Raw genomic sequence first — 144179 nt, forward strand, 5'->3', positions numbered from 1 at the left:
AAGTGTGGGGGAGGAGAAATTTATTGCTGCAATCTTTTTATTTATTTAAAAAAAAATTATTCTTATAAGTTTGATTCGTGATTCTATATTAACTCTCGGAAAGAAGTGCTTTGTCTTTGAAATGACTTTTCTATTTTAGGTTGAATTTTTTAGATTTTAGGCAAGGAAGTAGTAACTTTAATGATGGATTTTCCCTCTTCTCCATACCATAGAGCAATTTTTTTTTTTCTGCATAAATCATTTAGACTTGATTTAATGGTGAAATGATTAGTTATGTGTGCTTTAAACTAATGTCATACATATTTCAGAACTTTGTTTAATCTATTAGGGCACTTTATAATATGTAGATGCATAAATTGAGGGAAATAAAATGTTGAACTTGAAAATTGCTCTGCTATTTTAGTCAAGCAAACTAACCAGGGGTCTTCATGAACCCCATGTCGATTCTCAGGCCAAAAGCTAGATAGGATATGAGCAAGGTACTTTTCTGAAGGTGACGATTGGAAAAAAAAAGAGTAACTGTGACAAGAGAGAAGTACTAATTTCAAATATATATATATATATATATATATATATATATATATATATATAAAAGGGCATTTCTATCTCCCCTAAGATTTGCAAAGAGCTATACTTGTTGTGCCTTGATAAATTAGCCTTGTGTTTTGGTGTGTATTGATTTAAAATTTTATGGAACTTTAATTGTGTGAACTTAATTGATTTCAAGCCTTTTGTTTTATGTTAGAAAATTGTTGATATATTGGTATGGTGTTGATGGAATTTATTATGATGGTTATTGCCTTACTTGCCTCTTCTTTCAAACTTTTAATCTTTTGTTAGAGAATATTGTGATAGGGTGAAGTTAAGGAACTTCTAAGTGGAGTTGATTGAGAGTTTAAGTCATGCTTGAGGACAAGCATGGAATAAGTGTGGGGGAATTTGATAAGTGCATAATTTATTAATTTTACTTCCATCACATTTAGTGTTTCAAGTGTGTTTTTATTCATAATTCAGGTGATTAAAGTATATTTATCATTTAGGCATATTTTTAGATAGCTGTTGGAATAATTGTGTTAAATGGAGAAATTTTTAGCATTTGACCTTTGCTATATTTTTCAGATGTTTCTGATTGTGGGTCTTCAAATTGAGTGCTGTTTAATCCATTGAAAAGCTAAGATGGAGCACTACGAATGATAAAGAGGGACCAAAGCCCAAATCAGTCTCAAAGATTGACAAAATGAGCTATGGATCTATTGCAAAAGCCCAGACTTGATGAGTCAGGACTAGTTTCAGTATTTATTTTGTATCTAGAGTTCTAGATGTCCAAATGAAGCAAGCCTAAGGCCAATTGAACCTTAAGAGCTACCTTTACAACTTCTATGAAGGGCTGGACACGAGATGAGGCCATTTTAATTGTGAAAAACGACAATGAAGTCGTCACTATGGGCTGAACTGTCTGTCTGAACCAATCCCTGTTTTTGGGCTATAACTTGGGCTGTAGACCTCGGATTTGGGCAAATGAGTACCTGTTGGAAAGCTAAGAAATAGGGATACAACTTTCCTAAAAAGGACAAAGACAGATTCAGAAAAGAAGTCACTGAAAATCGGCCTTGATTTCAGAGATGTGAATGCAGGTTGAAAATCTGTCTTTTGAATTTCAAAACTATTCCTAGTTTGGTTCCTATCTTTGGGATTAGGTTTTTGATTATAAATGCTTCTTTGGGCAGTAGCTAAAACAAACCATTCAGCAGCCTCTCGATCTCAAAAACACCTTCATTCTCTATTCTTTTTTTTTCTAGATTTCTTCTTTAATTTTTTGTAAGCCATGAACATGAGTGGCTAAGTTTTTAATTCAGTTCAAGGGATTCAAGTTCTTTTACTTGATTTGTGAGACCAGGTTTTTAATTTAATTTGTCTTTTTTAATATCTATTATTTTCTGATTTCATTGTCTTTGATCTATTAAATGATTTGCTAAAAAGGCCTATTAGTTAATTGTTTGATATGATCAATTGCTAGTTCATCTTCATAATCCGTAATTATTGTGTAAGATTGAACATGAGTTGCAATTAGGTTTTATTGATTATGATCCCAGTTTTCGATAATAACTTAAAGAAACAATAGGGTGAATTAAATGATTTATGCTTCATAAATTGTTGTTCAGCTTAACTACTTTCTATTCTTAAAGCAGTTATTAATTTGATAAGGATTGCTTAATACCAATTCAGTTAATAGTTAGAGTCAACAAGAGTGCTGGGCTCGAATTGATGAGTATAGGGAAGTCAGGGGTTTACCTTGCTGTTTGGTAAATCTACGTTAAGTATTCAACAAGAGATAATTTTATTTCTTTTGTCTATGATCGAATCAATGCATTGGAACGAGAATTACCTTGGACTGAAGTTTGTTTAATTTGAGAGTTTCATATTTAATTTTAGTTCTTAATTTCTGATTTCTGATTTCTTCTTTGGACTATGAATTACCCCCCTTCCCCCCCCCCCCCCCCCAACCTTTGTTTCTTTCTTTTTCTATTACACAAGTGCGCGAAATTTTAGTAATTCTGTAACACCCTCACTGTAGTAATTCTATACATTCTACTGTTCCGGTGATCGGTGTTGGTCCGGACAGCTAGAATGTCTAGAAAAATATTGAAACTAAAGTAAGGAACCATAATTAACTCAAATAATAAAAAGAAAAATATAGGAAAAAAATTTTAGAAATAAAATACAACCAAGTTAAATGAGCAGATGCCCTAACGATGGTAACCTAGTGGGAAGTTGCGGTCCTCGCAACTAGGAGCCCTAAACCCAAGAGAAAATTCATAAAATAATTTTTAAGACTCCAGAAAAGAGTCATTGAGAATTCTATGGCATTAGAATACCAAGAAAAGGCTTAGAAAAATTTTTCAATTGGTACACACAATTTTAGCTCGTTAAGCCAAACGGAGGGTATTTTAGTCATTTCGTCTTTCAGAGATGATTTTTGACCAACTTATCCATTTATGTAAGTGAATTATATGAAATAAAATATGAACAAATATTGATGAAAAATTATTTAAAAATGAATAGCAAGAGAAAGGAAAGAAAATGAAATAAATTGGAATTATGACATCATTATAATGTCATTAAAATCCTCCCACCCAATCAAATGTTGACACATGGCATTAATTTAGTTAAAAAGACTTAATGGACATAAAAAGAAAAGAAAAAACTTAGATGCTTCTTCTTCCTTCCCTTGGCCGAAATCTCTCCCTCACTCCAAACCTCCATGGAAGCTCAGGAAAGCTTGAAATAACCCACTAAATTACCTTGAAACTCAACTTTGTCTTCACCAAAAAATTGTTCATATATCTTGGGCAAGCTAAAGACAGCAAAAGGAAATAGAGAGGAGGAGCTTTGATACAATTGGAATTTACTTCATTAAAGGTTAGTGACTAAACTCACTCTTCCTCTTTTGATTCATGATAAAGGAGTGGAGTGGAAAGTAAATTTATATGAAAATTAAAAATATACCATGTGTAAGCTTTTCTTCAAATTATAGTAGCTTTGGGATAGGTAGGGTTTGAAGATTTTCTTGAATTAAAATGGTACTCTAGTTGCTCTTGATACTAATCTATTAATTCGGAAGGTGAAGTGCATGTAAATGCAAAAATCTAAAATGGTGGAGCTAGGGTTTAGACCCAAAAATTTAGATTTGATCATGAAATGGTGAAAGTAAGTTTTAATGGTCAATTAGTTACAATTTGCTTATGTGTGAATGAGAAATGAAGTGGTTTGTGTAATGGGAATTGAAGTTAGTTTTGCTGCCCTTGGTGACCTGCAAGACTAGGCATGAGTCCAGCAGGTTTGGGCAGTAATAACTGGAGTTATAGAGGTTCAATTGGTGCAAGGACAATTGGACATGAAACTAAACATAAAATGGCGCAACATTGGTGAAGAAACCATGCCCAGAAAACCAAACAAAGTTGACCTAAAGATTGCCCTAATCCGGGTGACCTGCATTCTGCCTGGGCAAAATGACTAAATGAACAACATTTATTCATTTGGTCACAACTCAGTGTAGAAAGGTCCAATTGACTTGATATTTTACCAGAAAATAGATGAGACATAGACCTAAAATTTTCATGAAGAAACGTAACCCGAATTTTGATAATAACATGTTCAAAAGGTGACCTGCACTCACTGTAAAAAACACTGTAGATTTGGTCAGTCCAAAAAATCTGGGAAGTTGGTAATTTGGCTAGTCATGGTATTTAGGCCATAACTTGAGCTACAAAACTCCAAATGGAGTGATTCAAAAAATGAAATGTAACTAGACACAATAAGAAACAACTTTCATGATGACAACTTTGCCAAAATCCCATTGCAAAAATGACTAATGGAATAGTAAATACAAGGCTTGAAATTTGAAAATTTTGAACAACAAACATTAAGCTTAGAAATGGTATTAGCAACCAATACCAACAATTTTAGAATGCAAAATGTGGTACGTTGGGAGTATTAAAACCAATGTACCTATTGTCTATGCAAAAGTCAACATTTTTCTTGACTAATAAAATGAATAGTAACACATAAACTTAAATTTCAAGAATTGTATAAATTATGAGTGTAACATGCCCTAGTACACCTAGCAAGATTTGTTTGAATAGGTTGGCATGCCAATAGGGTTCTGTTAGCAGTACTACATATGGCTTCATGCCATTCTATGTTTTATGGCCTCACGTGCCATTCTATAACAAAATAGCCTTTGGTTATGTTGATTGAGTTATTATACTTGGGTTTTATCCCTGATAATTATTACAGCTTATTAGCTGTTCTGTTGCACACCGGGAGACACACTGTGACCGATGGTATGATGGTCCTAGATACTTAGTACCCAGTGCCAGTTTACCCATTTATCCAGTCCAGTCGACTAGTATGACAATGATAATAAATCTTTCCAAATTTTAATCGAATAATACTGCAATAAATGCTAGAAATTAAGTCTACCAAAGATGTAAACATACAGTCTGCATATTCACTTTATTTTAGTTATTTTATTTTATATTGTCATCACTAAGCAGAATTGCTTAGCACGTCACTTTTGCCACACGCAGGTACTGGAGACATAGTTGTGGAGTCTAGCAGACCTCATACCGAGTGAGCTTTCAGATCTGCACACAGAGTCCAGAGTCACCTCACATTTGCAGTGCATTGGTAGGACATTAGGTTACTTTTGATATTTTGTATTTTGTAAACTTTTGTAATGTATATTATAAACTCATGTAATTATGCTTTTGATGTAATTATCTATGAACCATGTTCAGTAATAAATTTGAGCATTTCTTATTGAATTGAGTATGATAAGAAACGAATTGAATTTTGAGATATTGAAGTCATTTGCAAAATTTTTGAAAATATGTTGGTGGTTGACTGAGATTGAAATTATGATTATATGGGAAGTGTTTTTAACAGATTCAGAAGAACTATTTTTCTAATTTACAGCCGGCACTCTGCTGGATTTTTTATAAAATTTACAGAAAATTCAGATTAATCAATATTGTAAATAAATGAGTTAAAAAGGTTAAATTGTAATGGAAATATGATTTGGTGCTCCGGCACACTATGTGGCATATCTTGCTGGGCTACACTGTAGACGGGTAAGGGGTGTCACATTTAGTGGTATTAGAGCATCGGTGTAGGCGTTTCTAGGCCTAGATAGAGTGCATACCATTGCATTGCATTTGTAAGTGCTGAGGTGACACTGATGCAGATCTGTTTGTTTTCTTATTTTCATTAGGATATAGATCCTACTTCTCAAAGAGCAGTTGATGAAAAGGTGGAGAGTCGTGCTCCCCTAAGAGCTGAATTTGGAGATAGGGGAGAATCTGCCCCACCAGTAGCTGAGGCACCTGCCCAACCTTAGTTTGCATTATTCTAGCAAATGACCGAATTTTATCGGTAAATGATGGGGGCAATTCCACCACCACAACCACAGCCACAACCTCCACCAGCACCACAGAAGTCCCATTTAGAGAAACTGCAAAATCATGGGGCTATGGATTTCTTTGAAAAGAAGGAGGATGACCCTATGACAGCGGAAAACTAGTTGCATAGAACAATCAGAGTGCTAAAACAGCTTCATTACACCCTTGAGCAGAACCTGGAGGGTGTTGTGTCCCTACTTCAATATGATGCATACCAATGGTGGGACACAGTAACCAGTGAGGTGCAACAGGATCAGATCATCTGGGATTACTTCCTTATAGAGTACAGGAAGAAGTATATTAATGAAGTGTATTTAGAAAAGAGAAGAAGAGAATTTATTAGTCTGAGACAGAGGCAACTATCAGTGGTAGAGTATGAACGAGAATTCATCAGACTAAGCCGGTATGGGTGGGAGATAGTCCCTACAGAGGTAGAGAGGTGCAAAAGATTCAAAGAAGGGCTCAATGACAATATCAAAGTCATGATAACAGCATTAGAGATCACGGATTTTGCCAAATTAGTAAATGCTGCATCGAAAGTAGAAAGAGTCCGAATAAATGAGCAAAATAGAAGGGAAAGACAGCATAAGAGGGGTCCAGGTCAGTCCAGTTCATTTTCTGCTCCCAGTAAGAAGAGTAAGGGTCCTCCTGCTCAGGGTTTGGGACAACCACAAGTCAGGGTTAGTCCTAGGGGCCCAGAACATAGTTCACACCTAGGAGAGGCCAATCCACACCATCAGTGGGCAGCTCTCTAGGGACAGTGTTCAGGGGACCAGCCCCAGCTTCTTCTGCCTATCCATACTGCCAGAAGTGGCATAAGGGGTGTCACACCCTACCCCTCTGTAAGGCATAACATGATCCCGTAGTATACCTAATGAATTACCACCTTCGTCTACTGATAACCCATTAAATACACTACAAGGGATTTTAAAACTTTTCTTACTTCTTTTTATAGTGGTGAGCACTATTAACAGGTGTTAAAATTTTTTTTTTAACTGAAGTGAAACCAAATAACACATTTGAAGTATTAACAATTTCTGTAAAAATTTTGGCAGAGTGCCATCTGTATTTTGAATAAAACAATTCTTCAAAAACCTGTAAAAAGCACTTCAAATATATAATTCCTCAATCCCAAACTCTAATAATTTGTTCAACACAATAAATTTATCAACATTATCAACTCAGTTCAACAATTAATTTTCCAGTGTTTCCAAAAAACTGAGATAAGATAAATTTATCACAATACTTTTACAGGCCAAATAGTTTATAATTTCAGTTTACAACTGCTCAAGATTAAGTACAATATATACATACAGTGCACATACATTACAACAAAAACTACACAATATGGTATGCTCGATATACCCGGCGAAATCTCAAAATGTGGTACAAGCAGCGTACTCTGCTGCTCTGTCTACTGTCACATGATAAAGAATGAAAGCTATCACTGAGTAAAATTTACTCAGTGGTACACAATAACAATTCAAAATGTGGTATGTAAAACTTTTGTTGACAATTTACAATCCAAACAATTCACAATTTTTCAAAGCTCATATGACACAAATTTGATCAAACAATTGAATAACACAGTGTTGCCAATCGATAACACAATTTAGGTCATGACACAAACTTTTCCGAACATGCTGTGTGTACATCACGACAAGGCACACTCACCCCACTAATCAAAATCAATGAGGGAGGAAGCTAGCTAGATAATGAGTACTCATCCACACTCACCTCAGACTGGCAAGTCAAAAAGGGAGGAATATAATCACACTCACCCCATAAATGGAGGAGGAACATAGTAATATTGTCATGCTAAGTGTGAATCAAAACAATTCCAAATCACAATATTTAAATACTTCGTACAAACCACAAATCATATTTTATCTCAAAATTTCCATTTGCAAAGTAGGCAACACAATAATTTCCAATTAAGATTTCCAAAGCCAAAACAATAAAAAATTATTCATAACTCATTTCTCTAAATAAATTTTCTGGTAAAAGCAGTGAATATAAAAAGTATTGTGCACAAACACAATTTTAAACTTTAATGTTCAATTAAATTTTTAAGTAGAAAATGAGAAATCAAAATTATTGTGCACAAACCTGGTTTGAGTCGCCTCTAGGCCTTGACTCAGTGTTCCTTGTGCTTCTCATTATCCTTTTCAACTGAAACACACAATTTAAAGTGTTTCAGTACTCAATGAATTTGTTTCTAAAAATAAAATCCAATATTTAAATTTTCTTGGTATTATTCCCTTCAATTCATTTCATTAGTCAACCTATAATGTTGACCCTTGATGCACTCTGAGTGAGTTAATTCTAATGTTACCAATATGTCACATTTTATAGCCCTTTAGTGTTGGTATATGTTACCAATTTCATTTCCAAGTGTATTGCATTTTATTGCAATTTACCAGATTTCCGTGTACTATTTTGACCTAGCCGAATGACCTAGTTCCCTCGGTTTTCGAGTTTTGGTCCAAACTATAAACTTGTAGGTCTATGTCTTAGTGCGCGCGAGGAAAAATTTCAGGTCATTCTGAGTTGTATAGACCAAGATATGGTCAATTTACCAATGCTAGACAGAATGCACTAAAATGGTAGGCTTAGGTCATTTTTTGGTCACTTTTGGTTTGGCCAGTTTTGGTACCTGAACTTGTACAAGCTATTTGGCTTAGTTATGGCTATATTTGGGCTTTGGTGTTTTCATAAGAATTGTAGCACTATGTCTAAACTATTTGTGGTAAAACTTTCAGGTCATTTGGACCTGTTTTGAGTAAGTTATGGTCAAAACACTAACTGCTGCCCAAATGGTCAATTTTCAAACTTTCAAGTCACTAATCTGGATTTGGTCATTTTTGAAGTCACCTTCTAGGTAGAATTTAGGTAAGCTTCCTTCATGAAAGTTGGCACATTTTGTGCCTAGTTTTACCTCCAATTGGTCTCATACCAATTGGAGTCACACAATTAAGGTTCTAACCTAAAACATACACTGCCCTACTACACATTCTTCATCACTTACCAATTACACATTCTATACATACCAAGCTAACTCTTTCATGCCAATTCTGGTTTGTACCATACCATTAACACACTTAACAACACATTTTAGTCATTTTGGACAGCTTGTAACCATTCTCAACATACACATTATAACTCAGAATTTTCAAAGTCCAATTACAATAATTTAACCACATGAACATACCTCATTTACATGTCCAAATCCAAACAATTATTCACATACACATGCTACCTCCATAAGCAACATAATTCAACAATATTTCATGAACTTAAACACTTCAATCTTCTTTATGAGACTGCCACAAGTTTACACATATCCATCAACTTCCATTTTCACTTTTCAAGCTTATAAATCAAACTTTACACATGGAATTCAACTTCAATACAATTGAACATTTAATTCAACATCCAAACATCCATTTACATGCAAGTACAAGCTTTTCATGGCGAGGTTTCATGGCTACCGAATGGCTCAACTCTAATAATTCATCAAACATAAAAAATTCTTCCATAAATCAACTACCCACAACCTTGGTTACACTTTTAATGAAACAAGAATTGAAAACACCCACTTACCTCTTTGGACTTTTTCAAAACCACACCAAAACTTATCTTTCTTGCTCCAAGTATGTTGCCCAAGGTATGGTGGTCAAGTTTAATGAAGGGAGCTAGTGAAAAAGATGGCTTGAACATAGGTGGACTTGAGCTTAATCGTGGACGGCCACGGAGGTTTCCATGGAAAAAAGGATTCAGCCAAGATGAGCTTGTGAGGAAGAAGAAAAAAAGTGATCCTACACCTGTCCCACTTCACTCTTTAGGTGTCCCAATTGTGATTTTAGTGGAGCACTAATGTAGGTTAATGATTATTTATTCCAAAGTTTCCAATTTCCCACATTTTCCTCATATCTTTTACTATTTAGATTATGTACAACCATTTTAATTTTTCATGACATTTCCTAAGTGCAATATCATTTATTTTTAATAGACATTGAGGTCAAAAGGCAACTTGGGGTGTCAATTGACCACAATGCCTCTATTCGGGTTGCATTCCCGATTTTTCGGTAATTCCGAGTTTTGTCGTTTTCTCGATTTCTCACTTTTCTTTGTACTAATTAATTAATTTTTCTTTGATATTTCTAATGACATGTATGCTTCAATAAGTCTTTAATTTTGTCTCGAAACTAAATTTCGAGGGTTCTCTGTAGTCCTAGGGTCGGCTATTGCCTGCGTTGTAACTTCCCTGTGCGGTCACCTATCGCTGCGGTGCTGGCTCGTTTAACTTAGTTACATTTCATTGCTATTATTTTTCCTTTATTTTTTTTGTTTTTTTCTTTCTTGTATTTCATTATTTTATGTATCCTCACTAACATTTAGATGTAGTTCTAGGCATCCTAACTATCCGGACAGACATTGGTCACCAGAACAGTAGAATGCACTACCGAACATAGGGGTGTTATAAGGGGGACTATTGGTGAGTGACTGGTGTATGCTTACGGTGTGGATCTACAGAACATCAAATAAAAAATTATCCGAAGAGGACTACTACAGTTTCCCCAACACAAGTTGATGGGCCTGCCCCTGCACCTCAAAGCGGTAGGAAGCCCGGTAAATCTGAGGCAGCTGGTCCATCATTGAGGCCTGCATCTGAGTCAGCTGAGAGGCCAGGGGTCAGAGTACCTACCAGAGCCTATGCCATAAGAGCTCAGGAGGAGCAAGATGCCCTGGACGTCATCAGGGGTACGTTCTCCCTCTGCAACACATCTTTGCATGCATTGGTGGATCCAGGATCCACTCATTCATACATCTACATTAAACTATCCATAGAGAGGGGAGTTTCAGTAGAGGAGAGTGATCAAGATATTCTGGTCACAAATCCACTAGGTTACAGAGTGGTAGCGAATAAGGTATATAAAGGTTGCCCGTTGAGGATTCAAGGGTATGAATTCTCAGCAGACCTAATTAAATTGCCCTTTCACGAGTTTGACGTGATTTTGGGAATGGACTGGTTGTCATGTAATCAGGCAATAGTTAATTGCAAACTGAAGAGAATTTCTCTGAAAACTCCTGAGGGTAATGAGATTTCAGTTGTGGGTGAAAGGACAAATTCCTGTCCAATGTTATCTCAGCCACAGTTGCAAGAAGATTGATGAGAAAAGGCTGTGAAGCTTACCTAGCACACGTGGTTGATACTAGGCAAAGGTTTAACTGCGTGTGATATATCCATAGTAAGAGACTTCCCAGATGTATTCCCTGAAGAATTGCCTGGTTTACCACCAGAAAGGGAAGTCAAATTTGCTATTGAAGTAATGCCAGGTACAGCACCAATTTCTATTGCTCCTTATAGGATGGCACCCACTGAATTGAGGGAGTTGAAAATTCAGTTGCAGGAGTTACTCAATAAGGCATTCATACACCCCAGTGTGTCACTATGGGGAGCTCCAGTGCTGTTTATGAAGAAGAAGGATGGAACCTTGAGATTGTGTATTGATTACCGACAGTTGAACAAAGTAACTGTGAAGAATAAATATCTATTTCCCAGAATTAACGATCTGTTTGATTAGTTAAAGGGAGCCGGTGTATTTTCAAAAATTGATCTCAGATCAGGGTATCATCAGATAAGGGTAAAGGATGCAGATGTGTCAAAAACTGCATTCAGAACCCAGTATGGACATCATGAATTCCTAGTGATGCCGTTTAGGTTAACAAATGCACCAGCAGTATTTATGGACCTTATGAATCGTATCTTCCATCCATACTTAGATCGGTTTGTAGTGGTCTTTATTGATGATATTCTGGCGTATTCCAAGACCAGAGAAGAACATGATGAACATTTGAGGATTGTTTTGCAAACCCTGCAAGAAAAGAAGCTGTACACTAAGCTGTCCAAGTGTGACTTCTGGATGAGTGAAATCTCTTTCCTTGGACACATAGTATCAGCTGAGGGGATTAGGGTGGATCCCAAAAAGATAGAAGCAGTGATGGAATGGAAGCCTCCCAGAAATACAACTGAGGTCAGAAGTTTCTTGGGGCTAGCTGGGTATTACAGAAGATTTGTGAAGGGGTTTTCTCTTATAGCTGGTCCAATGATAAAGTTGTTACACAAAAATGTGAAATTTGGTTGGAACGACAAGGGCCAAGCCAGTTTTGAGAGGCTAAAGGCTATGTTGATAGAAGCACCAGTGTTAACACAGCTAGTGTAGGGAAAAGACTTTGTGGTCTACAGTGATGCCTCACATAATGGGTTAGGGTGAGTATTGATGCAAGAGGGGAAAGTGGTCGCCTATGCTTCCAGGCAATTAAGGCCATATGAACAGAACTACCCTACTCATGACCTGGAGTTAGCAGCAATTATCTTCGCACTGAAGATATGGAGGCATTATTTATATGGTGAAAAATGCTACATTTATACAGACCACAAAAGTCTAAAATATTTGCCAACTCAGAAGGAGCTCAATCTTAGACAGAGGCTATGGATTGAGTTCTTAAAGGACTATGATTGTGTGATAGATTATCATCCTACGAAGGCAAATGTAGTTGTTGATGCCTTGAGTAGAAAGTCCATCATAGCTTTAAGATCACTAAATGCCTGTCTGTCCTTAGCTCAAGATGGAGCTATTTTGGCTGAGTTGCAAGTGAGGCCATACCTGCTACAGTAAATACAAGATGGTCAGAAGGTAGATGAAAAATTAATGGCTATTGTGGATAAAATTTCAGAGGGAAAGGAAATTGATTATAAGGTGAAAGCAGATGGGTGTCTGTACTACACAGGAAGAGTGTGTGTACCAATTGATGGGGAATTGAATACTAGTATTCTGAAAGAAGCACACACTAGTGTTTATGCTATGCACCCGGGAAGCACAAAATGTATAATGATTTGAAGCCTCATTATTGGTGGCCTTGTATGAAGAGGGGTATAGCTGACTATGTGACTAAGTGTTTGACATGTCAGCAAGTTAAAGCAGAACATCAAGTTCTATCAGGATTGCTACAGCTTATAAGCATACCTAAATGGAAATGGGACAGGGTCACTATGGATTTTGTTAGTGGTCTACCTCTCACCTAGAAGAAGCATGATGCAGTATGGGTGATAGTGGATAGATTAATGAAGTCAGCACATTTTCTGCTAGTTAGGACTGACTATTCACTAGAGAAGCTAGCAGAATTGTATATCGGTGAGACAGTTAGACTGCATGGAATCCCACTTTCCATCATATCTGATCGAGACCCAAGGCTTACATTGAGATTTTGGAAAAAGTTACAAGAAGCCTTGGGCACACAACTCCATTTTAGCATGGCTTTTCATCCTCAGACGGATGGACAGTCGGAACGAGTAATCCAATTAAATCTAAAAAACTAATTGAATTTTCACAATTAATAAATTGAAATGATAGTAACAATATGAATTATGTGATAGATCCTGGAGGATATGCTGAGGAGTTGTGTCATTGAGTTTGAGGGGAGTTGGGATAGATACCTCCCACTGGTAGAATTTGCATATAATAATAGCTACCAAGCTAGTACTCAAATGGCTCCATATGAAGCACTGTATGGGATGAAGTGTAGAACCCCAGTATATTAGACTGACTTGGGCAAAGATAAGCTGGTAGGACTAGACCTGGTGAAATAAACTGGGGAGAAAGTGAAGATAATCAAAGCAAATTTGAAAGTTGCCTCAAATAAACAAAAATCTTATGCCGACTTGAAGAGAAAAGAGATAGAGTATGCAGTTGGCGATAAAGTGTTTCTCAAAGTCTCACCGTGGAAGAAAGTACTGAGGTTTGAAAGAAAGGGTAAGTTAAGCCCTAGTTTCATTGGCCCATATGAAGTCATTGAATGTGTGGGACCAGTGGCCTATTGGCTAGCTTTACCCCCAGAGCTAGACAAGATTTACAATGTGTTCCATGTATCTATGCTAAGAAGATACCGCTCAGATCCTTCACATGTCATCTCCATGGAAGAAATTGAAGTACAACCGAATTTGACATATGAAGAAGAACCTATATGGATCCTGGCTCGGGAAATAAAAGAGTTGAGAAATAAGCAGATTCCACTAGTGAAAGTACTTTGGAGGCACCGCAACATCGAGGAGGCAACTTGGGAAAGTGAAGAGACGATGAGGCAACAATTCCCTCAACTGTTTGCATCAGGTGAATTTCGAGGAAAAAAATTAAATTAGAGGGGAAGAGTTGTAACACCCTCACTGTAGCAATTCTGTACATTCTACTGTTCTAGTGACCGGTGTCGGTCCGAACAGCTAGAACGTTTGGAAAAATATTGAAACTAAAGTGAGAAACCATAATTAACTCAAATAATAAAAAGAAAAATATAAGAAAAAAATTTTAGAAATAAAATACAACCAAGTTAAATGAGCCAGTGCCCTAACGATGGTAATCTAGTGGGAAGTTACGGTCCTCACAACTAGGAGCCCTAAACCTGGGAGAAAATTCATAAAATAATTTTTGGGACTCTAGAGAAGAGTCATTAAGGATTCTATTTTTTAGAATGCCAAGAAAAGGCTTAGAAAAATTTTTCAATCAATATACACAATTTTAGCTCGTTAAGCCAAACGTATGGCATTTTGGTCATTTCGTCTTCAGAGATGATTTTTGACCAACTTGTCTATTTATGTAAGTGAATTATATGACATAAAATGTGAACAAATATTGATGAAAAATTATTTAAAAATGAATAGCAAGAGAAAGGAAAGAAAATGAAATAAATTGGAATTATGACATCATTATGATGTCATTAAAATCCTCCCACCCAATCAAATGTTGACACATGGCATTAATTTAGTTAAAAAGACTTAGTGGGTAGAAAAAGAAAAGAAAAAAACTAGATGCTTCTTCTTCCTTCCCTTGGCCTAAATCTTTCCCTCACTCCAAACCTCCATGGAAGCTTAGGAAAGCTTGAAATAACCCACTAAATTAACTTGAAACTCAACTTTGTCTTCACAAAAAAAATTATTCATACATCTTGGGCAAGCTCAAGACAGCAAAAGGAAATAGAGAGGAAGAGCTTTGATAAACATGGAATTTACTTCATTAAAGGTTAGTGACTAAACTCACTCTTCCTCTTTTGATTCATGTTAAAGGAGTGGAGTGAAAAGTAAATTTGTATGAAAATTAAAAATATACCATGTGTAAGCTTTTCTTAAAATTTTAGTAGCTTTGGGATAGGTAGGGTTTGAAGATTTTCTTGAATTAAAATGGTACTCTAGTTGCTCTTAATACTAATCTATTGATTCGGAAGGTGAAGTGCATGTAAATGCAAAAATATAGAATAGTGGAGCTAGGGTTTGGACCCAAAAATTGAGATTTGATCATGCAATGGTGAAAGTAAGTTTTAATGGTTAATTAGTGACCATTTGGTTATGTGTGAATGAGAAATTAAGTGGTTTGTGTAATGGGAATTGAAGTTAGTGTTGCTGCCCTTGGTGACCTACAGGACTGGGCATGAGTCCAGCAGGTTTGGGCAGCAATAACTGGAGTTATAGAGGTTCAATTGGCGCAAGGCCAATTGGACATGAAACTAGACACAAAATGGCACAACTTTGGTGGAGAAACCATGCCCAGAAAACCAAATCAAGTTGCCCTAAAGATTGCCCTAATCTGGGTGACCTGTATTCTGCTTGGGCAAAATAACTAAATGAATAGTGTTTGCCCTAAAAGACTATCGAATGTGACATATTGGTAACCTTAAAACCTAATTCACCTAGAATGCATCGAGGGTCGACATATTAGGTTGACTAAGCAAATAATAGAATTCAGTAAATTAATTATCAAGCATTATGGTTAGAGACAGTTTAATTAAGTACTGAAACACTTCAAATTGTGTTTCTCAGTTAGCAAAGACTCAGGGAAAGGGAAGGCAACACTGAGTCAAGGCCAGGAGATAGTTATCAGAGGTTTGTGCATAACAGTTATTTCTTTTGAATTTTTCAATTGAAATAAATTATGACTATTTGTATATTATTGTTTTCAATTATGGAAATGTATTTGAATGGATACTTATTGCTTGAAAAGCATTGTAAATGGTTTGAAACTGTGGAAAAATTGATTTAGTGTGATTTGTGAAAATTTGAAGTTAATTATGAATTGTGTTGCCATTTTGTGAATGAATTTATGACTTTAGAAATTTATTGGATTCTCACGAATCATTTGAATAAAATGTTTGGAATTGATTTTGTGTTCACACTTAGCATGACAGTATCATATCATTCCTTCTCCATTTATGGGGTTGTGATCGTTTATTTTCCTTCTCCATTTATGGAGTCGTGATCATTTATTTTTCTCCCTCTCTGGTTTACCAGTTGAGGTGATCGGATGAGTACTCATTATATAGCTAGCTCCCTTCCTCATTGATTTCGATTAGTTGGGTTGTGATTGCTTTGTCGTGGTGTACAACGCGGCATTGATCAGAAATTTTGTGTCATGGCTTAAGTTGTGTATGAATTGGCAACACTGTGTTCGTAAATTATTTGACTAAATTGTGTTATTATGAGCTTTGATAATTTGCGAAATGGAGTTTAAATTCTTATTGACATTCACTGTCTTTTGAATTTAACTACGTTTTGATTACTGAGATTTATTGTGATATTGTGTTAAATTCCTTATGACATTCATTGTCTTGAATTTAACTATGGTTTTACGTATCCATCATTTATATGATTTATGAACTGTGATTTAAAGTTGTATTTGGTTAATGTTGTGCACCACTGAGACATTGTCTCAGCGATAGCTTTCCATTGCTGTCGCAGGTAGACAGACGGACAGGGCAGCAGACTAGGCTGCTAGTGCATTCAGCGAGAGATCATCGGGTATATTGAGTATACCACATTTTGCATTTTGTACTGTAATGTATGTTCACTGTATATATATATTGTTCTTGATTTTGAGCAGTTGTAAAATAAAATTGTATATTGAAGTTGTAAAGTAAATTATGAGTATTTTGACTTGTAAAAATTGTATTATCTTTCTTTTATCTCAGTCTTTGAAAAATTATTGTGGATTTGAGTTGAAAAAGAAATTGTGTTGTTTAACTGTTGAAGTGGAGATTGAGAATTATATTGAAGTGCTTTTACAGGTTTTCTGAAGAACTGTTTTATCCAAAATATAGATGGCACTCTGCCAAAATTTTTACAGAAATTACTAATAATTCAAATGTGTTATCTCTTTCACTTAAGTTCAAAAAAATTTTTAACACCTGTAAATAGTGCTCACCACTGTAAAATGAAGTAAGAAAAGTTTTAAAATCCCTTGTAGTGTATTTAATGGGTTATCAGTAGACGAAGTTGGTTATTCATTAGGTATACTACGGGATCATGTTATGCCTTACAGAGGGGTAGGGTGTGACATAACAGATTCAGAAGAATTATTTTTCCAATTTATAGCCGGCACTCTGCCTGATTTTCTATAAAATTTGTGAAAAATTCAGATTAATCAAAATTGTAAATAAATGAGTCAAAAAGGTTAAATTGTAATGGAAATATGATTTGGTGCTTTGACACACTGTGTGGCATATCTTGCTCTGCTACACTGTAGATGGGTAAGGGGTGTCACAAATTCAGTCTCTAGGGTTCGACCTGGATTTACCACTTGCTGCAGTAAATATTTTATAGCTGGTAATTTCAATTAATTTAAATTTTGGTGTATTCGACAACCATCAGAAATTAATAAGTTTTATTAAGGGATAAAGGAGACAATAAATAAGACCAAATAAATAAAAAGAAAGTGTCATCTTCCTAAATATTCTCCATGGCCAGCACCCTTCACACACCTTCTTCCTCCATTTTTATTCAAATTGAGCTTGATTTCTCCTTGAATTCCATCATAAATTCTTAATATCTTTCACAAAAATTCATCCCCACATCACAAGGAAACTCTAGGTAGCCCCAAGAAGTAGAAATTCTAAGGTTTATACAAGTCCAAGAAGTGCCACTTAAAGGTTAGTGCACTAAACTATACCTTTTCTTTTCTAAGTAAGATAAGCATGCTAACTTAGGTTAAATTGACATGAAATCAAAATAAAATTTGAACTTACTTGAAATTAAAATTTCGGCAGCCTTAATTTGAGTATGGTTTTCCTGATTTTTGATGAATTGAATTGGATTGTAAGTGTTATTGAAGTGGTTGGTGACGATAGACATCAAATTAGCTAGAAATTTCATGAGTTAAGAAATTTTAGAGTAGGGTTTGGGGTAAAACTTAGCGTTTTACTCGTGTTGGTGAATGGAAGTCTTAATGGTCAATTAGTGACCATTTGGCTATATGTGATGAGGAATTGAAGTGATTTATGCCAATGGAATTGAGGTTAGGCATGCTGCCTTTGGTGACCAGCAGGGTTGAATGTGAGTTTAGCAAGTTTGGGCAGCTATAACTTGAGAGGTGTAGTTTCAATTAGTGCAAGGCTAATTGGACATGAAACTAGACACATAATGGCACAACTTTGATGAAGAAAACCTTGCCCAGAAAATAAACTTAGAATACCCTAAAAATTAACCAAATCCGAGTACCCAATTCTGGACCTAGTAAAAGTGACCAAATGAATAGTGTTTGTTCATTTGGCCATAACTCAGTGTAGATGTCACACCTTACTCCTCGTAAGATGTAACATGCTCCCGTAGTACACCTAATGAATTACTGTACTTCGCCTACCGGTAACCCATTAAATATACTACAAGGGATTTTAAAACAATTTTTGTTCATTTTTAAATTAGTGTGTAAAATTTTTCAAATATTAAAAACCTTTATTTAAAGTCCAAACATAAATTAAAATTTTAGATATTTAAAATCTCTGTAATTTTTACAAAAATTTTGGCAGAGTACCGTCTGTATTTTGAGAAAACAGTTCTTCAAAACCTGAAAACAAGGACACTCCTAATATATTTCTCAATCACAACTCCATTATTCAATCTCATTTCACAAATCAGGACAAGCAACTTAGTACACCGTTTAAATTAAATCAAACATTGAAACATCTCATTAAGGTAACAAAATTAATATTTACATTCATGGAATTATTAAAAATTTAGTAGTGCAAAACTTTATAAATACATAAAATCTCTAGGTAACCTTACAATAATTTGTGTTTGATTACAATCCAAAAATATATTACAAAAGAGTTGGTACAATTGCTCAAAGGAAATTTCATATATATAATTACAGAATTACATCAAAATCTAATGAACAAGGGTATACCTATGATATAACCGAAGATAGTCTCACTATGTCTTTCAGTAATCTTGCTCAGCTGCTTTATATTTTCTTTCACTTGCGACAGTATATAAAGCTATCGATGAGTGTTGAACTTAGTGGTGCACAAACTAATAATTTAAAACTTAATACAATTTATGCTTGACAATTCATAACAAATAAATATTTAAAATTTCTAAATTCTTCAAATTTCATAACATTCAGAAATCAATATTTTCATTCATGCAAATTATTCATTTGAATAACATTTTGATCAAATAGTAACTATTTGTCTACATTTCTTTTAAATCTCGAAACAATACAAAAATATTTTGAATCACTGACAAATTATTTATTTTAACCACAATTTATCAAACTATGCATAATTTAATGGGCGTTGCCAACAATTCACACAGTTGAACCCATGACCCAAAATTCAAATATATGCCGTGTTGTACACCATGATATTTCAAACTCTCCCAATAACCAAGGCTAAAAAGGGGGAACAAAGACTAGCTAGTATATATGAGTACTCATTCAAACTCTTCCTCAACTGGCAAGCCAGAGAGGAAGGAACTCACCCCATCTAGTGGAGGAGATATCTCACTAGACAAGCTAATGAGAATTCACAACATATATTGCCATGTCAACTGTGGTTTCAAATCATATTCAAAACAATTTCTATTTACTAAGTGTTTACAAATCATTAACATATTTAATCATTATAAATTCATGCTCAAGGTTGGCAACACATCAAACTTAAAATTTACAATTCTCCAAACCATGCAATAAATCCTTAAATGCATAAGAAAATTTACATTTAATTTATACAATTTCATTCAATAAGTTAAAATTCCCAACACAACAAAAATCATAAATCATACAATAAATTTATTCAAATCAATTTGGAAGTGAAAAATAACAAAAGAGTTAGTTGTGCACAAACATTATACGAGTCGCCTCTTGGCCTTGACTTGATCTCTCGAGTTCTTTCCCAGTATTCTTTTCCACTGAAACACATAATTTCACAGTGTTTCAGTATCACAACTTATCATAAGTCCAAAAATAAATTCAAATCTACTTATACCTATCTTTAATATGCTAAACTTGACATTCTTTAAAATTTGTATTTTGGGGTTACTATTCATGACACTATTTAAGTTAATTTGTTGACTTTCTAATGCTTAATAGGTATGGAAATTCTAATTTCACCCACATACCACATTTTGGTTACCTATATTGTTGGTTTTGGTTCTTTTCTCAAAATTTAAGTCTTTTAGGAAAAATTTCAAATTTTCAGTTTTGGTGTCCTGTTTTGCACTGTTCCATTGGTCATGTTGCTGTTAGAATTTAGTTAAGTTTTCTTCATAGGAGTTGTTCCTTATTGTCTTAACTTTATTTCCCTTTTTGAATCACACCATATGGAGTTTTGTAGCTCAAGTTATAGCCATTTAAACTTGGCTGGCCGGATTGGTTTAACCCAGATTTTCTGGGCACTAATCTGGTTCTGGCAGTTTTAGGTCACTAATTTTGGGTGGCTAAATGACTTAGTTAAGGGCATAATTTGGGTTTTTGTTCTTTATAAAAGTTGTAGGGCTATGTCTCAGCTTTCTACTGGTAAATTTTCAAGTCATTTAGGCCTGCCTAGCTCAAGTTATGGCCAAATGAACAAATACTATTTATTTAGTCATTTTTTTACAGGGCAGTGTGCCCAATTCTGGATTTGGCCAATTTGTTCACTATGCTATGGTCACTTTTTGGGCATGATTTCTGAATGAAAAATGTGCCATTGTGTGTGTAGTTTCATTCCCAATTGGCCTCACACCAATTGGAATGGTAAATTTTCAGTTTTGGTCCCTGAAAGGGACCTAGGTCAATCTCCCTGCAGATTAACCCTCTCCAATCCGAATTTAAACTTGTTTCCAACAATTCATACACACCACAAATGGTCACAATTGACCATTTCTCAACTCAAATAAGGTCATTTACATCCATTGACCATTTTCTACAATTTTTCTCCCAAACCCTAAGTGCCAAGAACCCTAACTTACACAATTCATTCAATTAATGAATTTAAAGTACATAATCAACATCTATACACTTAATTCATCTCAAATAATCATTCAAAACCATCAAACTCATTCATTTTAAACCCTAATCCTAGTTGGCTGAAATTTCTATTTGGTCTCCCATAATAGTTTTCTTTTGAATTTAACTTAAAATCTAACTTAAATTAACTTAAAACATATGTTTTAAACTAAAAAATTCAATTTAAATTCTTACCTCAACTTTGATGTTCATTCTTCAAATTTTCTCCTCTTTTCTTCTTTCTTTCTTGCTAAATCTCTTTCTCAAGTTGAACTAACAAATTTTTATGGACTAGTTTAGAGTCAAAGTAGGTTTTAGTGGTGGGAATCAAGCTTGGATTCAAGTTTCCATGGTTTTTCTTCAATGGTGATAAGTGAGAGAGGTGGGGCAGCAAAGAAGAAGATGAAGACTAAAATTAGTTTTTTTCTTTTCTTTTTTAGGTATTTTTAAGTCTTTTAGTCTTGGTTGACTTGGTCAATATTTGTAGGAAAATTAAAATGGATTTTGACATCATGATGATGTCATCCAATGAGGTAAGCATGATGTAAATAAACTTTTTCTTTTTTTTTTCTTTTGCATTTAATTTTTTCCGTTAGTTCTTTAATTTAATTCTTAATCCCAAAATTTTCTTGTCTCCTATTTTATTTGATAGTTAGGTCAGGAGTCAGCTCTAGTGGTGAATTGACCAAATCGCCCCTCGCTGGTTCAATCCGGTTTGCAAGTTATTTGATATTTCTTTCGAATCCCTGACCTAATTATTTGACCTACTTAACAACTCTTTTTCATGATTTTCTCTTTTCCACTATGTTCACAATAGTCCTAAGGACCGTGGCATCACATTTTCTAGTTCGAAATTTGAGTTTAGACTGACCTAGTAGTCACTTCCTAGGAAGGTCACCCACCGCTGTGACTCCTGGCTCATTTAACCTTTCATATTCTATTTTTCTTATTTTTATTTTTCTATCTAGTAATCACTATTTATTTTCGATTATGGTTTTTCTAGGTGTCTTAAACATAGTTCTAATCCTCTTAATTGTCCGGACCGATACTGGTTACCGGAATAGTAACATATAACAGGCTATGCAAATAGGGGTGTTATAATTCTCTCCCCCTTTAAATAAATTTCGTCCTCGAAATAGTGTCCACTATCTGACCTCAAATAGTCATACGTGTTGTTTTCTCTTATTTTTCTCACATTTCTACGTAGCTTCATAATCGAAATAATGGTCCGTAGCACTTTAACCAATACTATTTACTCATTGATTGCTTACCTCGTGTGCCAAGTTTCTTATGAGCTTTTGTCATAAGTTAGATTCAAATTCATTTCAATTTTTGAGGTAAGCAAATCTGTGTGCTAGTGGATCCACTTTTTCTAGGATCTCGTAAGATCCTATGAGTGAGAACTTAGTTTTGCTCTTTTCTTATTAAATCTCTTGATCATTTGATGCAACCTCCAGTTTAGTTTAGAATATTTTAGTCTTTTATTACTGTTGTTTTAGCAATTATTTTCCTTTGTAGTCTTTTTTTTTTTTTTATATGACCTTGTTGGTCATATATGAACTGTTTATCTCTTTCTTGGCCATAGGTCCATAACCATTATCTTACCATCTTCATTTATGACCAAGGCCTATGTGCCATTTTGCACTATCTTATTTGATTTTGTTTAACTTATTTCTTTCTTAATAAAATAGTTGGGGATATCGTTATGCATTTTAAGTAAGTTGTTTGCCTTGGTGGCAATTCCTCATCTAGTGTTTTTCTCATTTCTTATTGTTCTATTTGTTTCTTCTTTTTTTTTTTTTTCATTCCACAACTTAACTTTAATTATTTTATTCCTCAATCTTATCTTCTTCCTTAACTTAACTATCGAGTCGTGATTTAGCACCTCTTATCGTCTCTAATAAATCCACTATACTTCAATATTACTTTGATTTGGTCCTCTGACCATTCTAGTCAACACTTTAACTAATATTCATAATGTTTCTTTATTACATTTGCACCAACTATTCTAATTTTTACTTCTATATTTTCTTTTATCTACCGATATCCTATAGCTTATTTTCCGCTAGTTTGTGATCATTACCCCCTTTTTTTTTTTAACCATAAACAATTCTTCAATCTTAAGAAGGGAGTCTACCGGACTCTCCTTTTTCCCATGCTATTCAAAAGTTTCGCATTAATCCTAATCTAATCCTTATGATCCGCACAATAAAATTATGCTCTTCCTAACGAATACTTGGCCAACTAGTTCCCATCGAATTACTGTTATCAGTAGAACATCATTTCTTAACTGTTTTATAAGTTATAATTATCATCCGTAGCATCCTGTCTCTTCTAGGGGAACAAAATTATATTTTGTGACTTACTGCTACACAAATAGAATATTATTCCTTACTAAACTTTGAGCAAAAGATCCATTGCAATACTAGAACAACTATAAACCCCATATCGGAGACTGGATGACTTAGCCCTATAGGTGTTATTTTTAATTTTTGACCATACTAAAATCTCTAGTCCCATAACAATTCCTGATGTACTATAATTCGTGCTAGGGTAACGGAGTCGTTAGCTCTCACTACCTTGCAAGCTTGATCTTTTGATATTCTAATTGTAGAGTTTTAAATCCCGAATTAGGATTTTCAAACTCAGTTCTAGTAATAAAACTCTATTATGGTATATTTGTACTAGAGCGAAAGCCATTTGTAACTATTCTTATCCTTGTGTACTATTGAGTAGTACGTAGCTCTACACAATAAATCCAAAGTCAGTACTATAATCTGCAGCTTATAGTACAAACATCAAGAATATTGCATAGTTATTAAAATACATCCCAATAGATCAAACTTCCCTATATCTTATTTCTTTCAAATCCACTAATATCTTAAACTTTTTTTGATTATGGTACCTACTGACATTTATCAGCGGTAATACCCTTACCTGCATCTAAGGTAGCTCTATTACAATAACTTACTTTTAGGTCCTCTTGCCTTACCTAAGTAGGCTTACTAATTAACTTTATAATTTATCGTAGTCTAAGAGATGTCTCTCACTAGAAACTTTTCCAAAATTAATTCCAATCACGCTTATTATCGCAATTCTTATCCTAAAAGACTAATTACTAACACATCAAAATTTATCTCCATGCAAGAGAATAGCAGTAGAACATATAATTCTAGCATTAGCTTATAAATAAGTAGAGTCAAAATCAAATAGTACATAATTATTCCTTTCAAAAGTTAAGAACATATCAGCAACTACATCTAAAGTCTCTGCTTCTTCCCCTCGATGATGGCGTTCCCTCTTTCTAGTGTATTCCTCTGCTCGGGTTGATCCATTGTGCTAGGATTACCCCAAGTGTTGTCTCTACTTCTACCTCTACCCCTACTGACTATTAATGAGCCTCTAAAATTAGAACCTTGGACTGATTCCTCTGGTGTAATATATGGCATAAATCAACGCACGCTAGTACAATCTCGGGCATAATGTCTGATTCTACCACAATTGAAGCAGGCTCCAGTAACCTTATAGCAAATACCCCCATGTAATTTTCCACAAACGTCATAGATACGGATAGGGTAGGAGCTTCTAGTTCTTTAATGAATGGCTCTTGATTGCTTCAGCCCTAAAGATCCGCCTCTGTCATACTTAGGAGCTCAGAGTCCCTCAAAATCTTTTCTCTTTCCCAAATTACTACTCGAATTTTGACAGATAGGTTTCCCACTTTTCTCTTTTTCATGCTGCTCTTGAGGGGGTTAGGTTTGTACTTGGGCCTGGGCTGACAGATTATCAGCCCTTTGCTGAAAGAACATGGCCATCTACTGGGCCATTTGTGCAGTAATTTGTATAGGAGGAACTGGTGCAGCTGGACCTCCAACGCTTTGTGGAACTGGGGCCTCTCCTTACACGTCAGCTGTATCAGACTGCTCTACCATTTTATCCCCCTTGTCCATATCTATTCACGAGATTTTTTTTTTCTGTACAACCAATACAAGGAGATTTCTCCCTATTAGTCCATATTTATGATGTAAATGTATTATATGTATCAAATATTCGAGAAGTTGTACTTATCAAAAAATATTTCAAATTCACAGTTCAAAATTTACTTTAAAAAACTAGCTCTGATACCACTAAACATGTCACACCCTACTCCTCGTAAGATGTAACATGCTCCCTTAGTACACCTAATGAATTACCGTACTTCGCCTACCGATAACCCATTAAATATACTATAAAGGATTTTAAAACAATTTTCGTTCATTTTTAAATTGGTGGGTAAAATTTTTTTAGATATTAAAAACCTTTATTTAAATTCCAAACATAAATTAAATTTTTAGATATTTAAAATCTCCACAATTTTTACAAAAATTTCGGTAGAGTGCTGTCTGAATTTTGAGAAAACAGTTCTTCAAAACCTGAAAACAAGGACACTCCCAATATATTTCTCAATCACAACTCCATTATTCAATCTCATTTCACAAATCAGCACAAGCAACTCAGTACACTGTTTAAATTAAATCAAACATTGAAATATCTCATTAAGGTAATAAAATTAATATTTACATTCATAGAATCATTAAAAATTTAGTAGTGCAAAACTTTATAGATACATAAAATCTCAAGGTAACCTTACAATAATTTGTATTTGATTACAATCCAAAAATATATTATAAAAGAGTTGGTACAACTGTTCAAAGGAAATTTCATACATATAATTACAGAATTACATCAAAATCTAATGAACAAGGGTATACCTATGATATACCCGAAGATAGTCTCACCATGTCTTTCAGTAATCTTGCTCAGCTGCTTTATATTTTCTTTCACCTGCGACAGCATACAAAGCTACCGCTGAGTGGTGAACTCAGTGGTGCACAAACTAATAATTTAAAACTTAATACAATTTATGCTTGACAATTCATAACAAATAAAAATTTAAAATTTCTAAATTCTTCAAAATTCATAACATTCATAAATCAATATTTTCATTCATGCAAATTATTCATTTGAATAACATTTTGATCAAATAGTAACTATTTATCTACATTTCTTTTAAATCTTGAAACAATACAAAAATATTTTGAATCACTGACAAATTATTTATTTAAACCACAATTTATCAAACTATGCATAATTTAAAGGGCGTTGCCAATAATTCACACAGTTGAACCAATGACTCAAAATTCAAAAAGATGTCGTGTTGTACACCATGACATTTCAAACTCTCCCAATAACCAAGGCTAAAAGGGAGGAACAAAGAATAGCTAGTATATATGAATACTCATTCAAAATCTTCCCTAACTGGCAAGCCAGGGAGGAAGGAACTCACCCCATCTATTGGAGGGGATATCTCACTAGATAAGCTAATGAGAATTCACAACATATATTGCCATGTTAACTGTGGTTTCAAATCATATTCAAAACAATTTCTATTTGCTAAGTGTTTACAAATCATTAACATATTTAATCATTATAAATTCATGCTCAAGGTTGGCAACACATCAAACTTAAAATTTACAATTCTCCAAACCATGCAATAAATCCTTAAATGCATAAGAAAATTTACATTTAATTTATATAATTTCATTTAACAAGTTAAAATTCTCAACACAACAAAAATCATAAATCATACAATAAATTTATGCAAATCAATTTGGAAGTAAAAAATAACAAAAGAGTTAGTTGTGCACAAACTTTATACGAGTCGCCTCTTGGCCTTGACTCGATGTCTCGGGTTCTTTCCCGATATTTTTTTCCACTGAAACACACAATTTCATAGTGTTTCAGTATCACAACTTATCATAAGTCCAAAAATAAATTCAAATCTACTTACACCTATCTTTAATATGCTAAACTTGATGTTCTTTAAAATTTGTATTTCGGGGTTACTATTCATGACACTATTCAAGTAAATTTATTGACTTTCTAATACTTAATAGGTATGGGAATTCTAATTTCACCCGCATACCACATTTTGGTTACCTAATTTATTGGTTTTGGTTCTTTTCACAAAATTTAAGTCTTTTAGGCAAAATTTCAAATTTTCAATTTTGGTGTCTTGTCTTGCACTGTTCCATTGGTCATGTTGCTGTTAGAATTTGGCTAAGTTTTCTTAATTAAAGTTATTCCTTATTGTCTTAACTTTATTTTCCTTTTTGAATCACTCCATTTGGAGTTTTGTACCTCATGTTATAGCAATTTAAACTTGGCTGGCCGGATTGGTCTAACCCAAATTTTCTGGGCACTAATCTGGTTCTGGCAATTTTAGGTCACTAGTTTTGGGTGGCTAAATGACTTGGTTAAGGGCATAATTTGGGTTTGTGTTCTTCAAAAAAGTTGTAGGGCTATGTCTCAGCTTTCTACTGGTAAACTTTTAGGTCATTTGGACCTGCCTAGCTCAAGTTATGGCCAAATGAATAAACACTGTTTATTTGGTCATTTTTGTACAGGGCAGTGTGCCCAATTTTGGATTTGGCCAATTTGTTCACTATGTTATTGACACTTTTTGGGCATGATTCCTAAATGAAAAATGTGCCATTTTGTGTCTAGTTTCATTCCCAATTGGCCTCACACCAATTGGGTTGGTAAATTTTTAGTTTGGGTCCCTGAAAGGGACCTAGGTTAAGCTGCCTGCAGATTGACCCTCTCCAATCCGAATTTAAACTTGTTTCCAATAATTCATACACACCACAAATGGTCACAATTGACCATTTCTCAACTCAAATAAGGTCATTTACATCCATTGACCATTTTCTACAATTTTTCTCCCAAACCCTAAGTGCCAAGAACCCTAACTTACACAATTCATTCAATTACTGAATTTAAAGTACATAATCAACATTTATACACTTAATTCATCTCAAAAAATCATTCAAAACCATCAAACTCATTCATTTCAAACCCTAATCCTAGCTGGCTGAAATTTCTATTCGATCCCCCATAATAGTTTTCTTTTGAATTTAAGTTAAAATCTAAGTTTAATTAACTCAAAACATATGTTTTAAACTAAAAATTTCAATTTAAATTCTTACTTCAACTTTGATGTTCAATCTTCAAATTTTCTCCTCTTTTCTTCTTTCTTTCTTGCTAAATCTCTTTCTCAAGTTGAACTAACAAATTTTTGTGGACTAGTTTGGGGTCAAAGTAGGTTTTAGTGGTGGGAATCAAGCTTGGATTCAGGTTTCCATGGTTTTTCTTCAATGGTGATAAGTGAGAGAGGTGGGGCGGCAAAGAAGAAGATGGAGAATAAAATTATTTTTTTTTCTTTTCGTTTTTAGGTATTTTTAAGTCTTTTAGTGTTAGTTGACTTGGTCAATATTTGTAGGAAAATTAAAATGGATTTTGACATCATGATGATGTCATCCAATGAGGTAAGCATGATGTAAATAAACTTTTTCATTTTTTTCCTTTTGTATTTATTTTTTTCATTAGTTCTTTAATTTAATTCTTGATCCTGAAATTTTTTTTTTCTTCGATTTTGTTTGACAGTTAGGTCAGGAGTCAGCTCTAGGGGTGAATTGACTAAATCGCCCCTCGCTGGTTCAATCTGGTTTGTAAGTTATTTGATATTTCTTCCGGATCCCTGACCTAATTATTTGACCTGCTTAACAACTCTTTTTCGTGATTTTCTCTTTTCCACTGTGTTTGCAATAGTCCTAAGGACCGCGGCGTCACATTTTCTGGTTCTAAATTTGAGTTTAGACTGACCTCGCAGTCACTTCCCGATAAGGTCACCCATCGCTGTGATTCCTGGATCATTTAACCTTTTATATTCTATTTTTCTTATTTTTATTTTTCTATTTGGTAATCACTATTTATTTTCGATCAAGGTTTTTCTAGGTGTCTTAAACATAGTTCTAATCCTCTTAATTGTCTGGACCGATACCGGTCACTGGAACAGAAACATATACCAGGCTATGCAAATAGGGGTGTTACAGTAGAAATATTCAATTGATCTAACTTTTATATCAATGGAAAGCTTAGATAATTTAGAACAACTTTCATGAAGAACACAAGCGCAAATTCTAACCATAACCCATCCGAAATGCTAGCCAAAGTTAGGACCCCTAACCTGCCAGAACCAGTTTTGCCTAGAAATTCTGGGTAGAGACTAATTCGGCCAGTTATGGTAATTTGGCCATAATTTAAGCTACAAAACTCCAAATAGAGTGATTCAAAAAGAGAATTAAAGAAAACACAATAAGGAACAACTTTCATGCAGAAAGTTTTCTCAAATTTTTACTGTAGCTAGGTCTAATGAAACAGTGAATTTGGACCTCAAATTCTAAAAATTTGAAATAAAATCTAGGAGGCTAGGAATTGATTTTGGCAATCAATGTCAACAAAAAATTAAAATGCAAAATGTGGTATCTTGGTGAACTTAGGCTTAACAAATCTATTATGAATTAAAAAGTTAACCTTTGAAGGGAAGTGGTCAAGTGAATAGTAACCCCAATGATATATGAAATGATATACTAAATTAGAAAAACTATTAGGATGGTTAAAATAGATAATGTGATTAATGAATTTAAATTCTTGAAGTTGAGTGACTCTAGGATTTAAGGAAAATTTAGTTAAATTTGAAATCCATGAAATGTTCGTGGATTACTTGAAATATGAATGATAATTTATATACATAGTCTAATGAATAAATGAATATATGAATGAGACTTTAGTTCTCATTATTAGAGAAAGGATAAGGAAAAATTCTTTGAGTACAATTACACATGAAAATAATTGTTATAAATTGTGATCAATATGAATGACATAATGAATGAATAAAAGGTTGATTGCATAATTTAGGTAGAATTGTATTTTAGACATTTACACTTCTACTAGGAATAAAAATTGAAATGTTATAAATTATAATTGGAACATATAATGAAATAATGATACTTATGAACCGTTAATGGTACTAATGTGCCTATGTATTGCCTAGACATGTGTGTCAGATTGGATAGATTGGCATGCCAATAGGGTACTATTTTAGCAGTACTGCGTAAGGTTTTATGTCTGTATTTATGGCTTTATACCTACACTCATGGCTTTTATGTCCGATTACTTGTTATCATGGCTTTTAGCCATACTGATTTGTTATCATGGCTTTTTAGCCATACTGTCTGCATACATGGTTGACGTACTGAGCTTACACATCCAATGGTATGACGGCCCAAGACACTACGGTGTCTATTACCAACGACTCGCTTATCCAGTTTAGTCAGCCTGTAATAGGTTACTTGGGCAGTGAAATTTGCTAAGAATAATGTGAATTAAATGAATGAATAAGAAAGAAAATAGAATTAGTTTCAAAATTTTATTTACTATGCAATGATTAAAAATACCTAGAAATAAATTAGTGAAATGATAAGAAGATTTACAAAAGAAGTAGAATGTAAATAAATATTACAAATGTGTCTCTCATAATAAATTAAGACTAAATTTAATATTGTTAAATAATTGAATGCTGTATCTATTGTTATTGTAAAGTTTATACACTAAGCATTTTCAAAGAAGGACAAATTAGGATAATCGATAATTAATATTAGTAATCTCACACGAAATTAAATTAATTCTTAAGCATCCAAATATTGCTTTGGTTTTATCTTTATTGTATATTATTTTCTTTGTTATATTATCGCACCATTAAGCAGCAATGCTTAGCGCGATGGATTTGTTTCCTCGCACAGGTATTGAAGATAAAGCCCAATGCATATTAGACTGGGATTTTGGAGTTCTGATTTGCAGAGTGTTCAAGGTTGTCACCTCCTCAGCTATGCATATAGATAGGGCCCACATTAGTCATTTTATGTATTTTGTATAGTAGAAATATTTTTTATGTCGTAATGTAAACTAGAAAATTGTAATTAATATTTATGTGTTATAAGTTAATAAATCAGTTAGTTCATATGTGATTAAACTGTATATTATGTAAATTAATGAAGATTGAAAATTATAAGAATAATGGATGAGACTTTTATTGCAAAATATTATTGAAAAATTCAAGCAGGTGAATAGTAATATATGCCAACTGGAAATAAAATGGGGGAAACTCCGTTAATTTCTCCTTAGAAAAAGAAGATAATTAATCTTAAATTATAACGAGCTCAAAATAAATTAAGGATTAAAGTAAGATAAGATAGGGTGCTCCGGCACCGAGTGTGACATGTCTTGCTCGACTACACTATAGACGGGTGATGGGTATCATATTTAGTGGTATCAGAGTAAGGTTTTGGCATTCCTAGGCATCGATAGATAGAATAAGATAGTGTGCATAACATGCATTGCATTCATATGAGTCGAGGTGACACTAATGCAGATATTTGACTACGTACATCAGGTAAATATCGAGGACAAAATTTTTGTTAGAAGGGAAGAATTGTAACACCCTCACTTTAGTTAGTCCGTGCATTCAACTGTTTCGGTGATTAATGTTAGTCCGGATAGTTAGAATGTCTGAAACTATATGTAAACTAGAGTGAGGAGTCATAAATAACCCAAATAATGGTAAGGAAAAATTTAGAAAAATTTAAGCAATGAAATACAATAAAGTTAAATGAGCCGATGCCCCGGCGATGGGTGACCCAACGGGAAGCGACTGTAAAGACAGTTGTTGACCCTATACCCATAAAGGAACCCCTGTGAAATAATTTCTGGGATGCCAGAGAAGAGTTACAAAGCCCTGGGTAGCATTAGAATGTCAAGAAAAGGTTAGGAGAATTTTAAGATCAGTACAGACAGTTTTGGCTCCTTAAGCCAAACAGAGGACATTTTGGTCATTTCGCCTTTAGAGATGATTTTTGACCAACTTGTCTATTTATGTAAGTGAATTATATGACATAAAATATGAATTAATATTGAGGAAATTTAAATTGAAAATGAGTAGAAAAAGAAAAGAAATGAAAGAAAAGAAAATTAATTTATGACATAAGCATATATGATGTCAAAATGACATCATTGAAAATTAATCAACCTATTGGAAATTAATAAGTTTTATTAAGGGATAAGGGAGATAATAAATAAGACCAAATAAATAAAAAGAAAGTGTCATCTTCCTCATTATTCTCCATGGTCGGCACCCTTTACACACCTTCTTCCTCCATTTTTATTCAAATTGAGCTTGATTTCTCCTTGAATTCCATCATAAAATCTTAATATCTTTCACAAAAATTCATCCCCACATCACAAGAAAACTCTAGGCAGCCCCAAGAAGTAGAGATTCTAAGGTTTATATAAGTCCAAGAAGTGTCACTTAAAGGTTAGTACACTAAACTATACCTTTTATTTTCTAAGCAAGATAAGCATGCTAACTTAGGTTAAATTGACATGAAATCAAAATAAAATTTGAACTTACTTGAAATTAAAATTTCGGCAGCCCTAAATTGAGTATGGTTTTGCTGATTTTTGATGAATTGAATTGGTTTGTAAGTGTTATTTAAGTGGTTGGTGATGATAGACATCAAATTAGCTAGAAATTTCATGAGTTGAGAAATTTTAAAGTAGGGTTTGGGGGCGAAACTTAGGGTTTTGCTCATGTATTGGTGAATGAAAGTCCTAATGGTTAATTAGTGACCATTTGGCTATATTTGATGAGGAATTGAAGTGATTTATGCCAATGGAATTGACGTTAGGTGTGCTGCCTTCGGTGACCTGTAGGGCTAGATGAAAGTTCAGTAAGTTTGGGCAGTTATAACTCTACAGATGTAGGTTCAATTGGTGCAAGGCCAATTGAACATAAAACTAGACACATAATGGCATAGATTTGATGAAGAAACCTTACCTAGAAAACCAACTTAGAATACCCTAAAAATTGACCAAATCTAGGAAACCAATTCTGAACCTGGTAAAAGTGACTAAATGAATAGTGTTTGTTCATTTGGTCATAACTCAGTGTTGAAAAATCCAATTGACCTGAATTTTATATCACTAGAAAGCTTAGACAATTTAGAACAACTTTCATGAAGAACACAAGCCCAAACGCTGACCATAACCAATCCGAAATGGTAGCCAAAGTAAGGACCCCTAACCTATTAGAACAGTTTTGCCCAAAAATTCTAGGTACAGACTAATTCGGCCAGTTATGGTAATTTAGCCATAACTTAAGCTACAAAACTCCAAATTGAGTGATTCAAAAAGGGAATTAAAGAAGACGCAATAAGCAACAACTTTCATGAAGAAAGTTTTATCAAATTTGTACTGCAGCCAGGTTCAATGGAACAGTGAATTTGGACCTCAATTTCTAAAAATTTGAAATAAAACCTAGGAGGCTAGGAATTGAGTTTGGCAATCAATGCCAACAAAAAATTAAAATGCAAAATGTGGTATCTTGGTGAACATAGGCTTAACAAATCTATTATGAATTAAAAAGTCAACCTTTGAAGGGAAATGTTCAAGTGAATAGTAACCCCAATGATATAGGAAATGGTATACTAAATTAGAAAAACTATTAGGATGGTTAAAATAAATAATGAGATTAATAAATTTAAATTCTTGAAGTTGAGTGACTCTATGATTTAAGGAAAATTTAGTTAAATTTGAAAGAATTACTTGAAATATGAATTATAATTTATATACATAGTGTAATGAATAAATGAATATATGAATAAGACTTTAGCTCTCATTATTGGAGAAAAGGACAAGGAAAAATGCTTTGAGTACAATTACACATGAAAATAATTGTTATAAATTGTGATCAATATGAATGACATAATGAATGAATAAAAGGATGAATGCATAATTTAGGTAGAATTGTATTTTAGACATTTACACTTTTGCTAGGAATAAAAATTGAAATGTTATAAATTATAATTGGAACATATAATGAAATAATGATACTTATGAACCCTTAATGGTACTAATGTGCCCATGTATTGCCTAGACATGTGTGTCAGATTGGATGGATTGGCATGCCAATAGGGTACTATTTTAGCGGTACTGCGTAAGGCTTTATGCCTGTATTTATGGCTTTATGCCTGCACTCATGGCTTTTATGCTCGATTACTTATTATCATGGCTTTTAGCCATACTGATTTGTTATCATGGCTTTTAAGCCATACTGACTGCATACGTGGTTAATGTACTAAGCTTACACGTCCCATGGTATGATGGCCCGAGACACTGCGGTGTCTAGTGCCAATGATCCGCTTATCCAGTTTAGTCAGCCTGTTATAGGTTACTTAGGCAGTGAAATTTGTTAAGAATAATGTGAATTAAATGAATGAATAAGAAAGAAACTAGAATTAGTTTCAAATTTTTATTTACTATGCAATGATTCAAAATACCTAGAAATAAATTAGTGAAATGATAAGAAGATTTGCAAAAGAAGTAGAATTTAAATAAATATTACAAATGCGTTTCTCATAATAAACTACGACTAAATTTAATATTGTTAAATAATTGAATGTTGTATTTATTATTACTGTAAAGTTTGTACACTAAGCATTTTCAAAGAAGGACAAATTAGGATAATCGATAATTAATATTAGTAATCTAACACAAAATTAAATTAATTCTTGAGCATCCAAATATTGCTTCAGTTTTATCTTTATTGTATATTATTTTCTTCATTATATTATCGCACCACTAAGCAGCAATGCTTAGTGCGATAGATTTATTTCCTCGCGCAGGTACTGAAGATAAAGCCCTGCGGATATTAGACTGGGATTTTGGAGTTCTGATCTGAAGAGTGTTCAAGGTTATCACCTCCTCAGCAATGCATGTAGATAGGGCCCACATTAGTCATTTTATGTATTTTGTATAGTATAAATATTTCTTATGTTGTAATGTAAACTAGAAAATTGTAATTAATATTTATGTGTTATAAATTAATAAATCAGTTAATTTCTCCTTAGAAAAAGAAGATAATTGATTTTAAATTATAACGAGTTTAAAATAAATTAAGGATTAAAGTAAGATATGATAGGGTGCTCCGGCACCGAGTGTGACATGTCTTGCTAGGCTACACTGTAGACGGGTGAGGGATGTCATATTTGAGGTTGCAATTGGTGAGCTTGTGGTGCACAAGCTAGAGGAACAACATTTGGAGTCCTAGGAGCACCCTAAGGGAGTAAGATTGATTGATTCAGCGCTTTAGTGGTTAGTTAAATTAATTTCTTCTTTTAGCTAGGGTTTAATGAATTAATTATTAATTCTCAATCTTAAATGACAAATAAATTCCTAATATGTGCCAAAAGTATGTTTTGGTATACTAGAGGGCATTAGAAGCCATATAGGTTCATCACTTATTAGCATGTTACATGTAACCCTAGAAGATAAATTTTAAAATTCAATGCTCTAATGCCCTTAAATCCATGCTTCCATGTCTTCAATTGGTATCAGAGCCACTAGCATTGATTTTGACGCTCAATTGTGTAATTGCATGAAGTTTGGGTTGATTTGAAGTTGGTTCAGATTAAAAACCCTAAGGAGTACCATTCTGCTACACGAAACACGACATATATCGTGTTATGGGTTTTTACATGCTGACGCGCGCCCAGGGGCATGTCACTGAACGACATGGCCCGTGTGTTAACTCGTACCCCAGCCCGTGTCGGGTAGCATTTACACAGCCCAGCCAGTGTCAGAGAGCGCTTCAGGCCATGTAATTGTTACACGGGCTGTGTTTTTCAATAGGGGCGTGTTTGGCTTAATTTTTGGTTCTTTATACAATTGTTGTATAATTTTGGACCTAGAATTAAGCCTAAACCTAATTAAATGGTTTAATTAGATTTCTAATCACACAAATAATTTTGAAAAATTATTTTCATAAAATTAAATTTGGGAAAAGTTCCTAAATTTAAATATTATTTTGAATAAGATTCAAATTTAATCCTAATTGAATATGTGATATTCAATTTAATTTTAACATGTATATTTTATTTAATTATTAAATTTTAATATACATGATGGATGATCATAGACAATAAAAGACCAATGTGATTGGATTTATTTCTTTTATTTTTCTTTAGGATGTAAAATAATTAATTTTATTTTTGTGGCATGTATCATAAATGTTGTGATAAGTTAGGATGTAATTTCATTTATTTAAGGACTTAAAAGTCCAAATTCTTGTACATTCACCTTGTTATGCCACAATGTAACTAGATTGCAAGAAGAACAAGGAGGTCAAGAGCATTGGTGGGACCAGTGGGAGGAGATCAAGATCAAGCTGTTGATTATGTACTCCTTCAGCAATTCTTGTAAATAATATAGATGAAATACACCTAGGAATGCCCTAATTCAATTCTTGATGGCTCAGAATTGAATCTCTTAGAAAGTCCATGATCATACCATATTGTTTGTTTATCTATTTATGCATGAGATGTGTATGAATGTATGCAAATATGTGATATATGCATGCCAATTGGATAATGTGCAAAGTGAGACCATAATAGTAATTAAGCCGACCATAAAATCTTCTAAACAAATGATTAAGTTGGTAATGGTATAATTATGATAATTATATCACGACCCTCCATTAAGGCAATTATTCTAAGAAATTTTAAATACTTGCATTATTAGCTATGAAAAACATGGGAATGATGCATTTTTTTAAGAGATTTTCTCAAGAATAATTGTTAAGCATAAGATTTTATAAGTATGAAAATGATTGGTGGTCAATAATGGATGTGCCTGAGGTCAATAAAGTTATTTACATACTTATTAGCTCAATGGGATCAACTTAACTAATGCAAGATAAACCAATAATGAATGTGCCTGAGGTTTTGAGCATTAGGGGCCAAAATAAATGATTGAACCTTACATGAGATGTGATGGGCAAGGAGTTGCTCACTTATAGTTTATTGTGATTCCAATAATGGATGTGCCTGAGGATGATCAATAAGACTATAAGAATTCAATCAACCATTAGAAATCCATCCAACTAGGATTTTCGTTTCCTACTTTGAAAGTGTAGGATTTCCCAAGTTAATGGGAGGACCAATTTGATTAAAAGACCATAATCATTTTGGTTCTACATTTACTAATTAATCTTGTTATTTTCTACAGTTTATATTCTGATAAAAATGAGCACACAATAACCACCACTATCCAATATCCTTGTAGGCATACTTAATCATAATAGGTTGACAGGATCTAATCTTTCTGATTGGCTCAGAAATTTGAAACTTGTCTTGAATTTAGTGTTAGTAGTATGCCCTAGAGCATATCATTTAATATGTATCTTGTACATGTTTTTATTAATAAAAGACATTTCCACTTTTCCATTTACATAATATATTTAGGTGTAATAGAAAAGGTACATTGATATTTTGTTAGAAATTCTATTCTTAAGTTGTTAAGAATATGAGTGACAGTATTTCTAGTACAAAGTATCATAAATAGGTTCATAATCGAGGATACTTCATAATAAGGACATGACTTATCCAGAAAGATTGTATTCATGTTTGTTCCCAAGTTATTTATATGAGATATAAATAAGATGGAATGGTGAGTCTCATGCCATATAACTGAAGGAGCGGAAGTGTGAAAAACACAAGTTTATACCATTAAATTCAAAAATTTTCACCTAGGGTCACATGCTTCATGTAAGATTTATTTTTATCTACTTGATTTCAATGATAAACAACATATTAAAACACTTTTAATATGTTTTTGGATCTGTATTTTCCATTTAAGATTTTAGAATTAATCATATTAATTTTAGAACCCTAGATTAAATCAAGAACAAACACACTAACCTCTTGATGCACTGTAGTGTATTTGCGCCTTTGAGATTCGTCTTCAGGACACCAGATGTTATCCGTCTATCTTGTCCACACCAAGAACACCTATGGTAGCCCTTGAATAGCTTCTAAAGCTTTTTCCTACTATTTATAAAATCAAGTTTTGCCTTTTAAGAGATTAAAGATGTAAACAGGACACTAGAAACGATTTTTAGTATTTTTAATTCAAGAGATTGGTTGCTAATCTCTTGGAAAAGATAAGAGATGAAGAGGAAGAGAGAATATGAGTCTCAAGGGTGGCGGCACACAATGGGAGGCAGCAGCTTATATCTTTATTTTTTCATAATAACACTTATATAGCTAGGTCACCACTTAAACCCTTGCCACATGTCACCCTTCGATTGGTTCTAGGTTTAATTGACCCAATCACATTGTGCCAAGTGTCAAAAATATATTTAATCTTAATTTTAATCATCTTACATAATTAAAAGACATTTGGCAAGCTTATGTGTATTTCCATTAGTCACCATCTCATGGTGCCACATGTCACCCTGTGAAATGACCAAAATGCCCCTGTGTCTTAATTTTGAGTTCTTAAACCAAAATAATTATTTCTCTTCTTCTAATCAATTTATATCAAATATAAATTAATTAATTAATCTCTATTAATTAATTTCTCATTAATTAAATTCATATTTAAACACTTTAAATATAAATTTAACTTATACTATACATCTAATAATCTAGATTTGGTTTCAAGTCATGCTAGGGACTTTGCAATCTAATTGTACACCAAACCTATTTAATTAATCAATTAAATTCTTTAATTAACTAATTAAATCATATTTAATTAGGTGATAACTTGAGTATGTGTGTGCCTTACTAGGCTCATCACTAATTGGCAATGAGATATGATATCAACTCTTAATATCATCAGAACTCTTTCTTACCATAAATGATTTCTCTAAATCATTTTATGCACCTCATAGACCATGGTTAATACCTAGCATAGCATGCCATGGCCACCCAATTAGTAATAAGGTTTACCTTAAATGAACCTATAATCATATGTTACCATGCACTGGAATCTCTCTGTTACAAAATCCCAACTCAAGCTGGAGCATGGTTTATGCCAAACTCCATTTGCAATGAATATTATGCTCTCTTTTAATTCCAGTTCTTGATTAAAAAGATTTTCTCATCAGAAACTCTTTTCTGATTAAATCTATCTGTCCTGGCCAGGAACTTAAAACATCAAGAACAATTAAATGAACATAGGATTTTATCTCTATTTACTTAAAGGAACAGATTCCATCTTGATCAACACCAACCTCCATATATAACTAGTAGGAGCCAACACATGCCTATGTACCCATACACAGTACAAGTATGAAAGCAGTATCAAACTCAAACTATCTATATATAAGATAACTGTGCTATCTTAGGTCTAAAGATTATATGCACTGATATGATTTATGACAAAACATTGACAAGAGTAAACTCCATGTGCTTGTCATAAGTGTCACTAGTTCGGCCTACTTATCATTTATAAGTGCCTATCATGTTTGTCATATGGCATGAGACTCACCATTCCATCTTATTTATATCTCATATAAATAACTTGGAAACAAACATGAATACAATCTTTCTGAATAAGTCATGTCCTTATTATGAAGTATCCTCGATTGTGAACCTATTTATGATACTTTGTACTAGAAATACTGTCACTCATATTCTTAACAACTTAAGAATAGAATTTCTAACAAAATATCAATGGACCTTTTCTATTACACATAAATATCTTATGTAAACGGAAAAGTGGAAATGCCTTTTATTAATAAAAACATGTACAAGATACATACTAAATGATATGCTCTAGGGCATACTACTAACAATAACAAACATAATAGGCACTTATACATGATAAGTAGGCCGAACCAATGACACTTATGACAAGCATATGGAGTTTGCTCTTGTCAATGCATTGTCATAAATCATATAAGTACATATAATCTTTAGACCTGAGATAGCACAGTTATCTTATATATAGGTGGTTTGAGTTTGATACTGATTTCACACTTGTACTGCGTATGGGTATATGGGCATGTGTTGGCTTCTACTAGTTATATATGGAGGTAGGTATAGATCAAGATGGAATTTGTTCCTCTAAGTAAATAGAGATAAAATCCTATGTTCATTTAATTATTCTTGATGTTTCAAGTTCCTGGCTAGGACAGATAGATTTATTCAGAAAAGAGTTTCTGATGAGAAAATCTTTTAATCAAGAATTGGAATTAAAAGAGAACATAATATTCATAGCAAATGGGGTTTGACATAAACCATGACTCCAGCTTGAGTTGGGATTTTATAACAGAGAGATTCTAGTGCATGGTAACATACGATTATAGGTTCATTTAAGATAAACCTTATTACTAATTGGGTAGCCATGGCATGCTGTGCTAGGTGTTAACCATGGTCTATGAGGTGCATAAAATGATTTAGAGAAATCATTTATGGTAAGAAAGAGTTCTGATGATATTAAGAGTTGATATCATATCTCATTGCCAATTAGTGATGAGCCTAGCAAGTCACACACACACACACGCAAGTTATTACCTAATTAAATATGATTTAATCAATTAATTACAGAGTTTAATTGATTAATTAAATAGGTTTAGTTTGCAACTAGATTGCAAAGTCCCTAGCATGACTTGAAACCAAATCTAGATTATTGGATGTGTAGTATAAGTTAAATTTATATTTAAAGTATTTAAATATGAATTTAATTAATGAGAAATTAATTAATAAATATTAATTAATTAATTTATATTTGATATAAATTGAGTGGAAGAAGAGAAATAATTATTTTGAGTTTAGAACTCAAAATTAAGACACAGGGGCATTTTGGTCATTTCACAGGGTGACATGTGGCACCATGAGATGGTGACACATGGCATTATATATAAGCTTTCCAAATTTCTTTTAATCATGTAAGATGATTAAAATTAAGGTTAAATATAGGTTTGACACTTGGCACAATGTGATTGGGTCAATTAAACCTAGAACCAATCAGAGGGTGACATGTGGCAAGGGTTTAATGTGTTAACCTAGCTATATAAGTGTTGTTATGAAGAGAAAAAAATACAATCAGCAGCTACTCCTCCTTTGTGCCACCACTTTGAAGCTCTCCCTCTCTTCTTCTTCATCTCTCATCTATTCCAAGAGATTAGCAAACAATCTCTTGAATTAAAAATACTAAAAATCGTTTCTAGTGTCCAGTTTACATCTTTAATCTCTTAAAAGGAAGAACTTAATTTTCTAATTAATAGAAAAGCTTTAGAAGCTATTCAAGGGCTTCTATAGATGTTCTTGGTGTGGACAAGCTAGAGGGACAACATCTGGTGTCCTGAAGATGCATCTGAAAGGCACAAATACACTGCAGTGCATCAAGAGGTTAGTGTATTTGTTCTTGATCTAATCTAGGGTTCTAAAATTAATCTGATTAATTTTAAAATCTTAAATGGCAAATACAGATCCAAAAATATATTAAAAGTGTTTTAATATGTTGTTTATCATTGAAATCAAATAGATAAAAATAAATCTTACATGATGCATGTGACCCTAGGTGAAAATTTTTGAATTCAATTGTATAAACTTGTGTTTTTCACGCTTTCGCTCCTTCAATTGGTATCAGAGCCACTATATTTGCCATTTAGATTGTTGATTATATGATTTAATTGTGTGTTTTGATCATGAGATGATTTATCCATTGCTGGTTATAATGGATGTGTGGCGGCATGCTTGAAGAACACCATCTTTGGTGCGCCAATTTTGGCTTCCATGGGTGGCTCAAGGTTTGGCTTTTTAATTTGCAATTGTTGTATGATCTAAAAGCTCATCCTATGTCTAATTAAATTTTTTAATTAGAATTTTAATCACACAATTAAATTATGATTCAAATTAGAATTTTAAAAAATTGTTTGAATATGATTCAAATCTGAATTTTTAAAGTTGTTTGAATCATATTTAAATCTGATTTTTTTAAAATTGTTTGAATAATATTCAGATCTGAATTTTTAAAAATTGTTTGAATGTGATTCAAATATGATTTTTTAAAAATTGTTTGAATGTGATTCAAATCTGAATTTTTAAGGTTGTTTGAATGTGATTCAAATCTGAATTTTTAAATTTGTGTGAATGAGATTCAAATCTGAATTTTTAAATTTATTTAAATGATATTCAAATCTGGATTTTTAAGTTGAATATGAGATATTCAATTTAATTTAAGTATGTATGTTTTATTTAATTCTTGAATAGTGATATGCATGATGGATGATCATGGACTATAAAAGACAAATGTGATTAAATTTATTTCTTTTATGTTTTCTTTGGGATTGTAAATTAATTAATTTATTTTAATTTATTTTGGGCACGTATTATTAAGGTTGTAATAATTTTTAGGTTGTAATTTGATTTATTTAAGTTCTTGTAAATTTGCCTTGGTATGCTAAGGATTACTATGTAATATTGGATTGCAAGAAGTTTCAAGGAGGTCAAGAGCATTGGTGGGACCAATGGGAGGAATTCAAGATCAAGTGTTGATTATGTACTCCTTCAGCAACTCTTGTAAAATCAATGAATGAAATGCACCTAGGAATGCCCTGATTCAATTCTTGGTGGCTCAAAATTGAATCCCTTAGAAAGTCCATGATTATACCATATTTATTTATTGTCCATGAATGCATGAGATGTATGTGAATGTATGCAGTATATGATATATGCATGCTAAATGGATAATGTGCAAAGTGAGACCTTAATAGTAATTAGGATTACCACAAAATCTTTCAAACAAATCATTAAGTTGGAAATGTTATAATTAAAGTAATTATAACATGGGCCTTCCATTGAGGCAATTATTTTAAGAAATTTTAAATACTTGCATAAGATGCAATTAATTTAAGAGATTTTCTTAAGAATAATTGTTAAGCATGAGATGTTGTAAATATGTAAATGGTTTGGTGGCCAATATTGGATGTACCTGAGGACATTAAAATTATTTGCATAATTACTGGCTCAATGGGATCAACTTAACTAATGCAAGATAAGTCAATAATGGATGTACCTGAGATTTTGAGCATTAGGGGCTAGGTAAAGGATTGAACCTCACATGAGATATGATGGGTAAGGAGTTGCTCACTTATAGTTTATTGTAATTCCAATAATGGATGTACCTAAGGATGATCAATAGAATTATAAGAATTCAATCACCCATTAGAAATCCATCCAACTAGGATTTCCATTTTCTACTTTGGAAGTGTAGGATTCGTTAAGTTAGTGGGAGGACCAATTTGATTAAAAGACCATAATCATTGGTTAATTACATGATATATTTACTAATTAATCTGGTTATTTTCTGTAGTTAATTTTCTGATAATAATGAGCATAGAACAACCACCACCATCCAATATCCTTGCAAGCATACTTGATCACAATAGGTTGAGAGGACCTAATCTGTCTGATTGACTAAGAAATTTGAAACTTGTCCTAAACCTTGAACATATAGGATAAGTTCTAGATTCAAATGTTCCTGGTCCCTTACCTCCAGAGGCCACTCAAGAGGAACATGAAACTTTGGACAAGTGGAAGGAGCATGATATGAGAGCTAAGTGTTACATGCTAGCTTTCATGATTAATGAGTTACAGAAGCAACATGAGAACATGCAGAGTGCGAGTGAGATCCTCCTTCACCTACAAGAGTTATATGGTGAGCACAGCAGGAATGCTAGGTATGAGATATCTAGGCAGCTGTTCTGCATGAGAATGTCTGAGGGGCAAAATGTTGGGGATTATGTCCATAAGATAATTCAGCCGATTGAGCAGTTGGAACATCTTGATTTCAACATGGATTTCCAACTACAGACGGATTTGATCCTTTAGTCCCTTCCTGAGTCTTTTGGGAAATTTGTGACAAATTTCCATATGACTAAACAGGAATGCACCTTAGCTGATTTACTCAACATGCTAGTTATTGCCCAAAAGAATATGCCAGGCAATAAAGGAAAAGAGGTTGCTTTGATTACATCTTCTTCTGCTGGAAAGTCCAATAAGAAGAAGGGTAATAAGAAAAAGAAACCTCAGATTCCTGGTCCTTCTAAGAAAATAGCTAAACAGAAAGGGAAGACTAAAGCTGATGGAGGCAAAAGAAAGTGTTTCCACTGCCAGAAGGATAGGCATTGGAAAAGGAACTGCCCAGAGTTTCTTGCTTCTCTGAAGGACAAGAAGGATACACCTTCGGAAGGTATGTCCATATCTTGTTATTTAGATTTTGATGATACTCATAGTTCATCTACAGCTTGGGTTTTAGATACTGGTGCCAGTTCTCACATTTCTAATGATACATAGGAACTAGCAAATAGTAACAGCTTGCATTCTCGAGATGTTAGAGTCCAGATTGGCAATGGCTCAACTATTGAAGCTTTAGCCATAGGATCTAAATCTTTTTACATATCTGGTCATGTTTTGTGTTTGGATAATATTTTATATGTACCTGATGCTTTTAAAAACATTATTTCTATATCTAGTTTGACTAAAAATGGCTATGAATTTCAGTTCACGGATGATGTTTGCAATATTTATTTTGGAAATAAATATGTTGATTCGGGTTATATGAATGATGGTCTTTATTATTTAGATAATAATGACAAACACAAAATGAATGCAAGTGATCTAAATGAATGCAATGCCATGTTGAAATCCAACTCAAGTTCAAAATATATTTGGCACTTAAGGTTATGTCATGTTGCAGAAGATAGGATTGCAAAATTGGAGAAAATGGGAATTCTATCCTCATTGGGCTCTAAGCCTACTCTAACTTGTGAATCTTGCCTTCAGGGCAAAATGACTAGATCACCCTTTGTTGGACAAGGGCTAAGGGCTGAAAATATTTTGGAGCTAATACATAGTGATGTATGTGGTCCATTTAAGGAAATGGCTAGAGGCGGTTTTCATTACTTTATTACCTTTACTGACGATAAATCAAGGTTTGGGTATTTGTATTTGATGAAATACAAACATGAATCCTTTGAAAAGTTTAAAGAATTTAAATCTGAAGTAGAAAATCAAACAGGAAAGATTATTAAAGCTCTTCGATCAGATCGTGGAGGTAAATATTTAAGTACTGAATTTGATGAATACTTGAGAGAGCACAGCATTTTTTCCTAGCTGACTCCTCCAAGAACGCCATAGCTGAATGGTGTATCTGAAAGGAGAAATCGTATCCTATTGGATATGGTACGTAGTATGATGAGCTATACTGATATGCCAATCTCTTTTTGGGGATTTGCATTAGAATCAGCTTTGTATATTCTGAATAGGATTCCATCAAAATTAGTTTCTTCCACACCTTATGAGATATGGCATGGAAGAAAACCAAGTCTTAAGCATGTTAAGATTTGGAATTGTCCAGCTTATGTCAAAAAGCTAAACACTGATAAATTGAAAACCAGATCAGAAAAAGGTCGATTTATTGGATATCCAAAAGATAGTTTTGGATGTTATTTTTATTTGCCTACTTCTCAAAAGGTTATGGTAAGTAGAGATGCCACATTTCTTAAACAACAGTTTATTCAAGAAGGAGGCAAACAAAGGCAAATAGAGTCAGAATTGGAGAATTCTGACCAACCATTAATGGATATATATCCATCTAGTCAACCTACACCCATTGATGAAACATCTACAGCTATTTCTCGTAGAACAACCAGGGTATCTCACCCACCAGTGAGATATGGTTTCCTTTATGAAGAAGAATAAGAGTTGTCTACTCATGAAGAAGTAGATCATGGAGATGATTCACTTACCTATGAAGAAGCTATATTAGATATAGACTCTTCAAAATGGATTGATGCTATGAAATCCGAGATTGATTCCATGTATAAGAATCAAGTTTGGAATCTTGTTGATCCACCTAAAGGTATTGTACCTATAGGGAACAAATGGGTTTTCAAGAAGAAAATTGGTTATGATGGAAAGGTAGAGACTTATAAGGCAAGGCTAGTAGTGAAAGGGTTTTGCCAAAGGCAAGGAATCGACTATGATGAGACTTTTTCGCCTGTTGCCATGCTTAAATCAATTAGGATTCTATTAGCAATAGCTGCATACCATGATTATGAGATTTGGCAGATGGATGTCAAAACAGCTTTTCTCAATGGATACATTGAAGAAAAAATTTTTTGATGGAACAACCTAGGGGTTTTGAATCCCAAGATGGTTCCAAGGTATGCAAGCTAAAGCGATCTATTTATAGGTTGAAGCAAGCTTCGAGGAGTTGGAACATTCATTTTGATGAAGCCATTAAATCATTTGGTTTTATAAAAAATGAGGATGAGCCATGTGTATATAAGAAGGTTAGTGACAGTGCTATCACTTTCCTTATCTTATATGCGGATGATATACTGTTGATGGGCAATGACACAGGTATGTTGACAATTGCAATGGTATGGTTGTCAAATACATTCTCCATGAAAGACTTAGGGGAGGCAACCTATATTCTTGGGATTTGCATCTATAGAGATAGAGCGAAAAGAATAATTGGTTTATCAGAAAGTTTATACTTGGAAAAGGTGTTAAAGAGGTTTAACATGCTTGATTCCAAGAGAGGATTGTTACCAGTGAGACATGGTATCCACCTTTCTAAAGAGATGTCTCCAAAGACACCTGAAAAAAGAGATAAGATGGCCAGGATTCCAAATGCTTCAGCTATTGGAAGTTTAATGTATGCAATGTTGTGTACCAGGCCGGATATCACATATGCTGTTAGTTTGACTAGTAGGTATTAATCCAATCAAGGTTTGGAACACTGGATAGCTATCAAGAATATCCTTAAGTACATAAGAAGAACTAAGGATTTATTATTGATCTATGGAGGTGGAGACTTGCAATTGGATGGTTATACTGATTCCGATTTCCAATCAGATAACGATGATAGAAAGTCTAACTCTGGGTACGTGTTCATTTGTAATGGAGGTGCAGTCAGTTGGAAGAGTTCCAAACAGAGCACGACTGCAGATTCCACTACAGAGGCTGTGTATATTACTGCATCTGATGCTGCAAAGGAAGCTGTTTGGATAAAGAAGTTCGTGATAGAACTTGCAGTAGCTCCTTCCATTGAGTTAGCAGTTCCATTACACTATGACAATAATGGAGCAGTCATACAGGCTAAGGAACCCAAGTCTCACCAGAAATCCAAACACATAGAAAGGCACTACCACATTATCAGAGAAATAGTTGGGCGAGGCAATGTAGCCATGCAAAAAATAGTATCAGCTGAAAATTCAGCTGATCCATCACTAAGCCTATGTCAAAGACTTAGCTAGACCAACATCTTGAGAAGATGGGTCTAAGATATTGTAATGAATGGCTCTAGTGCTAGTGGGAGATTGTTAGTTGTATGCCCTAGAGCATATCATTTAGTATGTATCTTGTACGTGTTTTTATTAATAAAAGGTATTTCCACTTTTCCATTATATAATATATTTATGTGTAATAGAAAAGGTCCATTTATATTTTATTAGAAATTCTATTCTTAAGTTGTTAAGAATATGAGTGACAGTATTTCTAGTACAAAGTATCATAAATAGGTTCACAATCGAGGATACTTCATAATAAGGACATGACTTATCCAGGAAGATTGTATTCATGTTTGTTATCAGGTTATTTATATGAGATATAAATAAGATGGAATGGTGAGTCTCATGCCATATAACAAACATGATAGGCACTTATACATGATAAGTAGCCCAAACCAGTGACACTTATGACAAGCACATGGAGTTTACTCTTGTCAATGCATTGTCATAAATCATATCAGTGCATACAATCATTAGACCTGAGATAGCACAGTCATCTTGTATATAGGTGGTTTGAGTTTGATACTGCTTTCATACTTATACTGTGTATGGGTATATGGGCATGTGTTGGCTCCTACTAGTTATATATGGAGGTAGGTGTTGATCAAGATGGAATCTGTTCCTCTAAGTAAATAGAGATAAAATCCTATGTTCATTTATTTGTTCTTGATATTTCAAGTTCCTGGCCAGGACAGATAGATTTATTCAGAAAAGAGTTTCTGATGAGAAAATCTTTTAATCAAGAACTAGAATTAAAAGAGAACACAATATTCATAGCAAATGGAGTTTGACATAAACCATGACTCTAGCTTGAGTTAGGATTTTGTAACAGAGAGATTCTAGTGCATGGTAACATATGATTATAGGTTCATTTAAAGTAAACCTTATTACTAATTGGATAGCCATGGCATGCTATGCTAGGTGTTAACCATGGTCTATGAGGTGCATAAAATGATTTAGAGAAATCATTTATGGTAAGAAAGAGTTCTGATGATGTTAAGAGTTGATATCATATCTCATTGCTAATTAATGATGAGCCTAGTAAGTCACACACATACATAAGTTATCACCTAATTAAATATGATTTAATTAATTAATTAAAGAGTTTGATTGATTAATTAAATAGGTTTGGTTTGCAATTAGATTGCAAAGTCCCTAGTATGACTTGAAACCAAATCTAGATTATTGGATATACAGTATAAGTTAAATTTATATTTAAAGTATTTAAATATGAATTTAATTAATGAGAAATTAATTAATAAAGATTAATTAATTAATTTATATTTGATATAAATTGAGTAAAAGAAGAAAAATAATTATTTTGGGTTGAGAACTCAAAATTAAGACACAGAGGCATTTTGTTCATTCCACAGGGTGACATGTGGCACTATGAGATGGTGACAGATGGCATTACATATAAGCTTTCCAAATGTCTTTTAATCATGTAAGATAATTAAAATTAAGGTTAAATATAGGTTTGACACTTGGCACAATGTGATTGGGTCAATTAAACCTAGAACTAATCAGAGGGTGACATGTGACAAGGGTTTAATGTGTTAACCTAGCTATATAAGTGTTGTTATGAAGAGAAAAAATACAACCAGCTGCTACTCCTCCTTTGCGCCGCCACTTTGAAGCTCTCCCTCTTTTCTTCTTCATCTCTCATCTATTCTAAGAGATTAGCAAACAATCTCTTGAATTAAAAGTACTAGAAATCATTTCTAGTGTCCTGTTTACATCTTTAATCTCTTAAAAAGCAAAACTTGATTTTCTAATTAATAGAAAAGACTTTAGAAGCTGGTCAAGGGCTGCCATAGGTGTTCTTAGTATGGACAAGCTAGAGGGACAACATCTGGTGTCCTGAAGATGTATCTGAAAGGCACAAATACACTGCAGTGTATCAAGAGGTTAGTGTATTTGTTCTTAATCTAATCTAGAGTTCTAAAATTAATCTGATTAATTTTAAAATTTTAAATGGAAAGTATAGATCCAAAAATATATTAAAAGTGTTTTAATATGTTTTTTATCATTGAAATCAAATAGATAAAAATAAATCTTGCATGATGCATGTGACCCTAGGTGAAAATTTTTGAATTCAATTGTATAAACTTGTATTTTTTATGCTTCTGCTCCTTCATTTAGAACATATTGGATATGTTCTAGATTCAAAAATTCCTAGTCCTTTACCTCCAGGGGCCACTCCAGAGGAATTAGAAACTTTGGACAAGTGGAAGGAGCATCATATGAGAGCCAGATGTTATATACTAGCTTCTATGACTAATGAGTTATAGAAGCAGCATGACAATATGTAGAGCGCAAATGAGATCCTTCTTCACCTGCAAGAGTTGTATGGTGAACATAGTAGGAATGCTAGGTATGAGATATCTAGACAGTTAATCCGAATGAGGATGTCAGAGGAACAAAATGTAGGAGATCATGTCAACAAGATGATTCGGCTTATAGAGTAGCTGAACATCTTGATTTTCACATGGATTTCCAACTGCAGACAGATTTGATCCTTGTAACACCCCTATATGCATAGCCTGGTATATATTACTGTTCCGGTGACTGTTGTCGGTCTGGACAATTAAGAGAATTAGAACCCTATTGAAGTCACTTAGAAAAGCCCTGAACAAGACTAAATAGTGATTACTAGAAGTCAAGTATAAATAAGAAAAACAAAGAATAAAAAGTTAAATGAGCTAGGGTTCACAGTGATGGTTGACCTTACTGGAAAGTGACTGCGAGGGCAATTATAACCCTAATTTGTAATGGGGCATTGTGACACCGTAGTCCTAAGGACTATTGCGAAGCTAGTTGAAAAGAGAAAATCATAGAAAAGAGTTGATAAGTAGGTCAAATAATTAGGTCAGAGTTCCAAAAGAAACACTAAATTATTTGCAAATCGGATCAGATCGACGATGGGCAAATTGGTCAATTCACCCCTAGAGGTGACTCATGACCTAACTGTCCAATAAAATCTAAGAAATAAAAATTTTAAAATATAATATTAAATTAAAGAACTATGGAAAAATAAAAGAAAAAGAAAAAAAAAAGAAAAATTGAGAAATGACATCATCCAAATGACCTTATATATGACATCATAATTAAATTGTAATTAATTGAAAATTTGAATAAGTCAAAAATGAAGATAAAAACAAAAAAATGAAAAAGCAAAATCACTCTTCTTCTTCAATCCTTGGCTGGTCTCTCTCCTTCCAAAACCTCTCTCAATACCCACCTCCATTAAAGCTTAAAATTAAGCTTCATAAACCCCAAAATTCCCATAAATTCCCCAAAAATTTCATGAATTACCTTACTTTGACAACTTGAAAAGAAGATTGATCAAGAAAGGAAAGAAGGAAAAATAGAGATTTGAAGATTTGGAATTCAAAGAAGAGGTTAGTCATCCATCACTTAGTTTTCTTTAAAATTCATGCATATATGCTTTAATAAACTTAGGAATTGTGTAAAAATCAAACAAAAACAAGCTTGCTAGTGTTAGTATTATGCCCTAGAGCATATCATTTAGTATGTATTTTGTACATATTTTATTAATAAAAGGCATTTTCACTTTTTCGTTTATATAATGTATTTATGTGTAATAGAAAAGGTCCATTGATATTTTGTTAGAAATTCTATTAAGTTGTTAAGAATATGAATGACAATATTTCTAGCACAAAGTATCATAAAATTAGTTCACAATCGAGCATACTTCACATAAGACATGACTTATCCAGAAAGATTGTATTCATGTTTGTTCCCAATATATTTATTTGAGATGTAAATAAGATGGAATGGTGAGTCTCATACCATATAACAAACATGATATGCACTTATGCATGATAAGTAGGCCGAACCAGTGACATTTATGACAAGCACATGGAGTTTACTTTTGTCAATGCATTGTCATAAGTCATATCAGTACATATAATCTTTAGACCTGAGATAACACAATTATCTTGTATATTAGTGGCTTGAGTTTGATACTGCTTTCATACTTGTACTGTGTATAGGTATATGGGCATGTGTTGGCTCCTACTAGTTATATATGGAGATAGGTGTTGATCAAGATGGAATCTGTTACCCTAAGTAAATAGGGATAAAATCCTATGTTCATTTAATTGTTCTTGATATTTCAAGTTCCTGGCTAGGATAGATAGATTTAATCAGAAAAGAGTTTCTGATGAGAAAATCTTTTGAATCAAGAACTGGAATTAAAAGAGAACATAATATTCATAGCAAATGGGATTTGACATAAACCATGACTCCAGCTCGAATTGGGATTTGATAACAGAGAGATTCTAGTGCATGGTAACATATGATTATAGGTTCATTTAAGGTAAACCTTGTTACTGATTGGGTGGCTATAGCATGCTATGTTAGGTGTTAACCATAGTCTACGAGCTGCCTAAAATGATTTAGAGAAATCATTTATGATAAGAAAGAGTTCTGATGATATTAAGAGTTGATATCATATCTCATTGCCAATTAGTGATGAGCCTAGTAAGTCACACATATACACAAGTAATCACCAAGTTAAATGTGATTTAATTAATTAGTTAAAGAGTTTAATTGATTAATTAAATAGGTTTGGTTTGCAATTAGATTGCAAAGTCCCTAGCATGGCTTGAAACCAAATCTAGGTTATTGGATATATAGTATAAGTTAAATTTATATTTAAAGTGTTTAAATATGAATTTAATTATGAAAAATTAATTAATAGAGATTAAATAATTTATTTATATTTGATATAAATTGATTAGAAGAAGAGAAGTAATTATTTTGGGTTGAGAACTCAAAATTAAGACACAAGGGTATTTTGGTCATTTCATAGGGTGACATGTGGCACCATGAGATGGTGACACATGGCACTACACATAAGCTTGTCATATGTCTTTTAATCATGTAAGTTGATCAAAGTCACTACTAAATATAGGTTTGACACTTGGCACAATATGATTGAGTCAATTAATCCTAGAGCCAATCAGAAGGTGACATGTGGCAAGGGTTTTAAGTGATGACCTAGCTATATAAGGAAAAGGATGAAAGAACAAAATACAAGCTGCCACTTCTTTCATATGTGCCACCACCCTTGGTGTCCTCTTCCTCTCTTCTTCTTCATCTCTCATCAATTCAAAGAGAATTACCAACATTCTCTTGAGTTAAAAATATTAGAAATCATTTCTAGTATCCTATATGCATATATAACACCTCTAAAGGCAAAACCTGAATTTCTAATTGATTAGAAAGGCTTGAGAAGCTATTCAAGGGGCGGCCATTGGTGATCTTGGTGTGGACAAGCTAAAGGGACAACATCTGGTGTCCTAGGCGCATCCCAAAGGTGCCAAACACAATTGCAGTGCATCAAAAGGTTAGTGCACTTGTTCTTGATCTAATCTAGGGTTCTAATGAATTAATCTGTTAATTCTAAAATCTTAAATGGCAAATGTAAATCCAAAAACATATTAAAAGAGTTTTAATATGTTGTTTAACATGGAAATCAAATAGATAAACAATGAATCTTGCATGATCCATGACACCCTAGAAGAAAAATTTTGAATTTAATGATCTAAACTTATGTTTTTTATGCTTCCGCTCCTTCAATTGGTATCAGAGCCACTATATTTGCCATTTAGATTGTTGATTATATGATTTAATTGTGTGATTTGATCATAAGATGATTAATTTATTGCTGGTTGTAAAGCAAAGGTAGCGGCTTGATGAAGAACACAATGGTGCGCATGGTTTGATGCATTCAACCACGCGCATGGCTGTTTGGGCTTGTTTCTGAGCTTGGTTTCAAGGCCCATAATAGGCCCATGACTAATTAAAGTTTTTAATTAGGAGTTTTAATCACACAATTAAATTTTGATTCAAATCTGAATTTTTAAATTTGTTTGAATGTGATTAAAATCTGAATTTTTAAATTTGTTTGAATGTGATTAAAATCTGAATTTTTAAATTTGTTTGAATGTGATTCAAATATGAATTTTTAAATTTGTTTAAATCATATTCAAATCTGGATTTTTAAGTTGAATATGTGATATTCAATTTAATTTAAGTATGTATGTTTTATTTAATTGTTAAATAGTGATTCGCATGATGGATGATCATGGACTGTAAAAGACCAATGTGATTGGATTTATTTCTTTTATGTTTCTTTGAGTTGTAAATTAATTAATTTATTTTAATTTATTTTGGACATGTATTATAAAGGTTGTAATATTTTTTGGGTTGTGATTTCATTTATTTAGTACTTGTAAATTCGCCTTGGTATGCTAAGGATTACTATGTAATTGGATTGTAAGAAGATCAAGGAGGTCAAGAGCATTGGTGGGACCAGTGGGAGGAATTCAAGATCAAGTGTTGATTATGTACTCTTCCAGCGACTCTTGTAATATAAATAAATGAAATGCACCTAGAAATGCTCTGATTCAATCCTTGGTGGGTTAGAATTGAATCCCTTAAAAAGTCCATGATCATACCATATTTATTTATTATCCATGAATGCATGAGATGTATGGGAATGTATGCAATTATATGATATATGCATGCTAATTGGATAATGTGCAAAGTGAGACCATACTAATAATTAGGACGACCACAAAATCTTCCAAATAAATGATTAAGTTGGAAATGGTATAATTAAAGTAATTATAACATGGACCCTCCATTGAGGCAATTATTTTAAGAAACTTTAAATACTTGCATATGATGCAATTAATTTAAGAGATTTTCTTAAGAATAATTGTTAAGCATGAGATGTTGTAAATATGTAAATGGTTTGGTGGCCACTATTGGATGTACCTGAGGACATTAAAATTATTTGCATGTTTACTGGCTCAATGGGATCAACTTAACTAATGCAAGATAAGTCAATAATGGATGTACCTGAGATTTTGAGCATTAGGGGCTAGGTAAAGGATTGAACCTCACATGAGATGTGATAGGCAAGGAGTTGCTCACTTATAGTTTATTGTAATTCCAATAATGGATGTACCTAAGGATGATTAATAGAATTATAAGAATTCAATCACCCACTATAAATCCATCCAACTAGGGTTTTCGTTTTCTACTTTGGAAGTGTAGGATTCGCTAAGTTAGTGGGAGGACTAATTTGATTAAAAAATCATAATCATTTTGGTTAATTACATGATACATTTAGTAATTAATCTATTTATTTTCTATAATTAATTTTCTGATAATAATGAGCACACCATAACCACCACCATCCAATATCCTTGCAAGCATACTTGATCGCAATAGGTTGACAGGACCTAATCTATCTGATTGGCTAAGAAATTTGAAACTTGTCCTGAACCTTGAACATATAGGATATGTTTTAGACTCAAAAGTTCCTAGTCCCTTACCTCCAGAGGCCACTCAAGAGGAACATGAAACTTTGGATAAGTGGAAGGAGCATGATATGAGAGCCAAGTGTTACATGCTTGCTTCTATGAGTAATGAGTTACAGAAGCAGCATGAGAACATACAGAGTGAGAGTGAGATCCTACTTCACCTACAAGAGTTGTATGGTGATCATAGTAGGAATGCTAGGTATGAGATATCTAGACAGCTATTCCGCATGAGGATGTCTGAGGGACAGAATGTTGAGGATCATGTCCACAAGATGATTCGACTGATTGAGTAGCTAGAACATCTTGACTTTAACATGGATTTCCAACTACAAATGGATTTGATCCTTCAGTCCCTTCTTGAGTCATTTGGAAATTTTGTGACAAATTTCCATATGACTAAACAGGAATGCACTTTGGCTGGTTTACTCAACATGCTGGTTATTGCCCAAAAGAATATGCCGGGCAATAAAGGAAAAGAGGTAGCTTTGATTGCATCTTCTTCTGCTAGAAAGTCCAACAAGAAGAAGGGCAATAAGAAAAAGAAACCTCAAATTCCTGGTCCTTCCAAGAAGATAGCTAAATAGGAAAGGAAGACCAAAGCTGATGGAGGCAAGGGAAAGTGTTTCCACTACTAGAAGAGCGGGCATAGGAATAGGAACTGCCCAGAGTATAACAAGTAGCAGCAGCTTGCAGTAACGAGATATTAGACTCCGGGTTGGCAAAAGCTCAATTGTTGAAGCTTTAGCCATAGCATCTAAATCATTATACATGTGTGGAAATGTTTTGTATTTAAATAAGGTTTTGCATGTACTTGATGCTTTTTAAGAACATCATTTCTATATCTAGTTTGACTAGAGATGGTTATGAATTTCAGTTCATAAATGATGTTTGCAATATTTATTTTGGAAATAAATATGTTGGTTCGGGTTATATGCATGATGGACTTTATTATCTAGATAATAATGTTAATACAAATCTAATGCAAGAAATCTAAAAGAATGCAATGCCATGATGAAAATCAACTCAAGTTCAAAATATATTTGGCACTTAAGGTTAGGTCATGTTGCAAAAGATAGGATTGCAAAGCTGGAGAAAATGGGGATTTTATCCTCATTGGGTTCTGAGCCTACTCCAACCTGTGAATCCTATAACATCCTCCCAGTAGCAACTCCGTACATTCTACTGTTTCGGTGATCAGTGTCGGTCCGGACAGCTAGAACGTCTGGAAAAATATTTAAAATAAAAGAGCAACCATAATTAACTCAAATATTAATCAGAAAAAATTTAGGAAAAATTTTAGAAATAAAATACAACCAAGTTAAATGAGCCGGTGCCCTAGCGATGGGTAACCTAGTGAGAAGTTGCGGTTCTCGCAACTAGGAGCCCTAGACCCAGGGGAAAAATTATAAAATAATTTTTGGAACTCCAGAGAAGGGTCATTGAGGTTTTTATGGCATTAGAATGCCAAGGAAATGCTTAGAAAAATTTTTCAATCGGTACAGACAATTTTGGCCCGGTAAGCCAAATGGAGGGCATTTTGGTCATTTCGTCTTCAGAGATGATTTTTGACCAACTTGTCCATTTATGCAAGTGAATTATATGACATAAAATATGAACAAATATTAATGAAAATTTATTTAAAAAAATAAATAAGCAATGAAAGAAAAGTAAATGGAAATAATGGGATTTATTACCTCATGCTTATGTAAGCATGAGGTAATTAAAATGCTATGGCCAATCACATTAAAGCAAGACAATTAAAATTCAATAAAAAGGGATAAATGAGGCAGAATTCTAGAAAATTTCAGCAGCCCTTTCTCTCTTCAAAAACGTCACCCATGCTCTCCCATTGTCCACCATAGCCAAGCTTTACCAAGCTTGATTTTCTTGGTTTTTACCCAACTAAAGCCTAAGTTCCCAACACAAATTCTTGTTCTTTCCTCTTAGTAAAGCTTTTGGGAGCAAAAAGAAATCAAAAGGAAGAGTTCTTACAAGCTTGAGATTAGCTCCATTAAAGGTTAGTGACAATTAATTCTTTAAACTTATATATGCATCATTAGGAGTGTGAATTGATCCATTGATTTTATGTGTTTGAAAAGTTGAAATGGTAGAGCTAGGGTTTGGACCCAAAATTGAGATGTTGATCATGTAATGGTGAAATTAAGTTTTAATGGTCAATTAGTGACCATTTGGTTTGGTTTGAATAAAAAATGAAGTGAATTGGGTTGTGGGATTTGAGGTTGGAGTGGCTGCCTTGTGTGACCTGCAGGTTTGGATGTGAGTCCAGCCTGTTTGGACAGCCATAACTTAAATTGTAGAGGTTCATTTGATGTTTGGCCAATTGGACATGAAACTAGACACAAAATGGCACAACTTTGGTGAAGAAACCATGCCCATAAGACCAAACTAAGTGGACCAAAACCTTGCTCCAATTCGGGTGACCTGCAATCTGCCTGGGCAAAATGACCAAATGAACAGTATTTGGTCATTTGGCCATAACTCAATCTAGCAAGGTCCAATTGACCTGAAATTTTACCAGCAACATGGTGACATATAGAGAAATAACTTTCATGAAGAAACTTGACCCAAATTATGACCATAACTTAGTCAAATTTCCAACCAAACTTAGGTTACCAAATCTGGCAGAACCAGTTTTGTCCAGATTTTTGGAATCTGCCCAATCCGGCCAGTTATGGTTTTTAGGCCATAACTTGAGCTACAAAACTCCAAATGGAGTGATTCAAAAAAGGAAATTCAACTAGACAAAATGAGGAACAACTTTCATGTTTACCATTTTTTCAAATTCCCACTGCAACAGTAACTAATGGAATAGTAATCCCAAGGCTTGAAAATTGAAAATTCTGTCCAATTCACATTAAGCTTAGAGATGGTATTGGCAACCAATACCAACAAGTTTAAAATGCAAAATGTGGTATGTTGATGATATTTAAACTAAATTACCTATTGTCAATGTAAAATTCAACATTTTTGTTGACTAATGAAATGAATAGTGGTCATAAAAATTTCAATTTCAAAGAATTACACAAATTAAAAGTGTTAAATGCCCTAGTAGGCCTAATGTGATTGGTTTGGATAGGTTGGCATGCCAATAGGGTTCTGTTAGCAGTACTGCATATGGCTTTATGCCATTCTGTATTTCATGGCTTCCCATGCCATTCTGTAACATAATAACCTTTGGCTATGATAATGAGTTATTATACTCGGGTTTAATCCCCGATAATTATCACAGCTTATTAGCTGTTCTGTTGCACACCGGGATACACAATGTGACCGATGGTGTGATGGTCTGAGGTACTTAGTAACCAATACCAGTTTACCCATTTATCCATTCCAGTCAACTAGTGTAGATTACTCGGGCAGTATTAATAAATTTTACCAAACTTTAATCGAATAATATTGCAATAAATATTTGAAATTTAGTCCACCCCAAAAATGTAAATATACATTTTGCACACATGTCTTATTTTATTTTATTTTATTTTATTTTATATTGTCACCACTTAGCAGAATTGCTTAGCGCGTCGCTTCTGTCATGCGCAGGTACTGGAGACATAGCTGGGGAGTCCAGCAGAGCTCACACAGGGTGAGCCTTCATATCTGCACTCAGAGTTCAGAGTCACCTCACATTGCAGTGCATTTGGTACGACATTAGGCCATTTTGATATTTTGATATTTTGTATTTTGTAACCTTCTGTAATGTATATTATAAATTCATGTAATTATGCTTTTGATGTAAATATCTATGAAACATGTTCAGTAATAAATTGAGCATTTTTTTTTTATTGAGTTGACTATGGTTTGAATTTAATTGAATTTTGAGATATTGAAGTGAATTGAGAAATTGTTGAGAATATATTGGAGGTTGATTGAGAATAAGGTGATGATATTATTGGGAGTGTTTTTAACAGGTTTAGAAGAACTGTTTTTCAAATTCATAGCCGGCACTCTGCCGGATTTTCTATAAAATTTGCAAAAAAATTTAGATTTATCAAAAATTATAAATAAATGAATTAAAAGAGATTAATTGAAATTGAAATATGAATTGGTGTTCCGACACACTGAGTGGCATAACTTGCTCGGCTACACTGTAGACGAGTAAGGGGTGTCACATTTAGTGATATCAGAGCATCGGTTTAGGCATTTCTGGGTCTAGATAGAGTACATACCATTGCATTGCATTTGTAAGTGTTGAGGTGATACTGATACAGATCTGTTGTTTTCTTATTTTGAATAGGTTATGGATCCTACTTCGCAAAGAGCAGTTGATAAATAGGTGGAGAGTCATGCTCCACCAAGGGCTGAGTCTGGGGGTATGGGAGAACCCACTCCACCAGCAGCTGAGGCACCTGCTCAACCTCAGTTTGCGCTATTTCAGCAAATGACCGAGTTCTACCGACAAATGATGGGGGCAATTCCACCACCACAACCACAGCCACAACCTCCACTAGCACCACAAAAATCTCATCTGGAGAAATTATGAAAACATGGGGCTGTAGACTTCTTTGGGAAGAGGGAGGATGATCCCATGGCTACAGAAAATTGGTTGGACTGAACCATCAGAGTACTGAAATAGTTAAATTGCACCCCCGAGCAGAACCTGGTGGGTGCTGTGTCCCTACTTCAGGATGACGCATATCAGTGGTGGGACACAGTAACCAGTGAGGTGCAACCTGAACGGATCACCTGGGAATTCTTCCTTACAGAGTTCAGGAAGAAATATATTAGCAAAGTATATTTAGAAGAGCGAAGAAGGGAATTCATCAGTTTGAGACAAAGACAGTTGTCAGTGGCTGAGTATGAGCGTGAGTTTGTCAGACTGAGCCGGTATGGGAGGGAGATAGTCCCTACTGAGGCGGAGAGGTGCAGACGGTTAGAGGAAGGACTCAATGACAACATCAAAGTTATGATCACAGCACTGGAGATTACGGATTTTGCTAAACTGGTAGATGCAGTATCAAAAGTGGAAAGGGTTAGAATCAATGAACAAAATAGAAGGGAAAGACAGCAGAAGAGGGGTCCGGGTCAGTCTAGTGCATATTCTGCTCCCAGTAAGAAGAGTAAGGGTCCTCCTGCTCAGAGTTCGGGACCACCACAGGTCGTGGTCACCTCAAGGGCCTGCACCACGCTCACACCTAGGAGAGGCCAGTCCACACCATCAATGGGCAGCTCTCTAGGGACGGTGTTTAGGGGACCAGCCCCTGCATCTTCTGCTTGTCAGTACTGTCAGAAGTGGCATAAGGGGGAGTGTTGGCGAGTGACCGGTGCATGCTTACGGTGTGGATCGACAGAACATCAGATCAAGAATTGTCCAAAGAGGACTACTACTATTGCTCCAACACAAACTGACAGACCTGCTCCTGCACCACAAAGGGGTAGGAAACCTGGTAAACTTGAGACAGCTGGTCCATCACTGAGGCCTGCATCTGAGTCAGCTGAGAGGCCAGACACTAGAATACCAGCCAGGGCCTATGCCATCAGAGGTCAGGTGGAGCAAGATGCCCCGGATGTCATCAGGGGTACGTTTTCCCTCTATAACACTTCTGTAAATGCATTGGTGGATCCAGGATCCACTCATTCCTACATTTGTATCAAACTACCAGTAGAGAGGGGAGTTCCAGTAGAGGAGAGTGATCAAGACATTCTGATCACAAATCCACTAGGCCACAGTGTGGTAGTGAATAAGGTGTATAAAGGGTGCCCGTTGAGGATTCAGGGGTATGAATTCTCGGCAGACCTAATTGAATTGCCCTTCCACGAGTTTGATGTGATTTTGGGAATGGACTGGTTGTCACATCATCAGGCAATAGTTGATTGTAAATTGAAGAGAATTTTTCTGAAAACTTCTGAGGGTAATGAGATCACTATTGTGGGTGAAAGGACAGATTTCCTGTCCAATGTTATCTCAGGTATAGTTGCAAGAAGAATGATGAGAAAATGCTATGAAGCTTACCTAGCACACGTGGTTGATACTAGGCAAGCTAAGCTAAACCTGAATGATATACCCACAGTAAGAGACTTCCCAGATGTATTTCCTGAAGAGTTGCCTGGTTTACCACCAGAAAGGGAAGTCGAGTTTGCTATTGAGGTAATGCCGAGTACAGCACCCATTTTCATTGCTCCTTATAGGATGGCACCCACTGAATTGAGGGAGTTGAAAACTCAGTTGCAAGAGTTGCTTGATAAGGGGTTCATATGCCCCAGTGTGTCACCATGGGGAGCACCGGTGCTGTTTGTGAAGAAAAAGGATGGAACCTTGAGATTGTGTATCGATTACCGACAGTTGAACAAAGTAACTGTGAAGAATAAATATCCATTGCCCAAAATCGATGATCTGTTTGATTAGTTGAGAGGAGCCGATGTATTTTCAAAAATTGATCTCAGATTAGGATATCATCAGCTGAGGGTAAAGGATGCAGATGTGTCAAAAACTGCATTCAGAACTCGGTATGGGCACTATGAATTTCTAGTGATGCCGTTTGGGTTAACAAATACACCAGCAGCATTTATGGACCTTATGAACCGTATCTTCCATCCATACTTAGATCGGTTTGTAGTGGTCTTTATTGATGATATTTTGGTGTATACCAAGACCAGAGAAGAACATGATGAACATTTGAGGATTATTCTGCAAACCCTGCGAGAAAAGAAGCTGTATGCTAAGTTGTCCAAGTGTGACTTCTGGATGAGTGAAATCTCTTTCCTTGGACACATAGTATCAGTAGAGGGGATTAGAGTGGATCCCAAAAAGATAGAAGCAGTGATGGAATGGAAGCCTCCCAGAAATACAACTGAGGTCAGAAGTTTCTTGGGGCTAGCTGGATACTATAGAAGATTTGTGAAGGGGTTTTCTCTTATAGCTGCTCCAATGACCAAGTTGTTGCACAAGAATGTGAAATTTGGCTGGAACGACAAGTGCCAAGCCAGTTTTGAGAGGTTAAAAGCTATGTTGACAGAAGTACCAGTGTTAACACAGCCAGTGTTGGGAAAGGACTTTGTGGTCTACAGTGATGCCTCTCATAATGGGTTAGGGTGTGTATTGATGCAAGAGGGGAAGGTGGTCGCTTATGCTTCTAGGCAGCTAATGCCACATGAGCAGAATTACCCTACCCATGATCTAGAGCTTGCAGCAATTATCTTCGCACTGAAGATAAGGAGGCACTACTTATATGGTGAAAAGTGCTATATTTACACAGACCACAAAAGTCTAAAATATTTGCCAACTCAGAAGGAGCTCAACCTTAGATAGAGGCGATGGATTGAGTTCCTGAAGGACTATGATTGTGTAATTGACTACCTTCCTGGGAAGGCAAATGTAGTTGCTGATGCTTTGAGCAGAAAATCCATCACAGCTTTGAGATCATTAAATGCCCATCTATCTTTGGTTCGAGATGGAGCTATTTTGGCTGAGTTGCAAGTGAGGCCAAACCTGCTACAGCAGATTTTAGATGGGCAAAAGGCAGATGAAAAGTTAATGGCTATTATGAGCAAAATCTCAGAGGAAAAAGCAACTGACTATGAGGTGAAAGCAGATGGGTGTCTGTACTACAAAGGAAGAGAATGTGTACCAGATAATGGGGAATTGAAAGCCAGTATTTTGAAAGAGGCACATGCCAGTGTTTATGCTATGCACCGAGAAAGTACAAAAATGTATCATGATCTGAAGCCTCATTATTGGTGGCCTGGTATGAAGGGGGATATAGCTGATTATGTGACTAAGTGTTTGACCTGTCAGCAAGTCAAAGCAGAACATCAAGTTCCATCGGGTTTGTTACAGCCTATAAACATACCTGAATGGAAATGGGACCGAGTCACTATGGATTTTGTTAGTGGTCTACCCCTCACCCAAAGGAAGCATGATGCAGTATGGGTGATAGTGGATAGATTGACGAAGTCAGCACATTTTCTACCAGTTAGGACTGACTACTCCTTTGGAGAAGCTAGCGAGTGTATATCAGTGAGATAGTTAGGCTGCATGGAATCCCACTTTCTATCATATCTGACCGAGACCCAAGGTTTACATCAAGATTCTGGAAGAAGTTGCATGAATCCTTGGGTACACAACTCTACTTTATCACAGCTTTTCATCCTCAGACGGATGGGCAATCAGAAAGAGTAATTCAGGTAAACAACTGAAACCAATTGAACTAATGCAAATATTGAACTGAAATGATAATAATAACATGAAATATATGTCAGGTCCTTGAGGATATGCTGAGGAGTTGTGTCATTGAGTTTGAGGGAAGTTGGGATAGATACCTCCCAGCGAGTCGCATACAAAAATATCTACCAAGCTACCATACAAATGTCTCAGTATGAAGCACTCAATGGGAGGAAATGTAGAACTCGGTGTCTTTGGACTAAATTGGGTGAAGATAATTTGGTAAGGCCGGACACAGTGAAACAATCGAGGAAAATGTGAAAATAATCAAAGCTAACCTGAAGATTGCCTCCGATAGACAGAAGTCTTATGCTGACCTGAAGAGAAAAGAGATAGAGTATGCATTTGGTGATAAAGTGTTTCTCAAAGTCTCACCATGGAAGAAAATATTGAGGTTTGGAAGAAAGGGTAAGTTAAGCCCTTGGTTCATTGGCCCATATGAAGTCATTGAACGTGTGGGACCAGTAGCCTACAGGCTAGCTTTACCACCAGAGCTGGACAAGATCCACAATGTGTTCCACGTGTCTATACTAAGAAGATATGGCTCAGATCCTTCACATGTCATCTCCATGGAAGAAATTGAAGTACAACCGGATTTGACATATGAAGAGGAACCCATACGGATCCTGGCTCGGGAAGTAAAAGAGTTGAGGAATAAGCAGATTCCACTGGTGAAAGTGCTTTGGAGGCACCACAACACCGAGGAGGCAACTTGGGAAAGTGAAGAGATGATGAGGCAACAGTTCCCTCAACTGTTTGCACCAGGTAAAATTTCGAGGACGAAATTTAAATTAGAGGGGAAGAGTTGTAACACCCTCCCGGTAGTAACTCCGTACATTCTACTATTCCGATGACCAGTGTCGGTCCAGACAGCTAGAACATTCAGAAAAATATTTAAATAAAGAGAGCAACCATAATTAACTCAAATATTAATCAGAAAAAATTTAGGAAAAATTTTAAAAATAAAATACAACCAAGTTAAATGAGCCGGTGCCCTAGCGATGGGTAACCTAGTGAGAAGTTGCGGTTCTCGCAACTAGGAGCCCTAGACCCAGGGGAAAAATTATAAAATAATTTTTGGGACTCCAGAGAAGGGTCATTGAGGTTTTTATGGCATTAGAATGCTAAGGAAATGCTTAGAAAAAATTTTTCAATCGGTACAGACAATTTTGGCCCGGTAAGCCAAATGGAGGGCATTTTGGTCATTTCGTCTTCAGAGATGATTTTTGACCAACTTGTCCATTTATGCAAGTGAATTATATGACATAAAATATGAACAAATATTAATGAAAATTTATTTTAAAAAATAAATAAGCAATGAAAGAAAAGTAAATGGAAATAATGGGATTTATTACCTCATGCTTATGTAAGCATGAGGTAATTAAAAATGCTATGGCCAATCACATTAAAGCAAGACAATTAAAATTCAATAAAAAGGGATAAATGAGGCAGAATTCTACAAAATTTCAGCAGCCCTTTCTCTCTTCAAAAACATCATGCATGCTCTCCCATTGTCCACCATAGCCAAGCTTTACCAAGTTTAATTTTCTTGGTTTAAACCCAACTAAAGCCTAAGTTCCCAACACAAATTCTTGTTCTTTCCTCTTAGTAAAGCTTTTGGGAGTAAAAAGAAATCAAAAGGAAGAGTTCTTACAAGCTTGAGATTAGCTCCATTAAAGGTTAGTGACAATTAATTCTTTAAACTTATATATGCATCATTAGGAGTGTGAATTGATCCGTTGATTTTATGTGTTTGAAAAGTTGAAATGGTAGAGCTAGGGTTTGGACCCAAAATTGAGATGTTGATCATGTAATGGTGAAATTAAGTTTTAATGGTCAATTAGTGGCCATTTGGTTTGGTTTGAATCAAAAATGAAGTGAATTGGGTCGTGGGATTTGAGGTTGGAGTGGCTGCCTTGTGTGACCTGCAGGTTTGGATGTGAGTCCAGCCTTTTTGAACAGCCATAACTTAAATTGTAGAGGTTCATTTGATGTTTGGCCAATTGGAAATGAAACTAGACACAAAATGGCACAACTTTGGTGAAGAAACCATGCCCATAAGACCAAACTAAGTGGACCAAAACCTTGCTCCAATTCGGGTGACCTGCAATCTGCCTGGGCAAAATGACTAAATGAACAGTATTTGGTCATTTGGCCATAACTCAATCTAGCACGGTCCAATTGACCTGAAATTTTACCAGCGACAAGGTGACATATACACCAACAACTTTCATGAAGAAACTTGACCTAAATTATGACCATAACTTAGTCAAATTGCCAACCAAACTTAGGTTACCAAATCTGGCAGAACCAGTTTTGCCCAGATTTTTGGAATCTGCCCAATCCGGCCAGTTATGGTTTTTAGGCCATAACTTGAGCTACAAAACTCAAAATGGAGTGATTCCAAAAAGGAAATTCAAATAGACAAAATGAGGAACAACTTTCATGTTTACCATTTTTCCAAATTCCCACTGCAACAGTAACTAATGGAACAGTAAACCCAAGGCTTGAAAATTGAAAATTCTGTCCAATTCACATTAAGCTTAGAGATGGTATTGGCAACCAATACCAACAAGTTTAAAATGCAAAATGTGGTATGTTGATGATATTTAAACTAAATTATCTATTGTCAACGTAAAAGTGAACATTTTGGTTGACTAATGAAATGAATAGTGGTCATAAAAATTTCAATTTCAAAGAATTACACAAATTAAAAGTGTTAAATGCCCTAGTAGGCCTAATGTGATTGGTTTGGATAGGTTGGCATGCCAATAGGGTTCTATTAATAGTACTGCATATGGCTTTATGTCATTCTGTATTTCATGGCTTCCCATGCCATTCTGTGACATAATAGCCTTTGGCTATGATAATGAGTTATTATACTCGGGTTTAATCCCCGATAATTATCATAGCTTATTAGCTGTTCTGTTGCACACCGGGAGACAGAATGTGACCGATGGTGTGATGGTCCGAGGTACTTAGTACCCGATGCGGTTACCCGTTTATCGATCCGATCAACTAGTGTAGGTTACTCGGGCAGTATTAATAAATTTTACCAAACTTTAATCGAATAATATTGCAATAAATATTTGAAATTTAGTCCACCCCAAATGTAAATATACATTTTGCACACATGTCTTATTTTATTTTATTTTATTTTATTTTATATTGTCACTACTAAGCAGAATTGCTTAGCGCGTCGCTTTTGCCATGCGCAGGTACTGGAGACATAGCTGGGGAGTCCAACAGACCTCACACAGGGTGAGCCTTCATATCTGCACTCAGAGTTCAGAGTCACCTCACATTGCAGTGCATTTGGTAGGACATTAGGCCATTTTGATATTTTGTATTTTGTAACCTTCTGTAATGTATATTATAAATTCATGTAATTATGCTTTTGATGTAAATATCTATGAAACATGTTCAGTAATAAATTGAGCATTTTTTTTATTGAGTTGACTGTGGTTTGAATTTAATTGAATTTTGAGATATTGAAGTGAATTGAGAAATTGTTGAGAATATATTGGAGGCTGATTGAGAATAAGGTGATGATATTATTGGGAGTGTTTTTAACAGGTTTAGAAGAACTGTTTTTCCAATTTATAGCCGGCACTCTGCCAGATTTTCTATAAAATTTGCGAAAAAATTTAGATTTATCAAAAATTATAAATAAATGAATTAAAAGAGATTAATTGAAATTGAAATATGAATTGGTGTTCCGACACACTGAGTGGCATAACTTGCTCGGCTACACTGTAGACGGGTAAGGGGTGTCACAAATCCTGCCTTCAGGGCAAAATGACTAGATCACCATTTGTTGGACAAGGGCTAAGAGCTGAAAATATTTTGGAGCTAATATATAGTGATGTATGTGGTCCATTTAAAGAAATGGCTAGAGGCGGTTTTCATTATTTTATTACCTTTACTAATGATAAATCAAGGTTTGGGTATTTGTATTTGATGAAATACAAACATGAATCCTTTGAAAAGTTCAAAGAATTTAAATCTGAAGTAGAAAATCAAACAAAAAAAAGTATTAAAGCTTTTCGATCAGATCGTAGAGGTGAATACTTGAGTACTGAATTTGATGAATACTTGAAAGAGCATGGCATTGTTTCCCAGTTGACTCCTCCAGGAACACCACAGCTGAATGGTGTATTTGAAAGGAGAAATTGTACCCTACTGGATATGGTACGTAGTATGATGAGTTATACTGATATGTCAATCTCCTTTTGGGGATTTACATTAGAATTAGCTTTGTATGTTCTGAATAGGATTCCATCAAAATCAGTATCTTTCACACCTTATGAGATATGGCATGGAAGAAAACCAAATCTTAAGCATGTTAAGATTTGGGGTTGTCCAGCTTACATTAAAAGCTATACACTGATAAATTGAAAACTAGATCAGAAATGGATCGATTTGTTGGATATCCAAAAGATAGTTTTGGATATTATTTTATTTGCCCACATCACAAAAGGTTGTGATAAGTAGCGATGCCACATTTCTTGAACAACAATTTGTTCAAGAATGAGACAAAGGAAAGCAAATAGAGTTAGAATTGGAGAATTCTGACCAACCAGCAGATCAGATGGATATGGATCCTTCTAGTCAACCTACACCTATTGATAAAACATCTACAGCTGTTCCTCGTAGAACAACCAGGGTATCTCACCCACCAGTGAGATATGGTTTTTTTCATGAAGAAGAACAAGAGTCGTCTACTCATGAAGAAGTAGATCATGGAGATGATCCAGTTGCTTATGAAGAAGCTATATCAGATATAGACTCTTCAAAATGGATTAATGCTATGAAATCCGAGATTGATTCCATGTATAAGAATGAAGTTTGGGATCTTGTTGATCCGTCTGCAGGTATTGTACCTATAGGGAACAAATGGATTTTCAAGAAGAAAATTGGTTCTGATGGAAAGGTAGAGACCTATAAAGCAAGGCTAGTCGTGAAAGGGTTTCGCCAAAGGTAAAGAATTGACTATGAGGAGACTTTCTCGCCTGTTGCTATGCTTAAATCAATTAGGATTCTATTAGCAATAGCTGCATACTATGATTATGAGATTTGGCAGATGGATGCCAAAACAGTTTTTCTTAGTGGATACATTGAAGAAAACATTTTCATGGAACAACCTAGGGGTTTTGAATCTCAAGATGGTTCCAAAGTGCGCAAGCTAAAGCGATCCATTTGTGGGTTGAAACAAGCTTCGAGCAGTTGGAACATCCATTTTGATGAAGCCATTAAGTCATTTGGTTTTATCAAAAATGAGGATGAGCCATGTGTATATAAGAAGGTTAATGATAGTGTTATCACTTTCCTTGTCTTATATGTGGATGATATTCTATTGATAGGTAATGACACAGGTATGTTGACAACTATAAAGGTATGGTTGTCAAATACATTCTCTATGAAAAACTTAGGGGAGGCAACCTATATTCTTAGGATTCACATCTATAAAGATAGAGTAAAAAGAATAATTGATTTATCCCAAAGTCTATACTTGGAAATAGTGTTAAAGAGGTTTAACATACTTGATTCCAAGAGAGGATTGTTACCAGTGAGACATGGTATTTGAAGGAGTGGAAGCATGAAAAATACAAGTTTAGATCATTAAAATTCAAAATTTTTCTTCTAGGATCACATGCATTAAGCAAGATTTATTTTTATCTATTTGATTTCAATGATAAATAGCATATTAAAACTCTTTTAATATATTTTTGGATCTACATTTGCCATTTAAGATTTTAGAATTAACAGATTAATTCATTAGAACCCTAGATTAGATCAAGAACAAGTGCACTAACCTGTTTGATGCACTACAATGTGTTTGGCACCTTTGGGATGCGCCTAGGACACCAGATGTTGTCCCTCTAGCTTGTCCACACCAAGATCACCAATGGCAGCCCCTTGAACAACTTCTAAAGCTTTTCTAATTAATTCGAAAATCAGATTCTGCCTTTTGAGAGATTACAAATGTAAACAGGACACTAGAAACGATTTTTAATATTTTTAATTCAAGAGATTGTTGGGAAATCTCTTTGAATTGATGAGAGATGAAGAAGATGAAAGGAAGAGGTGCTTTGGGGTGGCACCAATGAAACAAATAGCAGCTAGGTATTTTTCCTTTCATCCTTTCCCTTATATAGCTAGATCACCACTTAAAACCCTTGCCACATGTCACCTTCTGATTGGCTCTAGGTTTAATTGACCCAATCACATTGTGCCAAGTGTTAAACCTATATTTAATCTTGACTTTAATCATCTTACATGATTAAAAGACATATAGCAAGCTTATGTGTAGTGCCATGTGTCACCATCTCATGGTGCCACATGTTACCCTGTGAAATGACCAAAATACCCCTGTGTCTTCATTTTGAGTTTTCAACCAAAAATAATTATTTCTCTTCTTCTAATCAATTTATATCAAATATAAATTAATTAATTAATCTCTATTAATTAATTTCTCATTAATTAAATGCATATTTAAACACTTTAAATATAAATTTAACTTATACTATACATCTAATAACCTAGATTTGGTTTCAAGCCATGCTATAGACTTTGTAATCTAATTGCAAACCAAACCTATTTAATTAATCAATTAAACTCTTTAATTAATTAATTAATTAAATCACATTTAATTTGGTAATTACTTGTGTATGTGTGTGACTTACTAGGCTCATCACTAATTGGCAATGAGACATGATATCAACTGTTAATATCATCAGAACTCTTTCTTACCATAAATGATTTCTCTAAATCATTTTATGCACCTCATAGACCATGGTTAACACCTAGCATAGCACGCCATGGCCACCAAATTAGTAATAAGGTTTAACTTAAATGAACTTATAATCATATGTTACCATGCACTAGAATCTCCCTATTATAAAATCCCAACTCAAGCTAGAGTCATGGTTTATGTCAAACCCCATTTGCTATGAATATTATGTTCTCTTTTAATTCTAGTTCTTGATTAAAAAGATTTTCTCATCAGAAACTCTTTTCTGAATAAATCTATCTGTCCTGGCCAGAAACTTGAAATATCAAGAACAATTAAATGAGCATAGGATTTTATCCCTATTTACTTAGAGGAACAGATTCCATCTTGATCAACACCTACCTCTATATATAACTAGTAGGAGCCAACACATGCCCATATACCCATACATAGTACAAGTATGAAAACAATATCAAACTCAAACCACCTATATACAAGATAACTGTGCTATCTCAAGTCTAAAAATTATATGCACTGATATGATTTATGATAATACATTGACAAGAGTAAACTCCATGTGCTTGTTATAAATGTCACTGGTTCGACTTACTTATCATGTATAAGTGCCTATCATGTTTGTTATATGGCATGAGACTCACCATTCCATCTTATTTACATCTCATATAAATAACTTGGGAACAAACATGATTACAATCTTTCTGGATAAGTCATGTCCTTATTGTGAAGTATCTTCGATTGTAAACCTGTTTATGATACTTTATGCTAGAAATACTGTCACTCATATTCTTAACAACTTAAGAATATAATTTCTAACAAAATATCAATGGACCTTTTCTATTACACATAAATATATTATGTAAATGGAAAAGTGAAAATGCCTTTTATTAATAAAAATATGTACAAAATACATACTAAATGATATGCTCTAAGGTATACTACTAACAATCTCCCACTAGCACTAGAGCCATTCATTACGATACCTTAGACCCATATTCTCAAGATGTCGGTCTAACTGTGCTTGTGATAAAGGCTTAGTGAATGGATTAGTTGGATTTTTCAGCTGATGCTATTTTTTGCATGGCTATATCGCCTTGCCCAACTATCTCTCTAATAATGTGATAGCGCCTTTCTATGTGTTTGGATTTCTAGTGAGACCGAGGTTCCTTATATCTAAACAGCTTCTTTTGTAGCATCTGATGCAGCAAAATACTTAGCCTCAGTAGTGGAATCTGCAGTCATACCCTGTTTGGAACTGTTCCAACTGACTGCACTTCCATTACAATTGAACACATACCCAGAGGTAGACTTTCTATCATCGATATCTGATTAGAAATCAGAATTAGTATGATAATCCAATTGTAAGTCACCGCCTCCATATATTAAGAATAAATCCTTAGTTCTTCTCAAGTACTTAAGGATATTCTTGACAGCTATCCAGCGTTCCAAACCTAGATTGGATTGGTACCTGCTAGTCAAACTAACAGCATATGCGATATCCGGCCTAGTACACAGCATTGCATACTTCAAACTTCCAATAGCTGAAGCATATGGAATCTTGACCATTTTATCTCTTTCTTCATATGTCTTTAGAGACATCTCTTTAGAAAGGTAGATACCATGTCTCACTGGTAACAATCCTTTCTTAGAAACAAGCATGTTAAACCTCTTTAACACCATTTCTAAGTATAGACTTTAGGATAAACCAATTATTCTTTTCGCTCTATCTCTATAGATGCGAATCCCAAGAATATAGGTTGCCTTCCCTAAGTCTTTCATGGAGAATGTATTTGACAACCATACCTTTATAGTTGTCAACATACTTGTGTCATTACCTATCAACAGAATATTATCCACATATAAGATAAGAAAAGTATAAGACTATCACTAACCGTCTTATATACACATGGCTCATCCTCATTTTTGATAAAATCAAATGACTTAATGGCTTCATCAACATGGATGTTCCAACTCCTCGAAGCTTCTTTTAACCCATAAATGGATCGCTTTAGCTTGCGCACTTTGGAACCATCTTGGGATTCAAAACCCCTAGGTTGTTCTATGAAAATGTTTTCTTCAATGTATTCATTGAGAAAAGCTGTTTTGACATCCATCTGCCAAATCTCATAATCATAGTATGCAGCTATTGCTAATAGAATCCTAATTGATTTAAGCATGGCAATAGGCGAGAAAGTCTCCTCATAGTCAATTCCCTGCCTTTAACGAAACCCTTTTGCTACTAGCCTTGCCTTATAGGTCTCTACCTTTCCATCAGAACCAATTTTCTATTTGAAAACCCATTTGTTCCTTATAGGTACAATACCTTCAGGTGGGTCAACAAGATCCTAAACTTGATTCTTATACATGGAATCAATCTCGAATTTCATTGCATCAATCTATTTTGAAGAGTCTATATCTGATATAGCTTCTTCATAGGTAAGTGGATCATCTCCATGATCTACTTCTTCATGAGTAAACAACTCTTGTTCTTCTTTATGAAGGAAACTATATCTCACTGGTGGGTGAGATACCCTTGTTGTTCTACGAGGAACAGCTGTAGATGTTTCATCAATAGGTATTGGTTGACTAGATGGATCTATATCCATCTGATCTATTTGTTGGTCAGAATTCTCTAATTCCAACTCTATTTGCCTTCCTTTGCCTCCTTCTTGAATAAACTGTTGTTCAAGAAATGTGGCATCTCTACTTATCACAACCTTTAATGATGTGGGTAAATAAAAATAATATCCAAAACTATCTTTTGGATATCCAACAAATCGACCCTTTTCTGATCTAGTTTCCAATTTATCAATGTTCAGCTTTTTTATATAAGCTGGACAATCCCAAATCTTAACATGCTTAAGACTTGGTTTTCTTCCATGCCATATCTCATAAGGTGTGGAAGATACTGATTTTGTTGGAATCCTATTCAAAATATACAAAGCTGATTCTAATGCAAATCCCCAAAAGGAGATTGACATATTAGTATAGCTCATCATACTATGTACCATATCCAATAGGGTACGATTTCTCCTTTCAGATACACAATTCAGCTGTGGTGTTCCTGGAGGAGTCAGCTGGGAAACAATGCCGTGCTCTCCTAAGTATTCATCAAATTCAGTAGTTAAGTATTCACCTCCACGATCTGATCGAAGAGCTTTAATACTTTTTCCTATTTGATTTTCTACTTCAAATTTAAATTCTTTGAACTTTTCAAATGATTCATGTTTGTATTTCATCAAATACAAATACCCAAACCTTGATTTATCATCAGTAAAGGTAATAAAATAATGAAAACTGCCTCTAGCCATTTCTTTAAATGGACCACATACATCACTATGTATTAGCTCCAAATATTTTCAGCTCTTAGTCCTTGTCCAATAAAGGGTGATTTAGTCATTTTGCCCTGAAGGCAGGATTCACAAGTTGGAGTAGGTCCAAAACCCAATGAGGATAAAATCCTTATTTTGGCCAGCTTTGCAATCTTATCTTCTGCAACATGGCCTAACCTTAAGTGCCAAATATATTTTGAACTTGAGTTGATTTTCATCATGGCATTGCATTCTTTTAGATTGCTTGCATTAGATTTGTATGTAACATTATTATCTAGATAATAAAGTCCATCATGCATATAACCCGAACCAACATCTTTATTTCCAAAATAAATATTGTAAACATCATTTATGAACTGAAATTCATAACCATCTCTAGTTAAACTAGACATAGAAATGATGTTCTTAAAAGGTATCAGGTATATGCAAAACCTTGTTTAAATATAAAACATGTCTATACATATATAAAGATTTAGATCCTATGGCTAAAGCTTCAACAATTGAGCTTTTGCAAACCCGGAGTCTCATATCTCGTTAGTGCAAGCTTCTATTATTAGCTATAGTCTGGGTAGTTCCTCTTTCTGTGCCCATCATTATGGCAGTGGAAACACTTTCCTTTTGCCTTTGTCAGCTTTGGTCTTCCCTATCAGTTTAGCTTATCTTCTTGGAAGGGTTAGGAATTTGAGGTTTCTTTTTCTTATTGCCCTTCTTCTTGTTGGACTTTCCAGCAGAAGAAGATGCAATCAAAACTACCTCTTTTCCTTTATTGCCCGACATATTCTTTTGGGCAATAACCAACATGTTGAGTAAACCAGCCAAGGTGCATTTCTACTTAGTCATATGGAAATTTACCACAAAATTCCCAAATGACTCAGGAAGGGAATGAAGGATCAAATCCGTCTGCAGTTGGAAATCCATGTTAAAGTCAAGATGTTCCAACTGCTCAATCAGCCGAATCATCTTGTGGACATGATCCCTAACATTCTGTCCCTCAGACATCCTCATGCGGAATAGCTGTTTAGATATCTCATACCTAGCATTCCTGCTGTGCTCACCATACAACTCTTATAGGTGAAGAAGGATCTCACTCACACTCTACATGTTCTCATGCTACTTTTATAACTCATTTCTCATGGAAGCAAGCATATAACACTTAGCTCTCATATCATGCTCCTTCCACTTGTCCAAAGTTTCATGTTCCTCTTGAGTGGCCTCTAGAGGTAAGGGACCAAGAATATTTGAGTCTAGAACATATCCTATATGTTCAAGGTTCAGGACAAGTTTCAAATTTCTTAGCCAATCAGACAGATTAGGTCCTGTCAACCTATTGTGATCAAGTATGCTTGCAAGAATATTGGATGGTGGTGGTTGTTCTGTGCTCATTATTATCAGAAAATTAACTGCAAAAAATAACCAGATTTATTAGTAAATGTATCATGTAATTAACCAAAATGATTATGGTCTTTTAATCAATTTGGTCCCTACACTTCCAAAGTAGAAAATGGAAATCCTAGTTGGATGGATTTCTAGTGGGTGATTGAATTCTTAAAATTCTATTGATCATCCTCAGGTACATCCATTATTGGAATTACAATAAACTATAAGTGAGAAACTCCTTACCCATCACATCTCATGTGAGGTTTAATCCTTTACCTAGCCCCTAATGCTCAAAATCTCAAGTACATCCATTATTGACTTATCTTGCATTAGTTAAGTTGATCCCATTGAGCCAGTAATTATGTAAATAATTTTAATGTCCTAAGGTACATCCAATAATGGCCACCAAACCATTTACATATTTACAACATCTCATACTTAACAATTATTCTTAAGAAAATCTCTTAAATTAATTGCATCTTATACAAATATTTAAAATTTCTTAAAATAATTGCCTCAATTGAGGCCCCATGTTATAATTACTTTAATTATACCATTTCCAACTTAATCATTTGTTTGGAAGATTTTATGGTCGTCCTAATTACTATTAAGGTCTCACTTTGCGCATTATCCATTTAGCATGCATATATCATATACTTGCATACATTCCCATACATCTCATATATTCATGGATAAACAGTAAATATGGTATGATCATGGACTTTCTAAGGAATTCAATTCTGAGCCACCAAGAATTGAATCAGGGCATTCCTAGGTGTATTTCATTCATTTATATTACAAGAGTTGCTGAAGGAGTACATAATCAACACTTGATATTGAATTCCTTCCACTGGTCCCACCAATGGTCTTGACCTCCTTGTTCTTCTTGCAATCCAATTACATAGTAATCCTTGGCATACCAAGGCGAATTTACAAGAACTAAATAAATAAAATTACAACCCAAAAATTATTACAACCTTAATAATACATGCCCAAAATAAATTAAAATAAATTAATTAATTTACAACCCAAAGAAATAAATCTAATCACATTGGTCTTTTATAGTCCATGATCATCCATCATGCATATTACTATTTAATAATTAAATAAAACATACGTACTTAAATTAAATTGAATATCTCATATTCAACTTAAAAATCCAGATTTGAATATGATTCAAATAAATTTAAAATTCAGATTCGAATCATATTCAAACAAATTTAAAAATTCATATTTGAATCACATTCAAACAAATTCAAAAATTCATATTTGAATCATATTCAAATAACTTTAAAAAAATCAGATTTGAATCACATTCAAACAACTTTTAAAAATTCAGAATTGAATCACATTCAAACAACTTTAAAAATTCAAATTTGAATCATATTCAAACAACTTTTAAAATTCTGATTTGAATCAAAATTTAATTGCGTGATTTAAAACTCTAATTAAAAAATTTAATTAAACATAAAATAGACATAATTATGAGCATTAGATCACACAACAATTGCACAAACATTGCCCAAACAATGTGCACCATAAGAAGTGCTCACACCATGTGCACATATGGAGTCTTCATCAAGCCGCCATCTTTATCATTGCAACCAGCAATGGATCTATCATCTCATGATCAAACCACACAATTAAATCATATAATCAAGAATCTAAATGGCAAATATAGTGGCTCTGATACCAATTGAAGGAGCAGAAGCATGAAAAATGCAAAGTTTAGATCATTGAAATTCAAAATTTTTCTTCTAGGGTCACATGCATCATACAAGATTTATTTTTATCTATTTGATTTCAATGATAAACAGCATATTAAAACTTTTTTAATATATTTTTGGATCTATATGTGCCATTTAAGATTTTAGAATTAACAGATTAATTCATTAGAACCCTAGATTAGATCAAAAACAAGTGCACTAACCTGTTTGATGCACTGCTGTGTGTTTGACACCTTTGGGATGCGCCTAGGACACCAGATGTTGTCCCTCTAGCTTGTCCACACCAAGATCACCAATGACAGCCCTTTGAACAGCTTCTAAAGCTTTTCCAATTAATTAGAAAATTAGGTTTTGCCTTTTGAGAGATTACAGATGTAAACAGGACACTAGAAACAATTTCTAGTATTTTTAATTCAAGAGATTGTTGGGAAATCTCTTTGAATTGATGAGAGATGAAGAAGATGAAAGGGAAAGGTGCTTTGACGTAGCACCAATGAAACAAATAGCAGCTAGGTATTTTTCTTTTCATCCTTTTCCTTATATAGCTAGGTCACCACTTAAAAACCTTGCCACATGTTACCTTCTGATTGGCTCTAAGTTTAATTGACCCAATCACAATGTGCCAAGTGTTAAACCTATATTTAATCTTGACTTTAATCATCTTACATGATTAAAAGATATATGGCAAGCTTATGTCCAGTGCCATGTGTCACCATCTCATGGTGCCACATGTTACCCTGTGAAATGACCAAAATACCCCTGTGTCTTAATTTTGAGTTCTCAACCAAAAATAATTATTTCTCTTCTTCTAATCAATTTATATCAAATATAAATTAATTAATTAATCTTTATTAATTAATTTCTCATTAATTAAATTCATATTTAAACACTTTAAATATAAATTTAACTTAAACTATACATCCAATAACCTAGATTTGGTTTCAAGCCATGCTAGGGACTTTGCAATCTAATTGAAAACCAAACCTATTTAATTAATCAATTAAACTCTTTAATTAATTAATTAAATCATATTTAATTTGGTGATTACTTGTGTATGTGTGTGACTTACTAGGCTCATCACTAATTGGCAATGAGACATGATATCAACTCTTAATATCATCAGATTTCTTTCTTACCATAAATGACTTCTCTAAATCATTTTATGCACCTCATAGACCATGGTTAACACCTAGCATAGCATGCCATGGCCACCCAATTAGTAATAAGGTTTACCTTAAAAGAACCTATAATAATATGTTACCATGCACTAGAATATCTTTGTTACAAAATCCCAACTCAAGCTGGAGTCATGGTTTATGTCAAACCCCATTTGCTATGAATATTATGTTCTCTTTTAATTCCAGTTCTTGATTAAAAAGATTTTCTCATCAGAAACTCTTTTCTGAATAAATCTATCTGTCCTGGCCAGGAACTTGAAACATCAAGAATAATTAATTGAACATAGGATTTTATCCCTATTTACTTAGAGGAACAGATTCCATCTTGATCAACACCTACCTCCATATATAACTAGTAGGAGCCCACACATGCCCATATACCTATACACAGTACAAGTATGAAAGCAGTATCAAACTCAAACCACCTATATACAAGATAACTGTGCTATCTCAAGTGTAAAGATTATATGCACTGATATGATTTATAACAATACATTGACAAGAGTAAACTCCATGTGCTTGTTATAAATGTCACTGGTTCAACCTACTTATCATGTATAAGTGCCTATTATGTTTGTTATATGGCATGAGACTCACCATTCCATCTTATTTACATCTCATATAAATAACTTGGGAACAAACAGTATTACAATCTTTCTAGATAAGTCATGACCTCATTGTGAAGTATCCTTGATTGTGAACCTATTTCTGATACTTTGTGCTAGAAATACTGTCACTCATATTCTTAACAACTTAAGAATAGAATTTCTAACAAAATATCAATGGACTTTTCTATTACACATAAATATATTATGTAAATAGAAAAGTGAAAATGCCTTTCATTAATAAAAACACGTACAAGATACATACTAAATGATATGCTCTAGGGCATACTACTAATAGTATTCACCTTTCTAAAGAGATATCTCCAAAGACACCTGAAGAAAGAGATAAAATGGCCGGGATTCCATATGCTTTGGCTATTAGAAGTTTGATGTATGCAATGTTGTGTAATAGGCTGGATATCGCATATGCTGTTAGTTTGACTGGCTGGTATCAATCTAATCTAGGTTTGGAACACTAGATAGCTGTCAAGAATATCCTTAAGTACTTGAGAAGAACTAAGGATTTATTCTTGATATATGGAGGTGGTGACTTGCAGTTGGATGGCTATACTGATTCTGATTTCTAATAAGATATCAATGATAGAAAGTCTACATCTGGGTATGTGTTCATTTGTAATGGAGGCACAGTCAGTTGAAAGAGTTCCAAACAGAGTATGACTGCTGTCGACACCATATTTTGGCCGATCCCCAAAATCAATAAAACTTTGAAGCCGATCTCTGGTACTAAGTCTCCTCTGGACAGTTAATTACATTTCCGATCCTTCCTTGATAGGTAGTCATTATTCCGATCTCTCCTTAAAAGGAATTGAATCAACGCTAAGTCCTTACATTCGTCAAAGCCCCGCCGATCTCTCAAAACATTTACCGAACTCTCAAACCATTGTCGAATTTTGGACTGTGAGTATATTCCTGATCTCTGTTGATAAAATGAACTGACAATAGATCTTTTCCTACCTGTTTTATTACCGACCTCCTTTCCAAATGTTTAAGAGCTAAAGTTTTGGTTCGATTTAATGAGGATTCAGATCTTAAGTGTTCGGGTTAAATTTTCAATCAAGTTCCGTTCAGCATTTCTTCCCTACCGATCTCGTGCTTAAAGTACTTTCCGATCTCGTGCTTAAAGTACTTTCCGATCTCTTATACTTGGAATAATAATCGCATTTAGTTTTCGATTTGCTGTGCTCATACAATCAAATACTCAGACAAACAATGGTTTAAAATTTTCCGATCACAACCATTCATTGAACAAAGAGGCATTTCATTTTATATCATAATTTGTACAAGTTATTCGGCTGGGGGATTACCCCCAGCCTGATCTACATTTGGCTCACTCACTCTCTCTCCCTCTGGTTCAGCTTCCTCCTCACTATCTTCGCCGTCGCCCTCGGGAGCCAGGTCGTCCATCCAGGAGAAGTCCTCTTCAGGGTAGCGCTTTTGGAGTTCGGCCAAGAGGTCCTTGTGAGCATTCACATAGGCTCCGGCTATCCCTGTCACCATCTCTTCATCTTTCGCCTTAAGCTCCTTGTCTTTCTCCTTAAGCTCTTCGATGAGTTGGGCGACCTGAGCGGCTTCGTTGGCATGAAGTGCCTGGACTTCCCCAAGAGCACGTTCCCTCTCAGCCAAAATATGATTCTGTTCGGCCAGCCTGTCTTCATGGAACTTTGCCCGTCCCTCAACTTGAGATATATAATCCCGAGCGGATGAGAGTTGGGATCGGAGTGAAGCCAATTCCTGATTTTTCTTCCCGATCTCCTTACCCAGACGCTGAATCTTTTCCCGAACCATGGTCTGGTTCACCAGACACTCCACATTCAAGCTCATGGATCGAGTCAAGATATCATCGAGACCATTCCAGGATTGCCTGTCCCGATCCTCCTGAAAGAAGATGGTAGACCCCAGGACTTTAGCAAAATCGGGGTTCTCCCTAACAGTCCGGTTATTCTTCAAGGAGTCGATCAGTATTTGAGCGCCACGAGAAGAGGTCCTCCCAGAAGATTGAGAAGGACCCCCTTCTGTACTTGGAAAAATTGGGAGAGGTGGAGGCTGCTCTTCCTATCTAGGAGGTGATCGGACAGCTTCAGCGGTCGGCAAATCCAAAGGTTGAGGCGGGTCTCTCTGTATCTCCCCAGGTTCGTGACCGGGCGTTTGAAGTCGTTCCGAACGCTTCATCTCCTTTATCTTCCGGGAGATCTCTTTGTCCTTCTTCCGCTTCTTAGAACCCTCACCTTTGCCATACCACGCAGAAAAGAGGTTAGTGAGATCGCTAAGGTCCCGAGAATCGAGATATAGAAAATACCAATGCCGAGGTCGAGCGGAAGTTCGCGATCTCGGCGGTGATTAGTGCATGGTCCAATGGTGCGATTCGGCGACCACGCATTTGGACAGAATATTTTAGAGTGGCGGCGACTCTTGATCCATCACTATTAAGCCTTCCTCTTGACTCGTGGTAATGTGTTTGAGCAGGGCCCCTGGTACCACCAGCTACGAGGAAAGTCCTCAAAGCAGCTCGGATCTTTACTCCTCAGAATGAAGAACCAGTTCTTCCAATTCTTAAGGGATGAGGCAGATCGGAAAAGAGCCCGCAATGAGGCTTCGCCTGAAAGAACCAGTGTTCGTCATCCTTTCGGCGAGTTAGTCTGTGCAGCTCGGCGAACACCTTAGCCGTAGGTCTGATTCCCTTAGCTCGGCATAGACCTCGGAAAGCTACCAAGATCCGCCACGAGTTGGGGTGAATTTGAACAATGGATGCTCGGTGAAGTTTTAGGACCTCCTTATAGAAATCGTCTAGAGGGAACCTCAGACCGGCCTTTAACTGTTCCTCGTACACCATAACCATGTCATCCTCTTCAAAAGAATGATCGACACGAAGATCGCCATGGCACTTGATCAGCTCATATGAATCAGGACAAATATTGTATTCTTGAACAAACGATTGCAGATCGGATTCTCGAAGAACCGACGGAAGCTCGTCTATAGGAAGGGTCTCTCTCCTTGAAGTAGGTGCAAGCCTTGATGGTATGACCCTCCCCCGACCTGGAGCAGAGACCCTAGGGGGTTTAGGTTGCGTGGTTGGCCCGACTACCTCTTCTTCATCGGAAGACCATGAAAACTGAATGGAAGGGGGGCTCGCCGCTCTCTAACCTTCGGCACCGCTCATTTTCAAAAGAAACAAAGAATTTAAACTAAAAAAGGATCAAAGCCCTTACCGGAGTCTGATTGGCGTCGGAAGAACTTGAGAAAGCGAGAGAACTTCGAAGTTGTGAAAGGGGATTGAAAATGGAATGAGAGAACAACTGGCTAACCCTCCCACCCCTATTTATACTAGTCCGAGCATTTAATGCTCGCGAGGTTCTAAGCGTGCATCGATTGGTGGGACTCGGCGGTACATTCGACACTTCTCTCAAATATCCGAATGTTCAGAGATCGGTTAATTGGAGATCGGCATAATAAGTTAAATATTTTGAATAAAGGATCAGTTAAGTGTCATTCAGGTAAAGAACCAGATCGGATAACCACATTAGAGATCGGAAAATAATCAATGCAAAAATAAGATGATAACCGACAAAATAAAGTCTTTATTTTCAAAAGATCGGATTACATCATTTGGGCGATCTCTAGGGATCAAATTACACTAAAATTGGATCGCATCATTTCTGTGATCTCTAGGGAACGGACTACAATAAAGGTCTAACTACATCATTTGGGCGATCTCTAGAGATCTGATTACATTTTAGGATTACATTATTTGGGCGATCTCTAGAGACCGGTGGAACATCCTATCTAAAAGGCCTATGTCAAAGCCTAGTCTCGTGGCTGAATCAAAAGACGTGTTTGACCAGGAGACCGGCTGTTGACATCGGATAGATGTGCAGCTTAGATGGGGTGATTATGACTCCCATGAAGATGAGAGACATCGTCACCGATGTTACCACCCGAAACCGACCCGCTGTCGGAACACCCAATGTGGAGGAAAACCGCTGTCGGAACACTCAATGTGATGAGAAACCGAATGAACTCAGTTGAGCAACTCGAGATCGGTACAACCAAGGTCCGCAATACAGATCGGTCAAATCCAGTCCCCTCACCATCGTCAGTTAAGGTCATTCGATCACCGGGATCGTAAATTTTCAGTTGGTGAGTAAAGAAATCCATCGGAAAAAGATCAAGGCCACAGTTATAGCCAGAACTTCCACCGGAGCAGCTAGAATAGGGAAAGTAAGAAAGGAAGAGAGGAAAGTCGGATGAAGAAAATGCCTCCGTCGACAGGGGTATATATAGGGGAAAATGAGCATTTATTGCTAAGCAGAAAACGAAGCGGACGCTTCGGGAATCGAGGGACAATTAATGCTTTGACCAGACCGGACCAGAGAAAAGGAGAGATCGGAATAATAGATCGGAAGGTGGGAGACTAGCATGAAAGGTCGGAAAGAACATGTGAAAGAGATCAGAAAGAGGAGGGATCGGTAGGCAAAAAGAATAAGACAAATTCCAATAACCGTCGTCAGAATCAGAGCCGAGGTAGTTAAGGCGTTGCAGACGAGATCTCACCACACGCCTAAGAATCGTCCGCAATGCTGACAGGTGCCAGGATATGTCATGACAGTCCTGTACATCCCAATCTCCACCGTTGATTCCACTTGTAAGGACAAACCCGGAACCCTTAGATCAAGAGAGAAGACGACAATACCAGCGTCTTTCGCTCTTAACCCTCGGATCGTTCCGGACAAGGAAATTTGGGACCGTCAGATGGAAAGAAGAAAAGGACAAATATTATGAAGAGTGATCTCAACCATTCATTTTGATTCTCTTTAATTCCTGAACCTCCGATCATGTCCTTCGAAATCTTGACCCTCCATCTCCCTCAAAATAAATCCTGACCCTTCACAAAGAGCACCCGATTCCTATAAATACCTGCATAAAAACTGTTCAAAGGAGGGACGAAAAAATAGAAAAGAGGTTGTTATTATAGCAGAGGAACTCTGAAAGTTCATTTAGTTTGTTACTCTGCTATTTAGAAGTATCGATCAAAAGGACTTTTGAAACTAGTTTTCTGAAGTGTTTTCTTGAAGAGATTATGAATACTGGAACTCTACATTTCCAGTTTGTTCATTATCTGGTCATACTCTCACTTTCTGCCTTTTATTATCTCTGTTTTCGCTGTCCAAGCTCAATATCACTCGTTTCTTTTGATCTGATTGCATTTTAGCTAAGTACTCTCCAGTTCACGAAGAACACCGCTCTCAGGCTAATCGGTCCACTGTCTTATCCCTGTTTGCCACCCCATAACTATTTTAGCAGATCCGGTTCCTCACAGGTAAGAGTCCATATTGCTGTTTACGTTATTTTCCACACTTTCTTTGTTCTTCATACATCCGTAACTTTCTTCAAGGTTATTTTGTACAAGAGAACCCAAGAAAAATGTTATTGTAAGAGTTCATGCTACTGTTTTATTAAGTATCTACATTTACTTTCCGCATTTTCCTGTGTTCTTCTTACGTCTACTATTTTCTTCAAGATCACTTCTGCACAAGCAATCCCCAAAGAAAGTCACTCTCAAATCATCTTTTAGTGATCAGTTCATTTTATTGATCTCCGTCATTTCTGAAAGCAAGTTTTCTAACTCCTAGTAATATGTAAATGGTTGGGTAAACGTAGGTAACTGTAACTTAGGGGTCTCTTTTAAAAGAGAGAACATGAATAACACGTCAGGAAGATAGCCAAACTATTGGGCCGACGTAGCGACAATTCGACAAAGATGTCATAAAGTGGAATAAGACCAAAGTAAACGAAACAGAGTAGATCGGTCATTAATAGATATTGGTAAAATGAACGCAGGGAAGGTCGGTAAATCAAGTCTAGTTTTCCCTATCCAGTCAAAAGGTGTCGAGAAGCCTTATCCCCAGCATCTTAGAACGCCAGAATCCTTAGCTTTAGGTTCTTATGTCATATAGTTGAAATTAAAAATCCGGGAGATCGGAGAAATCCCTTCCAGACTCCTGATAATCTGAAAGAGATCGGAAGAGAGTTCTTATCCGGTCTCAACTCAAAACATTAATAAATAACTCTAAAGGAGATCGGAGGAGAGTTCTTATCCGGTCTCCCTTCAAAATTTTAATAAACATTAAATAGGGATCGGAGGAGAGTTCTTATCCGGTCTCAACTCAACATTAATAAATAACTCTAAAGGAGATCGGAGGAGGGTTCTTATCCGGTCTCCCCTCAAAATTTTAATAAATAACTTAAAAGAGATCGGAGGAGGGTTCTTATCCGGTCTCCCCTCAAAATTTTAATAAACAACTTAAAAGAGATCGGAGGAGAGTTCTTATCCGATTCTCACACCCGTTCACTGAGGTTGTCTCATTTACTTATGTATCTGGGCGATCCAAATTTAGTGAAAAATCAAATATTCCTTCTACCAAAAGGATTAACATTGCCGCCTAAGTCCTCCTAACTAATTTATAAAGGACGCAGAATTAAATCTACTTACCCTTATTAAGGGACGAGGTGGGGTGCCTAACACCTTCCCCACCCGTTTACGGACCCCGAACTTAGAATCTCTGTTTTGAAGTGGTTTCATTTTTAATTTAACTTCTCAAATGGTTTTCTTTAGTTTCCCTCAAAACTAAGGTGGCGACTCCTCACTCTTTCCCACTTCGGTGAGTGATCGTCCAGGCGACCGCAAAATCCCCTTGCGACAACTGCTGGTTCCACTAGAGAGGCCGAGTATATTACTGCATCAGATGCTGCAAAAGAAGCTGTTTGGATATAAGGAACCCCGGTCTCACCAGAAATCCAAACACATAGAAAGGCGCTATCACATTATTAGAGAGGTAGTTGGGCCAGGCAATGTAGCCATGCAGAAATTAGCATCAGCTGAAAATCCAGCTAATCCATTCACTGAGCCTATGTTAAAACTCAACTAGACTGACATCTTGAGAAGATGGGTCTAAGATATTGTAATAAATGGCTCTAGTGCTAGTGGGAGATTGTTAGTAGTATGCCCTAGAGCATATCATTTAGTATGTATCTTGTACATATTTTTATTAATAAAAGGCATTTTCACTTTTCCGTTTACATAATATATTTATGTGTAATGGAAAAGGTCCATTGATATTTTGTTAGAAATTCTATTCTTAAGTTGTTGAGAATATGAGTGACAGTATTTCTAGCACAAAGTATCATAAATTGGTTCACAATTGAGGATACTTCACATAGGACATGACTTATCCAGAAAGATTGTATTCATGTTTGTTCCCAATGTATTTATATGAGATGCAAATAAGATGGAATGGTGAGTCTCATGCCATATAACAAACATGATAGGCACTTATAAATGATAAGTAGGCCGAACCAGTGACATTTATGACAAGCACATGGAGTTTACTCTTGTTAATGCATTGTCATAAATCATATTAGTGCATATAATCTTTAGACCTGAGATAGCATTGTTATCTTGTATATAGGTAGTTTGAGTTTGATACTGCTTTCATACTTGTACTGTGTATGGGTATATGGGCATGTGTTGGCTCTTACTAGTTATATATGGAGGTAGGTGTTGATTAAGATGGAATCTGTTCCTCTAAGTAAATAGAGATAAAATCCTATGTTCATTTAATTGTTCTTGATGTTTCAAGTTCCTGGCCAGGACAGATAGATTTAATAAAAAAAGAGTTTCTAATGAGAAAATGTTTTTAATTAAGAACTGGAATTAAAAGAGAACATAATATTCATAGCAAATGGGGTTTGACATAAACCATGACTCGAGCTCGAATTGGGATTTTGTAACAGAGAGATTCTAGTGCATGGTAACATATGATTATAAGTTCATTTAGGGTAAACCTTATTACTAATTGGGTGGCTATGGCATGTTATGCTAGGTGTTAACCATAGTCTATGAGCTGCCTAAAATGATTTAGAGAAATCATTTATGGTGAGACAGAGTTCTGATGATATTAAGAGTTGATATCATATCTTATTGCCAATTAGTGATGAGCCTAGTAAGTCATACACATACACAAGTAATCACCAAGTTAAATGTGACTTAATTAATTAGTTAAAGAGTTTAACTGTTTAATTAAATAGGTTTGGTTTGCAATTAGATTGCAAAGTCCCTATCATGGCTTGAAACTAAATCTAGATTATTGGATGCATAGTATAAGTTAAATTTATATTTAAAGTGTTTAAATATGAATTTAATTGTGAGAAATTAATTAATAGAGATTAATTAATTTATTTATATTTGATATAAATTGATTAGAAGAAGAGAAATAATTATTTTGGGTTGAGAACTCAAAATTAAGACACAAGGGTATTTTGGTCATTTCATAGGGTGACATGTGGCACCATGAGATGGTGACACATGGCACTACACATAAGCTTGCCATATGTCTTTTAATCATGTAAGATGATCAAAGCCAATATTAAATATAGGTTTGATACTTGGCACAATGTGATTGGGTCAATTAAACCTAGAGCCAATCAGAATGTGACATGTGGCAAGGGATTTAAGTGATGACCTAGCTATATAAGAGAAAGGATCAAAGAACAAAATACAAGCTGCCACTTCTTTCATATGTGCCACAACCCTTGGTGTCCTCTTCCTCTCTTCTTCTTCATCTCTCATCAATTCAAAGAGAATTGCCATCATTCTCTTGAATTAAAAATACTAGAAATCGTTTTTAGTGTCCTGTATGCATCCATAACACCTCTAAAGGCAAAACCTGAATTTCTAATTGATTGGAATGGCTTGAGAAGCTGTTCAAGGGGTTGTCATTGGTGATCTTGGTCTGGACAAGCTAGAGGGACAACATCTGGTGTCCTAGGCGCATCCCAAAGGTGTTAAACGCAATTGCAGTGTATCAAAAGGTTAGTGCACTTATTCTTAATCTAATCTAGGGTTCTAATGAATTAATTTGTTAATTCTAAAATCTTAAATGGCTAATGTAGATCCAAAAACATATTAAAAGAGTTTCAATATGTTGTTTAACCTTGAAATCAAATAGATTAACAATGAATCTTGCTTGATGTATGACACCCTAGAAGAAAAATTTTGAATTCAATGATCTAAACTTATGGTTTTCATGCTTCCGCTCCTTCAGCTGGAACCCTAGGAATTTCGATCATGATGTAGTAAACTAGGGTTTGGTATTCTCAAGTTAAATTAGGCATGAAATTGAGCTTAATTAAGTTGATTAAGTAATTTATGTAACGAATTTGAGGTGAATTGAACAATTTCAAAATTAGGGTTCTTGATGCCATTGAAATTTGGAGGAAAAGTTAGAGGGCAATGGTGAATTGGTGCAATTGAACCTAACTGAGATTAGAAATGGTCAATTTGGACTAATTGGGATGTGTTGGATTGATGAGAATTGCAATGCAACTCAGATTGGTAAGGGTGCCCTATTGGGCAGTTTGACCTAGGTCCATTTCAGGGACCAAAATTATAATTCTGCCACCCCAATTGATATAAAGCCAATTGGATATGAAAGTAGACACATAATGCCACAATTTTTATGCAGAAACTATGCCCAGAAAATGACATTAAGATAGTGAACAATTAGGTCAAATCCGGGTAATGCACACTGCCACTGTACAGAAATGACTAAATGAACAGTATTTGTTCATTTGGCCATAACTTGGTGTAGGAAAGTCCAAATGACCTGAATTTCATACCAATGGAAAGCTGAGATATAGCCCTACAACTTTTATGAATAACACAAACCCAAATTCTGATTGTAACCCATCCAAAAAGTAAGCTGCAATTAGCACACTAAAACTGCTAGAACTAAGAAAGTGCCCAGAATTCTGGGTTTGAATTGATCCGGCCACCTTAGAAAAATTAGCATATCTTGGGCTACAAAACTCCAAATAGAGTGATTCAAAAAGGGAATTAAAGCTAAGGCAATAAAGAACAACTTTGATGAAGAACACTTAGCCAAATTTTCACAATAACTAGGCTAATAGAATAGTGCAAAATAAGGGACCAAAACTAAAAAATGGAGATTTCTCTTAGGAGACTTAGAAATTAATATGGCAACTAAGGCCAACAAATTAGGCACTTAAAATATGGTATGTGAGTGTAATTGGAATTTACATACCTATTAAGCCTGAGAAAGTCAATATTGTGACTTGAATAGTACCATGAATAGTAACCCTAAAATGTAAAGTTTAGAAAAATGTCATTTTAAGCCTATATAGGGATATAATTAAATAAATATGCAATAAATTATTAGAGTTATTATGAGACTTGACACCAAAACACTGTAAATTATGTGTTTCAGTTAGAAAGGATACTAGGAAAGAAAAAGAAACACCGAGTCAAGGCCAAGAGGCAATTCGTAAGAGGTTTGTGCACAACACATAAACTTTCCTTGAAATTTCCTTTACAATTTGTGTTGAATGAATTATGAAAATTAAATTATGACTATATTTGTATTGAAAATTTTGATTGAGGAGAAAAATGTGTTATTGACCCAAACTGTTGAGAAAGTAAAATGGTATGTGTATGGTTGGCATTTTATTGTTTAAAAAATTGTTAAAATAGTTTGAAACCACAGTGTCATGACCAAATGTTTGAATTCCTCACTAGCTTACCTAGTGGGAGGAAATAGTTTTGTATTCCCTCTTTGGCCGAAGTGTTGAGGTGTGTGCCAGTAGAGGAAGAAATTAAATGGGTACCCATAGATTTGAACTAGCTAGCTTTGGTATTCCTCATAAGCCTTTGGCTATTGAGATGAAAGTTATTGATGGCATGATATGACTGTGTGATTTTATGAAATTATTTTCTGACTTCTGAAGTGAAAATTTCTTTGACTAAAATTTTAAATTTGTGCTTTGTATCTGTTTACTAATTTCAGTACTATATTTGGACTAACTGTGATTTGATATGATATAAAGTGGTATTTTAGTTATGTTGTGCACCACTGAGTAGTTTTACTCAGCGATGGTTTTTCATTGCTGTCGCAGGTAGGGAGACTGATAAACAACAGAGTAAGTTGCTAGGGACTAAAAGTACTATATTTTGGATTTTGTCGAGTATTTAAATTATACCCGTTTTGTACATATTTATTTTAATGTAAATGAACTGTATGTATATTATGTAATTGGTCTTGAGCAGTTGTATAGTAATATTGTAAATTAGTTGATTTTGTAAAAATATTGTAATATAAACCTTATGTTTTAATTTATGAAATGCTCCATTATTTTATTTATGTTGAGATTTGTTTTTATGAATTGAGGTTGAATTTGATTTGTGTTGATATATTGGAGGTTGGCATTGTGATTAAAATCATTGGAAGTGCATTTTACAGGTGTTTAAAAATTTAGGTTTTTTCCAATTACAGACAGCACTCTGCCGAAATTTTTACAAAAATTATGACAAAATAAAATTTATCAAAATTTTTACCCAATATTTAAACTACAAATAAAAGTTTTTAATACCCATTAAAAGTGCTCACCACCTTCAAAAGATGATAAAATTGTTTTAAAATCCCTTGTAGTGTATTTAATGGGTTATCGGTAGGCGAAGTTCGGTAATTCATTAAATATACTACAGGATCATGTTATGCCTTACAGAGGGGTAAGGTGTGACAATCCTTCAGTCCCTACCAGAGTCATTTGGGAATTTTGTGATAAATTTTCATATGACTAAGCAAGAATGCACTCTGACTAGCTTGCTTAACATGCTGGTTATTACCCAAAAGAATATGCCGGGCAATAAAAGAAAAGACGTAGCTTTTGTGGGAAAGTCCAAGAAGAACAAGGGCAGTAAGAAAAAGAAACCTCAAGTTCCTGGACCTTTCAAGAAAATTGCCAAATAGAAAGGCAAGACTGAAGTTGCCAAAGGCAAAGGAAAATGTTTCCATTGCCAAAAGGATGGGCACCAGAAAAAGAACTACCCAGAGTATCTTGCGTCTCTGAAGGACAAGAAAGATAAACCTTCAGAAGGTATTCCTATATCTTATTATTTAGATTTTGATGACGCTCATAGTTCATCTACAGCTTAGGTTTTAGATACTGGTGTAAGTTCTCACATTTCTTTTGATATGCAGGAACTAGCAAGCAGTAGCAGCTTGCAAGCATGAGATATTAGACTCCGGATTAGCAATGGCTCAACTATTGAAGCTTTATCCATAGGAGCTAAATCTTTGTACATGTATGGACATGTTTTGTATTTAAATAACATTTTGTATGTACCTAATGCTTTTAAGAACATTTCTATATCCAGTTTGACTAGAAATGATTATGAATTTCAGTTCACAAATGATGTTTGTAATATTTATTTTGGAAATGAATATGTTAGCTCGAGTTATATGCATGATGGACTTTATTATTTGGACAATAATGATAAATACAAATTGAATGCAAGCAATCTAAATGAATGTAATGCAATAATGAAAATCAACTCTAGTCCAAAATATCTTTGGCACTTAAGATTAGGTCACATTGCAGAAAATAGGATTACAAAGCTGAAGAAAATGGGGATTTTTTCTTCATTGGGGTTTGAACCTACTTAACTTGTGAATCCTGCATTCAAGGCAAAATAACTAGATCACCTTTTTGTCGGAAAAGGGTTAAGAGCTAAAAATATTTTGAAACTAATATATAGTGATGTATGTGGTCCATTTAAGGAAATGGCTAGAGACGGTTTTCATTACTTTATTACCTTTACTGATGACAAATCAAGGTATGGGTATTTATATTTGATGAAATACAAACATGAATTCTTTGAAAAGTTCAAAGAATTTAAATCTGAAATAGAAAATCAAATGGGAAAAGGTATTAAAACTCTTTGATCATATCGTGGAGGTGAATACTTAAGTACTAAATTTGATGAATACTTAAAAGAGTATGGCATTATTTGTAACACCCTCCCGGTAGCAACTCCGTACATTCCACTGTTCCGGTGACCGGTGTCGGTCCAGACAGCTAGAACGTTCGGAAAAATATTTAAACTAAAGTGAGGAACCAAAATTTACTCAAATATTAATAAGAAAAATTTAGTAAAAATTTTAGAAATAAAATACAACCAAGTCAAATGAGCCGGTGCCCAAGCGAAGGGTAACCAGAGGGAAGTTGCGGTTCTCGCAACGAGGAGCCCTAGACCCAGGAAAAATTTCATAAAATAATTTTTGGGACTCCAGAGAAGGGTCATTGAGGTTCCTATGGCATTATAATGCCAAGAAAATATTTAGAAAAATTTTTCAATCGGTACAGACAATTTTGACCCGTTAAGCCAAACGGAGGGCATTTTGGTCATTTCGCCTTCAGAGGTGATTTTTGGCCGACTTGTCCAGTTAAGTAAATAATTAATATGACATAAAATATGAAGCAATATTGCTAAAAATTAAATTGAAATGTGGTAGAAAAGAAAAGAAAAGAAAAATGAAGGAAATTAGGGATAATGACATCACATGATGTCATTTACATACCCTCCACCAATCACCATTCAATAAGTCTTTTTTTAAACAATTAAAAGAGACAAATGGACTCAAAATTCTGCTGTTTCCTTCTTCTTCTTCAGCCAAAACGTGAATCTCTCCCTCTTCTCCCTCCATTGATTTTCAAACAAAAGCTTCATTTCTCATGCTTCCTCACCATATTTCTTCAAGACCCCAACACTAAAATGAATCCTTGGACCTAGAGGAAGTGTTTGGCAGCCAAGAGAGTACAAGAAAATGAAGATTTAACTTGGAAAAATCTGCCCTACAAGAGGTTAGTGACCAAAACCTTAAATTTCAATTCAATTTCATGTTTAAGCACTATATTGGTGATTAAATGACAAAGAAACTTGATGAAAGACATTGGTATGCCATCCCTTATTTTTGGCAGCCATGGTTAGGGTTTGATGGTGTTGAATTTAATGAAGTTAAATGGGTAATAGGGATGCCCACAATATGTATTTGCTAAGTAGATTGATGAAATAAAGTGAAAATGCATGATTTTGAAATTGTTGAGCTAGGGTTTGGGAGTGAAACTTGGATTTAGCTTATGCAATTGTGAAAGAACATTTTAATGGTCAATTAGTGACCATTTTAGGTAAGTTGACCATATTATGGACTGAAAAATAGGATTGCAAAGTGAAGTTGTAGGCTGCCCTAGCACAGCAGCAGAGGGACTGAAAATTCAGTCCACTTGCACTGCCATAACTTGGGCTGTTTTGGTCCAATTGGTGTTTGGACAATTGGACATGAAACTAGGCTTATAATGGCACATTTTTACCGAAGAAACTATGCCCAAAAGACCAAAGCAAGAGGACCAAAAGTTGGCCCCAATCCGGACACCCTGCAACAGCACCTGCAGAAATGACCAAATGAACAGTAACTGTTCATTTGGCCATAACTCACTGTAGATTCGGTTAATTGACCTGAAATTTTTACAGAAACAAGTTAAGACATAGACAAACAACTTTCATGAAGAAACCTACCCCAAATTATGACCAAAACCTAATCAAATCATTGAGCAAAGTGAAGTTTACTGTACTGAGATTTCCAGAATTTTCATTTGAGCAGCAATGTTTGGAGGACTATAACTCTCTCTAGAAAACTCGGATTTAGGCGATTCTTGAACCGATGGAAACCTAAGATATGGTAGAACATGTCATATGAAGAAAGTTAGACCAAATTATGAACTTAACTTGGTCAAATTATTGACCAAAGTTGGACCAAAATCTGTCAAAACCCAAAATTTCAGCATAAACAGTACACGTGAACAGTAAACTTATTTTGGCCATAACTTGAGCTACAAAACTCCAAATGGAGTGATTCAAAAAAAGAAATTCAACTAGACAAAATAAGGAACAACTTTCATGTTTACCATTTCCTCAAATTCCCACTATAACAGTGCTTAATGGAATAGTAAAGTTAAGCTTCAAAAACTAAAAATTTTGTTTCCCTAGGTTTAAGCCTAGAAATGGTAATGGTGATCACTTCCAACAAGTTTTAAATGAAAAATGTGGTATGTTAGAAGTGCCAAAGCCAATGTACCTACTTTCTATGCAAAAGTCAACTTTTTGTTTGACTAATGAAGTGAATAGTGACACCAAAACTTGAAATTCAAAAATGTGAAACTTAAAAATGCAAAATGCCCTAGTAGGCCTAATGTGATTGGTTTGGATAGTTTGGCATGCCAATAGGGTATTGTTTTAGCAGTACTGCGAAAGGAAAGGCTTTATGCCTGTATTCATGCCTTTATGCCCGTATCCATGGCTTTTATGCCCGTATTCATGGCTTTTATGCCAATTATGTGATATCATGGCTTTTTAGCCATACTGACTGCATACGTGGTTGACGTTCTCCGTCCCATGGTATGATGGCCCGAGGCACCGCGGTGTCCAATGCCAACGACCCGTTATCCAGTCCAGTCGTCTAGTATAGGTTACTTGGGCATGGAAAAGTATAACTGTGATTGAACTGATTATTAAAGAAAATACGAAAATTAAGTATCAGGAATGATTACAAAAATACAAAGAAGTTCAAGATCATGAAGAAAATAATTAACGAAATGCATGAAGAAGTTAATATCATAAAACATGATTAGCCCTCGACTAAACAATAAGTTAGTAATTATTCATTTCTTATGAACACAATAGCAAGGAAATTATTATTTTTATTTGCATATTGTATTTTCTTGTATTATTGGCACCACTAAGCTTTATGCTTAGCGCGTCGCTTTTGCAACGCGTAGGTACTGAAGATTTGGACAAAGGGCCCAGTAGACCACAGATTGGGTAAGGCCGTTCACAGTTCTGTATAGTGTCCGTGTCACCTCACCATCCACAGTGCATTGGTAGGACACTAGGTTTCATTTTGACATTTTGTAACTAATTACTATTTTCTCATATGTATTTGAACTTATGGAATGTATTTTGAGGTTCATGTAAATAATGAAAAATCGTATTAATGAATGTAAAAGTGAATGTTTATCTATGATTTATACATGATATCACATGAGATGAATGATTGAGAAATGAATGGTGAAAAATGTTGAGATTTTGATATTGAAGTTTGAGAGTGATGAGATGATTGAACATGATCATAGGAAGTGTTTTTCACAGGTTCTGAAGAACTGTTTTCTCCATTTTTAGCCGGTACTTTGCCGGATTTTCTATAAAATTCTCGAAACCTCAAATAAATTATAATTTCGATAAATGGCTTAAATAAATTATATTTCACAAGTTATATTCAAAAGGAAGAATAAAAATGAATTAAGATAAAATAGAGTGCTCGGCACACTGAGTGGCATAACTTGCTCGACTACACTGTAGTCGGGTAAGGGGTGTCACATTATTTCCCAGCTAACTCCTCCTAGAACGCCACAATTAAATGGTATATTTGAAAGGAGAAACTGTACCCTATTAGATATGGTATGTAGCATGATGAGCTATACTGATATGCCAATCTCCTTTTGGGGATTTGCATTAGAATCAGCTTTGCATATTCTGAATAGGATTCCATCAAAGTCGGTTTCTTCCACATCTTATGAGATATGGCATGGAAGAAAACCAAGTCTTAAGCATGTTAGGATTTGGGGTTATACAGCTTACACTAAAAAACTCAAGACTGATAAATTAGAAACCCAATCAGAAAAAGGTCGATTTGTGGGATATCCAAAAGAAAGTTTTGGATATTATTTCTATTTGCCTACATCACAAAGGATTGTGATAAGCAGAGATGCCATATTTTTTGACCAAGAGTTTTTTCAAAAAGGTGGCAAAGGAAGGCAAATAGACTTAGAATTAGAGAATTCTGACCAACCAACAAATCAGTTGGATATAGATCCATCTAGTCAACCTATGCCTATTGATGAAACATCTACAATAATTCCTCATAGATTAACCAGATTATCTCACCCGCTAGAGAGATATGGTTTTCTTCTTGATGATGAATAAGAGTTATTTGCTCATGAAGAAATAGATCATACAGATGATCCTTTAACCTATGAAGAAGCTATATCAGATATAGATTCTTCTAAATGGATTGAAGCTATGAAATTTGAAATGGATTCCATGTATAAGAACCAAGTTTGGTATCTTGTTGATGTTAGTAGTATGCCCTAGAGCATATCATTTAGTATGTATCTTGTATATAATTTTATTAATAAAAGGCATTTCCACTTTTCCGTTTACATAATATATTTATGTATAATAGAAAAGGTCCATTGATATTTTGTTACAAATATTATTCTTAAGTTGTTAAGAATATGAGTGACAATATTTCTAGCACAAAGTATCATAAATAGGTTCACAATCGAGGATACTTCATAATAAGGACATGACTTATCCAGAAAGATTGTATTCATGTTTATTCCCAAGTTATTTATATGAGATATAAATAAGATGGAATGGTGAGTCTCATGCCATATAACAAACATGATAGGCACTTATAAATGATAAGTAGGCCGAACCAGTAACACTTATGATAAGCACATGGAGTTTACTCTTGTCAATGTTTTGTCATAAATCATATCAGTGCATATAATCTTTAGACCTGAGATAGCATAGTTATCTTGCATATAGGTAGTTTGAGTTTGATACTGCTTTCATACTTGTACTGTGTATGGGTATATGGGCATGTGTTGGCTCCTACTAGTTATATATGGAGGTAGGTGTTGATTAAGATGGAATCTGTTCCTCTAAGTAAATAGAGATAAAATCCTATGTTCATTTAATTGTTCTTGATGTTTCAAGTTCCTGGCCAGGACAGATAGATTTATTCAGAAAAGAGTTTCTGATGAGAAAATCTTTTAATCAAGAACTGGAATTAAAAGAGAACATAATATTCATAGCAAATGGAGTTTGACATAAACCATGACTCCAGCTTGAGTTGGGATTTTGTAACAGAGAGATTCTAGTGCATGGTAACATATGATTATAGGTTCATTTAAGGTAAACCTTATTACTAATTGGGTGGCCATGGCATGCTATGCTAGGTGTTAACCATGGTCTATGAGGTTCATAAAATGATTTAGAGAAATCATTTATGGTAAGAAAGAGTTCTAATGATATTAAGAGTTGATATCATGTCTCATTGCCAATTAGTGATGAGCCTAGTAAGTCACACACATACACAAGTTATCACCTATTTAAATATGATTTAATTAATTAATTAAAGAGTTTAATTGATTAATTAAATAGGTTTGGTTTGCAATTAAATTGCAAAGTCCCTAGCATGACTTGAAACCAAATCTAGATTATTGGATGTGTAGTATAAATTAAATTTATATTTAAAGTGTTTAAATATGAATTTAATTGATGAGAAATTAATTAATAGAGATTAATTAATTAATTTATATTTGATATAAATTAATTAGAAGAAGAAAATAATTATTTTGGGTTAAGAACTCAAAATTAAGACACAGGGGCATTTTGGTCATTTCACAGTGTGACACGTGGCACCATGAGATGGTGACACATGGCATAACACATAAGCTTGCCAAATGTTTTTTAATCATGTAGGATGATTAAAATCAAGATTAAATATAGGTTTGACACTTGGCACAATGTGATTGGGTCACTTAAACATAGAGCTAATCAAAAGGTGACATGTGGCTAGGGTTTAATGTGTTAACCTAGCTATTTAAGTGTTGTTATGAGAAAATAAAATAACCAGCAGCCTCTCCTCTCATTTGTCACGCCACTTTGAGCCTCTCCAGCTATTTCTCTTCATCTCTCATCAATTCAAAGAGATTAGCCATCAATCTCTTGAATTAAGAACACTAGGAATTGTTTCTAGTGTCCTGTTTACATCTCTAATCTCTTAAAAGGCAGAACTTGAATTTCTAATTAATAGAAAAAGCTTTAGAGGCTGTTCAAGGGCTGCCATAGGTGTTCTTGGTGTGGACAAGCTAGAGGGACAACATCTGGTGTCCTGAAAACGAATCTCAAAGGCGCAGACGCCGCAAAGGCATCAAGAGGTTAGTGTAATCGTTCTTGATTTAATCTAGGGTTCTAAAATTAATCTGATTAATTTTAAAATCTTAAATGGCAAATACATATCCAAAAACATATTAAAAGAGTTTTAATATATTGTTTATCATTGAAATCAAATAGATAAAAATAAATCTTGCATGATGCATGTGACCCTAGGTGAAAATTTTTGAATTCAATGGTATAAACTTGTGTTTTTCACGCTTCCATTCCTTCAATTGGTATCAGAGCCACTATATTTGCCATTTAGATTGATGTTTATATGATTTAATTGTGTGTTTGATCATGAGATCAAGAGTTTATTGCTGGTTGCAAAGTCAAAGTGGCGGCACAAATGATGAACACCATGGTGCGCATGGTTGATGCATCACAATGGTGTGCAAAGGTAAATGGATGGTGAATGTGCAATTGTTATATGATTTAAGATCCATTTTATGTCTAATTAAATTGTTTAATTAGAATTTTTATCACACAATTAAATTATGATTCAAATCAGAATTTTAAAAATTGTTTGAATGTGATTCAAATCTGAATTTTAAAAGTTGTTTGAATGTGATTCAAATCTGAATTTTTAAAGTTGTTTGAATCATATTTAAATCTGATTTTTTAAAATTGATTGAATAATATTCAGATCTGATTTTTTAAAAAATATTTGAATGTGATTCAAATCTGATTTTTTTAAAAATGTTTGAATGTGATTCAAATCTGAATTTTTAAAGTTGTTTGAATGTGATTCAAATCTGAATTTTTAAATTTGTTTGAATGAGATTCAAATATGAATTTTTAAATTTATTTGAATCATATTCAAATCTGGATTTTTAAGTTGAATATGAGATATTCAATTTAATTTAAGTATGTATGTTTTATTTAATTGTTAAATAGTGATATGCATGATGGATGATCATGGACTATAAAAGACCAATGTGATTGGATTTATTTCTTTTATGTTTCTTTGGGATTGTAAATTAATTAATTTATTTTAATTTATTTTGGGCATGTATTATTAAGTTTGTAATATTTTTGGGTTGTAATTTCATTTATTTAAGTTCTTGTAAATTCGCCTTGGTATGCCAAGGATTACTATGTAATATTGGATTGCAAGAAGTTCAAGGAGGTCAAGAGCATTGGTGGGACCAGTGGGAGGAATTCAATATCAAGTGTTGATTATGTACTCCTTCAGCAACTCTTGTAAAATGAATGAATGAAATGCACCTAGGAATGCCCTGATTCAATTCTTGGTGGCTCAATTGAATCCCTTAGAAAGTCCATGATCATACTATATTTATCGCTTATCCATGAATGCATGAGATGTATGGGAATGTATGCAATTATATGATATATGCATGCTAAATGGATAATGTGCAAAGTGAGACCTTAATAGTAATAAGGATGGCTATAAAATCTTCCAAACAAATGATTAAGTTGGAAATGCTATAATTAAAGTAATTATAACATAAGCCCTCCATTGGGGCAATTATTTTAAGAAATTTTAAATAGTTGCATGAGATGCAATTAATTTAAGAGATTTTCTTAAGAATAATTGTTAAGCATGAGATGTTGTAAATATGTAAATGGTTTGGTGGCCAATATTGGATGTACCTGAGGACATTAAAATTATTTGCATAATTAATTTATAAATTGTATCAACTTAACTAATGCAAGATAAGTCAATAATGGATGTACCTGAGATTTTGAGCATTAGGGGCTAGGTAAAGGATTGAACCTCACATGAGATGTGATGGGCAAGGAGTTGCTCACTTATAGTTTATTGTAATTCCAATAATGGATGTACCTAAGGATGATCAATAGAATTATAAGAATTCAATCACCCACTAGAAATCCATCCAACTAGGATTTCCGTTTTCTACTTTGGAAGTGTAGAATTCGCTAAGTTAGTGGGAGGACCAATTTGATTAAAAGACCATAATCATTTTGGTTAATTACATGATACATTTACTAATTAATCTGGTTATTTTCTGCAGTTAATTTTCTGATAAAAATGAGCACAAAACAACCACCACCATCCAATATCCTTGCAAGCATACTTGATCACAATAGGTTGACAGACCTAATCCTGATTGGCTAAGAAATTTGAAACTTGTCCTGAACCTTAAACATATAGGATATGTTCTAGATTCAAATGTTCCTGGTCCCTTACCTCCAGAGGCCACACAAGAGGAACATGAAACTTTGGACAAGTGGAAGGAGCATGATATGAGAGCTAAGTGTTACATGCTTGCTTCCATGAGTAATGAGTTACAGAAGCAACATGAGAACATGCAGAGTGCGAGTGAGATCCTCCTTCACCTACAAGAGTTGTATGGTGAGCACAGCAGGAATGCTAGGTATGAGATATCTAGACAGCTATTCCGCATAAGGATGTCTGAGGGACAGAATGTTGGGGATCATGTCCACAAGATGATTCGGATGATTGAGCAGTTGGAACATCTTGACCTCAACATGGATTTCCAACTACAAACGGATTTGATCCTTCAGTCCCTTCCTGAGTCTTTTGGGAATTTTGCGACAAATTTCCATATGACTAAACAGGAATGCACCTTAGCTGGTTTACTCAACATGCTGGTTATTGCCCAAAAGAATATGCCAGGCAATAAAGGAAAAGAGGTAGCTTTGGTTGCATCTTCTTCTGCTGGAAAGTCCAACAAGAAGAAGGGCAATAAGAAAAAGAAACCTCAGATTCCTGGTCCTTCCAAGAAAATAGCTAAACAGAAAAGGAAGACTAAAGCTGATGGAGGCATAGGAAAGTGTTTCCATTGCCAGTAAGAAAGTGTTTCCACTGGCTAGAGTATAGCAATCTAAATGAATGCAATGCCATGGTGAAAACCAACTCAAGTTCAAAATATATTTGGCACTTAAGGTTATGTCATGTTGCAGAAGATAGGATTACAAAATTGGAGAAAATGGGGATTCTATCCTTATTGGACTCTGAGCCTACTCCAACTTGTGAATCTTGCCTTCAGGGCAAAATGACTAGATCACCCTTTGTTGGACAGGGGCTAAGAGCTGAAAATATTTTGGAGCTAATACATAATAATGTATGTGGTCCGTTTAAAGAAATGGCTAGAAGGGGCTTTCATTATTTTATTACCTTTACTGATGATAAATCAAGGTTTGGGTATTTATATTTGATGAAATACAAACATGAATCCTTTGAAAAGTTTAAGGAATTTAAATCTGAAGTAGAAAATCAAACAGGAAACAGTATTAAAGCTCTTCGATCAGATCGTGGAGGTGAATATTTGAGTACTAAATTTGATGAATACTTGAGAGAGCATGGCATTGTTTCTCAGCTGACTCCTCCAGGAACGCCATAACTGAATGGTGTATCTGAAAGGAGAAATCATACCCTATTGGATATGGTACGTAGTATGATGAGCTATACTGATATGCCAATCTTCTTTTGGGGATTTGCATTAGAATCAGCTTTGTATATTCTGAATAGGATTCCATCAAAATCAGTTTCTTCCACACCTTATGAGATATGGCATGGAAGAAAACCAAGTCTAAAGCATGTTAAGATTTGGGGTTGTCCAGCTTATATCAAAAAGCTGAACACTGATAAATTGGAGACCAGATTAGAAAAAGGTCGATTTGTTGGATATCCAAAAGATAGTTTTGGATATTATTTTTATTTGCCTACTTCACAAAAGGTTGTGATAAGTAGAGATGCCACATTTCTTAAATAACAGTTTATTCAAGAAGGAGGCAAAGGAAGGCAAATAGAGTTAGAATTGGAGAATTCTGACCAACCAACAGATTAGATGGATATAAATTCATCTAGTCAACCTATACCCATTGATGAAACATCTACAAATGTTCCTCGTAGTACAACCAGGGTATCTCATCCACCAGTGAGATATGGTTTTCTTCATGAAGAAGAACAAGAGTTGTCTACTCATGAAGAAGTAGATCATGGAGATGATCCACTTACCTATGAAGAAGCTATATCAGATATAGACTCTTCAAAATGGATTGATGCTATGAAATCCGAGATTGATTCCATGTATAAGAATCAAGTTTGGGATCTTGTTGACCCACCTGAAGGTATTGTACCTATAGGGAACAAATGGGTTTTCAAGAAGAAAATTGGTTCTGATGGAAAGGTAGAGACCTATAAGGCAAGGCTAGTAGCGAAAGGGTTTCGCTAAAGGCAAGGAATAGACTATGAGGAGACTTTCTCGCCTGTTGCCATGCTTAAATCAATTAGGATTTTATTAGCAATAGCTGCATACTATGATTATGAGATTTGGCAGATGGATGTCAAAACAACTTTTCTCAATGGATACATTGAAGAAAACATTTTCATGGAACAACCTAGGGGATTTGAATCCCAAGATGGTTCCAAGGTATGCAAGCTAAAGCGATCCATTTATGGGTTGAAACATGCTTCGAGGAGTTGGAACATCCGTTTTGATGAAGCCATTAAATCCTTTGGTTTTATAAAAAATGAGGATGAGCCATGTGTATATAAGAAGGTTAGTGATAGTGCTATCACTTTCCTTGTCTTATATGTGGATGACATACTGTTGATGGGTAATGACACAGGTATGTTGACAACTATAAAGGTATGGTTGTCAAATACATTCTCCATGAAAGACTTAGGGGAGGCAACCTATATTCTTGGGATTCGCATCTATAGAGATAGAGCGAAATGAATAATTGGTTTATCCCAAAGTCTATACTTGGAAAAGGTGTTAAAGAGGTTTAACATGCTTGATTCCAAGAGAGGATTGTTACCAGTAAGACATGGTATCCATCTTTCTAAAGAGATGTCTCCAAAGACACCCGAAGAAAGAGATAAGATGGCCAGGATTCCATATGCTTCGGCTATTGGAAGTTTAATGTATGCAATGTTGTGTACTAGGCTAGATATCGCATATGCTGTTAGTTTGACTAGCAGGTATCAATCCAATCCAGGTTTAGAACACTGGATAGCAGTCAAGAATATCCTTAAGTACTTGAGAAGAACTAAGGATTTATTCTTGATTTATGGAGGTGGAGACTTGCAATTAGATGGTTATACTGATTCTGACTTCCAATCAGATATCGATGATAGAAAGTCTACCTCTGGATATGTGTTCATTTGTAATGGAGGTGCGATCGGTTGGAAGAGTTCCAAGCGAGCACGCATGCAGATTCCACTCGAGGTCGAGTATATTGCTACATCGGATCCGCAAAGAAAGTTTGGATAAAGAAGTTCGTGACAGAACTTACAGTAGTTCCTTCCATTGAGTCAGCAGTTCCACTACACTGTGACAATAATGGAGCAGTCATACAGGCTAAGGAACTAAGGTCTCACCAAAATCCAAACACATAGAAAGGCACTACCATATTATCAGAAATATAGTTGGGCAAGGCAATATAGCCATGCAGAAAAATAACATCAGCTGAAAAATCCTGCTGATCCATTCACTAAGCTTTTGTCACAAGTTCAGTTAGATCGACATCTTGAGAAGATGGGTCTAAGGTATTGTAATGAATGGCTCTAGTGCTAGTGGGAGATTGTTAGTAGTATGCCCTAGAGCATATCATTTAGTATGTATCTTGTATATAATTTTATTAATAAAAGGCATTTCCACTTTTCCGTTTACATAATATATTTATGTGTAATAGAAAAGGTCCATTGATATTTTGTTAGAAATATTATTCTTAAGTTGTTAAGAATATGAGTGACAATATTTCTAGCACAAAGTATCATAAATAGGTTCACAATCGAGGATACTTCATAATAAGGACATAACTTATCCAGAAAGATTGTATTCATGTTTGTTCCCAAGTTATTTATATGAGATATAAATAAGATGGAATGGTGAGTCTCATGCCATATAACAAACATGATAGGCACTTATAAATGATAAGTAGGCGAACGGTGACACTTATGACAAGCACATGGAGTTTACTCTTGTCAATGTTTTGTCATAAATCATATCGATGCATATAATCTTTAGACCTGAGATAGCACAGTTATCTTGTATATAGGTTGTTTGAGTTTGTTTGTGCTTTCATACTTGTACTGTGTATGGGTATATGAGCATGTGTTGGCTCCTACTAGTTATATATGGTGGTAGGTGTTGATTAAGATGGAATCTGTTCCTCTAAGTAAATAGAGATAAAATCCTATGTTCATTTAATTATTCTTGATGTTTCAAGTTCCTGGACAGTACAGATATATTTATTCAGAAAAGTGTTTCGATGAGAAAATCTTTTAATCAAGAACTGGAATTAAAAGAGAACATAATATTCATAGCAAATGGAGTTTGACATAAACCATGACTCGGCTTGAGTTGGGATTTTGTAACAGAGAGATTCTAGTGCATGGTAATATATGATTATAGGTTCATTTAAGGTAAACCTTATTACTAATTGGGTGGCCATGGCATGCTATGCTAGGTGTTAACCATGGTCTATGAGGTTCATAAAATGATTTAGAGAAATCATTTATGGTAAGAAAGAGTTCTAATGATATTAAGAGTTGATATCATGTCTCATTGCCAATTAGTGATGAGCCTAGTAAGTCACACACATACACAAGTTATCACCTATTTAAATATGATTTAATTAATTAATTAAAGAGTTTAATTGATTAGTTAAATAGGTTTGGTTTGCAATTAAATTGCAAAGTCCCTAGCATGACTTGAAACCAAATATAGATTATTGGATGTGTAGTATAAATTAAATTTATATTTAAAGTGTTTAAATATGAATTTAATTGATGAGAAATTAATTAATAGAGATTAATTAATTAATTTATATTTGATATAAATTAATTAGAAGAAGAAAATAATTATTTTGGGTTAAAAACTCAAAATTAAGACACAGGGGCATTTTGGTCATTTCACAGTGTGACACGTGGCACCATGGATGGTGACACATGGCATAACACATAAGCTTGCCAAATGTTTTTTAATCATGTAAGATGATTAAAATCAAGATTAAATATAGGTTTGACACTTGGCACAATGTGATTGGGTCACTTAAACATAGAGCTAATCAAAAGGTGACATGTGGCTAGGGTTTAATGTGTTAACCTAGCTATTTAAGTGTTGTTATGAGAAAATAAAATAACCAGTAGCCTCTCCTCTCATTTGTCACGCCACTTTGAGCCTCTCCAGCTATTTCTCTTCATCTCTCATCAATTCAAAGAGATTAGCCATCAATCTCTTGAATTAAGAACACTAGGAATTGTTTCTAGTGTCCTGTTTACATCTCTAATCTCTTAAAAGGTAGAACTTGAATTTCTAATTAATAGAAAAAGCTTTAGAGGCTGTTCAAGGGCTGCCATAGGTGTTCTTGGTGTGGACAAGCTAGAGGGACAACATCTGGTGTCCTGAAGACGAATCTCAAAGGCGCAAACACGCTGCAGTGCATCAAGAGGTTAGTGTAATCGTTCTTGATTTAATCTAGGGTTCTAAAATTCATCTGATTAATTTTAAAATCTTAAATGGCAAATGCAGATCCAAAAACATATTAAAAGAGTTTTAATATGTTGTTTATCATTGAAATCAAATAGATAAAAATAAATCTTGCATGATGCATGTGACCCTAGGTGAAAATTTTTGAATTCAATGGTATAAACTTGTGTTTTTCACGCTTCCGTTCCTTCAGTTGACCCACCTGAAGGTATTATACCTATAGATAATAAATGGGTTTTCAAGAAGAAAATCGGTTCTGATGGAAAGGTAGAGGCCTATAAAGTAAGGCTGGTTACAAAAGGGTTTTGTCAAAGGCAAGGAATCGACTGTGAGGAGACTTTTTTGCCTGTTGCCATGCTTAAATCCATTAGGATTTTGTTAGCAATAGCTATATACTATGATTATGAAATTTGGCAGATTGATGTCAAAATGGCTTTTCTCAATAGAAACATTGAAGAAAACATTTTCATGAAACAACCTAGGGGTTTTGAATCCCAAGATCATTCCAAAGTGTGCAAGCTAAAACGATCTACTTATGGGTTAAAACAAGCTTCGAGGAGTTAGAACATCCATTTTGTTGAATCCATTAAATCATTTGGTTTTATAAAAAATGTGGATGAGCCATGTGTTTATAAGAAGGTTCATGGAAGTGCTGCCACTTTCCTTATCTTATATGTAGATGACATATTATTAATAGCTAATGACATAGGTATGTTAACAACTGTCAGGGTATGGTTGTCAAATACATTCTCCATGAAAGACTTAGGGGAAGTAACCTATATTCTTGGAATTCACATCTGTAGAGATAGAGCAAAAAGAATAATTGGTTTGTCCCAAAGTTTATACTTGGAAAAGGTGTTAAAAAGGTTTAACATACTTGATTCCAAGAGAGGATTATTATCAGTAAGACATGGTATCCATCTTTCTAAGGAGATGTCTCCAAAGACACCTAGAGAAGGAGACAAAATGGCCAAAATTCCATATGTTTTGGCTATTGGAAGTTTAATGTATGCAATGTTGTGTTCTAGGCTAGATATTGCATATGCTGTTGTTTGACTAGTAGATTCCAATCCAATCCAGGTCTAGAACACTGGATAGCTATCAAGAATATCCTTAAGTGCTTGAGAAGAACTAAGGATTTATTTTTTATCTATGGAGGAGGTAACCTACAATTGGATGGTTATACTGATTCTAATTTTCAATAAGATATCAATGATAAAAAGTCTATCTCTTGTTTTGTTTTCATTTGTAATGAAAGAGCAGTTAGTTGGAAGAGTTCCAAACAAAGTACAATTGCTGACTCCACTACAGAGGCTGAGTATATTGCTGCATCAGATGCTACAAAAGGGGCTGTTTGGATAAAGAAGTTCATGACAAAACTTGCAGTAGTTCCTTCCATTGAGCCAGCATTCCTCTCTACTGTGACAATAATGGAGGGGTCATTCAGGCTAAGGAGCCCCGATCTCACCAAAAATCCAACACACATAGCAAGGCGCTACCACATTACCAGAGAGATAGTTGGGCGAGGCGATGTAGCCATGCAAAAAATAACATTAGACGAAAATCCAGCTCTATGTTACAAACTCTGTTAGACCGACATCTTGAGAAGATGGGTCTAAGATACTATAATGAATGCCTCCATTGCTAGTAGGAGATTGTTAGTAGTTTGCCCTAGAGTATATCATTTTATATGTATATTGTACATACTTTTATTAATAAAAGGCAATTACACTTTTCTACTTACAAAATCTATTTATGTGTAATTGAAAGGTCCATTGATATTTAGTTAGAAATTCTATTTTTAAGTTGTTAAGAATATGAGTGATAGTATTTATAGTACAAAGTATTACAAATTGGTTCACAATCAAGGATACTTCACAAAAGACATGACTTATCTAGAAAGATTGTAATCATGTTTGTTCCCAAAGCATTAAAATGAGATATTAATAAGTTGGAATGGTGAGTCTCATGCCACATAACAAATATGATAGGCGCTTACATATGATAAGTAGGCCGAACCAGTGACCCTTAAGACAAACACGTGGAGTTTACTCTTGTCAATACATTGTTATATATCATATTAGTTCATATAATTTTTTGACCTGAGATAACATAGTTATCTTGTATATAGGTTATTTCAGTTTGATACTATTTTCATACTCATACTGTGTGTGGGTATATGGGCATGTGTTGGCTCCTACTAATTATATGTGGAGATAGGTGTTGATCAAGATGGGATACGTTACCCTAAGTAAGTAGGGATAAAATCCTAAGTTCATTTAATTATTCTTGATGATTCAAGTTCTGGGCCAGGACAAATAAACTTAGTTAGAAAAGAGTTTCTGACAAGAAAGTTTGACAATTCAAGAATTAGAATTAAAAGAGAACATAACATTCATAGTGTTAGTAGTATGCCCTAGAGCATATCATTTAGTATGTATCTTGTACATATTTTTAATAATAAAAGGCATTTCCACTTTTCCGTTTACATAATATATTTATGTGTAATAGAAAAGGTCCATTGATATTTTGTTAGAAATATTATTCTTAAGTTGTTAAGAATATGAGTGACAATATTTCTAGCACAAAGTATCATAAATAGGTTCACAATCGAGGATACTTCATAATAAGGACATGACTTATCCAGAAAGATTGTATTCATGTTTGTTCCTAAGTTATTTATATGAGATATAAATAAGATGGAATGGTGAGTCTCATGCCATATAACAAACTTGATAGGCACTTATAAATGATAAGTAGGCCGAACCAGTGACACTTATGACAAGCACATGGAGTTTACTCTTGTCAATGTTTTGTCATAAATCATATCGATGCATATAATCTTTAGACACGAGATAGCACAGCTTATCTTGTATATAGGTAGTTTGAGTTTGATATCGCTTTCATACTTGTACTATGTATGGGTATATGGGCATGTGTTGGCTCTCGCTAGTTATATATGGAGGTAGGTGTTGATCAAGATGGAATCTGCCTCTAAGTAAATAGAGATAAAATCCTATGTTCATTTAATTGTTCTTGATGTTTCAAGTTCGTGGCCAGGACAGATAGATTTATTCAGAAAAGAGTTTCTGATGAGAAAATCTTTTTAATCAAGAACTGGAATTAAAAGAGAACATAATATTCATAGCAAATGGAGTTTGACATAAACCATGACTCCAGCTTGAGTTGGGATTTTGTAACTGAGAGATTTTAGTGCATGGTAACATATGATTATAGGTTCATTTAAGGTAAACCTTACTACTAATTGGGTGGCCATGGCATGCTATGCTAGGTGTTAACCATGGTCTATGAGGTTCATAAAATGATTTAGAGAAATCATTTATGGTAAGAAAGAGTTCTGATGATATTAAGAGTTGATATCATGTCTCATTGCCAATTAGTGATGAGCCTAGTAAGTCACACACATACACAAGTTATCACCTATTTAAATATGATTTAATTAATTAATTAAAGAGTTTAATTGATTAATTAAATAGGTTTGGTTTGCAATTAGATTGCAAAGTCCCTAGCATGACTTGAAACCAAATCTAGATTATTGGATGTGTAGTATAAATTAAATTTATATTTAAAGTGTTTAAATATGAATTTAATTGATGAGAAATTAATTAATAGAGATTAATTAATTAATTTATATTTGATATAAATTAATTAGAAGAAGAAAATAATTATTTTGGGTTAAGAACTCAAATTAAGACACAGGGGCATTTTGGTCATTTCACAGTGTGACACGTGGCACCATGAGATGGTGACACATGGGATTACACATAAGCTTGCCAAATATTTTTTAATCATGTAAGATGATTAAAATCAAGATTAAATATAGGTTTGACACTTGGCACAATGTGATTGGGTCACTTAAACCTAGAGCTAATCAAAAGGTGACATGTGGCTAGGGTTTAATGTGTTAACCTAGCTATTTAAGTGTGGTTATGAAAAGAAAACATAACCAGCAGCCTCTCCTCTCAATTGTCACGCCACTTTGAGCCTCTCCAGCTATTTCTCTTCATCTCTCATCAATTCAAAGAGATTAGCCATCAATCTCTTGAATTAAGAACACTAGAAATTGTTTCTAGTGTCCTGTTTACATCTCTAATCTCTTAAAAGGCAGAACTTGAATTTCTTATTAATAGAAAAGGCTTTAGAAGCTGTTCAAGGGCTGCCATAGGTGTTCTTGGTGTGGACAAGCTAGAGGGGCAACATCTGGTGTCCTGAAGACGAATCTCAAAGGCGCAGACACACCGCAAAGACATCAAGAGGTTAGTGTAATCGTTCTTGATTTAATCTAGGGTTCTAAAATTAATCTGATTAATTTTAAAATCTTAAATGGCAAATACAGATCCAAAAACATATTAAAAGAGTTTTAATATGTTGTTTATCATTGAAATCAAATAGATAAAAATAAATCTTGCATGGTGCATGTGACCCTAGGTGAAAATTTTTGAATTCAATGGTATAATCTTGTGTTTTTCACGCAACCGTTCCTTCAATTGGTATCAGAGCCACTATATTTGCCATTTAGATTGTTGATTATATAATTTAATTGTGTGTTTGATCATGAGATCAAGAGATTCATTGCTGGTTGGATCATGAGGTGTGGCGGCACACATGGTGAAGCCACCATTGGTGGCGGCAACAATGGTTCCATGGGTGGTTCAAGGTTTGGCTTTTAATTCTGCAATTGTTGTATGATCTAAGGCCTATTCTTTGACTAATTAAAGTGTTTAATTAGTTGTTTTAATCACACAATTAAATTATGATTCAAATCAGAATTTTAAAAATTGTTTGAATGTGATTCAAATCTGAATTTTAAAAGTTGTTTGAATGTGATTCAAATCTGAATTTTTAAAGTTCTTTGAATCATATTTAAATCTGATTTTTTAAAATTGATTCAATAAAATTCAGATCTGATTTTTTAAGAAATATTTGAATGTGATTCAAATCTGATTTTTTAAAAATGTTTGAATGTGATTCAAATCTGAATTTTTGAAGTTGTTTGAATGTGATTCAAATCTGAATTTTTAAATTTGTTTGAATGAGATTCAAATCTGAATTTTTAAATTTATTTGAATCATATTCAAATCTGGATTTTTAAGTTGAATATGAGATATTCAATTTAATTTAAGTATGTATGTTTTATTTAATTGTTAAATAGTGATATGCATGATGGATGATCATGGACTATAAAAGACCAATGTGATTGGATTTATTTCTTTTATGTTTCTTTGGGATTGTAAATTAATTAATTTATTTTAATTTATTTTGGGCATGTATTATTAAGTTTGTAATATTTTTTGGGTTGTAATTTCATTTATTTAAGTTCTTGTAAATTCGCCTTGGTATGCCAAGGATTACTATGTAATATTGGATTGCAAGAAGTTCAAGGAGGTCAAGAGCATTGGTGGGACCAGTGGGAGGAATTCAATATCAAGTGTTGATTATGTACTCCTTCAGCAACTCTTGTAAAATGAATGAATGAAATGCACCTAGGAATGCCTGATTCAATTCTTGGTGGCTCGTAATTGAATCCCTTAGAAAGTCCATGATCATACCATATTTAATGCTTATCCATGAATGCATGAGATGTATGGGAATGTATGCAATTATATGATATATGCATGCTAAATGGATAATGTGCAAAGTGAGACCTTAATAGTAATTAGGATGGCTATAAAATCTTCCAAACAAATGATTAAGTTGGAAATGTTATAATTAAAGTAATTATAACATAAGCCCTCCATTGGGGCAATTATTTTAAGAAATTTTAAATAGTTGCATGAGATGCAATTAATTTAAGAGATTTTCTTAAGAATAATTGTTAAGCATGAGATGTTGTAAATATGTAAATGGTTTGGTGGCCAATATTGGATGTACCTGAGGACATTAAAATTATTTACATAATTATCGCTTAATGGGATCAACTTAACTAATGCAAGATAAGTCAATAATGGATGTACGAGATTTTGAGCATTAGGGGCTAGGTAAAGGATTGAACCTCACATGAGATGTGATGGGCAAGGAGTTGCTCACTTATAGTTTATTGTAATTCCAATAATGGATGTACCTGAGGATGATCAATAGAATTATAAGAATTCAATCACCCACTAGAAATCCATCCAACTAGGATTTCCGTTTTCTACTTTGGAAGTGTAGGATTCGCTAAGTTAGTGGGAGGACCAATTTGATTAAAAGACCATAATCATTTTGGTTAAATACATGATACATTTACTAATTAACTGGTTATTTTCGCAGTTAATTTTCTGATAAAAATGAGCACAAAACAACCACCACCATCCAATATCCTTGCAAGCATACTTGATCACAACAGTTTGACAGGACCTAATCTGTCTGATTGGCTAAGAAATTTGAAACTTGTCCTGAACCTTGAACATATAGGATATGTTCTAGATTCAAATGTTCCTGGTCCCTTACCTCCAGAGGCCACACAAGAGGAACATGAAACTTTGGACAAGTGGAAGGAGCATGATATGAGAGCTAAGTGTTACATGCTTGCTTCTATGAGTAATGAGTTACAGAAGCAACATGAGAACATGCAGAGTGCGAGTGAGATCCTCCTTCACCTACAAGAGTTGTATGGTGAGCACAAAGAGAATGCTAGGTATGAGATATCTAGACAGCTATTCCGTATGAGGATGTCTGAGGGACAGAATGTTGGGGATCATGTCCACAAGATGATTCGGCTGATTGAGCAGTTGGAACATCTTGACTTTAACATGGATTTTCAACTACAAACGGATTTGATCCTTCAGTCCCTTCCTGAGTCTTTTGGGAATTTTGTGACAAATTTCCATATGACTAAACAGGAATGCACCTTAGCTGAATTACTCAACATACTGGTTATTGCCCAAAAGAATATGCCAGGCAATAAAGGAAAAGAGGTAGCTTTGGTTGCATCTTCTTCTACTGGAAAGTCCAACAAGAAGAAGGGCAATAAGAAAAAGAAACCTCAGATTCTTGGTCCTTCCAAGAAAATAGCTAAACAGAAAAGGAAGACTAAAGCTGATGGAGGCAAAGGAAAGTATTTCCATTGCCAACAGGAAAGTGTTTCCATTGCCAGTAAGAAAATGTTTCTACTAGACAGAGTATAGCAATCTGAATGAATGCAATGCCATGGTGAAAACCAACTCAAGTTCAAAATATATTTGGCACTTAAGGTTATGTCATGTTGCAGAAGATAGGATTGCAAAACTGGAGAAAATGGGGATTATATCCTCATTGGGCTCGGAGCCTACTCCAACTTGTGAATCTTGCCTTCAAGGCAAAATGACTAGAACACCCTTTGTTGGACAAGGGCTAAGAGCTGAAAATATTTTGGAGTTAATACATAGTGATGTATGTGGTCCATTTAAAGAAATGGCTAGAGGGGGCTTTCATTATTTTATTACCTTTACTGATGATAAATCAAGGTTTGGGTATTTGTATTTGATGAAATACAAACATGAATCTTTTGAAAAGTTCAAAGAATTTAAATCTGAAGTAGAAAATCAAACAGGAAAGAATATTAAAGCTCTTTGATCAGATCGTGGAGGTGAATATTTGAGTACTGAATTTGATGAATACTTGAGAGAGCATGGCATTGTTTCTCAGCTGACTCCTCCAGGAACGCCACAGCTGAATGGTGTATCTGAAAGGAGAAATCGTACCCTATTGGATATGGTACGTAGTATGATGAGCTATACTAATATGCCAATCTCCTTTTGGGGATTTGCATTAGAATCAGCTTTATATATTATGAATAGGATTCCATCAAAATCAGTTTCTTCCACACCTTATGAGATATGGCATGGAAGAAAACCAAGTCTTAAGCATGTTAAGATTTGGGGTTGTCCAGCTTATATCAAAAAGCTGAACACTGATAAATTGGAGACCAGATCAGAAAGAGGTCGATTTGTTGGATATCCAAAAGATAGTTTTGGATATTATTTTTATTTGCCTACTTCACAAAAGGTTGTGATAAGTAGAGATGCCACATTTCTTGAACAACAGTTTGTTCAAGAAGGAGGCAAAGGAAGGCAAATAGAGTTAGAATTGGAGAATTCTGACCAACCAATGCATCGATGGATATAGATCCATCTAGTCAACCTATACCCATTGATGAAACATCTACACTGTTCCTCGTAGAACAACCAGGTATCTCACCCACTGGTGAGATATGGTTTTCTTCATGAAGAAGAACAAGAGTTGTCTACTCATGAAGAAGTAGATCATGGAGATGATCCACTTACCTATGAAGAAGCTATATCGATATAGACTCTTCAAAATGGATTGATGCTATGAAATCCGAGATTGATTCCATGTATAAGAATCAAGTTTGGGATCTTGTTGACCCACCAAGGTATTGTACCTATAGGGAACAAACGGGTTCAAGAAGAAAATTGGTTACGATGGAAAGGTAGAGACCTATAAGGCAAGGCTAGTAGCGAAAGGGTTTCGCCAAAGGCAAGGAATAGACTATGAGGAGACTTTCTACTTTGTTGCCATGCTTAAATCAATTAGGATTTTATTAGCAATAGTGCATACTATGATTATGAGATTTGGCGGATGGATGTCAAAAGCCTTTCTCAATGGATACATTGAAGAAAACATTTTCATGGAACAACCTAAGGGATTTGAATCCCAAGATGGTTCCAAGGTATGCAAGCTAAAGCGATCCATTTATGGGTTGAAACAAGCTTCGAGGAGTTGGAACATCCGCTTTGATGAAGCCATTAAATCTTTTGGTTTTATAAAAATGAGTATGAGCCATGTGTATATAAGAAGGTTAGTGACAGTGCTATCACTTTACTTGTCTTATATGTGGATGACATACTGTTTATGGTAATGATACAGTTATGTAGACGACTATAAAGGTATGGTTTTCAAATACATTCTCGATGAAAGACTTAGTGGAAGCAACCTTTATTCTTGGAATTTGCATCTATAGATATAGAGCGAAAAGAATAATTGGTTTATCCCAAAGTCTATACTTAGAAAAGGTGTTAAAGAGGTTTAACATGCTTGATTCCAAGAGAGGATTGTTACCAGTGAGACATGGTATCCACCTTTCTAAAGAGATGTCTCCAAAGACACCTGAAGAAAGAGATAAGATGGCCAGATTCCATATGCTTGGCTATTGGAAGTTTAATGTATGCAATGTTGTGTACTAGGCCTGATATCGCATATGTCGTTAGTTTGACTAGCAGGTATCAATCCAATCCGTGTTTGGAACATCGATAGTCACAAGAATATCCTTAAGTACTTGAGAAGAACAAAGGATTTAATCTTGATTTATGAAGGTGGAGACTTGCAATTGGATGGTTATATCGATTCGATTTCCAATCAAATATCGATGATAGAAAGTCTACCTCTGGATATGTGTTCATTTGTAATGGAGGTGCGATCATTGGAAGAGTTCCAAACAGAGCACGATTGCAGATTCCACTCATCGAGGTCGAGTATATTGTTGCATCGATGTCGCAAAGAAAGTCATTTGGATAAAGAAGTTCGTGATGTAACTTACAGTAGTTCCTTCCATTGAGTCAACAGTTCCATTACACTGTGACAACAATGGAGCAGTCATACAGGCTAAGGAACCAAGGTCTCACCAGAAATCCAAACACATAGAAAGGCGCTACCACATTATCAGAGAAATAGTTGGGCGAGGCGATGTAGCCATGCAGAAAATAGCATCAGCTGAAAATCCAGCTTATCCATTCACTAAGCCTATGTCACGCACTCGATTAGACCGACATCTTGAGAAGATAGGTCTAAGATATTGTAATGAATGGCTCTAGTGCTAGTGGGAGATTGTTAGTAGTATGCCCTAGAGCATATCATTTAGTATGTATCTTGTACATATTTTTAATAATAAAAGGCATTTCCACTTTTCCGTTTACATAATATATTTATGTGTAATAGAAAAGGTCCATTGATATTTTGTTAGAAATATTATTCTTAAGTTGTTAAGAATATGAGTGACAATATTTCTAGCACAAAGTATCATAAATAGGTTCACAATCGAGGATACTTCATAATAAGGACATGACTTATCCAGAAAGATTGTATTCATGTTTGTTCCCAAGTTATTTATATGAGATATAAATAAGATGGAATGGTGAGTCTCATGCCATATAACAAACTTGATAGGCACTTATAAATGATAAGTAGGTCGAACGGTGACACTTATGACAAGCACATGGAGTTTACTCTTGTCAATGTTTTGTCATAAATCATATCAGTGCATATAATCTTTAGACTGAGATAGCACAGCTTATCTTGTATATAGGTAGTTTGAGTTTGATATCGCTTTCATACTTGTACTATGTATGGGTATATGGGCATGTGTTGGCTCTGCTAGTTATATATGGAGGTAGGTGTTGATCAAGATGGAATCTGTTCCTCTAAGTAAATAGAGTTAAAATCCTATGTTCATTTAATTGTTCTTGATGTTTCAAGTTCCTGCCAGACAGATAGATTTATTCTAAAAGAGTTTCGATGAGAAAATCTTTTAATCAAGAACTGGAATTAAAAGAGAACATAATATTCATAGCAAATGGAGTTTGACATAAACCATGACTCCAGCTTGAGTTGGGATTTTGTAACAGAGAGATTCTAGTGCATGGTAACATATGATTATAGGTTCATTTAAGGTAAACCTTACTACTAATTGGGTGGCCATGGCATGCTATGCTAGGTGTTAACCATGGTCTATGAGGTTCATAAAATGATTTAGAGAAATCATTTATGGTAAGAAAGAGTTCTGATGATATTAAGAGTTGATATCATGTCTCATTGCCAATTAGTGATGAGCCTAGTAAGTCACACACATACACAAGTTATCACCTATTTAAATATGATTTAATTAATTAATTAAAGAGTTTAATTGATTAATTAAATAGGTTTGGTTTGCAATTAGATTGCAAAGTCCCTAGCATGACTTGAAACCAAATCTAGATTATTGGATGTGTAGTATAAATTAAATTTATATTTAAAGTGTTTAAATATGAATTTAATTGATGAGAAATTAATTAATAGAGATTAATTAATTAATTTATATTTGATATAAATTAATTAGAAGAAGAAAATAATTATTTTGGGTTAAGAACTCAAATTAAGACACAGGGCATTTTGGTCATTTCATTACAGTGACACGTGGCACCATGAGATGGTGACACATGGGATTACACATAAGCTTGCAAATATTTTTAATCATGTAAGATGATTAAAATCAAGATTAAATATAGGTTTGACACTTGGCACAATGTGATTGGGTCACTTAAACCTAGAGCTAATCAAAAGGTGACATGTGGCTAGGGTTTAATGTGTTAACCTAGCTATTTAAGTGTGGTTATGAAAAGAAAACATAACCAGCAGCCTCTCCTCTCAATTGTCACGCCACTTTGAGCCTCTCCAGCTATTTCTCTTCATCTCTCATCAATTCAAAGAGATTAGCCATCAATCTCTTGAATTAAGAACACTAGAAATTGTTTCTAGTGTCCTGTTTACATCTCTAATCTCTTAAAAGGCAGAACTTGAATTTCTTATTAATAGAAAAGGCTTTAGAAGCTGTTCAAGGGCTGCCATAGGTGTTCTTGGTGTGGACAAGCTAGAGGGGCAACATCTGGTGTCCTGAAGACGAATCTCAAAGGCGCAGACACACTGCAGCACATCAAGAGGTTAGTGTAATCGTTCTTGATTTAATCTAGGGTTCTAAAATTAATCTGATTAATTTTAAAATCTTAAATGGCAAATACAGATCCAAAAACATATTAAAAGAGTTTTAATATGTTGTTTATCATTGAAATCAAATAGATAAAAATAAATCTTGCATGGTGCATGTGACCCTAGGTGAAAATTTTTGAATTCAATGGTATAATCTTGTGTTTTTCACGCTTCCGTTCCTTCACATAGCATATGAAATTTCACATTAACCATGACTCTAGCTAGAATTGGGATTTTGTAACGGAGAGATTTTAGTGCATGGTTGAAAGCATGGAAGCACGAATTTAAAGGCATTAGAGCATTGAATTTTAAAATTTATTTTAGGGTTACATGCACCATACTAAATGAGTTATGTGCCTAGCCAATTTCTAATGCCCAAAAACATACCAAAACACATTCTAGCATGCATTAGAGTTTCATTTGCCATTTAAGATTGAGAATTAACCTTTAATTCATTTAAACCCTAGCTAAAAGAAGAACTAAATTCAACTAACCTCTAAGGCACAAAATCAATGCTTCTTACTTCCTTTAGGTGTTCCTAGGACTCTAAGAGTTGCCCCTCTAGCTTGTCCACCAAGATCTTCACCAAGACTCACTAAAGATTGCCCAAATTCTCTCTTTTGAAGATTACAAACCACTAATACTTAGGGTTTATACTTTGGTGAAGGTATATGGATGTGGGTGCACTAGAAACTCTTTCTAGTAAAATTAATTCAAAGAAAATCAAGAATTTCCTTTTGAAATAATGAAAAGAAAATTGAGAAGGGGAGAAAACCATTCTTGTCATCCAACATGCCAAGAGGAAGAAGATAAAATTTTCTTCTTCTTTCTTCATTTATATGCATAAGACAAAATTGACTTAAAGAAGTGCCACATGTCACCATAAGATTTAATCTTACTTTTCTTTGACTTAATCTTATCAAGTCAAGTGTCAAGCTTTAATTAAATCACAAAAAGGTGGTGTTCCATCATGGGAAGACAAATGGCACACTCACATAGGTGCCACGTGTCACCATTTCATGGGACATGTGTCACCATGTGAAAAGGCCATTTTGCCCTTATTTGTAATTTTCAGTTCTCAATCTAAAATTGTAATTTCTCCCTTAAATTAATTTATATCAAATATTAATTAATTAATTAATCTTCATTAATTAATTTCTCCATGTTATTTATATTTAAACTCTTTAAATATAAATATAATTTATTTTATACATCCAACAACCTAGATTTGGTTTTAAGTCATACTAGGGACTTTGCAATCTTATTAAAATCAAATCTATTTAATTAATTAATTAATCTCTTTAATTAATCAATTAAATCATAATACACTTAGTGAATTACTTGTGTATATGTGTGACTTACTAAGCTCGTTACTAATTGACAATGAGAAATGATATTAACTCTTAATATCGTTAGAACTATTTCTTACTATAAATGATTTCTCTAAATTATTTTAGGTATCTCTTAGACCATGGTTGACACATAGCATAGCATGCCATAGCCACTCAATCAGTAATAAGGAATACCTTAAATGAACCTTTAATCATATGTCACCATGCACAAAAATATTTCCGTTACAAAATCCCAATTCTAGCTAGAGTCATGGTTAATGTCAAACTCCATATGTTATGACTATTATGTTCTCTTTTAATTTTAATTCTTAATTACTCAGACTTTCTTGTTAGAAATTCTTTTCTGACTAAGTCTATCTGTCCTGGCCAGGAACTTGAATCACCAAGAACAATTAGATGAACATAGGATTTTACTCCTATTTACTTAGGGTAACGGATCCCATCTTGATCAACACCTATCTTCATATATAATTAGTAGGAGCCAACACATGCCCATATACCCACACACAGTATGAGTATGAAAGCAGTATCAACCTCAAACTACCTATATGCAAGATAACTGTGTTATCTCAGGTCGAAATATTATATGCACTGATATGATATATGATAATTCATTGACAAGAGTAAACTTCACGTGCTTGTCATAAGTTTCACTGGTTCGGCCTACTTATCATATATAAATGCCTATCATGTTTGTTATGTGGCATGAGACTCACCACTCCAACTTATTAAATATCTCATTTTAAAACTTTGAGAACAAACATGATTACGATCTTTCTGGATAAGTCATGTCCTTTGTAAAGTATCCTCGATTGTGAACCAATTTATGATACTTTGTACTAAAAATATTGTCACTCATATTCTTAATAACTTAAGAATAGAATTTCTAATAAAATATCAATGGACCTTTTCAATTACACATAAATAGATTAGGTAAACAGAAAAGTGTAATTACCTTTTATTAATAAAATATGTACAAGATACATACAAAATGATATGCTCTAGGGCATACTACTAAAGATCTCCTATTAGCACTAGAGCCATTCATTACAGTATCTTAGACCCATCTTCTCAAGATGTTAGTCTAACTGAGCTTATAACATAGCCTTTGTGAATGGATCAACTGGATTTTCAGCTGATGATATTTTCTACATGGCTACATCGCCTCGCCCAATTATCTCTCTGATAATGATGTAGTGCCTTTCTATGTGTTTGGATTTCTGGTGAGACCGGTGTTCCTTAGCTTGAATGACCGCTCCATTGTTGTCATAGTAGAGATGAACTGCTGACTCAATGGAAGGTGTAACACCCCCATATTAAGTAGTTTATATATTCTACTATATCGGTGACTAGTGTCTGTCCGGATGGTCAGATTGTCCAGAACTATGTCTGTGTTATCCAGAAAGGTCATGAATAAAAATTAATAGAAATTATAAGAAAGTGATATACAAATAAGAAAAATAAAGCATAAAATGTTAAATGAGATGAGGTCTCGGCGATGGGTGTGAAGTAGCGGAAGCATGAAAAACATAAGTTTAGATCATTGAATTCAAAATTTTTCTTCTAGGGTCTCATGCATCATGCAAGATTCTTTATTTACCTATTTAATTTCAATGTTAAATAACATATTAAAACACTTTTAATATATTTTTTTTGGATCTACATTTTCCATTTAAGATTTTAGAATTAACAGATTAATTCATTAGAACCCTAGATTAAATCAAGAACAAGTGCACTAACCTTTTGATGCACTATAGTTGTCTTTGGTACCTTTGGGATGCACTAAGGACACCAGATGTTGTCCCTCTAGCTTCTCGATGCTAAGATCACCAATGGCAGCCCCTTGAATAGCTTTTCAAGCCTTTCCAATTAATTAGATATAAGGTTTTGTCTTTAGAGATGTTATAGATGTATATAGGACACTAGAAACGATTTCTAGCAATTTTAAATCAAGAGAATGTTGGCAATTCTCTTTGAATTGATGAGAGATGAATAAGAAGAGAGGGGAGAGGCTCAAAGGTGGCAGCACCAAAGAGAGAATAGCATATTGCATTTTGTTCTTTCATCCTTTCCCTTATATAGCTAGGTCATCACTTAAAACCCTTGCCACATGTCATCTTCTGATTGACTCTTAGTTTAATTGACCCAATCACATTGTGCCAAGTGTCAAACTTAGATTTAATCTTGATTTTGATCATCTTACATGATTAAAAGACAAATGGCAAGCTTATGTGTAGTTCCATGTGTCACTATCTCATGGTGCCTCATATCACCCTGTGAAATGACAAAAATACCCATGTGTCTTAATTTTAAGTTCTCAACCCAAAATAATTATTTCTCTTCTTCTAATCAATTTATATCAAATATAAATTAATTAATCTCTATTAATTAATTTCTCATAAGTAAATTCATATTTAAACACTTTAAATATAAATTTAACTTATACTATACATCCAATAACCTAGATTTGGTTTCAAGCCATGTTAGGGTCTCTGCTATCTAATTGCAAACCAAACCTATTTAATTAATCAATTAAAATCTTTAATTAATTAGTTAAATCACATTTAACTTGGTGATTACTTATGTATGTGTGTGACCTACTAGGCTCATCACTAATTGGCAATGAGATATGATATTAACTCTTAATATCACCAGAACTCTTTCTTACCATAAATGATTTCTCTAAATCATTTTAGCCAGCTCATATACTATGGTTAATACCTAGCATAGCATGCCATAGCCATCCAATCAGTAATAAGGTTTACCTTAAATGAACCTATAATCATATATTACCATGCACTAGAATCTCTCTGTTACAAAATCCCAATTCAAGTTGGATTCATGGTTTATGTCAAACTCCATTTGCTATGAATATTATGTTTTCTTTTAATTCCAGTTCTTGATTAAAAAGATTTTCTCATTAGAAACTCTTTTCTGATTAAATCTATCTGTCCTAGCCAGGAACTTGAAACATCAAGAACAATTAAATGAACATAGGATTTTATCCCTATTTATCGAGGGTAACAGATTCCATCTTGATCAACACCTACCTCCATATATAACTAGTAGGAGCCAACACATGCCCATATACCCATACACAGTACAAGTATGAAAGCAGTATCAAACTCAAACCACCTATATACAAGATAACTATGCTATCTTAGGTCTAAAGATTATGTCACACCTTACCCCTCTGTAAGGCATAACATGATCCCGTAGAATACCTAATGAACTACCAAACTTCACCTACCGATAACTCATTAAGCACCCTATAAGGGATTTTAAAACCATTTTCTTACTTTTTGGAAGTAATGAGCATTTTCTTACATTTAATAGAAGTTTAAAAGCTAGTTAAAATTTTTGTCCATTTTTATTTGTCCGCAAATTTTAGAAAAATTTCAGCAGAGTGCCGTCTGTATTTTAAGAAAAAAGTTCTTTAAAAACCTGTAAAAACACTTCCCATAATTCTTTTTTGTCAAACTCACTACTACCTCAACAAACTTTTCAACATCAATTCTCAATTCAATTGTCATTAAAAATAACACTCAATAATTCCATTCATTTTTCATTAAAGTAAAAACAATTTACATTCATCATCCAAAATATACATGAGAAAATCCAAACTAATATTATTACAAGCTCTATACAGCTGCTCATGACCAGTTTATACATGTACATACATCAAAATAAATATTACAATCAAGGTATAAAATATACCCGATAAACTTCAGGAAAGGTGGCTCCAAGATCCTTAGCAGCTCACTTTGTTGCTCATCTAGTCTCTATATTTGCGACAGCAATAATAGCTATCACTGAGTACTATGACTCAGTGGTGCACAACATACTAAAATAATATTTATGCATAATTTATGTGACACCCCTTACCCGACTACAGTGTAGCCAAGCAAGTTATGCCACTCAGTGTGCCGGAGCACTCTATTTTATCTTAATTCATTTTTATCGTAGTTTTGAATATAACTTGTGAAATATAATTCATTTATTGAAATTGTAATTTATTTGAGGTTCCGAAAATTTTATAGAAAATCCGGCAGAGTACCGGCTAAAAATGGAGAAAACAGTTCTTCGGAACCTGTGAAAAACACTTCCTATATTCATTTTCCATCATCTCAACTCCATTTATCAAATTCTCAACAATGTTCAATCTCAGTTCTCATTCATCCATCTCATATGATACCATGCATATATCATAGATAAACATTCACTTTTCCATTTACAACCACACTTTTCATTATTTACATGAATATCAAAATACATTACATAAGTTTCAAATACATATGAGAAAATAAAATCAATTACAAAATACCAAAATGACATCTAGCGTCCTACCAATGCATTGCAGACAGTGAGGTGACACAGACACTATGCAGACTGTGAATGGCCTTGCCCAATCTGTGGTCTACTGGGCCCTCTGTCCAAATCTTCAGTACCTACGCGTTGCAAAAGCGACGCGCTAAGCATAAAGCTTAGTGGTGCAAATAATACAAGAAAATATAATATGCAAATAAAAATAATAATTTCCTTGCTATTGTGTTCATAAGAAATAAATAATTACTAACTTATTGTTTAGTCGAGGGCTAATCATGTTTTATGATATTAACTTCTTCATGCATTTCGTTAATTATTTTCTTCATGATTTTGAGCTTCTTTGTATTTTTGTAATCATTCCTGATTCTTAATTTTCGTATTTTCTTTAATAATTAGTTCAATCGCAGTTATACTTTTCCATGCCCAAGTAACCTATACTGGATGACTGGACTGGATAACGGGTCGTTGGCACTGGACACCGCGGTGCCTCGGGCCGTCATACCATGGGACGCAGAACGTCAACCATGTATGCAGTCAGTATGGCTAAAAAGCCATGATATCACATAATTGGCATAAAAGCCATGAATACGGGCATAAAAGCCATGAATACAGGCATAAAGCCATGAATACGGGCATAAAGCCTTTCCTTTCGCAGTACTGCTAAAAAAATACCCTATTGGCATGCCAAACTATCCAAACCAATCACATTAGGCCTACTAGGGCATTTTGCATTTTTAAGTTTCACAATTTTTGAATTTCAAGTTTTCATGTCACTATTCATTTCATTAGTCAACTAAAATGTTGACTTTTGCATAAACAATAGGTACATTGGTTTTAATACTCCCAACATACAACATTTTGTATTCAAAACTTGTTAGTTTTGGTCACTTTCTCAAAACTTAGGTCATTTTGGCAAAATTGTCAATTTTTGGTTTTGGTGTCACTATTCACCTCATTAGTCAACAAAAATGTTGACTTTTGGATAGAAAATAGGTGTATTGGTTTGAAACCCCAAACATACCCCATTTTTTATTTAAAACTTGTTGGTATTGGTTGCCAATACCATTTCTAAGCTTAATGCTAATTGAACAAAATTTTCAGATTTGGTGCTTCATCTTTATTGTTCCATTTGATATTTCTACAGTGGGAATTTGAGGAAATGGTAAACATGAAAGTTGTTCCTTATTTTGTCTAGTTGAATTTCATTTTTTGAATCACTCCATTTGGAGTTTTGTAGCTCAAGTTATGGCCAAAATAATTTTACTGTTCACGTGCACTGTTCATGCTGAGATTTTGGGTCTGACAGATTTTTGGTCCAATTTTAGTCAGTAATTTGATCAAGTTAAGTTCATAATTTGGTCTAACTTTCTTCTTATGAAATGTTCTACCATACCTTAGGTTTCCATCGGTTCAAGAATCGCCTAAATCTGAGTTTTCTAGAGAGAGTTATAGTCATCCAAACATTACTGCTCAAATGAAAATTCTGGAAATCTCAGTACAGTAAACTTCACTTTGCTCAATGATTTGATTAGGTTAATGGAATAATTTAGATTGGTGTCCTTCATGAAAGTTGTTTGTCTATATCTTATCTTGTTGCTGTAAAAATTTCAGGTCAATTGACCATATCTACAGTGAGTTATGGCCAAATGAACAGTTACTGTTCATTTAGTCATTTCTGCAGGGGCTGTTTGCAGGGTATCCGGATTGGGGCCAAGTTTTGGTCCTCTTGCTTTGGTCTTTTGGGCATGGTTTCTTCAGCAAAAAATGTGCCATTATAAGCCTAGTTTCATGTCCAATTGTCCAAACACCAATTGGACCAACACAGCCCAAGTTATGGCAGTGCAAGTGGACTGAATTTTTAGTCCCTCTGCTGCTGTCTTTAGGCAGCCTTCCATTTCAGTTTTGCCATGCATTAACTCACTTCAAATTATGATTAACTTGCCTTAAATGGTCACTAATTGACCACTAGAATGTCCATTAATCAATTCAAATGCAAAGTCCAATTTTCCACTCCCAAACCCTAGCTCAACAATTCAAAACCATGTATAATCATTTCATTTATGAATTCACTTATAAGTTACACTTTAAGGGCAGCCATACTTGCTTATTAGATTCCCAAAAATTATCACCATATCACCTTAACCTTGGCTGCCCAAAATTTAGGGTTAACATACCATTGTCTTTTATCAAAATTTCTTTGTCATTTAATCACCTATATAGCTCCAAACATGAAATTGATGTGAGATTTAAAGTTTAGGGCACTAACCTTATTAAAGCTCCCACTTGAGCTTGTCAATCTTTAAAATTTCTCCCTCTAATGGCTGTCTAAATATGATTTAGGGTGTAAGGATAAATTTTTGTGAAGTGAGAATGAGGTTTTATGGTGTAAAGGGTGAGGTTTTAGCAAGAAAAAAAGAAAGTTTCAATGGAAATTGTGAGGGAAATAGGGGCTGCTGGAAATGGAAGAAGATGAGCAGAAAAATTTCTCAAATTTTAACTCCTTTTTGACCTTTTTTAAATGGTTTCAGAGTGCTTGTTGAAATTTGATTGGTTGGGAGAAAGTGAATGACATCATGTGATGTCATTATCCTTAATTTCCACTATTTTTCTTTTCTTTTCTTTTCTACCACATTTCAATTTAATTTTTAGCAATATTTATTCATATTTTGAGTCATAATAATTATTTACTTAACTGGACAAGTCGGCCAAAAATCACCTCTGAAGGCGAAATGACCAAAATGCCCTCCGTTTGGCTTAACGGGTCAAAATTGTCTGTACCGATTGAAAAATTTTTCTAAATATTTTCTTGGCATTCTAATGCCATGGAAACCTCAATGACCCTTCTCTGGAGTCCCAAAAATTATTTTATGAATTTTTACCCCGGGTCTAGGGCTCCTAGTTGCGAGAACCGCAACTTCCCTCCGGTTACCCATCGCTTGGGCACCGGCTCATTTGACTTGGTTGTATTTTATTTCTAAAATTTTTTTACTAAATTTTTCTTATTAATATTTGAGTTAATTATGATTCCTGACTTTAGTTTAAATATTTTTCCGGACGTTCTAGCTGTCCGGACCGACACCGGTCACCGGAACAGTAGAATGTACGGAGTTGATACCGGGAGGGTGTTACAATTTAAATCACATTTGTTCAAATATATTACTGAAAATGAAAGGCAGATGCAAAACATGATTTATAAACTTTTGGTCCAAACAATTTCATTTAGAAATTCTCAAATCAATTGCATAAAAACACACAGTTATATCATGCCATTCGAAACATATTTGTAACACCCTCCCGGTAGCAACTCCGTACATTCTACTGTTCCGGTGACCGGTGTCAGTCCGGACAGCTAGAACGTCCGGAAAAATATTTAAACTAAAGTCAAGAACCAAAATTAACTCAAATATTAATAAGAAAAATTTAGGAAAAATTTTAGAAATAAAATACAACCAAGTCAAATGAGCCGGTGCCCAAGCGATGGGTAACCCAGAGGGAAGTTGCGGTTCTCGCAACGAGGAGCCCTAGCCTTGGGAAAAAATTCATAAAATAATTTTTGGGACTCCAGAGAAGGGTCATTGAGGTTCCTATGGCATTAGAAAGCCAAGAAAATATTTAGAAAAATTTTACAATCAGTACAGATAATTTTGACCCGTTAAGCCAAACGGAGGGCATTTTGGTCATTTCGCCTTCAGAGAAGATTTTTGGCCGACTTGTCCAGTTAAGTAAATAATTATTATGATCTAAAATATGAATAAATATTGGTAAAAATTTAATTAGAAATGAGTTAAAGAAAGAAGAAAGAAAAATCAAATAAAAAGGCATTTATGACATAAGCTTGATGTAATTAAAACCCCTTAGCCAATCAAAACTTAACAAATGCATTTATAAGACATTAAATAAGAGAAAAGAAGTCAAAATATGAAAAAGCAATCTGCTCACCTTCACCTTTTTCACCGAATCTCCATGGCCATTTTTCTTCATCAAATTTTCAATCTTTAAGCTTGCATTTTCTCTTTATCTATCCACCAAAATCCCTAAGCCCCTTTACAAAAATTTATCCCCACATCAAGAGGAATAATTTGATTATCAAAAAGTGAGGAAATTCCAAAATTTCTACAAGTGCAAGAAGAGGTTAAAGTGAGTTTAGTGCTTATTTATATAAGTATTTCTTTTATTTCATGTTAGGAACTTGAAATTGTTGTGAAATGGTAGATTAAATGAACTAAACTCATGTATATGTACCCTATGAATTTTCGACAGCCCTATTGAAGGAATAGAAATGGAGTGTTTGATGGACTTAGAGTGAACTAGAGCTTAGGTTTAAAGTGTATACATATATATATATATATAGAATGAAAGAGTAAATTAGGGAAATTGTGAAAACTTTGAAATTTAGCTAGGGTTTAGGAATGAAAATTTGACTTGGCTTATGAAATGGTTCAAGAACATTCTAATGGTCAATTAGTGACCATTTGAGGTATGTTGACTATAAATTGGACTGAAAAATGGCATGGCAAAGTGGAATGGTAGGCTGCCTAAAGACAGCAGCATGGTGGTTGAGATTTCAGTCCAATTGGACTGCCATAACTTTGGCTGTGTAGGTTCAATTGGTGTTTGGACAATTGGACATGAAACTAGACATATAATGACATAATTTTTCTGAAGAAAGCAAGCCCAAAAGACCAAAGCAAGTGGACCAAAAGTTGGCCCCAATCCGGATACCCTGCAAACAGCCCCTGCAGAATGACCAAATGAACAGTAACTGTTCCATAACTCACTGTAGAATCGTCAAATTGACCTGAAATTTTTACAGTAACAAGATATGATATAGATAAACAACTTTCATGAAGAACATAACCCAAAATTATGCCAGGAACCCATTCAAATTATTGAGCAAAGTTAAGTTATCAAACCTGCAACTTTGCAGATTTTCATTTGAGCAGTAATGTTTGGATGACTATAACTCCCTCTAGGAAACTCAGATTTAGGCGATTCTTGAACTGATGGAAACCTAAGGCATGGTAGAACATTTCATATGCAGAAAGTTAGACCAAATTATGAACTTAACTTGGTCAAATTACTGACCAAAGTTGGACCAAAATCTGTCAAAACCCAAAATATCAGCATGAACAGTACACGTGAACAGTAAACTTATTTTGGCCATAACTTGAGCTACAAAACTCCAAATGGAGTGATTCAAAAAAAGAAATTCAACTAGACAAAATAAGGAACAACTTTCATGTTTACCATTTCCTCAAATTCCCAATGTAACAGTGCTTAATGGAACAGTAAAATTAAGCTTCAAAAACTGAAAATTTTGTTTCCCTTGGTTTAAGCCTAGAAATGGTAATGGTGATCACTTCCAACAAGTTTTAAATGAAAAATGTGGTATGTTTGAAGTGCCAAAGTCAATGTACCTACTTTCTAGGCAAAAGTCAACTTTGTTGTTGACCAATGAAATGAATAGTGACACCAAAAGTTAAAATTCAAAGATTGAAAAATTTTAAAGTATCAAATGCCCTAGTATACCTAACAAGATTTGTTTGGATAGTTTGGCATGCCAATAGGGTATTGTTTTAGCAGTACTACGAAAGGCTTTGTGCCTGTATTCATGGCTTTATGCCCGTATTCATGGCTGTTATGCCCGTATTCATGGCTTTTATGCCCGATTATGTGATATCATGGCTTTTTAGCCATACTGACTGCATACATGGTTGACATTCTGCGTCCCATGGTATGACGGCCAGAGGCACCGTGGTGTCCAGTGCCAACGACCCATTATCCAGTCCAGTCGTCCAGTATAGGTTACTTGGGCATGGAAAAGTATAACTGTAATTAAAGTGATTGTTAAAGAAAATACGAAAATTAAATATCAGGAATGATTATGATAGAATACAAAGAAACTCAAGATCATGAAGAAAATAATTAACAAAATGCATGAAGAAGTTAATATCATAAAACGTAATTAGCCCTCGACTAAACATTAAGTTGGTAATTACTCATTTCTTATGAACAAAATAGCAAGGAAATTATTATTTTTATTTGCATATTATATTTTCTTGTATTATTGGCACCACTAAGCTTTATGCTTAGCGCGTCGCTTTTGCAACGCGTAGGTACTGAAGATTTGGACAGAGGGCCCAGTAGACCACAGATTCGGTAAGGCAGTTCACAGTTCTGCATAGTGTCCGTGTCACCTCACCGTCTACAGTGCATTGGTAGGACACTAGGCTTCATTTTGGTATTTTGTAATTGATTTTTATTTTCCTTTGTTTAAATGAAACTTATGTAATGTATTTTGATTTTCATGTAAATAATGCAAAATTGTGTTTGTAAATGGAAAAGTGAATATTGATCTGTGATTGTTACATGACTATCAAATGTGATGAATGATTGAGAAACGAATGGTTGAAAAATATTGAGATTTTGATATTGGAGTTTGTGAATAGATGAATATGATTATTAGAAGTGTTTTTCACAAGTTCCGAAGAACTGTTTTCTCCATTTTTAGCTGGTACTCCGCCGGATTTTCTTTAAAATTTTCGGAACCTCAAATAAATTACAATTTCAATAAATGAATTATATTTCACAAGTTATATTCAAAACTACGATAAAAATGAATTAAGATAAAATAGAGTGCTCCGGCACACTCAGTGGCATAACTTGCTTGGCTACACTGTAGTCGGGTAAGGGGTGTCACATTTAGTGGTATCGGAGCACGGTTTAGGCGTTTCTGGGCCTAGATTGAGTCCATACCATGCATTGCATTTGTAAGAGTCAAGGTGATACTAATGCAGATCTGTTTGTCTTTGTTATTTTGAATAGGATATGGACCCTACATCTCAGAGAGCAGTCGAGGAGGAAGTGGAGAGTCATGCTCCACTGCGGCAATGAGGCGGGGTAGGGAGAACCTACTCCGCCCGGCTCAGCGAGCACCTCGACCTCCACAGGCCATGTTCCAGCAAATGGCCGATTTCTTTAGACAAATGGCCGGGGTAATGCCAGTACCACCACCACCACCAGCTCCACAACAGAAATCACACCTGGAAAGGCTAAGAAGGTTTGGAGCAGTGGACTTCTATGGTAAGAGAGAAGATGATTCTGTTGCAGCCGAAAATTGGTTGAACAGAACAGGTAGAATTCTAAAACAACTCCATTGCACTCCAGAGCAAAACTTGGAATCTGCTGTATCTCTAATGCAAGACGATGCATATGAGTGGTGGGACACGGTGTCCAGTGAAGTACAGCAGGAAATAGTAACTTGGGATTTCTTCCTCTCTGAGTTCAAGAAGAAATATGCGGGTAGTGTATACCTGGAAGAGAGAAGAAGAGAATTCATTAACCTGAGGCAGAGACAGCTATCAGTGGTTGAGTATGAGAAGGAATTTGTCCGATTGAGCCGCTATGGAAGGGAGATAGTCCCTAATGAAGCCGAGAGGTGCAAGAGATTTGAAGAGGGATTGAACGACAATATAAAGATCATGATCACTGCCTTGGGGATCACAGACTTCGCCAAGTTAGTGGAAGCTGCATTAAAAGTGAAGAAAGTGAGAATAAATGAACAAAATAGGAAAGATAGGCAGCGTAAGAGGGAATTTGGACCAGGACAGTCAAGTATACCAACTGATAGTAAGAAGTTTAAGGGTTCTAGTTCACAAGATCAGACACAGGGCCACAGAGGCCAGATTGGAATAACTATAGCTAGTTCCCCGGGCACAATAACAAGGGGATCAACCCTAGTGCCTGAATGTATGCATTGTGGTAGAAGACACAGAGGGGAGTGTTGATTGTTAACTGGAGAGTGTTTCAAGTGTGGGGCTACGGATCATTTCATAAGAGATTGCCCTCAGAGGAGTGGTTCAATAGCTCCGGTACAAGTTGATAGACCTTTCCCTATAGTTCAAAGGGGTAAAAGATCGGGTAGAGCAGAAATGGCTGACATTTCACAGAAGATTGTTTCTGAGACAGTTGAAAAGCCCGAAGTCAGGGTGGCACCACAAGTATATGCGATGGAAGCTCAGGAAGAGCCAAACCCAAACACTAATGAGGCGATACAAGGAAGTGAAGAAACAAGAAGGTAGGAACTCCCCGATTACTTAAGTCAGGTAAATTTCGAGGACGAAACTTAAATTAGAGGGGAAGAGTTGTAACACCCTCCCGGTAGCAACTCCGTACATTCTCTTTATTCGGTGACGGTGTCGGTCCGGACAGCTAGAACGTCCGGAAAAATATTTAAACTAAAGTCAAGAACCAAAATTAACTCAAATATTAATAAGAAAAACTTAGAAAAAATTTTAGAAATAAAATACAACCAAGTCAAATGAGCCGGTGCCCAAGCGATGGGTAACCCAGAGGGAAGTTGCGGTTCTCGCAACGAGGAGCCCTAGACCTGGGAAAAAATTCATAAAATAATTTTTGGGACTCCAAAGAAGGGTCATTGAGGTTCCTATGGCATTAGAATGCCAAGAAAATATTTAGAAAAATTTTACAATCGGTATAGATAATTTTGACCCGTTAAGCCAAACGGAGGGCATTTTGGTCATTTCGCCTTCAGAGACGATTTTTGGTCGACTTGTCCAGTTAAGTAAATAATTATTATGATCTAAAATATGAATAAATATTGGTAAAAATTTAATTAGAAATGAGTTAAAGAAAGAAGAAAGAAAAATCAAATAAAAAGGCATTTATGACATAAGCTTGATGTAATTAAAACCCCTTAGCCAATCAAAACTTAACAAATGCATTTATAAGACATTAAATAAGAGAAAAGAAATCAAAATATGAAAAAGCAATATGCTCACCTTCACCTTCTTCACCGAATCTCCATGGCCATTTTTCTTCATCAAATTTTCAATCTTTAAGCTTGCATTTTCTCTTTATCTATCCACCAAAATCCCTAAGCCCCTTTACAAAAATTTATCCCCACATCAAGAGGAATAATTTGATTATCAAAAAGTGAGGAAATTCCAAAATTTCTACAAGTGCAAGAAGAGGTTAAAGTGAGGTTAGTGCTTATTTATATAAGTATTTCTTTTATTTCATGTTAGGAACTTGAAATTGTTGTGAAATGGTAGATTAAATGAACTAAACTCATGTATATGTACCCTATGAATTTTCGGCAGCCCTATTGAAGGAATAGAAATGGAGTGTTTGATGGACTTAGAGTGAACTAGAGCTTAGGTTTAAAGTGTATACATATATATATATAGAGAATGAAAAAGTAAATTAGGGAAATTGTGAAAACTTTGAAATTTAGCTAGGGTTTAGGAATGAAAATTTGACTTGGCTTATGAAATGGTTAAAGAACATTCTAATGGTCAATTAGTGACCATTTGAGGTATGTTGACTATAAATTGGGCTGAAAAATGGCATGGCAAAGTAGAATGGTAGGCTGCCTAAAGACAATGACATGGTGGTGAGATTTGATCCAATTGAATGCCATAACTTTGGCTGTGTAGGTTCAATTGGTGTTTGGCCAATTGGACATGAAACTAGACATATAATGACATAATTTTTCTGACAAAAGCAAGCCCAAAAGACCAAAGCAAGTGGACCAAAAGTTGGCCCCAATCCGGATACCCTGCAAACAGCCCCTGCAGAATGACCAAATGAACAGTAAATGTTCCATAACTCACTGTAGAATGGTCAAATTGACCTGAAATTTTTACAGTAACAAGATATGATATAGACAAACAACTTTCATGAAGAACATAACCCAAAATTATGCCAGGAACCCATTCAAATTATTGAGCAAAGTTAAGTTATCAAACCTGCAACTTTGCAGATTTTCATTTGAGCAGTAATGTTTGGATGACTATAACTCCCTCTAGGAAACTCAGATTTAGGCGATTCTTGAACCGATGGAAACCTAAGGCATGGTAGAACATTTCATATGAAGAAAGTTAGACCAAATTATGAACTTAACTTGGTCAAATTACTGACCAAAGTTGGACCAAAATCTGTCAAAACCCAAAATATCAGCATGAACAGTACACGTGAACAGTAAACTTATTTTGGCCATAACTTGAGCTACAAAACTCCAAATGGAGTGATTCAAAAAAAGAAATTCAACAAGACAAAATAAGGAACAACTTTCATGTTTACCATTTCTTCAAATTCCCAATGTAACAGTGCTTAATGGAACAGTAAAGTTAAGCTTCAAAAACTGAAAATTTTGTTTCCCTTGGTTTAAGCCTAGAAATGGTAATGGTGATCACTTCCAACAAGTTTTAAATGAAAAATGTGGTATGTTTGAAGTGCCAAAGTCAATGTACCTACTTTCTAGGGAAAAGTCAACTTTCTTGTTGACCAATGAAATGAATAGTGACACCAAAAGTTAAAATTCAAAGATTGAAAAATTTTAAAGTATCAAATGCCCTAGTATACCTAACAAGATTGGTTTGGATAGTTTGGCATGCCAATAGGGTATTGTTTTAGCAGTACTGCGAAAGGCTTTGTGCCTGTATTCATGGCTTTATGCCCGTATTCATGGCTGTTATGCCCGTATTCATGGCTTTTATGCCCGATTATGTGATATCATGGCTTTTTAGCCATACTGACTGCATACATGGTTGACGTTCTGCGTCCCATGGTATGACGGCCAGAGGCACCGCGTTGTCCAGTGCCAACGACCCGTTATCCAGTCCAGTCGTCCAGTATAGGTTACTTGGGCATGGAAAAGTATAACTGTAATTAAAGTGATTGTTAAAGAAAATACGAAAATTAAATATCAGAAATGATTATGATAGAATACAAAGAAACTCAAGATCATGAAGAAAATAATTAACAAAATGCATGAAGAAGTTAATATCATAAAACGTAATTAGCCCTCGACTAAACATTAAGTTGGTAATTACTCATTTCTTATGAACACAATAGCAAGGAAATTATTATTTTTATTTGCATATTATATTTTCTTGTATTATTGGCACCACTAAGCTTTATGCTTAGCGCGTCGCTTTTGTAACGCTGTGCGATCAAGATTTGGACAGAGGGCCCGGTAGACCACAGATTCGGTAAGGCGGTTCACGATTCGCATAGTGTCCGTGTCACCTCACCGTCTGATTGCATTGGTAGGACACTAGGCTTCATTTTGGTATTGTGTAATTGATGTTGATTGTGCTTTGTGGACATGAAACTTATGTAATGTATGTTGATTTTCATGTTAATAATGCCAAATTGTGTTTGTAAATAGACAAGTGAATATTGATCATGGATGTTACATGACTATCAAATGTGATGAATGATTGAGAAACAAATGGTTGAAAAATATTGAGATTTTGATATTGGAGTTTGTGAATAGATGAATATGATTATTAGAAGTGTTTTTCACAGTTCAGAAGAAGCTTTTCTCCATTTTTAGCGGTACTCATGGATTTTCTTTAAAATTTTAGACATAAATAAATTACAATTTCAATAAATGAATTATATTTCACAAGTTATATTCAGAACTACGATAAAAATGAATTAAGATAAAATAGAGTGCTCCGGCACACTGAGTGGCATAACTTGCTCGGCTACACTGTAGTCGGTTAAGGAGTGTCACAATATTCATCTCAACAGCTGAAGGCTTATGAGAAATCACAAGGCTAGCTAGCTCAAATATATGGATATCCATTCAAATTTCTTCTTCTACTAGCACAGACCTCAACACTTCAGCCAGAGAAGGAATCAAAATTCGAAACTAATTTCCCCCACTAGTCATGCTAGTGAGGCATTCAAATATATGGTCATGACACTGTGGTTTCAAAACTATCTTAACAATTTATCAAACATTTATTACCATTTCAAACACATACAAGTAAACTTTCAACAATTTAAGTTAAAAGCATAATAAACATTTCAATACAATTAAGTTATAATTTAATATCATAATTAATTCAAAATAATTTACAGAAGAAAATTTATAGAAATTCTATGTTGTGCACAAACCTTATATGAGTCGCCTCTTGGCCTTGACTCGATGTTTCGGGTTCTTTTTCGGTATTCTTTTCCACTGAAACACATAATTTCACAGTGTTTCAGTACCATAAATTATCATAAGTCCAAAAATAATTTCAAATCTAACTTTAATATGCTTAATTTGACGTTCTTTGAAATTTGTATTTCGGGGTCACTATTCACGACACTATTCAAGTCAATTTGTTGACTTTCTAATGCTTAATAGGTATGGGAATTCTAATTTCACCCACATACCACATTTTGGTTACGTAATTTGTTGGTTTTGGTTGTTTTCTCAAACTTCAAGTCTCTTAGGCACAAATTTCAAATTTTCAGTTTTGGTATTTAGCATTGCACTGTTCCATTGGTCATGTTGCTGTGATAATTTGGCTAAGTTTTCTTCATAGCAGTTGTTCCTTATTGTCTTAACTTTATTTCCCCTTTGAATCACTCCATTTGGAGTTATGTAGCCTAAGTTATGACCATTTGAACATGGCTTGCCGGATTTGATGTTACCTAGAATTCTGGGCATTTACTGTTTAATGGCAGTTTTTGTGGGTTGACTGCAGGTGAGTTTTTGGATAGCTTATGGTCAAATTTTGGGTTTATTGTCTTCATGAAAGTTGTAGCGCTATGTCTCATTTTCTTCTGGTAAAACTTCACTTCATTTGTACCTTCCTAGATAAAGTTATGGTCATTTACGTAACTACTGTTCATTTGGTCATTTTTGTACAGGTCAGTTTGCCCAATCCGGATTTGGCCTAATTGTTCACTAAGTTATGGTCACTTTTTGGGCATGATTCCTAAATGAAAAATGTGCCATTTTGTGTCTAGTTTCATTCCCAATTGGCCTCACACCAATTGGGTTGGTAAATTTTAAGTTTTGATCCTTAAAATGTGTAACACCCCTATGTTTGGTAGTGCGTTCTACTGTTCCGGTGACAGTGTCTGTCCGGACAGCTAGGATGCTTGGAATTATATTTAAATGTTAGTGAGGAGACATAAAATAATGAAATACAAGAAAGGAAAATACAAGAAAAACAAAGGAAAAATAATAGTAATGAAATGAAACTAAGTTAAACGAGCCATCACCGCAGCAATGGGTGACCGCACGAGGAAGTTACGGCGTAGGCAATAGCTAACCCCAGGATTGCAGGGAACCCTCGGAATTTAGTTTCGAGACATAATTAAAGACTTATTGAAGTATAAATATCCTTAGAAATATCAAAGAAAAATTAATTAATTAGTACAAAGAAAAACGAGAAATCGAGAAAACAACAAAACTCGGTGTTACCGAAAAATCGGGAATGCAACCCGAATAGGAGCATTGTGGTTATTTGACATCCTAAGTTGCCTTTTGACCTAAATGTCCATTAAAAATACATGATATTATACTAGGAAAATGTCATAAAAAATTAAAATGGTGGTACATAATCTAAATAGTAAAAAATAGGAGTAAAATGTGGGAAATTGGAAACTTTGGAATAAACAAACCTTATAATTGATTTTAGTGCTCCACAAACATCTTCAAAGTGGACCATTAAGCAGATTTGGGCAAGAATATTCCTTCATCTTCTCCATTTATCAAACCAGCCGAAACCTTTAGGAGAGAAACCTCCATGGCCGTTGAGTGAAGCTCCATGCAACACATTTAGAGCCCTTCTTTCCACTAAGTCTCTTCTTTAAAGTTAATCCTTACCTTGCAAGAAAGAGTTTGATAGTAATTTTAAGAATTTTAGTGAGGTTTTGATCAAGCTTCAAAAGTGTTAAGTGAGTGTTTTCAATTCTTGTTTCATTAAAAGTGTAACCAAGGTTGTGGGTAGTTGATTTATGAAAGAATTTTTGAAGTTTGATGTTTTAATGGAGATGTACATTTTGGCAGCCATGGAAATTCAGTATATGTAGCTTGTTTTTACTTGTTTATGGTTGTTTAAGATATTGTTATTGATGGCAGCATGGATATGTGTATAATGGTTTGGAATTGGGTATGTAAATGGGGTATGTTCATGTGGTTAAATGGTGTAAATGGACTTTGGAAAATTCTGTGTCATAGTGTGCATATTGAGAATGGTTACAAGCTGTCCAAAATGACCAAAATGTGTTGTTAAATGTGTTAATGGTAAGGTATAAACCAGAATTGGCATGAAGGAAGTAGTTTGGTAAGTGTTGAATATGTAATTGGTAAGTGATGAGAAGTGTGCAGTAGGGCAGTGTGTGTTTTCGCTTAGAACCTTACGTGTGTGACTCCAATTGGTATGAGACTAATTGGAGGTGTAACTAAGCACAAAATGTGCCAACTTTCATGAAGGAAGCTTACCAAAATTCTACCTAGAAGGTGACTTGAAAAATGACCAAAATCCGGATTAGTGACTTGAAAGCCTGAAAATTGACCATTTGGGCAGTAGTTAGTGTTTTGACCATAACTCACTCAAAACAGGTCCCAATGACCTGCAATTTTTACCATGAATAGTTTAGACATAGGTCTACAATTCTTATGAAAGATACCAAAGCCCATAAATGGCCAGAACCAAGCCAAATAGCTTGCACAAATTCAGGTACAAAAACTAGCCGAACCAAAAGTGACCTAAAAATGACCTAAAGTTACCATTTTGGTGCATTCTGTCCAGCATTGGTAAATTGACCATAACTTGGTCTACAAAAATCAGAATGACCTAAAATTTTGCCCCGCGTATAATAAGACATAGACCTACAAGTTTGTAGTTTAGACCGAAACCCAAAAATTGAGGGAACTAAGTCATCCGGCTCGGTCAAATTAGTATACCAAAATCTGGCAAATTGCAATAAAATGCAATATACTTGAAAATGAATTTAGTAACATGTACCAACACTAAAAAGCTATAAAATGTGACATATTGATAACATTAAACCTAATTCACTTAGAGTGCATCAACGGTCAACATTATAGGTTGACTAATGAAATGAATTGGAGGGAATAGTACCAAGAAAATTTAAATATTGGATTTTATTGTTAGAAACAAATTCATTGAGTACTGAAACACTTTAAATTGTGTGTTTCAATTGAAAAGGATATTGAGAAGCGTAAGGAACATTGAGTCAGGGCCACGAGGCATATATTAGAGTTTTGTGCACAATAATTTTGATTTCTCATTTTCTACTTAAAAATTTAATTGACATTATAATTTTAAATTGTGTCTGTGCACAATACTTTTTATATTCACTGCTTTTACCAGAAAATTTATTTGGAGAAAAGAGTTATGAATAATTTTTTATTGTTTTGGTTTTGAGAATTTTAATTAGAAATTATTGTGTTGCCTACTTTGCAAATGGAAAATTTGAGATAAAATGTGATTTGTGGTTTGTATGAAATATTGTGATTTGGAATTGTTTTGATTCACAATCGGCATGACAATGTTACTATGTTCCTCCGCCATTTATGGGGTGAGTGTGATTATATTCCTCCCTCTTTGACTTATCAGTCTGAGGTGAGTGTGGATGAGTTCTCATTATCTAGCTAGCTTCCTTCCTCATTGATTTCGATTATTAGGGTGAGTGTGTCTTATCGTGATGTACACATGGCATGTTCAGAAAAGTTTGTGTCATGACCTAAGTTGTGTTATTGATTGGCAAAACTGTGTTATTCAATTATTTGATCAAATTGTGTTATTGATTGGCAACACCGTGTTATTCAGTTATTTGATCAAATGGTGTCATTGATTAGCAAAACTGTGTTATTCAATTGTTTGATCAAATTTGTGTTATATGAACTTTGTAAATTGTGAGATGGAATTGTAAATTATTTGATTTGTAAATTGTCAATAAAAGTTTTATATATCGCATTTCAAATTGTTATTGTACACCACTGAGTAAATTTTACTCAACAATAGCTTTTTATTGCTATCGCAGGTAGACAGACTGACAGGGCAGCAGACTAGGCTGCTTGTACTACATTTTGAGATTTCATTGGGTATATTGAGTATACCATATTTCGTATTTTGTGCTGTAATGTATGTTCACTGTATGTATATATTGTTCTTGGTTTTGAGCAGTTATAAATTAAAATTGTACATTAAAGTTGTAAACTAAATTTGTAAATTATTTTGGCTTGTAAATATTGTGATATATTTCTTTTATCTCGGCTTTTGAAAACACTGGAAAATTTTTGTGGATTTGAGTTGGCAAATGTTGAGAAACTTATTGAGTTGATTAGATATTGGAGTTTGGGGATTGAACAAAATATTGGAAGTGCTTTTTACAGGTTTTTGAAGAACTGTTTTATTCAAAATACAGATGGCACTCTGCCAAAATTTTTACAGAAATTATTAATACTTTAAATGTGTTATCTGGTTTTGCTTAAGTAAATTTTTTTTTTTAGACCTATAAATAGTGCTAACCACTGTAAAAAGAAGTAAGAAAAGATTTAAAATCCCTTGTAGTGTATTTAATGAGTTATTAGTAGACGGATTTTGGTAATTCATTAGGTATACTACGGGATCATATTATGCCTTACGGAGGGGTACGGTGTGACATGTTTTAGTGGTATCAGAGCAAGTTTTTTTAAAATTCTGTTTTAACCTGTAATTTGAATATTTTTCCTTCATAGTACAATTGCTCAATGTCATTGTTTGTTACATATAGTACATTACATTATAAATATGCACTAAAAGGAGGAAATCTCCTTGTGTTATTGTTAAGGAGGTCTAAGATCCTCAAATCGACTATGGAAGAAGGGGATCATTCAGTCGATCAATCAATAGAGGCTGAGGTACAAGGGGAAGCCCCAGCACTTCAAAATGTGAGTGGATCAGCTGCACCAATCCCCTCAATACCACAGTTCCTTACTCAAGTTGCTCAGCAGATGGGTGCGATGTTCCAACAGATGGCTGGTAACATGCCCACTCAAGCCCCACTGCAGACACCAGTAGTACAACCACAGCCTTCAGCTAGGCAGTATGACAAGCTGATTAAGTATGGGGCTACTGAGTTCAAGGGGACAGTGGATCCGCTAGAGGCAGAACAATGGTTGGAAAGGATGGAAAGAGTTTTTAGGAAGCTGCACTGCACTGATGAGTTGAAGTTTGAGTACTCAGTCTCACTTCTACAGGGAGATGCATATGACTGGTGGAAAACTATTCCCCACATTTTGGTGGAACCCCCAGTGCTGACATGGGACGACTTTCTCAGAGAGTTCAGAAAAAAATATATCCCAGATGCCTATGTGGACCAGAAGCTACAGGAGTTCTTAAGCCTAAGGCAAAGGAATAGAATAGTGGCAGAATATGAGAGAAACTTCTCTCGATTGAGTCATTATGTAGGAAGCCTGCTTACCACTCCTAGAGACAGATGTAAACACTTTAAGACCGGGTTAAGGCCTAGTCTAAGAATGCAAGTTATGGGGTTCTGACACCAAAATTTCTCAGAGCTAATACCACAAGCCCTGGAACTAGAAAAACTTGAGAATGAAGAAATAGTTAAAAAGGGTACAGAAGAAAAAGAGAAAATTTGAAAGACTACTGATCAAGTTCCTGATAGTGGGTCAGGAAAGAGGAAGCACTTTGGAGGATATAGCTCACGCGAATCAGGTAGAGATAGATTTTCTGGACAGAAATCACCTCGATCGGATCAACAAACTCAGCACAAACCCAGAAATGCGTTGTCAGATCAACTTTGTGAAACTTGTTGTAAACCACATAGTGGGGTATGTTATAGAGCCATAGGAGCATGTTTTAATTGTGGAGAGACTGGTCATTTTGCTAGGGATTGTATAAATCCACGTTGTTCTGGATCATTTATTACACCAAAGAGATCAACCCAAGTTTCTACCCCAAAGAGTTCACCATCAGTTAGTAGAGGCAGAGGTAGAGGTAGGGGTAGTACACCTAGAAGTCAGAGTACTGTGAATCAGCCAGAACAGGGTGATGCTTCAGCTAGAATATACGCTATACAACAGGGGGAAGAGGCTGAGACTTTTGACATTATTGCTGATACTCTCTAAATTAGTAACTAATGTATATATGTATTGTTTGACCTGGGGTCTGCATACTTTTATGTTAGTGCCAGTATTTTTTTGCCTTCCTGCTGTCCCTCATATAAAAAAATTTGTTAGTCACCTAAAAGTAAGTTATAATAATGGAATTGCTCTATATGAGGGCAAAGATGTTACAGTTAGTAATTGTCAGTGGATATTGTAATCAGAATAAGTTTCGGATATTAGTGAATTTGAAAAAGATAAAAGATAGGAAAGTTGGATCTATTGGAATGTATCGTAGTAACTATGCAATGTTCTTGACATTTGTACTATAAGCTGCATATTACAGTACTGACTTGAGATTATTATGTAGAGCTACGTACTACTCGATAGTACACCAAGATGAGAATAGTTGCCAACGGCATCTGTTTTGGTATAGTTATGCCAGGACAGAACTTTATTATTGGAAATAAGTTTGAAAATCCTACTTAGGGATTTAAAACTCAAAAGTTAGAATATCGAAAGGTTATAGTTTAGTACAAATGAAAGTAAGTTATAGAATATTAATAGATAAAAAGAGTTGTGGAAGTAAAAATTTAAACAGTTGGTACAGATATAACAAAGAAATATTACGAATGTGAGTAAGATTATTGACTAGAATGGTCAAAGGACCCATGACTAGATAAATAATTCTAACATGATCTCAAGGATCATTCAATAAGGAAACATGAACCGAAATATTAAACAGAATAATAGTAAGAGAAGATTGGTGTTATACAAACAAATTAAATGTTGTATTAGATTTTTAAAAGTCTTATACAAATTCAAAGGAAAGAAGATTGTACGATCATATAGAAAGGAGAAAATAAACGTACGACTATTGTAAGATAGCTATTGGGTAAAATTTTGCGGACGAAATTTATTTTAAGGGGGAGAGAATTGTAACACCCCTATGTTTGGTAGTGCGTTCTACTGTTCCAGTGACAATGTCTATCCAGACAGCTAGAATACTTGGAATTATATTTAAATGTTAGTGAGGAGACATAAAATAATGAAATACAAGAAAGGAAAATACAAGAAAAACAAAGAAAAAATAATAGCAATGAAATGAAACTAAGTTAAACGAGCCAGCATCGCAGCGATGGGTGACTGCACGGGGAAGTTACGGCGTAGGCAATAGCCGACCCCAGGACTGTAGGGAACCCTCGGAATTTAGTTTCAAGACATAATTAAAGAATTATGAAAGTATAAATATCCTTAGAAATATGAAAGAAAAATTAATTAATTAGTATCAAGAAAAATGAGAAATCGAGAAAATGACAAAACTCAGTGTTACCGAAAAATCGGGAATGCAACCCGAATAGGGGCATTGTAGTCATTTAACATCCCGAGTTGCCTTTTGACCTGAATATCCATTAAAAATGCATGATATTACACTAGGAAATTGTCATGAAAAATTAAAATGATGGTACATAATCTAAATAGCAAAAGATAGGAAGAAAATGTGGGAAATTGGAAACTTTGGAATAAACAAACCTTATAATTGATTTTAGTGCTCCACTAACATCGTCAAAGTGGACCATTAAGCAGATTTGGGCAAGAATATTCATTCATCTTCTCCATTTATCAAACTAGCCGAAACCTTTAGGAGAGAAACCTCCATGGCCGTTGAGTGAAGCTCCATGCAACATACTTGGAGCCCTCCTTTCCACTAAATCTCTTCTTTAAAGTTAATCCTTACCTTGCAAGGAAGAGTTTGATGGCAATTTTAAGAAGTTTAGTGAGGTTTTGATCAAGCTTCAAAAGTGGTAAGTGAGTGTTTTCAATTCTTGTTTCATTAAAAGTGCAACCAAGGTTGTGGGTAGTTGATTTATGGAAGAATTTTTGAAGTTTGATGTTTTAATGGAGATGTACATTTTGGCAGCCATGGAAATTCAGTATATGTAGCTTGTTTTTACTTTTTTGTGGTTGTTTAAGATGTTGTTATTAATGACAGCATGGATCTGTGTATAATGGTTTGGAATTGAGTATGTAAATGGGGTATGTTCATGTGGTTAAATGGTGTAAATGGACTTTGGAAAATTCTGTGTTATAGTGTGCATATTGAGAATGGTTACAAGTTGTCCAAAATGACCAAAATGTGTTGTTAAATGTGTTAATGGTAAGGTACAAGTGAGAAATCGAAAAACGGACAAAACCTGGTGTTACCGAAAAATCGGGAATGCAACCCGAACAGGGGCATTGTGGTCATTTGACACCTAGAGTTGTCTTTTGACCTTAATGTCCATTAAAAATACATGATATTACACTTGAAAAATTTCATGAAAAATTAAATTGGTGGTACATTAATTAAATAGCAAAAGTAAGGGGTTAAATGTGGGAATTTGGGAATTTAAGATTAAATAAATATTAAACTTCACTTAGTGGTCCACTAACTCCCTTAAGTGGACCATTAACCTTCATTTTCGACAGAAATAATCCATCTTCTTCAACCTCCAAAAGTCCAGCCGAAATGGTCTTGAAAGAATCCTCCATGGCCAAAGCTTCCAAGCTCCATGCAAGCTCCATTCTCTCATCTCCAAGCCATTTTTCCACTTGATTCCTTCACTAAAGTTGTTCTACACCACTTGGGCAGTAGATAGGCAGCAAGAAGATCAAGTTTTGATGAAGTTTTAAAGAGTTTCAAAAGTGGTAAGTAGGTATTTTTTATGCTTGCTTCATTAAAGTTTGTGTGGATGTTATGGGTAGTTGAATTGTGGAAAGATTTTTGGAGATTGATGTACTAAGGGAGATGTTTACTTTTGGCAGCCATGGAAACTCCTTGAGGACAGTTTATTCTTGCTTGTAAATGGTAGATTAAAGGGTTGATTAAATGTTTATGTGTGTAGGAATTAATTTGGGTGATGTATACTTGGTATATGTGAATGTGTACTTGAATTTGGAAGCTTGGAAATTAATGGACTGTAATGTATGAATCGACAGCTTGGTTTGGTGAACCATAAAGATGTTATTTCATGTTTGGTTTATGGAATATTAATGTTGAATTGTGATAGTTGTTATGGCAGCTTGGGTATATGTATGATGGTGTAATGTTGGACATGTAAATGAGCTAGGTTAGGTGATTGAATTGTTGTAATTTGAGCTTGAAAAATTCTGTACATTATGGTACATGTTGAGTGTGATTATAAGCTGCCAAAATGACCAACAATATGTTGTGAAATGTATTTAGGTTATGGTACAAACCAGAATTGGCATGAATGTTTAGTTTGGTAAATGTTAAAAGTGTCCTTTGATGAGTAATGAATAAAATGCAATAGGGCAGTTTATGTTATGGGCCTAAAACCTTAAGTGTGCGGCTCCAATTGGTATGAGACCAATTGGAGGTGAAACTAGGCACAAAATGTGCCAACTTTCATGAAGGAAGCTTACCAAAATTCTGCTTGTAAGGTAACTTGAAAAGTGACCAAATCCGAATTAGTGCAATTAAGGCCTGAAAATTTACCATTTGGGCAGCAGTTAGTTTTTAGGGCATAACTCACTCAAAACAGGTCCAATTGACCTGAAATTTTGACCATGAATAGTTAAGACCTATATCTACAAGTCTTATGAAGACACCAAAGCCCATAAATGACCATAAGAAAGTCAAAAAGCTTGCACAAGTTCGGGTCCAAAAACTGGCCGAACCTAAAATGACCTAAAGTGACCAATTTTGGTACATTCTGACCAGCAATAGTAAAATGACCATAACTTGGTCTAATAAACTCAGAATGACCTGAAATTTTTCCCCGTGTGCAATAAGACATAGATCTACAAGTTTGTAGTTTTGACCAAAACCCAAAAACCGAGCGAACTAGGTCGTCTGGCTAGGTCAAATTGGTATACCAAAATTCGACAAATTGCAATAAAACGCAATATACATAGAAATGAATTTGGTAACATGTACCAATACAAAAAGGCTATAAAATGTGACATATTGCTAACATTAAAGCCTAATTCACCTAGACTGCATCGAGGGTCAACATCTTAGGTTGACTAAGGAAATAATAGAATTGAATAAGTTAATTGTTAAGCTTTATTCTTAGAGACAGTTTAAATGAGTACTGAAACACTTCAAATTGTGTGTTTCAGTTAGCAAAGACTCAGGGAAGGGGAAGAAAACACTGAGTCAGAGCCAAGAGACAGTTATCAGAGGTTTGTGCACAACTAGTTTTTAACTGATTTTGTTTTGAATATTTCATATGATTAAATGACATATTTTTCTTATGTATTATGTTTAACAAGCATTGGATTTAATTCAATGATTATTGAAATTGTTATAGTATGTACGAATTTAGCTTTGTGAAATGGTATTTCCACAAGTATTAAGCATTGTTATGGATTGAATAAATTATGTTTTGGAAAATTGTGATAGAACATGTTTTGAATTGTGATGGTAATTTTCATTGAAAAATGTAAATTTATGATTTGAATTGTGATGAGCATAAAAATTATTGGATATTGGAATTGAATTTGATTTGAATTATATTGTGATTTATGCTCATTAAAAGGATTGTGATATTATTTTATATCTGACTATAAATGCTTGACTAGGTTATTACCCGTCTCTCTCATTTGTTGAGAAGACAATGGAGTTAGTTG

The sequence above is a fragment of the Hevea brasiliensis genome, chromosome 4, assembly GCF_030052815.1.
Source record: "Hevea brasiliensis isolate MT/VB/25A 57/8 chromosome 4, ASM3005281v1, whole genome shotgun sequence".
Lineage (NCBI taxonomy): Eukaryota > Viridiplantae > Streptophyta > Magnoliopsida > Malpighiales > Euphorbiaceae > Hevea > Hevea brasiliensis.